General features: G+C 43.2%; 9 protein-coding genes and 1 pseudogene across 9 annotated transcripts; 4 read left to right on the forward strand and 6 right to left on the reverse strand.

Moving 5' to 3' along the window:
• Nucleotides 1–4,531: 4,531 nt before the first annotated feature.
• On the forward strand, nt 4,532–8,678 carry LOC141005656 (tripartite motif-containing protein 16-like). The gene is made up of 3 exons (XM_073477577.1): nt 4,532–6,282; nt 8,387–8,585; nt 8,672–8,678. The coding sequence occupies exons 1-3, from the start codon at nt 4,617–4,619 to the stop codon at nt 8,676–8,678; spliced, it is 1,872 nt and encodes a 623-aa protein (XP_073333678.1). The 5' UTR covers nt 4,532–4,616.
• A 1,401-nt stretch (nt 8,679–10,079) lies between these two features.
• LOC141005995 (tripartite motif-containing protein 16-like) lies at nt 10,080–12,527 on the reverse strand. The gene has a single exon (XM_073478071.1). The coding sequence runs from the start codon at nt 12,178–12,180 to the stop codon at nt 10,522–10,524; it is 1,659 nt and encodes a 552-aa protein (XP_073334172.1). The 5' UTR covers nt 12,181–12,527; the 3' UTR covers nt 10,080–10,521.
• A 5,395-nt stretch (nt 12,528–17,922) lies between these two features.
• LOC141005961 (tripartite motif-containing protein 16-like) lies at nt 17,923–19,976 on the forward strand (annotated as a pseudogene).
• A 667-nt stretch (nt 19,977–20,643) lies between these two features.
• jmy (junction mediating and regulatory protein, p53 cofactor) lies at nt 20,644–46,188 on the forward strand. Its single transcript, XM_073478102.1, has 10 exons — nt 20,644–21,775; nt 28,044–28,217; nt 37,625–37,775; nt 38,760–38,929; nt 39,375–39,540; nt 40,652–40,842; nt 40,935–41,021; nt 41,157–41,249; nt 41,907–42,438; nt 42,967–46,188. Exons 1-10 carry the CDS (start codon nt 20,978–20,980, stop codon nt 43,275–43,277), a joined length of 2,673 nt encoding a protein of 890 aa, XP_073334203.1. The 5' UTR covers nt 20,644–20,977; the 3' UTR covers nt 43,278–46,188.
• An 893-nt stretch (nt 46,189–47,081) lies between these two features.
• LOC141005511 (homer protein homolog 1-like) lies at nt 47,082–64,594 on the reverse strand. The gene is made up of 9 exons (XM_073477364.1): nt 64,161–64,594; nt 53,871–54,027; nt 52,097–52,228; nt 51,891–51,983; nt 50,340–50,482; nt 49,497–49,656; nt 49,213–49,323; nt 49,045–49,125; nt 47,082–48,759 (listed from the first exon to the last, which is right to left on the reverse strand). The coding sequence occupies exons 1-9, from the start codon at nt 64,163–64,165 to the stop codon at nt 48,571–48,573; spliced, it is 1,071 nt and encodes a 356-aa protein (XP_073333465.1). The 5' UTR covers nt 64,166–64,594; the 3' UTR covers nt 47,082–48,570.
• Nucleotides 64,595–69,334: 4,740 nt separating this feature from the next.
• On the reverse strand, nt 69,335–86,897 carry LOC141005992 (fibroblast growth factor receptor 1-A-like). Its single transcript, XM_073478067.1, has 17 exons — nt 86,629–86,897; nt 80,821–80,968; nt 77,346–77,447; nt 77,082–77,254; nt 76,874–76,997; nt 76,374–76,564; nt 75,383–75,527; nt 75,100–75,290; nt 74,285–74,430; nt 73,855–73,976; nt 73,396–73,506; nt 73,112–73,302; nt 72,465–72,587; nt 72,304–72,374; nt 71,139–71,276; nt 70,534–70,639; nt 69,335–70,214 (listed from the first exon to the last, which is right to left on the reverse strand). The coding sequence occupies exons 2-17, from the start codon at nt 80,927–80,929 to the stop codon at nt 70,131–70,133; spliced, it is 2,127 nt and encodes a 708-aa protein (XP_073334168.1). The 5' UTR covers nt 80,930–80,968; nt 86,629–86,897; the 3' UTR covers nt 69,335–70,130.
• A 13,071-nt stretch (nt 86,898–99,968) lies between these two features.
• LOC141006442 (BTB/POZ domain-containing protein KCTD9-like) lies at nt 99,969–107,550 on the reverse strand. The gene is made up of 12 exons (XM_073478653.1): nt 107,378–107,550; nt 107,058–107,179; nt 104,835–104,878; nt 104,149–104,242; nt 103,816–103,874; nt 103,336–103,464; nt 103,189–103,256; nt 102,985–103,080; nt 102,242–102,391; nt 101,998–102,103; nt 101,730–101,863; nt 99,969–101,649 (listed from the first exon to the last, which is right to left on the reverse strand). The coding sequence occupies exons 1-12, from the start codon at nt 107,423–107,425 to the stop codon at nt 101,533–101,535; spliced, it is 1,167 nt and encodes a 388-aa protein (XP_073334754.1). The 5' UTR covers nt 107,426–107,550; the 3' UTR covers nt 99,969–101,532.
• A 1,697-nt stretch (nt 107,551–109,247) lies between these two features.
• Nucleotides 109,248–114,344, reverse strand: marchf5l (membrane-associated ring finger (C3HC4) 5, like). Its single transcript, XM_073478352.1, has 7 exons — nt 114,261–114,344; nt 113,048–113,138; nt 112,525–112,727; nt 112,066–112,196; nt 111,799–111,970; nt 111,485–111,651; nt 109,248–111,383 (listed from the first exon to the last, which is right to left on the reverse strand). The coding sequence occupies exons 2-7, from the start codon at nt 113,074–113,076 to the stop codon at nt 111,219–111,221; spliced, it is 867 nt and encodes a 288-aa protein (XP_073334453.1). The 5' UTR covers nt 113,077–113,138; nt 114,261–114,344; the 3' UTR covers nt 109,248–111,218.
• Nucleotides 114,345–115,985: 1,641 nt separating this feature from the next.
• actr1b (actin related protein 1B) lies at nt 115,986–124,938 on the forward strand. Its single transcript, XM_073477423.1, has 11 exons — nt 115,986–116,176; nt 117,349–117,413; nt 117,721–117,796; nt 119,127–119,252; nt 119,351–119,475; nt 120,310–120,526; nt 120,605–120,697; nt 120,775–120,949; nt 121,471–121,532; nt 122,221–122,261; nt 122,351–124,938. Exons 1-11 carry the CDS (start codon nt 116,129–116,131, stop codon nt 122,451–122,453), a joined length of 1,131 nt encoding a protein of 376 aa, XP_073333524.1. The 5' UTR covers nt 115,986–116,128; the 3' UTR covers nt 122,454–124,938.
• Nucleotides 124,939–135,738: 10,800 nt separating this feature from the next.
• npy8ar (neuropeptide Y receptor Y8a) lies at nt 135,739–140,051 on the reverse strand. Its single transcript, XM_073478387.1, has 4 exons — nt 139,743–140,051; nt 139,114–139,355; nt 136,364–136,510; nt 135,739–136,189 (listed from the first exon to the last, which is right to left on the reverse strand). The coding sequence occupies exons 1-4, from the start codon at nt 140,049–140,051 to the stop codon at nt 135,739–135,741; spliced, it is 1,149 nt and encodes a 382-aa protein (XP_073334488.1).
• Nucleotides 140,052–143,439: the final 3,388 nt, after the last annotated feature.

Consider the following 143,439-nt stretch of genomic DNA (forward strand, 5'->3'; position numbering starts at 1 on the left):
ACTAGTAACTAAAGTTATCTAATAAATGTAGCAGAGTGGAAGTATAAAGTAACAGAACATGGAAATACTCACGTAAAGTACAAGTACCTCAAAACTGGACTTAAGTTCAGTACTCGAGTAAATGCACTTAGTTACATTCCATCACTGGGCATCATCAGTGCTGGAGAAAGTATTCAGATACTTTACTTAAGTACTAATGCCACACTGTGAAACTACTCTGTTACAAGTGAGAGTCCTTTATATGAAATTTACTTAAAATAATGAAATATTATTGTCGTTGTTTACATTAATATTGTTTATCTGAGTTTTAAAACAAAGACTTGGGCGACCAATCAACCTTTTCCTCACACAGCAACACAAACCTCCCCACATATGAAGCCTTTATTATGTTTAATTTAATATATTTTGTATTACAAAATGTAGTTTTATGGATCTATAATTCAGCTACAATAATTATAGAAATATATACTTGTGTTAAAGTGCAGATATCAAAATAAATAAACTGAATCTTTACAACCTGTAGTGAAAACAAAAAGAATAGTTTCAAAAAATATATCTAAATAAATAAAAGACATATTCTTATTATAATAATAACAGAAGATGAATTAATATAAATCAACGGCACCTCCATCAGGTAACCAGATAGAAGAGCCACCAACCCCACAGTGTAACAACACAGCTGTCGGGACAGTGACCACATTGAATCAGGAGAAATTATAACCCACGCTCCACTAATTAAATTAGCAAAAACTAAAGAAGAACCTAATTTAATGATTAATGTGAATAGAAAATCAACATCATTCCTGGCAGACACAGCAGCTCCTCTTTCTACATTAAAACCAACAATATCTGCACATTTGAAAGCATCTGCAGAAACAGTCAGAGCTGCGGGGGTTGGAGGTGTTCCCATGTATCTACCTGTGTCTGAGCCTACTACAGTGTCTACAGGTCCTTTCACTGAAAGCACGTCAAGTGTCACCACTTCCCACTCCTTTCTTCTGTCGGGTACCACACCCGTGAAGCTGTTAGGGCAGATTTGTTATGCAAACTAAATTGCACCATCTATTGCAGCCCAGACGGCGTCTTTTTAGAGACTAATTAACATAAGAAGACAACTGTGTACGCTGCTCTGATGGATCACAATCAGCCCACAGGTGAAGAGAAAGGGAAAGTATTCAGATACTTTACTTAAGTACTAATGCCACACGGTGAAACTACTCTGTTACAAGTGAGAGTCCTTTATATGAATTTTACTTAAAATAATGAAATATTATTGTCATTGTTTACATTAATATTGTTTATCTGAGTTTTAAAACAAAGACTTGGGCGACCAATCAACCTTTTCCTCACACAGCAACACAAACCTCGCCACATATGAAGCCTTTATTATGTTTAATTTAATATATTTTGTATTACAAAATGTAGTTTTATGGATCTATAATACAGCTACAATAATTATAGAAATATATACTTGTGTTAAAGTGTGATGTGTGGAGCAGTGAGTGTCAATACATATTTTGCCTCTCTGGTCCCTGTCACATGTCTGTGTGCCTCCCTGGTTATCAAGGTCAGAGCATCGTGTGGGATCATGACTGTTAGTGGGGAGAAACATAAGCAACAGGTCTGTAAGAAGAATTATGTCGCTGAGTCACAACAGATTGTACAAATCCACATTTTCCATTAAGTCTTTGTCAGGGGGCACTCTGTTTTAGCAACATGTGTGCTGGCTCAGCTGTTTTAATCAAACCAATGTCATTAGAGGAAGAGGCCCATACTGACGGGGGCACACTAGACACTCCTCTATCATGGACTTTCCCTTTCTCTTCACCTGTGGGCTGATTGTGATCCATCAGAGCAGCGTACACAGTTGTCTTGTTATGTTGATTAGTCTCTAAAAAGACGCCGTCTGGGCTGCAATAGATGGTGCAATTTAGTTTGCATAACAAATCTGCCCTAACAGATTCACGGGTGTGGTACCCGACAGAAGAAAGGAGTGGGAAGTGGTGACACTTGACGTGCTTTCAGTGAAAGGACCTGCAGACACTGTAGTAGGCTCAGACACAGGTAGATACATGGGAACACCTCCAACCCCCGCAGCTCTGACTGTTTCTGCAGATGCTTTCAAATGTGCAGATATTGTTGGTTTTAATGTAGAAAGAGGAGCTGCTGTGTCTGCCAGGAATGATGTTGTGTTTCCATTCACATTAATCATTAAATTAGGTTCTTCTTTACTTTTTGCTAATTTAATTAGTGGAGCGTGGGTTATAATTTCTCCTGATTCAATGTGGTCACTGTCCCGACAGCTGTGTTGTTACACTGTGGGGTTGGTGGCTCTTCTATCTGGTTACCTGATGGAGGTGCCGTTGATTTATATTAATTCATCTTCTGTTATTATTATTATAAGAATATGTCTTTTATTTATTTAGATATATTATTTGAAACTATTCTTTTTGTTTTCACTACAGGTTGTAAAGATTCAGTTTATTTACTTTGATATCTGCACTTTAAAACAAGTATATATTTCTATAATTATTGTAGCTGAATTATAGATCCATAAAACTACATTTTGTAATACAAAATATATTAAATTAAACATAATAAAGGCTTCATATGTGGGGAGGTTTGTGTTGCTGTGTGAGGAAAAGGTTGATTGGTCGCCCAAGTCTTTGTTTTAAAACTCAGATAAACAATATTAATGTAAACAACAACAATAATATTTCATTATTTTAAGTAAAATTCATATAAAGGACTCTCACTTGTAACAGAGTAGTTTCACAGTGTGGCATTAGTACTTAAGTAAAGTATCTGAATACTTTCTCCAGCACTGATGATGCCCAGTGATGGAATGTAACTAAGTGCATTTACTCGAGTACTGAACTTAAGTCCAGTTTAGAGGTACTTGTACTTTACGTGAGTATTTCCATGTTCTGTTACTTTATACTTCCACTCTGCTACATTTATTAGATTACTTTAGTTACTAGTTACTTTGCAGATTACTGCTGCATCAGAGCCAAAGAAGCACATTTTCAAAGTATTCATTTTATTGGTAATCAGATAAAAAGAGCCACAGTATACAGTATATACATACACGTAAATACATGTATCATTTACTTCAACTTGTGATATTAAGTACATTAAATATCAGATACTGAAAGACTTGAGTAATGACTTTGACTTTGAGTACTTTTTACCAGTGATTGAATGTAACTAAGTACATTTACCTACTTTTTAAATGTACAAGTACTGTACTTAAGTACAATTCTGAGGTACTTGTACTTTACTTGAGTATCTCCATGTTTGGAGGAAGATATTGTACTTTTTACTCCATTACATTTATGTGTTAACTGTAGTTACTGTACAACATGTTTTAATTAATTTATTGATTTTATAGTGAATCAGATAAAAATACCAGTCTGATGATCAGCTGGCACATAGTTTACAGTTTATACTTCCATCTATATTTAACTTGTACTTTTGATACTTCAGTACATGTGTGTGATGTGGCGCCCCCTGCAGTTTCTGAGTGAAACAGCACTGTGATAAACACAAATCCCACCTGTAACAGTTTGTCAGAGCAGCTACGTCACTATATGAGTCCTGTATGAACACGTTACTTACAATAATGACTTAATATGATTGTTGTTGTTTATATTAACATAGTTTATCTAAGTTGTAAACAAACACTTGGGTGGGTGACCAACAACAACAATCTCCTGAAGCTGCAGAGACACATTTGTGTAACAGCAGTTAATCAGAGGATCCGGACCGGTTCGATCACTATGTTAAATGTGTGGCCCGGTACCGCCCCCTCCCTCTGCATGTCTTCTGTTCTCCTATTGGTTGAAGCTTCCTTTTGTCTTCTCTGCTCTTCCTGTATAAAACGCTGCTGGTTCATCTGCTCTGGGTTCAGTCACCGGCTCGGATCCGCTCTGTGCCTGTCGGTCCATCAGTCCACCGGCAGACTCTGATCCAACACGTGACGTCACCACAGCAAACTGTTCAACAGCACTTGAGTGATTTCTGCAGCTGCTCGGTGCCGTGACCCGGATGGCAACAGACCCGCAGAGACTCCTGTTTCATGCCAGTGACCTGAGGACCAGACTGCAGAGACGTTTCGACATTTGTTCGTACTGAATCGCCTTTTGTCCCAGTGGGCTTGCCGTACTGCGTCCTGCCGTCGCCACGTTCTCTGCGTGCTTGCGTCATATATTTGAAAACGTGCAGATGTTTGTGAGGGACAGAAGGATCGAGGAGCAGAAAACAAAGCGAGAAACTTTTAGACTAACGACGTTAAACTCCACGGAGAGAGAAACAAACATGGCGGATTCATTTTCTGTCGTTTGCTTCGAGTCTGGAACAAAGAGACTGTGACGCTGCCTTCAGGTACCATCCGGAAATAACGGACAAACGGCTTTTATTCTCTTCTGACCTGCCTGAAACATTAATCTGTGAAGGACTATTGATTAATTCATACAGAGTACATGAGTTAAATGTGTCAAGACTACAATTCAAAGCTCTGATTCACTGCACAAACACACCCTGTTCAGATCAGAGCTCAGACTAGTTTCAGTCATCAGGAAGTGAAGCTCAGACAGTCGTTGTCACTGAGAGGTGAAATGGCGCAGAAAGGAGTTCAGCTCGACCGAGAGACTTTCTCTTGTTCGATCTGTTTGGATCTACTGAAGGATCCAGTGACTACTCCCTGTGGACACAGCTACTGCAAGAACTGTATTGAAGGTCACTGGGACACAGAGGATGTGAGGAGGATCCACAGCTGCCCTCAGTGCAGGAAGAGCTTCACACCGAGGCCTCAGCTGCTGAAAAACACCATGTTAGCAGCTTTAGTGGAGGAGCTGAAGAAGACTGGACTCCAAGCTGATCCTGCTGATCACTGCTATGCTGGACCTGAAGATGTGGCCTGTGATGTCTGCACTGGGAGGAAACTGAAAGCCCCCAAGTCCTGTCTGCAGTGTGTGGCCTCTTACTGTGAGAAACACCTCCAGCCTCATTATGAATCACCTCCATTTAAAAGACACAAGCTGGTGGAGCCGTCCAAGAAGCTCCAGGAGAACATCTGCTCTCGTCATGATGAGGTGATGAAGATGTTCTGCCGTACTGATCAGCAGTGTATCTGTTATCTCTGCTCTGTGGACGAACATAAAGGCCACGACACAGTGTCAGCTGCAGCAGAGAGGACTGAGAGGCAGAGAGAGCTGGAGGTGAGTCGACAAAACATCCAGCAGAGAATCCAGGACAGAGAGGAAGATGTGAAGGTGCTTCAACAGGAGGTGGAGGCCATCAATGGCTCTGCTGATAAAACAGTGGAGCACAGTGAGAAGATCTTCACCGAGCTGATCCGTCTCATGGAGAAAAGACGCTGTGATGTGAAGCAGCAGGTCAGATCCCAGCAGGAAGCTGAAGTGAGTCGAGTCAAAGAGCTTCAGGAGAAGCTGGAGCAGGAGATCACTGAGCTGAAGAGGAAAGACGCTGAGCTGAAGAAGCTCTCACACACAGAAGATCACAACCAGTTTCTACACAACTACCCCTCACTGTCAGCACTCAGTGAGTCTACACACTCATCCAGCATCAATATCCGTCCTCTGAAGTACTTTGAGGATGTGACAGCAGCTGTGTCAGAGGTCAGAGACAAACTACAGGATGTCCTGAGACAGAAACAGACAAACGTCTCACTGACAGTGACTCGAGTGGATGTTTTACTGCCACAACCGGAGCCCAAGACCAGAGCTGACTTCTTAAGATATTCATGTGACATCACACTGGATCCAAACACAGCAAACCCACTTCTGGTATTATCTAAGGGGAACAGAAAAGCAACATCAATATTTGATCAACGGTCTTATCCTGATCACCCAGACAGATTCACTAACGCGTGTCAGGTCCTGAGTAGACAGAGTCTGACTGGACGTTGTTACTGGGAGGTGAAGAGGAGAGGAGGAGGAGTTGGTGTAGCAGTCGCATACAAGAACATCAGCAGAGTAGGGAGCTCACAGGAATGTGAATTTGGATCCAATGACAAATCTTGGAGGTTAAATTGTTTCAGAGGCAGTTATTACTTTTATTACAACAAAGTCCAAACTCCCGTCTCAGGTCCTGTGTCCTCCAGAGTTGGAGTGTACCTGGATCACAGTGCAGGTATTCTGTCCTTCTACAGCATCTCTGGCACCATCACTCTCCTCCACAGAGTCCAGACCACATTCACTCAGCCTCTCTGTGCCGGACTTCGGTTTAGCTGGTTTCATCCTGAAGTCTCTGCTGAGTTTTGTAAACACAAATAGACAGAAGTCATTTCAGGGTCAGTGGGTTAAATTCTGTTTCATTTCTTCTGTTGTGTTTCCATCATTGTTGCTGAGAGCTGATTGTTGTGGCGTTTCTTCACTGCACACAGATCAGCTGTCAATCAAACATGAACGTAAACTGATTGTGTGGATGAAGTCAATCTGTTCATGAAATCATTGAACAAGAGTGGTTTAACAGACTTTACTGATGGACGTGTGAACAAACTGAAGCTTTAAATCATCAATAAACAAACATGAACAAAGTTTTTTCTTCTGGTCTTCATTCAGGGTTTCATACAGAGCTGACGGAGAACATGTCAAACTAATATGAGAGTTCATTTGCTGAAGTTTGGGTGCAGTACTTGTATTTTACTCGAGTATTTCCATTTTCTGCTCTGTTATACTTCCACTCCTACATTCTGGAGTCAAATATGGAGCCTTTACCAACTTTAGTTACTAGTTACTTTGCAGATTACATGTTCAACCAGAGCCAAAGTGGTGCTTTTTAAATGGATTTGATGGAGATTAATGTTGATATCTGAGTCTGAGTCATTTGGAGTTGACATTATTTACATTCATGTAAACAGATGTATAATTTATTTTAATTATATTTTTGATACTTAAATACATTTAATATCAGATACTTTCAGACTTTCACTTAAGTTCTATTAATATGGAAGACTTTAACTGAAGTAATATTTAACTCAATATCTTTACTTAAGTTTGACGTTAAGGTACTTGTTACAACAGGGGATGAACAAAATACTTTAAACAAACGATTCATTTTGTCTGTGATTTGTTCTCTGATGTGTCGTGTCTTTTGTCCGGCCCCTGAGTCAGTGATAACGTTTGAATTGATATGAATAGAGTGGTGAAGTAATGAGTCCTAAAACCCAGAAACCAGTGAGCGTTTCTGGGTTCAACAGACGATACACTTTTTTTTTCTCAACATGGCAGGTTTTCATGAATGTAGAGAACACAGATGATGAAACCACACGTCAGGAAGCTGCCAACATGGTAACAGCTCTGTCTTCACACAAGATGCAGAGGAAGCAGCACGAGTAAAGATCAGACTGTGCTGACGTCACACAGCAGTGTCTGCTCCGCTGTTAATAAAAGCTCAGACTGAGCGTCAGTCATCTGTTTTACAAACTGCTTGGCCTCTTTAAAGATCCATCATCACCAGCAGCCTAAAAACATCCTGTATAACCTGTAACCACACCTGCACACTGAGAGAGAGAGACAGAGAGAGAGACAGAGAGAGAGAGGGGCCAAGTGTAGGATTTTCATGCCGACCTTAACGTCTGTCTGCAAAACTCTGATCACTTCTCTGTCCTCTCTGCCTCGACTGCAATGATCATCTATCACAAAACACAGAAACCAGAAACCAGTGAGCGTTTCTGCACATCTGGTTCCCTCGTCTCAAAGTCTGTGATAGTTTTTTAAACCAGTTTCAAGTTAAATGCCTGAAATAAGGTCTGTGGTTGATACAATTCATGTTATATTACATATATTCATATTGATTCAATACAGCTGTGTTGAAGTTAATGTGAGATGATGGAGAAACATAATAAAACCCAACATATCTACGTTGTCTGACTTGTGATGAAGAAATGCCTCCAGGAGATGAGAGGACACACTTCAGAGAGGAGGTTAACACCTGATTTCCCCCCTCAGATGATTGACAGGGCTGATGAGACTGCACTGCCACTGTGAACAAGAGCCTTTACTACACATTTACTACACATCTGCTGTGATCCAAGTCTCTGGAAAATGATTAGAAAAGGATGTTACTGACACGATCAACACATGGTCGAGCTTGTGCATAAATATATAACTATAGACGGGGTAAGCTCTAATTCTTTCAGGGTTAGGGGCGGGGCTTCTGGAGACTTGGATCACAGCAGACGAGCTGTTTGGAGACATTTTATTTTAGTTGGGTTTTTTTTTAAGAGCTTCCAGAAATGTTTTGTAGACCATGAAACGTTAACTGGAGGTGAGGAGATAATGACTGAATTCTCATTTTTGGAGGAACTTGTCCTTTAATTCTTCAGTCCAACACATTAATCCCCTCATGTGATGTCCAACAGGTCTGGAGCCGAGGATCCTGTCCAGATGGGACATGCAGAAATACGCCCGGGAAGCTTACAGCGCCGGCATCCGTTACATCGGAGGCTGCTGTGGGTTTGAGCCCTATCACACCCGGGCGCTGGCTGAGGAGCTGGCGCCTGAGAGGGGTTTCCTGCCCGCTGGCTCCGAGAAGCACAGCAAGCCCTGGGTCAGAGCCAGGTGAGACTCCTTTCCTTTTACTTACTACTTACTTACTTACTTACTCTTTTTAGGACCATTTTTACTCCGTGTGGAACGTTTATTAGGTCCTGAACCCAAACAGAACCGCACCTGTTCACCTGAGATTTCATGTCAAAATGGCTGCTGGGGAAAAGACGATGACTTCCTGCGCAGATTATGAAAAAAGATTGTTGTTGTGTTTGTTTTCAAACTTAGATAAACTATATTAATACAAACAACAATCATATTAAATCATTATTGTAAGTAACGTGTTCATACAGGACTCATAAAGTGACGTAGCTGCTCTGACAAACTGTTACAGGTGGGATTTGTGTTTATCACAGTGCTGTTTCACTCAGAAACTGCAGGGGGCGCCACATCACACACATGTACTTGTACTGTTCCCACTACGTGTTATAAACATCCAGTACGTTAACGCAGATAAACAGACAGACAAACTCGGTTTTCACGAGCGCCTTGCTCCTTTATTTACAGTTTCCATACTGACAGGTGAAAGACTTTGAGTAAAACTGTTACAGAACAAAAGAGAGAGAAAAAATGTCTTATTAGCATGAAAACTGTTACTGAGTGACTAAAACACAGTAGCGATAAGTGCTAATGTTAGCCACAACAGGCGCTAATGTCATATGCAAATAGGAAAGGTAAACGTCATTGATATGCTAATATGGTAACAAAAGGCTTGAAACGCTATTAGCATGCTAACAGTCAAACAATACGCTAAAACGCTTCTAGATTAGCATTAATGCTAACAAAGTTAGTTAGCTACTATCAAAACAGATGCAGAAAACTAACTTTTACTCTGTACAGAAAACACATCTAAGACACTTAAACTTGTGCTTTGAGGTGCCGAACAGCCAAAACTTACAGCCATTGCTTTCGGAGGCGTCTAGAAGAAGTTTAAGAAGGAAAACCGCCATCTTGTTCATCAGAGCTGCGTTTGTTTACAACTCGTCTCTATCCCATAATGCATAGCGCGTCTCTTACAAGCCTTCAAAATAAGAGTACATCTTGAAATAATGCAAAGCGATGTAATATTATATCCTTTTTAGCTGTAAATAGTATTTTTTTTAACATTACATGAATTATGAACTCCCTTTTTTAATGAAATGAATTCAAGGGCAAATCACAACTTTTTTCAGAGGGCAGAACAGTATTTAAGTATCAAAAGTACAAGTTAAATATGGATGGAAGTATAAACTGTAAACTATGTGCCGACTGATCACCAGACTGTTATTTTTATCTGATTCACTATGAAATAAATAAATAAAAACATTTTGTACAGGAACTACAGTTAACAAATAAATGTAATAGTAAAAAGTACAATATCTTCCTCCAAAATGTAGTGGAGTGGAAGTGTTAATGCAAATGTGTAGTAAATGTGTAGGAACGGCTCCTGTGCTCATATTAGTTTGACATGTTCTCCGTCAGCTCTGTATGAAACCCTGAATGAAGACCAGAAGAAAAGACTTTGTTCATGTTTGTTTATTGATGATTTAAAGCTCCAGTTTGTTCACACGTCCATCAGTAAAGTCTGTTAAACCACTCTTGTTCAATGATTTCATGAACAGATTGACTTCATCCACACAATCAGTTTGTTGGAGCAGAATCTCAGCTGTGTACAAGCAAATAATGAAGCATCTCCTTATTGATTATGATCATGTAAACTGAAGTCATCATGAGCAGCGAGAGCCTCCGTGGCTGAACAGACACAGGAAGGAGCGCCGCCTGAACAAAGTCCAACATTTACAGAACAAGAAGACGTCAAAGTACCGCCCATCATGTTTGATTGACAGCTGATCTGTGTGCAGTGAAGAAAAGCCACAACAATCAGCTCTCAGCAACAATGATGGAAACACAACAAGTGTGAAGAAATGAAACACAGAATTTAACCCACTGACCCTGAAATGACTTCTGTCTATTTGAGTTTACAAAACTCAGCAGAGTTATCAACACAAAGTCCAGCATAGAGAGGCTGAGTGAATGTGGTCTGGACTCTGTGGAGGAGAGTGATGGTTTCAGAGACGCTGTAGAAGGACAGAATACCTGCACTGTGATCCAGGTACACTCCAACTCTGGAGGACCAAGGACCTGAGACAGGAGTTTTTATTTTGTTGTGATAAAATTTGTTTGTGTAACAATCTAACATCCAAGATTTGTCATTGAATCCAAATCCACATTCAAATGAGCTCCCTGCTCTGCTGATGTTCTTGTATGCGACTGCTGCACCAACTCCTCCTCCTCTCCTCTCCACCTCCCAATAACAACGTCCAGTCAGACTCTCTCTACTCAGGACCTGCTGCCAGTCAGTGAATCTGTCTGGGTGATCAGAATAAGACTGTAGTAGAACCATGAATGTTGCTTTTCTGTTCCCCTCAGATAATAACAGAAATGGGTTTGCTGTGTTTGAATCCAGTGTGATGTCACATGAATATCTTAAGAAGTCAGCTCTGGTCTTGGGCTCCGGTTGTGGCAGTAAAACATCCACTTCAGTCACTGTCAGTGAGACGTTTGTCTGTTTCTGTCTCAGGACGTCCTGTAGTTTGTCTCTGACCTCTGACACAGCTGCTGTCACATCCTCAAAGTTCTTCAGAGGACGGACATTGATGCTGGATGAGTGTGTAGACTCACTGAGTGCTGACAGTGAGGGGTAGTTGTGTAGAAACTGGGTGTGATCCTCTGTGTGTGAGAGCTTCTTCAGCTCAGCGTCTTTCCTCTTCAGCTCAGTGATCTCCTGCTCCAGCTTCTCCTGAAGCTCTTTGACTCGACTCACTTCAGTTTCCTGCTGGGATCTGACCTGCTGCTGCACATCAGAGCGTCTTTTCTCCATGAGACGGATCAGCTCGGTGAAGATCTTCTCACTGTGCTCCACTGTTTTATCAGCAGAGCCATTGATGGCCTCCACCTCCTGTTGAAGCACCTTCACATCTTCCTCTCTGTCCTGGATTCTCTGCTGGATGTTTTGTCGACTCACCTCCAGCTCTCTCTGCCTCTCAGTCCTCTCTGCTGCAGCTGACACTGTGTCGTGGCCTTTATGTTCCTCCACAGAGCAGAGATAACAGATACACTGCTGATCAGTACGGCAGAACATCTTCATCACCTCATCATGACGAGAGCAGATGTTCTCCTGGAGCTTCTTGGACGGCTCCACCAGCTTGTGTTTTTTAAATGGAGGTGATTCATAATGAGGCTGGAGGTGTTTCTCACAGTAAGAGGCCACACACTTTAGACAGGACTTGAGGGCTCTCAGTTTCCTCCCAGTGCAGACATCACAGGCCACATCTTCAGCTCCAGCATAGCAGTGATCAGCAGGAGCAGCTTGGAGTCCAGTCTTCTTCAGCTCATCCACTAAAGCTGCTAACATGGTGTTTTTCAGCAGCTGAGGCCTCGGTGTGAAGCTCTTCCTGCACTGAGGGCAGCTGTGGATCCTCCTCACATCCTCTGTGTCCCAGTGACCTTCAATACAGTTCTTGCAGTAGCTGTGTCCACAGGGAGTAGTCACCGGATCCTTCAGTAGATCCAAACAGATCGGACAAGAGAAAGTCTCTCGGTCCAGCTGAACTCTTTTCTGCGCCATTTCACCTCTCAGTGACAACGACTGTCTGAGCTTCACTTCCTGATGACTGAAACTAGTCTGAGCTCTGATCTGAACAGGGTGTGTTTGTGCAGTGAATCAGAGCTTTGAATTGGAGTCTTGACACATTTAACTCATTTCCTAAATGTTCCCTCTACTCTGAACCTTTGCACACACACGTATCTGTATGAATCAATCAATAGTCCTTCACAGATTAATGTTTCAGGCAGGTCAGAAGAGAATAAAAGCCGTTTGTCCGTTATTTCCGGATGGTACCTGAAGGCAGCGTCACGGTCTCTTTGTTCCAGACTCGAAGCAAACGACAGAAAATGAATCCGCCATGTTTGTTTCTCTCTCCGTGGAGTTTAACGTCGTTAGTCTAAAAGTTTCTCTTTGTTTTCTGCTCCTCGATCCTTCTGTCCCGCACAGCCGCGCACAAACAACTGCACGTTTTCAAATATATGACGCAAGCACGCACAGAACGTGGCGACGGCAGGACGCAGTACGGCAAGCCCACTGGGACAAAAGGCGATTCAGTACGAACAAATGTCGAAACGTCTCTGCAGTCTGGTCCTCAGGTCACTGGCATGAAACAGGAGTCTCTGCGGGTCTGTTGCCATCCGGGTCACGGCACCGAGCAGCTGCAGAAATCACTCAAGTGCTGTTGAACAGTTTGCTGTGGTGACGTCACGTGTTGGATCAGAGTCCGTCGGTGGACTGATGGACCGACAGGCACAGAGCGGAACCGAGCCGGTGACTGAACCCAGAGCAGATGAACCAGCAGCGTTTTATACAGGAAGAGCAGAGAAGACAAAAGGCAGCTTCAACCAATAGGAGAACAGAAGACATGCAGAGGGAGGGGGCGGTACCGGCCCACACATTTAACACAGTGATCGAACCGGTCCGGATCCTCTGATTAACTGCTGTTACACAAATGTGTCTCTGCAGCTTCAGGAGATTGTTGCTGTTGGTCACCCACCCAAGTGTTTGTTTACAACTTAGATAAACTATGTTAATATAAACAACAACAATCATATTAAATCATTATTGTAAGTAACGTGTTCATACAGGACTCATATAGTGACGTAGCTGCTCTGACAAACTGTTGCAGGTGGGATTTGTGTTTATCACAGTGCTGTTTCACTCAGAAACTGCAGGGGGCACCACATCACACACATGTACTGAAGTATCAAAAGTACAAGTTAAATATAGATGAAGTATAAACTGTAAACTTTGTGCCAGCTGATCATCAGACTGTTATTTTTATCTGATTCACTATAAAATCAATAAATGAAAACATGTTGTACAGTAACTACAGTTAACACATAAATGTAATGGAGTAAAAAAGTACAATATCTTCCTCCAGAATGTAGTGGAGTGGAAATATAACAGAGCAGAACATGGAAATACTCAAGTAAAGTACAAGTACCTCAGAATTGTACTTAAAAATGTCAAAAGTAGGTGTAAATGTACTTAGTTACATTCAATCACTGGTAAAAAGTACTCAAAGTCAAAGTCATACTTGAGTAAAAGTCTTTCAGTATCTGATATTTAATGTACTTAATATCACAAGTTGAAGTAAATGATACATGTATTTACGTGTATGTATATACTGTATACTGTGGCTCTTTTTATCTGATTACCAATAAAATGAATACTTTGAAAATGTGCTTCTTTGGCTCTGATGCAGCAGTGATCTGCAAAGTGACTAGTAACTAAAGTAATCTAATAAATGTAGTGGAGTGGAAGTATAAAGTAACAGAACATGGAAATACTCACTTTAAGTACAAGTACCTCAAAACTGGACTTAAGTTCAGTACTCGAGTAAATGCACTTAGTTACATTCCATCACTGGGCATCATCAGTGCTGGAGAAAGTATTCAGATACTTTACTTAAGTACTAATGCCACACTGTGAAGCTACTCTGTTACAAGTGAGAGTCCTTTATATGAAATTTACTTAAAATAATGAAATATTATTGTTGTTTACATTAATATTGTTTATCTGAGTTTTAAAACAAAGACTTGGGCGACCAATCAACCTTTTCCTCACACAGCAACACAAACCTCGCCACATATGAAGCCTTTATTATGTTTAATTTAATATATTTTGTATTACAAAATGTAGTTTTATGGATCTATAATTCAGCTACAATAATTATAGAAATATATACTTGTGTTAAAGTGCAGATATCAAAATAAATAAACTGAATCTTTACAACCTGTAGTGAAAACAAAAAGAATAGTTTCAAATAATATATCTAAATAAATAAAAGACATATTCTTATAATAATAATAACAGAAGGTGAATTAATATAAATCAACGGCACCTCCATCAGGTAACCAGATAGAAGAGCCACCAACCCCACAGTGTAACAACACAGCTGTTGGGACAGTGACCACATTGAATCAGGAGAAATTATAACCCACGCTCCACTAATTAAATTAGCAAAAAGTAAAGAAGAACCTAATTTAATGATTAATGTGAATGGAAAATCAACATCATTCCTGGCAGACACAGCAGCTCCTCTTTCTACATTAAAACCAACAATATCTACACATTTGAAAGCATCTGCAGAAACAGTCAGAGCTGCGGGGGTTGGAGGTGTTCCCATGTATCTACCTGTGTCTGAGCCTACTACAGTGTCTGCAGGTCCTTTCACTGAAAGCACGTCAAGTGTCACCACTTCCCACTCCTTTCTTCTGTCGGGTACCACACCCGTGAATCTGATAGGGCAGATTTGTTATGCAAACTAAATTGCACCATCTATTGCACCCCAGACGGCGTCTTTTTAGAGACTAATCAACATAACAAGACAACTGTGTACGCTGCTCTGATGGATCACAATCAACCCACAGGTGAAGAGAAAGGGAAAGTATTCAGATACTTTACTTAAGTACTAATGCCACACAGTGAAACTACTCTGTTACAAGTGAGAGTCCTTTATATGAATTTTACTTAAAATAATGAAATATTATTGTCGTTGTTTACATTAATATTGTTTATCTGAGTTTTAAAACAAAGACTTGGGCGACCAATCAACCTTTTCCTCACACAGCAACACAAACCTCCCCACATATGAAGCCTTTATTATGTTTAATTTAATATATTTTGTATTACAAAATGTAGTTTTATGGATCTATAATTCAGCTACAATAATTATAGAAATATATACTTGTGTTAAAGTGTGATGTGTGGAGCAGTGAGTGTCAATACATATTTTGCCTCTCTGGTCCCTGTCACATGTCTGTGTGCCTCCCTGGTTATCAAGGTCAGAGCATCGTGTGGGATCATGACTGTTAGTGGGGAGAAACATAAGCAACAGGTCTGTAAGAAGAATTATGTCGCTGAGTCACAACAGATTGTACAAATCCACATTTTCCATTAAGTCTTTGTCAGGGGGCACTCTGTTTTCGCAACATGTGCTGGCTCAGCTGTTTTAATCAAACCAATGTCATCAGAGGAAGAGGCCCATACTGACGGGGGCACACTAGACACTCCTCTATCATGGACTTTCCCTTTCTCTTCACCTGTGGGTTGATTGTGATCCATCAGAGCAGCGTACACAGTTGTCTTGTTATGTTGATTAGTCTCTAAAAAGACGCCGTCTGGGGTGCAATAGATGGTGCAATTTAGTTTGCATAACAAATCTGCCCTAACAGATTCACGGGTGTGGTACCCGACAGAAGAAAGGAGTGGGAAGTGGTGACACTTGACGTGCTTTCAGTGAAAGGACCTGCAGACACTTTAGTAGGCTCAGACACAGGTAGATACATGGGAACACCTCCAACCCCCGCAGCTCTGATTGTTTCTGCAGATGCTTTCAAATGTGCAGATATTGTTGGTTTTAATGTAGAATTAGGAGCTGCTGTGTCTGCCAGGAATGACATTGATTTTCTATTCACATTAATCATTAAATTAGGTTCTTCTTTACTTTTTGCTAATTTAATTAGTGGAGCGTGGGTTATAATTTCTCCTGATTCAATGTGGTCACTGTCCCGACAGCTGTGTTGTTACACTGTGGGGCTGGTGGCTCTTCTATCTGGTTACCTGATGGAGGTGCCATTGATTTATATTAATTCATCTTCTGTTATTATTATTATAAGAATATGTCTTTTATTTATTTAGATATATTATTTGAAACTATTCTTTTTGTTTTCACTACAGATTGTAAAGATTCAGTTTGTTTATTTTGATATCTGCACTTTAACACAAGTATATATTTCTATAATTATTGTAGCTGAATTATAGATCCATAAAACTACATTTTGTAATACAAAATATATTAAATTAAACATAATAAAGGCTTCATATGTGGCGAGGTTTGTGTTGCTGTGTGAGGAAAAGGTTGATTGGTTGCCCAAGTCTTTGTTTTAAAACTCAGATAAACAATATTAATGTAAACAACGACAATAATATTTCATTATTTTAAGTAAAATTCATATAAAGGACTCTCACTTGTAACAGAGTAGCTTCACAGTGTGGCATTAGTACTTAAGTAAAGTATCTGAATACTTTCTCCAGCACTGATGTTTGGAGGAAGATATTGTACTTTTTACTCCATTACATTTATGTGTTAACTGTAGTTCCTGTACAACATGTTTTAATTCATTGATTTTATAGGGAATCAGATAAAAATAACAGTCTGATGATCAGCTGGCACATAGTTTACAGTTTATACTTCATCTATATTTAACTTGTACTTTTGATACTTCAGTACATGTGTGTGATGTGGCGCCCCCTGCAGTTTCTGAGTGAAACAGCACTGTGATAAACACAAATCCCACCTGTAACAGTTTGTCAGAGCAGCTACGTCACTATATGAGTCCTGTATGAACACGTTACTTACAATAATGATTTAATATGATTGTTGTTGTTTATATTAACATAGTTTATCTAAGTTGTAAACAAACACTTGGGTGGGTGACCAACAGCAACAATCTCCTGAAGCTGCAGAGACACATTTGTGTAACAGCAGTTAATCAGAGGATCCGGACCGGTTCGATCACTGTGTTAAATGTGTGGGCCGGTACCGCCCCCTCCCTCTGCATGTCTTCTGTTCTCCTATTGGTTGAAGCTGCCTTTTGTCTTCTCTGCTCTTCCTGTATAAAACGCTGCTGGTTCATCTGCTCTGGGTTCAGTCACCGGCTCGGTTCCGCTCTGTGCCTGTCGGTCCATCAGTCCACCGGCAGACTCTGATCCAACACGTGACGTCACCACAGCAAACTGTTCAACAGCACTTGAGTGATTTCTGCAGCTGCTCGGTGCCGTGACCCGGATGGCAACAGGACCGCAGAGACTCCTGTTTCATGCCAGTGACCTGAGGACCAGACTGCAGAGACGTTTCGACATTTGTTTGTACTGAATCGCCTTTTGTCCCAGTGGGCTTGCCGTACTGCGTCCTGCCGTCGCCACGTTCTCTGCGTGCTTGCGTCATATATTTGAAAACGTGCAGATGTTTGTGAGGGACAGAAGGATCGAGGAGCAGAAAACAAAGAGAGAAACTTTTAGACTAACGACGTTAAACTCCACGGAGAGAGAAACAAACATGGCGGATTCATTTTCTGTCGTTTGCTTCGAGTCTGGAACAAAGAGACTGTGACGCTGCCTTCAGGTACCATCCGGAAATAACGGACAAACGGCTTTTATTCTCTTCTGACCTGCCTGAAACATTAATCTGTGAAGGACTATTGATTGATTCATACAGATACGTGTGTGCAAAGGTTCAGAGTAGACTGAACATTTAGGAAATGAGTTAAATGTGTCAAGACTCCAATTCAAAGCTCTGATTCACTGCACAAACACACCCTGTTCAGATCAGAGCTCAGACTAGTTTCAGTCATCAGGAAGTGAAGCTCAGACGGTCGCTGTCACTGAGTGGTGAAATGGCGCAGAAAGGAGTTCAGCTGGACCGAGAGACTTTCTCTTGTCCGATCTGTTTGGATCTACTGAAGGATCCGGTGACTACTCCCTGTGGACACAGCTACTGCAAGAACTGTATTGAAAATCACTGGGACACAGAGGATGTGAGGAGGATCCACAGCTGCCCTCAGTGCAGGAAGAGCTTCACACTGAGGCCTCAGCTGCTGAAAAACACCATGTTAGCAGCTTTAGTGGAGGAGCTGAAGAAGACTGGACTCCAAGCTGCTCCTGCTGATCACTGCTATGCTGGAGCTGAAGATGTGGCCTGTGATGTCTGCACTGGGAGGAAACTGAGAGCTCTCAAGTCCTGTCTAAAGTGTGTGGCCTCTTACTGTGAGAAACACCTCCAGCCTCATTATGAATCACCTCCATTTAAAAAACACAAGCTGGTGGAGCCGTCCAAGAAGCTCCAGGAGAACATCTGCTCTCGTCATGATGAGGTGATGAAGATGTTCTGCCGTACTGATCAGCAGTGTATCTGTTATCTCTGCTCTGTGGAGGAACATAAAGGCCACGACACAGTGTCAGCTGCAGCAGAGAGGACTGAGAGGCAGAGAGAGCTGATGGGGAGTCGACAAAACCTCCAGCAGAGAATCCAGGACAGAGAGGAAGATGTGAAGGTGCTTCAACAGGAGGTGGAGGCCATCAATGGCTCTGCTGATGAAGCAGCGGAGCACAGTGAGAAGATCTTCACCGAGCTGATCCGTCTCATGGAGAAAAGACGCTCTGATGTGAAGCAGCAGGTCAGATCCCAGCAGGAAACTGAAGTGAGTCGAGTCAAAGAGCTTCAGGAGAAGCTGGAGCAGGAGATCACTGAGCTGAAGAGGAAAGACGCTGAGCTGAAGAAGCTCTCACACACAGAGGATCACAGCCAGTTTCTACACAACTACCCCTCACTGTCAGCACTCAGTGAGTCTACACACTCATCCAGCATCAATATCCGTCCTCTGAAGTACTTTGAGGATGTGACAGCAGCTGTGTCAGAGGTCAGAGACAAACTACAGGACGTCCTGAGAGAGACATGGACAAACATCTCACTGACAGAGACTCAAGTGGATGTTTTACTGCCACAACCAGAGAACATGACCAGAGCTGACTTCTTAAGATATTCACGTGAAATGACACTGGCCTATTATTATCTGAGGGGAACAGAAAAGGAACATTCATGAATCAACAACAGTCTTATTCTGATCACCCAGACAGATTCACTAAGTGGTGGCAGGTCCTGAGTAGAGAGAGTCTGACTGGACGTTGTTACTGGGAGGTGGAGAGGAGAGGAGGAGGAGTTGGTGCAGCAGTCGCATACAAGAATATCAGCAGAGCAGGGAGCTCATATGAATGTGGATTTGGATACAATGACAAATCTTGGATGTTAGATTGTGACACAGACAGTTATAACTTTTCTCACAACAAAGTCCAAACTCCCGTCTCAGGTCCTTGGTCCTCCAGAGTTGGAGTGTACCTGGATCACAGTGCAGGTATTCTGTCCTTCTACAGCGTCTCTGAAACCATCACTCTCCTCCACAGAGTCCAGACCACATTCACTCAGCCTCTCTATGCTGGACTTTGTGTTGATAACTCTGCTGAGTTTTGTAAACTCAAATAGACAGAAATCATTTCAGGGTCAGTGGGTTAAATTCTGTGTTTCATTTCTTCACACTTGTTGTGTTTCCATCATTGTTGCTGAGAGCTGATTGTTGTGGCGTTTCTTCACTGCACACAGATCACCTGTCAATCAAACATGAACGTAAACTGATTGTGTGGATGAAGTGAATCTGTTCATGAAATCATTGAACAAGAGTGGTTTAACAGACTTTACTGATGGACGTGTGAACAAACTGAAGCTTTAAATCATCAATAAACAAACATGAACAAAGTCTTTTCTTCTGGTCTTCATTCAGGGTTTCATACAGCGCTGACGGAGAACATGTCAAACTAATATGAGAGTTCATTTGCTGAAGTTTGGGTGCAGTACTTTTATTTTACTGGAGTATTTCCATTTACTGCTCTGTTATACTTCCACTCCTACATTCTGGAGTCAAATATGGAGCCTTTACCAACTTTAGTTACTAGTTACTTTGCAGATTACATGTTCAACCAGAGCCAAAGTGGTGCTTTTTTAAACATATTTGATGGAGATTATCATTTTGAGTTGCCATTATTTACATTCATGTAAATAGATGTATAACATCGTTTTTTTTTTAATGCTCACTAGAACACTATTAAAATCCTGATGCTGTGACATTTTGTTGGTCTGTACCAAATGAACATCTGGAGAACAAGACTTAGCTTCACCTTTATAAATAACTTGCATGACTCTGACACTGCATTGAATCGCAGAACGCTCGTCGTTCCCACTCTCACCACAGACCGTGAACGCAGCACCGCGGAGGGGGTGGTGCAGCAGTTAAATCCCTCCCCGGATTTGACAACACGCACCTTCACTGCTTGTAAACAGAAGCGCACACGTGACACCGCGAGCCGAGCCGAGCCGAGCCGCGCGACCGTCCGCATTGTCTGCGAGCGGACAAAGAGCGTCACGGTGAGCGGCACGGAGCGCGAGCGTTAACGGACAGGTGTCATGACAACCGAAGCCCCGCGAGGGAAGCCGCCGTGTTCACGCCGCGGTGTCCGAGCGCGTCCGACCGCCTGAACTTCTTCATGTCCGGACGTCGAACCGGACCGTGTGGACGGAAAACGACGTCAGCTGCGCACGAACAAAGCCGGACCGCCTTTGTCTCCGCGTCGCCCGCACAGACCCGATTCTAGCGTCCGTCCAGCGCTAGCTGCCCTCGGCTAGCGGCGGCCGTTAGCTCCGCAGCAGAGGCTGTTTTCGTGCTAACGCTAATCCGCCCGTCGCGTTCACGGGCCGGAGGACATGTCATTCGCGATGGAGGAGAACTTGGAGTCCGGGTGGGTTTCCGTCCGACCCAAAGTCTTCGACGAGAAAGAGAAGCATAAATTCGTCTTCATCGTGGCCTGGAACGACATCGAGGGAAAGTTCGCCATAACCTGCCACAACAGAACCGTACAGAGGCGGTCCACGGTCCTGGACCTGGACCTGGACCTGGACGCCGCCGCGCTTCCTGTCCCCGAAAAACACACCAGAAGTCCGGTGACGGCGGGTAAAGTCAGACCGCACTCGGTCCCGAAAGGCTCCACGAAGGCTTTAAAAGTCTCGAAAACAGCCGAGTGTTTGGGTTCGTGGGATGTTGTGACACCGCCGAAGGTGTTGGACATCGAGATCCTGGACCCGGTGGATGTCCCGCTGTCTCCGGACGATCCGGACCCGGGGGACAGTGAGGGGAACGGCCGCGAGGACTTCAGCTGGGCCGGGCTGTTCTCCTTCCAGGACCTGCGGGCGGCCCACTACCAGCTGTGCGCCGTCAACTCGGACCTGGAGCCGTGTTTACCGCCGCTGCCCGCGGAGCAGTCCGGCGTGTGGACGGTGCTGTTCGGCGCCTCGGGAGCGTCTCAGCGGGAGACGGACGCCCTGTGCTACCAGCTGCAGGTGTACCTGGGTCACGCCCTGGACACCTGCGGCTGGAAGATCCTCTCACAGGTGCTTTTCTCCGAGGAGGACGACGCGGAGGAGGAGTACTACGAGAGCCTGAGCGAGCTGCGGCAGAAGGGCTACGAGGACGCGCTGGACCGGTCCAAGAGGCGCATGCAGGAGGTGACTTCTCTCTGCTTTTATGGAGTCTGAGGGGTGTTTGGTTGTGTAGTTACACGTTATAACATCAGTGAGGGAACAATAACAAACTCAGACATATAAGTGAATAAACGAGCTGTTCTCAGAGGAAAAGAAGGTCCCAGCGTTTGAAGCTAGAGAGGTGGCAGGGTCCGCCACATATAAACAAAACAGTATGTTGTGTTGTCCTTTTTAAGATCAGTTTGTTTAGGCATAAAATAAATCAGTCAGTGAAGCAAAAAGTAACATGTCTTCCCCCAAAACGACATCATGCTCCTTTAACACGCGTGCTGTGTGAGTGTTGTGTGTTTGTGAAGGGTTATTACAGGAAAGGGCTGCGGGACAACCTCGGGCTGCAGAGATCATGCAGCTCTCACAGCATAATTGTGCCTCATGGTCTGCTGCTCTCTCTCCTCCTCTTCCTTTGTCCCCCCTGTGATCTGCCATCTGTTGCTGCACGTTCTCAGGCCTGTAACATGATCCGGCCTGGCCAGACATCACACTGAGGGCGGCTGGAGGCAGTCACACAGAAACACAGCAGAACAATCAGAGGTGGAGCTACAGGGGGAAGAGATGGTGTGTCACCACAGCTGTTGAGATGGTTTCAGTGCTGGTCCAGACAGCTGACAAACTCTGGCTGCCAGGAAGGGTTATTTCACTCCGGATTAATCAGTCGATTATTTTCTCGATCGGTCGTTAAAATGTTAGAAAATGGTGAGAAGTGTTGATCGAGGTGACATCATCAAATGTCTCGTTTTATCCACAACCCAAATGTTTTCAGTTTCATGTCACAGAGGAGGAAATTCATAGAAAACAGACGCTCCTTACTGCTGCAGAACTTGCTTGAGAATCTGCATGTTTTTAAGTTTTTCTGATGAGTTTGGTCTAAAAGATGTTAGAAAAGATGACGTCTTGTTTTATCCACAACCCAAATATATTCAGTTTACTGTGATAGAGGAGGACAGAAACCAGAAAACATTCACGTTTTAAATTTACTCAAATCTAGACAAACTGTTAATCATAGAAAACAGACGCTCCTTGTTGCTGCAGAACTTGCTTGAGAATCTTCATGTTTTTAAGTTTTCGTCGGTATGAAAGTGACCCAGTGATATCTGTCTGTACATCCTTGAGTACACTGCAAACAGGAAGTGCTAACGGCCTATTCGGCATACGTTTAATGGAGCTGATTCACCAAAATGTAAACAAATACAGGCTAAATAAATGGGGATCAGTGTGTAGCCTAAAGCTAACTCCATGTGTGAACTGTAATTGAAGGGTAGTGGACGGGGAGTCACACAGACATTCATGTGATTTACAACTCATGAGAACATTTTTCTTCGCAATTACTTTAATATTAAGGCTGCAACTAACAATTATTGTCATAGTTGATTATTTTCCTGATTAATCAATTAGTTGTTTGGTCTATAAAATGTCAGAAAATGGTAAAAATGCCGTTAAATGTTTCCCCAAAGCCTAAAATGACGTCAACAAATATCTTGTTTTGTCCACAACCCAAAGATATTCAGTTTACTGTCACAGAGGAGGAAAGAAACCAGAAGACATTCACATTTAACAAGCTGACATCAGAGAAATTAGACTTTTTGTTCTTTATCCATTCTCCAGACAGTGAAGACGTGCATTTAGCTCCACAAGCTACGTTATATTTTCATTCATGTCAATAAGAAATGTCCAAGTACCACAGAGAGTAGACAGGAGAGCCCAGCAGATACTGCTGTGGAGTCTGAATGAAATCATGACGGGGATGTTTGAGCCCGAGGCAGAGGCCTCCTCCTTGTTTTTGTGTCACTGATTGACACGTGAAGCACAAACAGCTGGTGAGAGCTCGGCCCAACCAGGGAGAAATCATTTAATGACATAATGTCTCACTTACTCCTCTGAGGGAGATGGTAACCGGCTGGTTTTATTAAGATGACACAGAATATCGCTCAGACAACACTTCGTTTTGATCATTTCTCACAGCTGCAGGTGAAATCCTTCACATGTCTCGTTTGACCTACAGTGCAAAGTTCACTCTCATGTAAGACAAAGAAAAACATCTGAGGAAGCCTGAACGAGTGAATTTATTTTATCTGTGACATAAAACAATTATTCCATCCGGGGTTATAAAGCTCAGACGCAACATCCACGCTGAAGAGCGTCACAACTAACTCGATAACAGATCTCGTGGTCGTAGCTAAATCAGGGGAAGATTTGTAATCCAAAAACCACCAAAAAAACAAACATCAATGGCTCCATACAGCTCGTCCAACGTAATCCAAGTCTCCAGAAGCCCTGAGATCTGTTTTAGAAGCTTAAATCTTCCCATTCGTTTAATGACGGTAGTCTGCTTTGGCTGCAGCGGTGGTGACTGCAGGGGGCAAACCCAGTTCTTACATATAGCAGCTTTTAAAGCAATTTTGGCCGATAATCTGCCAGGCTGATAATCAGTCTGTCCCTAGTGTTAATGATTATTCAGAGGAGTCATAATAATAATAATGTCACTATGATTGTTTTGCTTTTTTTAATGCAGCCATATCAGAAAATATTGCCAGGTGTGCAACAAGACAGCGTATTTTAACAGACAGAGGATGTCCTGCTCGCTTTGCTAAATCCAAAGAACAACAACTGGATTTTATTGTGTGGAGAGTCTTAATTCATACTTATGAGTCTTAAAACAAAAGCTCTTTCAAAGCTGCAGGAAAACAATCCAAGTGTAATCTATAAAAGAGAGTAAAGAGTGTGAGAAAGTGAGCGCTGGTGTGTGGTCGGGAACGATGCTGTAAAATATATCGTTTGAGTTCAGAACAATGAGAATAAATTGGCCCCGACTGTTGCTGATTCATACCATATGTCCTGCCCTCCACAGACCGCTCATTGTTTCCTGACATGAACACTATCAAAACAGCTATTGTACACACAAATACAATTCATACTGTACGACACGTCAGCTTCACTCCGGCCTCAGATGATATTGAAATGTACCACCACCCAGTCTCCGTGCAGCGTGCTGGATAAAGTGCTCCTCTCTCTGCGAGGAGCTATAGATATGAATGGAGACTCTTATATGAACTCCAGGCTGCTCCTCCACGTCGGGGACTCGGGCAGACACTGAACGATTCAGCTCGAACACTGCGCCCACTGTTTACCTTGGGTCTGTGTCTCCGTGGTAACCACTGGCCAACCGTACAGCGACTCCCTGCCCCCCTGCGGCCGCTGCTCGCCAGGAAAACCCCCGGGCCGCCTGAGCCGACGGCTGGCTGGGCGCGAGAGAGGCACAGCACCAGTGTTCAGGTGCTGCTTTAACTGGGACCAAGTAATTAGACATTTACTGCCACAGCTGTTTAAAATGCAACATCCTGCTGTAGCTGTATTTACAGCAGGGTTACCTGAAGATCTACGGCTGCAACAAACAATCTGTCGATCGTTTTCTTGATTAATCGATTGATTGTTCGGTCAGAAAATGTAGCTGACTCAAGTCACTGAATTAATTATCAGAACAGCTGGCGATTAATTTAATGGTTGGCAACAAATCAATTAATAGTTGCAGCTCTAATAAGATCCCAAGCTATTAGTTGACTTATTGTTTTGTTGATCAATCTGCAGTTGCTTTGGGCTTTAAGAACATGATGACGGAGTTTCCGACTCCGACTGAATGATTATCAATTAATTGACAAAAATAACCAGCAGGTTAATCCATAAAGTTGCAGCTCTAGTTTTTACTTTACTTTGTCTTTTTGTTTTAGTTTTTATTTTACAAAATTATGTCTTCAAAATTATTTTTTTCGCCAGGCAAACTGTAATAAATAAAATTAATTTAGTTATTGAAGGCTGTGGAGATGTTCCTGGAGACCAATTTAGCTGAGCCGTGTTGAGCTGTCCTGCACATAGAGACAGAGACGTACAGTGTGAATCGTCTGTTTAAACCTCTTTGTGTTTACTTGTGTTGTTAACGTAACTCTCTATCAGTATGTCGCTCAGTTAAAAGCAGCAAATGTGGCTGATAGCTGATCTTAAACTGAAATATTTAACATTTTTATTGTTGATAAATCACCAACGTTGCTCTGTGTTTCCAAACACAAACTGAACATAAGAAAAATAGTGATGCAAAATGACTTTTCCCTCTTTGTTAAGAGATGTCATCTAAAAAAATGTTCATATGCTAAATTTAGCCTTCAGTCTGCAGAGAGCACTCCGATGTGCCATGAGTACATAATTACAGGATGTTCAGAGTGACACGAGCCGCCGCAGCCCTGTCATCACGACTAACTCTTCCAGTTTGTCGGCGCTCCGTCTTGCTGGAGGACTTTTTGCCTTTCAACAGGAGGAACACGCCTCGACTGTGATCTGAGCAGACGCTCTGTTTAACAGCTCTCTGAATGAACCCAGGGATATTTAGGTAAAATTCAAAATGAGTCTAAAAACTGAAAGCCAGTTCTCTCCGACAAATAGCTCTGTTCTGTGATTATTTGTGATTAGTTGGTGTTGTATAATTAAAACGGCCTTCAGCTCAAAGATGAGAGACAACCAGTTCGATGTCTTCCATACTCAGTATTTATGTTGCATATAAATATGTGTTAGGTGGTAATACAAGATAAAAAAAACTCCCCGTATACTCCAATGTGAATTGTGTAATGTAAACAGCTGAAGTAAAGTAAAGCAGCGTGGTCGGTGGCTAACGTGCACGCTCGCTGTGACAAACACAAACAAAGCAGCACGCCAAAGAGAAAACATCTCAAAGCAGGAAGTCTGAGAAGTTCATTAATCTCTATCATCTGTGACTCACTCTGTAAAAAACACTGTGTTTACTGCCGACTCAGGATCAAACCCACACACACTCACACACGATGATTTGTTGGTTTCTTTGGTTAGTTTGTTAGGTTGTTGGTTGGTGTGTTGGTTGGTTTGTCAGGTTGTTAGTTGGTTGGTTGGTTTGTCAGGTTGTTGGTTGGTTGATTGATTTGCTGGTTGGTTTGTTGGTTTCTTTGGTTAGTTGGTTGGTTGGTTTGTCAGGTTGTTGGTTGGTTGGTTGGTTGGTTTGTCAGGTTGTTAGTTGGTTGGTTGGTTTGTCAGGTTGTTGGTTGGTTGATAGATTTGCTGGTTGGTTTGTTGGTTTCTTTGGTTAGTTGGTTGGTTGGTTTGTCAGGTTGTTAGTTGGTTGGTTGGTTTGTCAGGTTGTTAGTTGGTTTGTCAGGTTGTTGGTTGGTTGGTTGGTTGGTTTGTCAGGTTGTTGGTTGGTTGGTTGGTTGGTTGGTTTGTCAGGTTGTTAGTTGGTTTGTCAGGTTGTTGGTTGGTTGGTTGGTTTGTCAGGTTGTTGGTTGGTTGGTTGGTTTGTCAGGTTGTTAGTTGGTTGTTTGTTCTCAGGGAACAAAGGATAGATCTTGATGAAAGAACTCATATTTAGGTGTATGACTGAGAACAGTTTGATGCAGATCCAAATACACATCCCAATCTGGCGGATCTAAATATATTTCATTTGATATTGGATTAGTCTTGATTGAATTAAGGGGACTGTTGAGCTCGGCGGAGGTATGCGCTCTACTGAGTGCCTTCTAGTATTACAGGACTAACTTCATCCATCCCTCAGAGTTTCAGCTCTAGTCAATGTTTGATCAGTTTTCACACTCCTTACATTATTATCACTCATTAACAACCACAAAGCCATTAAACTTTATTTATTAAATAAAGTTTAATGGCTTTGTGGTGGTTAATGTGAAGGATCAGCTGACAGCATGTCAGGCTGACTGTAGGTGAGCTGTTAGTCTAATTCTGTTGAACTTCAGGCCACAGAGGAGAAAAACTGCAAGTCTCTGGTCAATGATTGACAGATCCATGGCCTACATCTGTGTGTTTTCAACCAGGCAGTCTTTTTTTGTATCTTTGGCCCAGTAATCACAAACAGGCTGAAATTCAGATGTGATGAAGGAACAACAGCGATTCTCCAGCTGCTCCGTTAAAAAACACCAAACAACCAGGCCAGAAGACACGATGGCTAGTATGAAGGATGAGTTATAGACGGGGCAGAAAGTGAGACAGTATGTTGTTAGAATTTGAGTATTGTTATGTCGTTGTATGACCCAAGTGTTGTCGTTTCCTGGTTTTAAAAGTTGCATTACATTTTCTGACTGGTCTACTTTTTCTGATACTGATGATCATTGATTACAAATCTAATTGTCAGCCTCGTCTCTAAACCTTGCAGATCTCTCGCTCCACAAGTTTTCCAGCTTCATGTTTTCTCTCCACGTTTCTGTCCCAGGTGTTGGACAGACACAAAGCCATGGACAGCATGGTGGAGCTGCTGCAGGTGTACCCCGAGGAGGACGAGGCGTACGGAGGGCTGCTGGAGGCGACGACTCAGCTCTACCACTACCTGCTTCAGCCTTTCAGGGACATGAGGGAACTGGCGATGCTGCGCAGACAGCAGATTAAGGTAATACACACTGACACACACACTGACACACACAGATACAAATACCATCTGTTTTAGGGCTTGATTTAAGTAGGTTTAGAGCTCACTGTATCCGGCGTGGTGTGTCCTGGAGCACACTCTGACTTGTGTTCGACTGCCTCCCTGTTAGCGTCTCATCCACCAGTTGAAGTGCTATTTCTGTGGTCTGGCTGTGTTAAAAGCCGAGGCTGGTGCTGGGAAACGAGTCCTGAACCGCTGCACGTTAATGTCCTCAACTGAGCTCCTAAGCCCACTGTAATGACATTAGCATTAGCTGCTGAGGCTACATGTGATGATGCTGATGGTGTAGTAGCCGGCCGGTGCTACCCTGTAGCTTTGCATCTGGGGTCTGTGGAGGGCAGAGGATCAGCCAGAGAGGCTTTTTTTCTCGGCCCAGAGCGGCTTAACAACCAGCATAAGTATTATTACAGCAGCCACTAAACCACTCAGTAATTCTGCAGCTTCAGCACACTCCTCTGTTTTCCACACTCGCTCTCCGCTCACTCTTTGTTGTTTTTCTTCATTAGAGGCTTGAAAAGGGACGTAAATCCGCAGACTTATCCCTACTGTCTTCACAGAGCTGCGTTCAGTCTTAACACATGCCTCGAGGGGCCAATAGGTCACAGCTCTTCACACGACTGCTACACTTGTTCAGCAGCGCAGCAGGAAGAAGGTTACATATATTTAAACATTTAAACTGGTTATCAAACTGTCCCAGTTTCATACTGATGCCTCTTCATGACCTACACAAGCAAAGATAGTTATTCTCAATGTTTACTTTGTCTCACCATCGTCAAATTACAGTAATTTATTCTACATAACTACAAATAGATACATTACCTCATCGCCATGCATCCAGCAAACAGCTGTTTAAAAAAAGGTATGATGTGTAAGAAATGGCTAGAATTTTAGTTTAAAACATTAAAGGTACAATATGTAAAAATGTAAGAAAAAGTCACTAAAATTATCAACAAAATGTGAAAAAGAATATTTAAAAAAATCAGTCAAAGACGTCTGTGTAGTGTTGCAGAGGTTGCTACTGAAGTGAGCATGCTGATAGCCCCGTAGTCTCAGTTTCAGCTGGAGATGTAAAAGCAGCCAGTTCAGTCAACAAAATAAACTCACTAAACGTTAAGAAAGGAAATATTTTGACACCTATTTTCCTTCTAAACAAAAATACATCCGTCCACCGTCTGAACTCAAGTTACTCTCTCTCTGACTGAACTGAGACGAGCTTCATCGCCTCGTTAACTCATCGTCAAACACACTTCATTCAAACTGGACACAAACTGAACCACAGTCACCAGAACAGTGTTGGTTTGTCTCCACAGTCACCTCTGGTTCGGTCCAAATAAATCCTCAGTTCACAGTAACATGTGAAAATATTCCAGCTCTACACGCTGATGATGTCCGACTCTCTCTCTCTGTCCTCTCCTGCCGTGTCTTCTCGTCCCCGGAGTCATAGTCCTGGTCAGAGCCGCTGTAAATCGCCTCTGTACTGTGTCCTCTGTCTTCACACTGACCTGCATCTCTCTCAGAGGCTGAGTTCAGTCCCGGTCTGCGGTCCAGACGTCTTCACTGGGAGGCTGCTGAGCCTTGTTGACCGTAGTGACGCCCCTGTGATCTGACGTTGCGTTGCGGGCAGACTCCAGTCAGCTAACAAGGCCACCTAGCTCCATGGCTAACTGAGCTCATTAGCTAATGGCAGCTAGCTACAGTTAAAGAGTAAAGTGAGCGATAACAACAGGATACATGAAGATACTCATAAACATGAGGTATGGATCTGTTTGACTGCAGCGTAACTGGACTGTTGAGCTTTGATATCACACAGTGCTGATGAGGCTGTTTATCTGGACACGTGCTGTCTCTGTATCTGTCTTCTCGCAGACTCTCAGTCATTCCCCCGCGGTTGTGTTGTTGTGAGTACTTTTCCCTCGTCTGAACTACATTCCTCTCACAGCATGCTCATCCAGCATCGTGCCACCAGCCAACACAAGTGACTGTGTGGGTGTGTTTATGACTGTTCATTATGATGGTATTCTGGTTACAGGGCGGCTGCTGATCTAAATTAAGAAACTTGACAGCAGCACTTTTTCTTAAAGGATCCGTCTGATTTTTTGTTATTGTGAACAAACCTCATCAGAAACCATCAGTGAACAGGTGGAGATAGTCTCGTCCTCCTCTGTGTCGTAGAGCTCCACTAAAAACACACCAATGAGCCACACTGTCATCACCATGAACACACACTGTAGTTTAATTTCACTTAATCTCACACACACCGTCCTGCTGCCACAAATACTCACTAGAGCACCAAATGTGGATTAATCCACTGCTGAAAATAGCCCATAACAAATGTACTGTTTCCGCCTGTTTCAGTGACATTTGTAAAAAAAACAACTTTGCTTACAGATGTTGAAACACCGTCTCACACAGCTGCTCTTGCTGCTCCAGTCTGGTTAGGTTTAGGCACAAAAAAACACTTGGTTAGGGTTTGGAGTACCTGAAGTACCTGGTTCTTTTGGAAAATTGCCCGACGTCTCATCAAAGATATCCGGTCTCTGTCTCTGGCTTTGCAGCCTTCTCGCCACCACCATCTCCTCCTCCTGACAGGAAAGGTGTTTTAGGAAATGAGTCAGTCTTTTCAAGAATAAAACGATATTTTTGTGACCAGTTTACCTGAAGGAGGACAGAGGGACACAGATTACAGATGTTTTCATGGGGTGACCTGATGTAAAGTCAGGTGAAGTCTCGTAGTCCACAAAACATTTCTGGAGCTTCACAGTAAAACAGAGTTGCAGCATTCTGCTGAACACCTGAAGCAGCTGGAGATGATTTAAAACAGAAAAACAACCAAGAAAACATAAAAAATAAAATGGCTTCTTAAACCCTGAGATCCCAAATTGATTTGAAAAGATGTTATTACCTTTGACATGCTAACGCGTTTAGCTTAGCAGCTACAGTGAAGTTTTCATCTTAAAACAGGATGTAAATAACGTCGTTTCAAATCATTTTGGGATCTCGAGGCTTTCGGAGACACCGGTCGAGCTGTATGGACACATTTTATGTTGTTTTATTCTTCTGCACCAGCGACGGCCGCGGTCGGAGGCATTATGTTTTCGGATTTATGAAACTTCTTGAACTTATGAAAAATGATTATTTTATCAATAAATCAATCATCTTATCTACTGTAGTGTGTAAAATGTGACTGACTGTCCAAAAGCCAAAAATAGTGAATTCATGATTTGAAATTTCGCTTTAATAGAAAATCTAAATAATTGCAGAATCAGTTGACTCTGATCAGACGACAACATTATCAGACTCAATTTCTGATAATGTAGAAAAAGAAGTATTAGAAAAGTATAAACGAAAACAGGAAATCTCCGTAACAAACTGGAGGTGTGGAGTTTGAAAGCAGAGGATCTAATGAAAGATAGTTTTGAGCTGCATTCTGGGAATCGTGGTTTCCTGTATCCTGTCGTGTTTGGAGTTTGGCCCGTCCTGCTGCTTCCACTCATATCTGTAAATATTATGAGTCAAACTGTGGAATTACATCAGTAAATAGCTGGAAACAGCTTGTTCAATGTTTAATCGTGTCTTTAATGTGAACGTGTGGCATAATGTTGAAATGTCCCCCTGACGTACTTGACGTGTAGTTTTCAGAGAAGATGTTTGAGCGGCTCGAGTCACGTTTACCTTCAGGTGTGTGACCCTTGAACCACCCTGCTTCTTTCCTGAGAATCTGAGCTCTGTGTTCCAGTTTGCAGCTCCACCACCTGCTGCCCTCAGGGCGATCCAACGGCTGAAAACAAAGCTGCATGCAAATGAATTCTTGATGCTGGCAGAGGCGGTTGGTTTCTCCCAAACTGATGAGTCAGGGTATCATGGAGAAGAAGAAAGGCGGGGAGAGCGAGTCAGGAATCAGAACACAGGACGCTAATTTACATACAGTTTGCATCCGACTTTAATGACGCCAAGGCGAGCTGGAAACGACCGGAGCAGCCGAGTATCAGCTGCCTGCGAGAATCACAGACGATCCTGAGCTCATCTGTGAGTGTCAGCAGACGACACGTGAGGTTGTTGTGAAGCCATCGCAGCGCTTCAAGGTGAAAGACTGACTAATGAAGTGTCAGACAGTCGAAGGAGTGTTGTAGAGGAAAACATCGAGATGATTGGTGTTTTCAGCTGTGACATTTCAAGGTTGTTCTATTCAGACGCTACACAGTGAACGGGAGCTATAACTGATGGTTAGTTTTAGTTTATAAAACGTCCAGCAGCATCTAAAAGCAAGGCGACATCGTCAAATTGCTTCATTATTTCAAAATCCAAAGTTATTCCTCTGAGGCAGTGAGCGATATGAACATTTCATATCACGATGATCTTGTCCAACATAATTGTGATTCACGATGATCATCAAAATATTCTGAAAACTTAAAACAATAAAATTACTCTAAAACATACTGGATTCACTTCAACCGTACATTTTGTTTTCTTGAGGTTTTCTTCATCCGAAGTAAAACGATGTAAACCCCTAAAAGATCGTTCGTCAGCGAATTAGACAGATTTTTACATTCTCGAGAGGATATTCACGATTATCTCGATTTACGTTCGGATACTGAAAATTCACCTCGATCAACTTAACTGAATTCTGATCTGCGACAAAATCTTTCATCGTCCCATCGCAGCGATTCTTCCATCAATCGATTAGTCGAACAAAAGACAATCAGTCGGCGTCTATTTCGACTCGTCGTTTCAGTCATTTTTGAGGCAAAACATTTAAAACCTGTGTTAAAGCCTCTTGAATTTGAGGATTTCTCACTTTTCTTTCCAAGACAACGGTTGCCGTGTGATAAAGCAGTCGATGTGAAACCGTAAGTGGAGCTCACACACCACATTTTTAATTCATGGCTGCCCTCTGACCCTCCAGGCAACAGGACACCGACGCCGCACCATTCACCAAAATACCTGACACCCTTTGTTGTTCATTCATTAATTCGTTCATTCATTCACTCAGTGCTCCATCTGCTCTTTCATTCAGTGAAACTACAGTTGAGTCACAGAAAGGCTCAGATGAATATTCACCGTAGTTCAGTTGGCAAAGTTGCCCCACAGTAGGAAGGTCCTGGGTTCGAGTCCTGGCTGGAGCAGGAGTTTGCATGTTCTCCCGTGTTTGCATGGGTTTTCTCCAGGTACTGTTTTATGTGACAGCGATCAAACTAAAGATTATTTTCATTATTTGTCGCAGGACTTTTAAAGGCTCAGGTTAGCGTGCTAACATTCTCTACCTCTGACCTTTAAAGGGGCACTATGTAGTTTTGTAGCAGAATTTAAATATTTACAATATTAATGAGGTGATAATACAAACTTTTTTCCATCAGTGAATAAACAAGATGTTCTCAGCGGTCCCAGAACACTGTTTGAAGCTAGAAAGGTGGCAGGGTCCGCCACATATAAACAAAGTAAAACAGGATGAAGTTGTGTTGCCCTTTAAGGTCAGTTTGTTCGTTTGTTGGTTTGTCAGCAGAATTACACAAAAACTACTGAACAGATTTCCACCAAACTTGTATGGACGATGGGTCTCAGCCCAGAATGGACCCCATCAACCATCCTGATAAAGGGATGGATCCAGGAATATTTTGTAAATGTCTTTAACACTGTGAGACGAGGCTTTTTATTGACAGTTTTGTTTGTTTCTCGAACGAAGAATCGACTAACTGTGTGGCTCATTGATGTGTTTCTAGCTCTGTGGCACAGAGGAACAAGATACAGTATACTTGTTTATAATCACTGCTGGTTTTGGACTTTTCGTTGTATTTATTCACAGCAAAAGGAAAAATAAAGCTTTAAATGAGTAGCTCTGCAAGTGTTAAATCCATCCTGGTAAAGACTTGCTATTTTAACCAAATGAGATAAGGACCACCATGACGGTATCCTCGCTGTAATCGCAGCACTTTACCACGAGAAACTGGCGTCACTTCTATTTCCAGTGAGTCTGACACATCTGTGTTTTGTCACCAGCAGCTGTTGAGCAGAGGTGTGAACAGCCACATCGCTCCCCCGCTGCTTCCTGCCTGCTGTTAGTCGTACACAAGCAGAAGAGTAAAAAAAACATGTTAGGAGCTGATACTACACAGGCCTGAAAGACATCCGGACCTGAACAAAGCATCAGGATCTCAGGTTACCAGACCCTTAAATATGAAAGAAGTGTGATGTGAATCAACATAAAGGTTTGTAGACGTGACCTGTGGGAGTAGAGATGAATTAATTCAGCGTCACAGGTTGATGTTAAACCCTTTTGCACAGCAGATCTTGACAATTACATCAGAATAAATCAAGAAGACGTTAAACTTGTTTTAACAAGTCAGTGATGAGATGCATCATTCTTTCCGGAGCTGATAACAGAAGTTGCTAAGGAGTGAGACATCTCCCTTCTTTTCTCATCTCTGTAGAGAGCTGCACATGCTCAGTTTCAGTGGTAATTTTTAAAAAATATCTTTAACTTCAGTCGCTCTTTCAAACTCAGCGCCGACTGAACGGACCTGACGGAGGGAAAGATATTAAGAAGCCAACGGTCTTAAGTTCAACACACGTAACAGCATCGTGCCTGAAGAGTGGTGAACGTTAGCGTGTTCACCCGGCCGTTGTGTTCACATTAAAGCTGATCCGAGTGGAGACGATTAAATACCCGTGACTTCCTCACGTCAGTTGACCCGGGAGGGAGTCCAGAGTGTTCACACTTACATTGAAGACACCAGCCAGATGTTAGTTTGTGTTAGTCTGCTGGAAAACAGCAGAGGGAGGGAGCAGCGGGCCACGATGAGTTTACAGTGTAATCACACACACATGAAAGTTTTTAAGACGTCTTTTCAACGTGTACTAGCGATGTCAGCTTAATAAAGTACCATGTTGTGGTCACCCGGTCTTCATGAAGAAGGCTAATGTTTTATGGCTGGAGGACCAGAACATGATATTTAATGCAGCGGATAAAAAGCTCCCCTGGTGAAGTCGTGCCTCATGAGGCTGCTGAGGATAAACCAAGGTTTCAAATCCATCACGTAACTTTTGCTGCGCAGAGTAAAATTTGGCCTTCATAAAAACCTGCTTTGCATAAAAGCAGTCGAACAGAATCGAGGGCCAACTTGTTGCAGAGACGCTCGACTTCAGTTTGACAACAACAACAACACAAAGAGGTGAAACACCGGGAGCTGTTAAAAGTCACGGACAGTGTGCCATGTCACCAGGTCCGACTGAGCCGCTCCGGGCAGGTTTCTCTGTCGTTTGTGGCTCTGTTGGTGTTGAAGGTTGGACTCTGCTCCGGCCTGCAGATGAATCAGGTTCAGCTGCTTCAGGGCCGAAAGTGACGAGTTCATTTTTTTCTCTCTCGTTTCGACTTCTCTCATTCCTGAAGTGATTTTATTTTCTTTTCTGTCAGACTTTTTCCTCTCTGACGTAATCTCTCCTCCCCCACTCGCTCCCGGCTTCACCCCAAAACCACTCCCTGTTCTCTTGCCTCACGTGCAGACACACACACACACACACACACACACACAGCACTGAGTATGCTGGCTGACATAAATCCAGGCCTTCTGAGGTTTGCTGGTGATAACCGTGGTCTTGTTTATTTTGAGCACCTCCACACATCTGTTTTACATCGAGATATTAATAGTGAACGTGCACGAGGCGCTCACAGGGAGGTACTCTGTCTGTCTGTGTACATTTTGTTCCATGTGGTCTTTACTTGGAGGGTGGGGGGGGGACTGGACTCCACGTGGCACTGCCTCTTTCCCCGTTTCTCACTCTTTTTCACATGGCCCGACACGAGCTGCTCCGCTCTGGTCCACGTGTGATGATGTGCTACAGAACATGAACTCCCATTCAAACCTGCATTCAGATCAGCCCTGTTTTGTTATCAGAGCTTTGTTTTATGTTTTGTTCCAGCAGCTCAGTAGGACACTGGGTTAGTGTCACTCTAAACACAAACGTGCACAGACATGCCTGTGGTCGCTGCTCACTGTTACCACCACCTGCTGTGACTCGCTGGTATTACAGAGTGCTGCAGTGAGCAAACAGGCGTTTTCAAACGACGAGGCACTTCTGATCAGATCTCTGTGAGCACGTACATCACCAGAACAAACAATGTTTTTTACACCAAGAAAGAAAAATTAATGTAGAACATCTGCCGAATTTACAAGAAGGCTGAAATAATGAAGAATTAGTCAGACAGCGTTTCACAACGTTTATAAAGTTTCTCCAACTCAACAACTCACTAAACTGAGAGACTTTTTAAAGGGAGTCTGGGGAAGTAGCCTATATTGGTTACTGTTCAGTGTGTCTGTAAAATGTGACATGTTTAGCGTCAATAAAATGTTTCTTCTTTCATAAATTGAGTGTAAATGGTGAAATCAGTGTAAACAGTGTGTTCAAACAGACTTTAGCACTTTAGACACAGAAGCAGACAGGCTGGTGCAGCCATGCTGCCACAAACTGACACTTTTTACAAGGAAACACACAACTTACTGTTTTCATTTAATGCTGAATTTACAAGAAGGAGACAATGATTCAGAGTCTGTCAGAGACAAGTTTCTCCTCATGAAACAACTCTTAAAATCAGGTGAATTGTTAAGGGAGTCTGGTGATATTGTGGTTACTAGTGGACAGCCTCCTCCTCTGATCTCAGATGCGTCCTCAGTGCGTCTTGGGTGCCGTCACACCTGAACTTCAAGCTGTCCACCTGTGATCGGATCACTGAGGACGGATGTTAGCACGAGGTGAAAGCGACAGGTGGATGCCGATGCTGTACAAACAACAGGAAGCTAGTTATTGTCGTGTGGCCCGCTCACAGCTCCTGCAGGCAATTACTTTAAAACCCTCGCCGCCCCCAGATTACTGCAATTTGCGTCATGATAGATACGCGGAGTCATAACTCAGTCAGAGGTGATATTTTTAAGTCTAGTGTGACTTTCCGCAGAATTAATTTTGATGTCCGTTGCGAATAAACATCCATAAATCTGCTCAGAAGCCAGAGCAAAAAGATGCTCTCATCACTGCAGAACTTGGTTAAGAATCTTGGTGTTTTTAAATGTTTTTCAGCATCAAAGTAATCCAGTGGTTTGTGTCTGTACATCCATGGGTACGCTGCAAACAGGAACTGCTGATGGTTAATTTGGCATATTTAGCTATAATGTTAACAAACATAGGGTAAAGCACAGTGCTAACAGCTAACTCTCTGACTCTGAGGTGAATTTAGACAATACACACACAAATAAAACAACTAATCGAGTAAGAACAGTAATGACTGAAAGTATTAGTGTTAGCTTTTGTCTTTTTGCACCGCCTCTGAAAAGGCCTGTTTATCACTGCTGATGTAAACACTGTATGTTCGACCCCGTCAGATCTCCTTGGAGACGGAGCGTCTGGGTCCTCGTCGCGTGGACAGCCTGAGGAAGGAGGATGAGGAGTGGCAGAGGAAGGCTCACGCCGCCGTCCTCTCCATTCAGGACCTGACCGTCAAGTTCTTTGAGACCACGACTCGAGCACAGAAAGGTAAACACACGAGACGTTTCCTCTCAGCTTTGTCTTTGACCTTTGAACCTTTGTGTTGCATGTTTACTCCATAACAAAGTGCAGTCCCCGTCTCAGAGCCTCATTCCAGCCTCTCACATACCAAAGTCCCTTTAACTTTTATAGTATTTTAATCCTGAAAATCTTCAGGCTGTAGTTCACTTATTCTTCCGACATTTATCTTATTTCATTTCACTTGTTATTCTGTTCGTCACTGATGTCAGCATTTACTCTTTTTACATTTTTTTGTGTCTTTTGTGTTTTTGTAATTTATTCTTATGATACTATAATTTTGAGCGTTCTCTGGTGCAAGAATTTCCTTTGAAGATCTCTTAAATGTTTCGTTTTTCCTCTGACTTACTGTCCAAAACACAAAGATGTTCAGTTGAGCTGCGATGATTAGTCAGTTAGTTGGCATTTATTACATTAATCGCCAACTATTTTGATCATCAGTTGATCAATCTGAGTAATCTTTGAAAGAAAACACTGAATATTCTCCGATGTCGGCTCATTAAATGTGAATATTTTCTGGTTTCTTTCCTCCTCAGTGACAGTAAACTACTCATGTGATTGAATTATTATTAGTTGCAGCTGATATTCAGTTAAAGTTATTCCTAAAAATAATAATTACAATAATTGCATCTTTAAAAGTGCTTTGACTGACGAGCAAAAGCAGGAAGACAACTTATCAAAATAAAAGCTCAAACAAGAAGGCAAAAAAAACACAAAACGTCAACATGAATAAATATAAATAAGTGTAATAAAACAAATAAAAAGGCGACGTCACATACGAAGAATTTAATAGAGACGACTTAACATAAATCTGTAAAATGTGTTTTAGGAAGTGATTTCAAAGAAGTTACAGATCCATCGATTATCAATCAAAGGGTTGCCTTTTCATTTCTGCCCGTCAACGTATCGTTCATCGACTAATCGTTCCATTTCTGACATCGATTTTTGTTGCAGCTTTGTACGAGCGGATGCGCGCCGACCAGAGGAAGTTTGGAAAGTCGGCGTGGACGGCAGCCGTGGAGCGAATGGAGCGGCTGCAGTACGCCGTCTCCAAAGAAACTCTGCAGCTGATGAGGGCCAAAGAAATCTGCCTGGAACAGAAGAAGCACGGCCTGAAGGAGGAGGTAAACTACATTACATTTACATTTACATTTAGGGCATTTAGCAGACGCTTTTGTCCAAAGCGACTTACAATAAGTACATTTGTCACAAGAAAGAAACCACAACATATCACCAGCAGCACACACACTGATCTGAGGAGTGTGTTCTTAAAAAAGCCCTCAGTGAGTTTGTCGGCAGTCACAAGCGAGAGACACAAACAAGAGAAAGGCAGATAGATGACGGCCGTGGCTGAGCTGTGACCTCATGGCTCCGGCATCCTGTAATGGACTGAATAACATCCTGGTGAACGACAGTGGAAATGAGTCACTGGGAACGACTGCTGGGGTCAAACGCTGCTTTTACATGAGTCAATCTTCAGAGCGAACAGGAACACTGCCTCTGCTTCAGTTTCCACTTGCTCCACTTGCGTGAGGGCTGAAGACTGATGTTGTGTTTCTGTGCTTCCAGATGCAGAGTCTGAAAGGTGGCGAGGATGCCATGCTGCGCCTGGACCAGCTGGAGGCGCTGTACTATGAGCTCCAGCTGCAGCTGTATGATATTAAGGCGGAGGTGCTGCGCTGTGAAGAGCTGCTGCTCACCGCTCAGCTGCAGAGTCTACGGAGGCAGATGACAGGTGAGCGTCGTCTGTTTGTAGCTTAATGTGACAGACTGGATGTTTTAAACAATGCAACCACTAGAGGGCGCCGCTCAGAGTCAGATCGGTCTGGCACGGACATTTAATGAGAACCTGGACAGTGGTGTTTTAAGCCAAAAAAGCTCGACGTCCCGGGTATAAAATCACCCGGATCTTACGTGTTGTGTGGCCCAAAAAACTGTCCTCAAAGCCAGCCGCTCTTCCCGGGCGTTTGACACGGACCTCCACTTTTCCTTCGCCACCATCTAGTCTCCTCCCAGCTGTTCTGTAGTAGTAACATCGTACAGATGTTTAAAACTTCTCACCAACTCCTATAACCTCTGCTCAAAAACTTCCGCCATCTTGAATCTTCTTCCTCTCGCTCTGTGGTTGTGTCTCGATTGAACTACTGGACGAAGCTTTTCAAGTTTAATGGAAATCCGTTCAGTAGTTTCTGTGAAATCCTGCTGACAAACAAACAAACAAACAAACAAACAAATCAAACTGTGTAACAAAACCTCGTTGGTGGAGATAATTAAAACAGAAATATCAATTTGTATCACATTTTTTAAATGAGTTCATACCTACATTGATTTTTAATTCCGTTTTTGGTGCATTTGAAGGCATATTCATTTATTTATTCAGCTATTAGTTAATTCATTAATTTATTTTTGCTGTGAGCAGCTTCAGTCCTCCATGTGTCTGTGGGCTGTAACGCTGAAACTGTTTAATGTACGTATGTAAAACATTCAAACATCAAACGGTTAAAATGACAAATTTAAGGGATTTTGATCAAAAATGTTTGAAAAAAAAAAAAGTGTTTTTTTATCGGCTTCATCCAGACGTGGTTAAACTTGAGAAAACTGTAAATTAAAGGAATAAGACCTCTGAGAAGTTGTTCTGAAATCCTTGTAAAGATCTGCTGCATTAATATTATAAACAGACCGTTTATGTATTTTATTAAAATGTTTGATCATGTACAAAAAGCAGAGATGTATTGTAGCACATTTAGCTACAAGCTAATTTCCACCTGCAGTCTCTGGACCTTCAGGTTCGTCATTAAAAGGTAAATGATTGTTTTTCAAACTTTATTTCTATGATGTCGTCTCAGAGCGTCAGGACGAGGTGGTGTACTACGATGCCTTTGAGAGCCCCGACGCCATGAAGGGTGAAGAAGACCCCGCGACGCCGCCGTCCCCGCTCAGAGATGAAGAACTGAGCGTCCTGCAGCAGAGGACGCGGCAGCTGGAGGCTCGCCGCGGCCGCATCACCGCCAAGAAAGTCTACCTCAAGAACAAGAAGGTGAGCACTGATTGGACGAGGCCGGAGAGCGTTTTATCAGAGCTGCACAGGTCGGGTCGGCGCGTCATTCACCTGATTTCTGTCTCCAACAGGAAATCTGTATCGTCAATCACAACCAGAAGATACAACAGCAACAAGGTAACCATGGTGACAGCAGCTCCCTGCCGATGCTGCTACAGGTGAGACTGATTCAGACTTCTGACTAAAACCAACAGTCTGTTGATCTTCTGACAAAAGATAAATTCAATGTAATTGTGGGTGGAGTCCACGTCTCAGCTCGCCACCTCATCAGATCTACTTTGTCTCCTGTGAAGGGAGGAGAAGCTGAGGAGGACGAAGCGAAGAGAACTTCCAGCATGAGTCAGGAGAGGACGAGGACTCTGGACCGACTCCGCAGCCTCAAACAGGTGAGACACAAACTGTTACCTCAGGTTTGACCTTGAAGTGATTGTGTCTGACTTCTCTCTTGATTTATACATCAGTGGACAGTTTCCTGATGAGTTTATGGTCTCAATGGTTAGTTTCAAGTCTTCTTCATCACAGCGTGATGTTCATTTTATTCTGTTTGGAGTAAAATAGACGATAAAGCAGGAAAAGCCTCCCTAACTCCACCCAGGATGTCTGCAGGTCCTCAAGAAGTCTTAAATAGTCTTAAATTCAGTGTTACACTGGACATATTAGGCCTTAAAAGTCATTAAATGGTCTTAAATTGAAATTTGTGAGGTCTTAATTGCAACAACATTTTATTTTATTTCATTTCTGTCTTTTAATTTTTTGTCTGAAAATGTGTCGAGCTCTTCTGCGTCAACATTTCTGATGTTAAACCTTCTCCTGAACCTGAACCTGTCTCTTTGCTCTTTATACTTGTAAAAGTATTACATTTGGTTAAAAAGCATCTTAAAAATGTCTTAAAAGTGTCAGGTAACTGTAGACATCCTGGCTCCTCCCTCTCATCCAAATATGGTCACTTCTGGCTCCAGAAAACCAAGATGGCGACGGCTGTAAAGCCAAACAGGTGATGTCGTTGCCTCTGACTGATGGTTTGTGTCTGACTCTCCTCGCAGCGTTATCCCGGTCAGGTGACTCTGAAGTCCAGCCGGCTGCGTCTGTCTCAGCCTCACAGCCGGAGGAGAGGCGTCCAGCAGCCGAGCACTCAGGCGGCCGGCGTCCAGACCGACTGCATCTCAGATCTCCCAGAACTCTCTGCTCCTCCTCCGGCCGACGCCTGGGCCTGCGACAGCGTGTCTCTACCTTCAGTCCAGCTCCAAACTCTCGACGCTCCGTCTCCCTTCCTCTCCCTGCCTCCCCTCTCAGCCTCCCCGTCTATTCTCTCACTCGCTCCTCCTCCCCCTCCTCCTCCTCCTCCTCCACCACCACCTCCTCCTCCTCCACCACCTCCACCTCCTCCCTCAGAGGAGCAGCAGGATGAGGGCAGGGAGAGCGGCAGCCCGGTGCGACATCTCACCTGCGAGTCTGAGTCCACTTCTCTGCCTTTGGCTCCATTTTCCCCTCGATTCTTCGACAGCAGCCAGCTGCTGACGGCGAGGAAGAAGCTGAGGAAGACGGCCTCGCTGGACTCGTCGCAGTGGAGGAGAGGTGAGGAGGAAACATCTCTACATCTGTCATAACAAATGAAAAGTCTCTGCGTAAAGTAATAATCCTCACGGGGCCTTCAGGTTTTCACCTTTTCCCATAAACTAACATTGTGAAAGAAGCGTCTGTGAAACGTTGGATAAACGTTTTTGAGTTCACAACCTCAGAGAAATGACTCAGAACTGCACTATTACATTATTTTATCTCCATTCAAGTTAGCCAGGTGCTAAACTGGAAGTTAGCTGGCTCAGTCGGGGGAAGTCTCTAGTGTTCATGCTCTATGGGCAGAAGATCCAGGTATCTTCATCGCTTCGCCTCCCTTCTTCTCCCTCTCGGGGCTCCGTCTCCGTTTCACTAACAAAGTAAAACAGTATAAATTGTGTTGTCATGAAAACAAAGAGAGTTTGATTGTTAGTCAGTGAGGATCATTAACATTGCTTCAGCAGAGCTGCAGACTGCTCCTTTAAACTGAATCCTACATGATAAGAGTTGAACTTGTGTGAACTGACCTTCGTGTCGTTGTGTCTCCAGCGAGCTCCCCGATGGACGAGGTCCTGGCCTCTCTCAAACGGGGCAGTTTCCACCTGAGGAAGGCCGAGCTGCGAGTCCTGGCGCCCGACCCGGACGACGACAGCGACAACATCCTGGCTCAGATCCGGCAGGGCGTCAGGCTGAAGAAGGTACGGACCCGGCCGGAGCAGCAGCGTCACGCCAAGACCTTCCCCCACTCCGCCGACGCCCTGACCCGCAGCATCCACGAGGCTCTGAGGAGAATCAAAGAGGCCTCGCCCGAGTCGGAGTCCGAGGACGAAGGCCTCCCGTGCACTGACTGGGAAAACTAGTTCGGCTCATCGGAGGATGTTTTTTAAACGTTTATGGAGCCGAAGCGAAGGCTCACGAGGACAAAGCGGGGTTGAATCACCTGGAGACACCTCGGTGCAATTTGAACAAAGACCCTTGATTCCTTTTTTACCATCAGAAAACTGCTCAGAAGTGCGTTTTCTTTTTTTTTTACTTCTGTGTGTCGTTTGTAAAGATGGACCACTAATCTTTTTTATGTTGGTGTTGCTGACGAGGATACAACCTCTAACCTCTCGTTACGTCAGAGTCGTACTGTAGCTCGCTGTGATGGGTTTGTTTCAGGAAGTGAGTGTTTAGTTTTCACTTTGTTTTTTTAGCGTTCAGACTCTCGTCACTCTCGTCTCGCTGTACGCTTTTTACATTCACGTGTGACAAACGTCTGTACTGTAAACTTTAGTACACAAAGATAAACATGTCAACAGGATCAGTTCCCACATCCTTAAAGGAGAAACTCATACGATACAGAGTGAAGAAACAACATGACGTCTGTTCTGTGTTGCAGAGACGTCTACTGAAGTTAGCATGCTAACCAGATAGCTCCTGACATCACTCTTAGCTCAGAGGTGATACTGAGTCTAATAAGTCAACAACATAAACTCACTAAATGTGAAGAAAGGAAATATTTTGACACCTATTTTCCTTCTAAACAGAAAAATCCACCGTCTGAAGTTTCTGTCTGTGACTGAACTCAGACGAGCTTCATCACCTCGTTAACTCATCGTCAGACACTTATTTGAAGATCTCAAAGATAATGATATTGTTGCCTCTGGAAAATCGTAACGACATTAAAAGATCTGGTGGTAATTATCTTTTTGACTAGAAAACATCATCACATTATGACGTTATCGACGGATAACATTTGTTTTCTCGTGATGACAAACACTTTTCGTTATCTTCTAAATTCTTGTTATCTTGGAAAAATATTGTTTTGAGATGAAGCCATAAAAAAGTTCATCATCTGGAGATCAAGATGTTGTTGACGTGATGACAAACATCTGAAGATTGAAAAAATTATCTTCTCTGCATCGTCAAACACTCTTCATTCAAACTCAACATGAACTAAATAAAAACTGTTTCAGATGATTAAAATATTATTAAAGCTGAAACAATTTAGCAGAATATGAACCTGCAACTATTTCAATAATCAATTATTTATTTTATTAGTTTCTCTTAAAGCAAAAAGTCAAATGATTCTCTGGTTGTGACAAGTTTCTGCTTTTCTCTATAAACTGAGTTCAGAAACTGATTTTCACTGAAGGATTAATCAATAATCTGCAGATGAATCGATAATAAACATCGTCAGTTTCAAGTTGTTACATTCCAAAGAAAAACTGAGGAAATGTTTGAGATGATCCACGAATACGAAACGCTGTAAACACACGTGATCATCAGACTGATGCAGAAGCTGCTTCATGCAGCAGGTTGACGTCTGAGGCGTCGGCGCCCTCTGCTGGTCACAGACCCGACTACATGTTGGTTCATCAACCTGAACCTCTTCTTCTTCACGGCCTTCATCGTCCCCACAGATTAGTTTCCAGCTTTATTTACTGTTGTTGTTTGTTGTGTGTGCGTGTGTGATTTTTTTTATTTTTATTGTGTGTTAACTGTCAAACCTTAAACTGAAAAGCTGAAGTCAACAAGTCGTGCACTGATGGCTGAATTTAAAGGAACAGTTCGACATGTTTTTTTCCTTCTGGTCGGGGTTCGATGAGATTGATGAAGAGTGGCGTTAATCTTCTCGTCCGACTCGAACTCTTCCTGAAACACGTTGAGTTTCAGCTGCCGTTCAGACAAACACAGTTACTGAGTGTTCAAATCACTGAACGACATCACGGCCACGGAGCCCTGAACAGCCACGTTTCAAACACCTTTTCCTCCGTTTTCACAGGTTGTTTATGTCGTTGCCACAAAATAACAAATGTTTTCCTGAGATAACGAGACACAGAAGCCAAGTCCGACCTAAATCACTGCAGGAACTGTTGCATTTTGAGAAGCAACGTCAGATAAACAAGAGAAAATTCTCATTAACTCTGAAAAACATTTGTAATTTCATGATAATGACTTTGTTTTCTGGAGATCGAGAAAAAAAGTCTCATTTTCTCAGTAAAATCTTTGTTATCTCGTGATAATGACATAAAGTTTGTTGTCTGGAGATCTAAAAAATGATCTTATCTCTGAAAAAAAAAAAAAGGTATTTTGTGAAAATGAAGTGAATTATCTGGAGATCTTGAGGAGAACATTTGTCATCTCGTGACATACGGTTTGTTTTTGGGAGATCGAGACAATGTTGTCTTTGTTATCTTGTGATAAAGTTTATTTGAAGATCTCTAACAAAGATTTTCTCAGGACAACATTTGTTATCTCGTGATAAAGACATAAATAACTTAATAAGGATCTAAAAAACAAAACTAAACTGATGACAGAAAATCAGAGGGAATAATGTGCAGCAGGTCCGTTCAGGTCCAAACCGTGTCGACAGTCACAGAACTCCTTCACGATCTTTATCGTTTGTCCGTTTTTATTATTTTCTACGTTTACGTTCAACGTGTCGTTTCTTCTCCCGCCTGAAGTTTGACCTTTAACCTTCATGACCTTATGCATGTGAGTGGTTTGAGGACGAACCCATCACAACGTAAGTGCAATAATAACAAAGACGAAAAGTCATTTTATGAATTATACTGTAATGAAATGTAAATCATGAAAAATATATCCGCATGCCTAAATGTATTGAAGTATTTATTTAAAACTTCATATTTGAAATGATTTTTCAAGCATACAAATGTAAATCGACTTTATAATGTTTTTCATTTTTTGTTGTTGTTTTCTTTCCTCTCTGCTTTCTATATCCCAGTTATATATTTCCTTTCCTTTCAAAATAAAATGAAGCACCAACTCGTTGTCTCTGAACGTTTGTGTCCCTCCTGCTCCAGAACTGTAGGGGGCAGCGTAACCGCTAACTGCTGCTCACTAACACTCGCAGTGTCCACGGTGACAGGATGCTGATCCTCTTCCTCTGAGCGGCTGGTTCGCCGTTATTCATTCATGAAGATCGAAGTTTATTGAGCGAATACCAGTGATGGAATGTAACTGAGTACATTTACTCAAGTATTGTTTTTTTTAAGTAGAATTTTGAGGTACTTTACTTGATTACTTCCATTTTCTGCTACCAACAGTCGGATGTACCTGAACGTGTTTCAGAGGGAAGGATTTGTTGGTAACACACACGACTGTTATACAAACAGTTTATAAATATTAAATAAACATTTTAAAAAAAAAGTCATATTATAAATCAGTAATGGAATGTGACTAAGTACATCTACACAATTACTGTACAATTTTGAAGTACTTGTACTTTACTTGAGTATTTCTATATTTCTCCTATATTTTCTCTTACTTAAGTACTTTATATGTCCACTCCACTACATTTTGGAAGCAAATATTGTACTTTTTTTAATCAGTCATGGAGAGTACCTGAGTATATTTACTCCAAGTATTGTACTTTTGCCCAAATTTGTGGTAGTTGTACTTAATTACTTACTCAATGCTACTTTGCACTTGTACTCCACTAAGTACTTGTACTGACCAAGTAGTGAACTGACTGCTTTTACACTTCCAGCTGAAACAGGCCGTCAGACTGTCATGCTCACTTCAGTAGACCTCTGAAACACAACAGAGACGTTTTCGAATGTTTTAAACTAAAATACAGATCATGTCTCACAAATGAGCCCTTTCATGTTAATAAGCTGTAAAGTATGAAACAAAAGAACGACACGACTTCATGATCATTTCATTTGGTTTTGTTTTACTATAAACTCAAAATTACAATTTGTGTTTTGAAGCATGTGTTAATCAACATTTAAAAGTCTTTATTCAAATGTTTGTTTGTTTTTCCCTTTCGAGCTGCAATATTCATCATTTTCATCGTGATAAAGTCGTTCAAGTCTCCCAAACGTACCCGAACCAACAACAAGCCCTTGAATAGTGTTCTTCAGGTGTAGATTCTGGATTCCTCGTAACGTCGCTGAATTTTTGGCAATAGTAAAATCCCACAACATAAAGAACCGCTAAGTCGGCTACCAGTGATGCATCTCTGTACCAAAGGCAACGTCAGCAAAGATTCAAATCTGTACAGGAAAACGTTATTTGGCAAAAGAAAAAAGATTCTCTGCACATCCGACCTGCGACCGATCGCCTGCTGCGTCGTCTCCTCTGATAAATACTTCAAAAATATTGCCTTTTTTTTTTTTCTCCTAAAAACAAAAACCACCTCGACACTCACGTACCAGACAATAAAAAAAGATTAAGTGAAAACAGGATGTAAATAAAGATCTCTGCTTTTGTACAACTTCCATCACCTTCAGTAACAGTTTAGTAATAAATTAACAGAACGAGGATTCGATCATTGCACTTCAAGTTGCAACAGAAACAAAGAGGGAAAAAGATTCACTCACACACACAAACTCCATTTTTACAAGTGCACTATGAAGTCGTCAGAGAAGTATTCTTTAAAAAAAGTGTATAGAAAGAAAGACTGTTGAGTAAAATCGCGTCTCGCTTGTGGTCGAAACAGATCGGAGAGTAAAATTACCTGAAAGTGAGAGTGGAAAGTGTTCGTTTACCCTCTGACGCTCCCTTTTTGTATTGCTCAGAAATTGTAGAAGAATAGAAGACCTCGTCCTCGCCGTCGCTCACAGGAGGAACATTTTTCTCTTCGTGACATTCGACCCCTTCGGAAACTTCAAATAAGTAAAAATCAATAAACTCAGAGTTTAGGAAAAGTCCAACCGAGTCCCTCCGAGTGATCGTTTGGCTGATGATGACGTGAGGAAGAGAAAGACGATCGACCGCCGACTGCACGGTGCACCGAAGCTCAAAAGACAAAGCGCAGGTCGTCTGAAGTCTTTATGATTGTAGGAGCAAAATAAATCAAAAAGTCAACGTCCCGTCAGACGGAACGACATTCAGAGAGAAATCAAAGCGATTCATTCAGAGTTTGAACGTGTCGTTCCAGAGCGGAGGGAAGGCATGGTCCAAGCAAAGCGCTTCACTTGGCTGGTGTGTAAACGAGTACTGAGCAGAATGTGTACCGTTAATGCATAAAGTCGAGTGTAAACATACTCTGTCATCGGATTCATGTGGAGAAGAAAAAAAACCAGACAGTTCAAGTTTGGTGTCTGTGACGATGTGAGTACCGACATGCAGGTGATTCTTCTCTGAGTGCTGGCTGTGGTGACGATGGAGGTGGAGGTGGAGGTGGAGGTGGAGGAGGCCTCTCTAGCTGCCCTCCAGCAGTTTGGCCAGCGTGTCTCGCAGCTCCGTCAGCTCGAAGATCTTGCTGTCCAGCAGCTCCAGCAGCGAGCGGAGGCTCTTACGAAAGGCCTCCCTCTCCTGCTGGCTGCTCTCCAGACGCTGCTCCAGGTCGCTCAGCTGAGCCTCCAGCGTCTGATTCCTCGAGTCCGAGTCCTGAAGCCAACACAGAGAAACACGGAGAGGAAGAAACACCACGAGCGTCAGAATCTGGAGCTTTTAACATCGTACGCAGTAACTTTATCTGAAAGTGTTCGACTTTAGCTCTGCTGCATGTAATCTGTAAAGTAACAGGTAACTAGAGTCATCACAGTAATGTAGTGCAGCGAATCTATAAAGCAGCAGAAAAATGGAAATACTCAAGTGAAGTACAAATACCTTAAAATGATGCTTACTTGAGTAGAAGTACTCAGTTACATTCCCTCAGCGTGCTGTACTCACCTGTAGTTTCAGAGTGAGCGAGTCTCGTTGAGACTGGAACTCGTTGGCACTCTCCACCTCTGCTTTGAGTCTCTCCAGCTCCTGCAGTCGTGACAGAAACAGGAAGTATTTAGATGTAATCAGATTACATGTTAGATACTCGTCAGTACTCAGACTCTCCCCTCGTACCTCCTCCTTGGCCTTCAGAGCCACCTCCAGCTCTTCTATCGTTCGGTTCAGCTCCGTCTTTTGGGATTTGATGACCGTCGTCTGGCCGCTCACACACTCGAGCTCCGTCACCTGGAAACACAAACGTCATCACATGTTCAACCAATCACTGCGTCCGATAGTCAACGTCATCACATGTTCAACCAATCACTGCGTCCGATAGTCAACGTCATCACACGTTCAACCAATCACTGCGTCCGATAGTCAACGTCATCACATGTTCAACCAATCACGGTGTCTGATACCCGTTTGTGCAGCCTCTCAGCCTCCTCCTGATAGGCCCCCAGCTGCTGCTTCCACTGTTTGACGTTGGCCGTGGACTCGAGCAGAGCCGCCGTCAGCTTGGCGTTGTTCCCCTTCAGCGCCGCCAGCTCCGCCTCCCAGTGCTTGTTGATGCTGGATGAACTGGGACGAGAGGACGAGAGAGTTTATTCTTCTTATTCTTTTCCTAATCATGCTGTTAATTGATCGTTAATAAAACTCTCCAGGAGTAAAGTGTCGAGTGAAACTTCATTTCTGGTGATTTGTAAAAAGAAAACACTTCAGTGTCTTCGTGGTTTTAACTGTGTTAAACTGAAAAAGTCTTTCTGCTGCATGAATCTCCCCTGAAGCACAGCTGACAAAACCCCCCCGCCCCTCATTCAGTGGTTTATAATTAATAGGAAGCATGCGGAGTGTTTTACCGTAACGCATTAATGCTGTCCAGAGGCCCGGATTAATAATGAACGAGCGAATCGACAGAACGAGTCGAGCTGCAGCGTTCTGAGCTGCACTGTGCCAATTTCATTTTAAATCAGTTCTCCGGAGAGACGCTAACAAACACGTCACTCCTTCACACAGCTGAGTGTGTGAAGTTAAAACATGGCCTCGGCTCTCTGACCCGGGCTCTCTGACCTGGGCTCTCTGACCCGGGCTCTCTGACCTGGGCTCTCTGACCTGGGCTCTCTCACCCGGGCTCTCTGACCCGCGCTCTCTGACCCGGGCTCTCTGACCCGGGCTCTCTGACCCGCGCTCTCTGACCCGAGCTCTCTGACCCGGGCTCTCTGACCCGGGCTCTCTCACCCGGGCTCTATCTGGCTCTACCTTACCTGTGTGAGAAGGGCAGTGCATTCTGGGAAGGCTCTGCTCTGGCTTCCATGTGCTGAGGTGTGTCCGGTGTGACTCTCTCATCGTCTGTACCGTTGATGCTCTCTGAGGTCAAAGGTGACTGCAGGTCACCTGGTGCTGACTCCTGATTGGACGCGTCAATGAAACAAAAAAATTATTATTAGAAAAAACAAACCGTTAAAGCGACAGTTCAACATTTTAGGAAAGAAGTTTATTCACTTTCTTGCTGAGAATGAGATGAGAAGACTGATACCACTGTCAAGTCAGTGCGCTACATACGAAGCTAGAGCCAGGAGGGAGTTAGCTTAGCTTAGCATAAAGACTGGAAACAGTGGGAAACAGCTAGCCTGACACATTATATGGTACTTTGATAAGCTCATTAATTAAAACATGTTAATTATTGAGCTTTTAAAGTGGTGGCATTGTTTCTTCTGTTTCCTGTCTTTGTGCTAAGCTAAGCTAGCATCTGCTGGCTGTCGCTGCACAATTAACGAACTGACAATAAATCAACTGAGATATCGTGTTAATGACTCCATGCTCTCAAAAATGGACAGGATTATCTGATGAAATGTAAAAACACCGGGCACAAAAATAACCTCAGTGTTTTTGTTTACTTTTGGTTTCAGTGCATCTTTAAATTCCTCGTGGAGTCATTTCAGAACTGTGACTGAAGACACAGCGTCTCTGTCATTTATCTACATGCACTCATCGTCACTGATTTGACTGGCAGCTGCTCAAACATCCCTAATTGCAGCTGACTGTCACTTTCTGAGAGCATGACAGGAGAAGTGGAGGATCGTCTGCGGAGGGTTTATGAAGGAGTTCCTCTGGTTGTTAAGATGATTGACAAGACTGATGACAGGGTTTTCCAGGAGAAGAAGAACGGGCGTATCATTATCAATTATAAATCTGTGAAATACATCACTGTGCTCTCACAGTTGCTGACGGGGGGAGACACCTGAGGGGAGTTTGTATCATTAGTTAGGGATAAAACGAGGAAAAAGGGCCATCGGAGTCATGAAAATGATTCTTTCCGTTTCTTTTTACCTTCTTTTTAACGGGTTTGCTGACTGACAACACGTTCCTTTTTACAGCGCCACCCTGAGGAGAATCATCGAGGAGAGCAGAGGAGGTAAAACAAGCCACATGGCGTTAGCTTCTGGCTGAAGGTGAGCGTAATGTGGAGCAAACTTCATCAACATTGATCCAACACTGGATCTGAACGGACAGCCCACTCCACTGTAGACCACATTAAAGAAGATCGACAGAGCTCATGAGGAGATCGAGGTGAACAGTTACTGTGCTTTAAACTGCATGAAACAGAAATCTGAAGAAGAAAACCGTCCTGGTTGCTGTTAGCATCTCGTAGTCGGTTCTTTTCATATTCATGTGTGTCTGATAAACAATCCTATGTTGGCAAAGTGTCTTCAGCGTGATGTTTATGACATATATATGAGCTTATCCATCCACTGGAGACTCATCGAAATGAGTTCACTTCTTCACAGAGAGATCCAAGTGATCATGTCGGTTACCTGAGAGGGAGTGCTGGTGAGCTCCATCTTCTCATGAGACTTCTCCTTGGCTAACCGCGCTGCCTCCTTGAACTCAGCAAACTTCTCTGCAAACTAAAAATAACAGCAGCGAGTGAAACAACTCAGCAGCAGCTTCGTGTTTCTGGCAGAGCACTCACACTTTTATCAAAATCAGTCTCCGCTGGGTCGGACTCCTCTGCGCTCACCTTCGCCAGGTGGCTCTCGGACGAGAAGCCGAGGCCGTAGACGGTGTTGGCCCGGCTGTCGGCCCACTGGCCAAACTTCTGCGATGTCTTGGTGAACGTCATGTTGGGGGTGATGGTGCTGTTGATGATGGCCTGTGGAGGAGAAAACACATGTGGCTGCGTTACAGGACAACATGTCACAATAAATGAATCGTTTGTTAGAGTCTCGCTGTTTCAGGGGGAGGCTGCGTTTGGTGAGAGCAGATGGAGGCTTGATATCTGCTGGGACCCGGGGGATGTGTGTGTGTGTGTGTGTGTGTGTGTGTGTGTGTGTGTGTGTGTGTGTGTGTGTGTGTCTTGTATAAACGTGGGTGTGGATTCCCACTGCTTGATAAACGGGAAGCAGTCAATGAGGAGATCTGAAGTGAGTCCAACTGCCTGTAACGTTATTGATCAGTGTGGGAGGACCCGCTGGCGGAGAGGCGAGCGCAGATGGTTCTGAGAAAATGTTCAAATTTACTGTTCAGACTTCTTTAATATTCACGGTCTATTCTTCATGGAGGAAACTGTCGACTGAGAAGATCTCACATCCAGGTCAAACTAAATTTGGATGATCACACAGCTCTCATCAGCAGATTGACTGGAAACTGTAGATGATCAAGCTTCCAACGATTCTGAGCCCAAAAAGCTCCAGAACATGAGAGGAAGTGGACCTCGAGCTTCAGCTTCAGCTTGAAATTGCAGTCAGAACGGTGGATTGACTGAGGACCGGCAAAAGAAAAATAATGTACAGCTATACAGATCTGTTGTTCAGACTGGAAGTCAACTTTTAAAAGCAGTTAAACCTCCACATGAATTCTTAACCTGCGTCGTTAAAAATGTAGCGTATCTGTGATTATCTACAGCAGTGCAGTACGGTGGAGCCCAGCCTGCTGGTCAGGACCCAAAAAGAGGTCAGAAGATAAATCTGAGGTGTTACGAGACAATAAACAGAAAGTAAACAGCAGAAAAGCAGCAGAAACCGTTAAGCTTATGTTGCTTTTTTATTTTTACATTACTTGTATGAAGGAGGGCTTCAATGCCATTTATGTTTTGGAAATGTGAGTATGTGTATTCTGTAATCTACCCGACAACAAGTTTTTTTTTACCATCATCAGATTTTTTCCTTTGTTTTTTGTTTTGAAAATGACTTTACTAATTAAAAAAGAAGACATTCTTATGGAACCAGGACAACAGTCACTGAACACGCAGCTCAAGTTTTCCTCAAAAGTTTTCTCGCTTCTTGAATTTGTACAGAAACACGACCAGGAGGCCTCGTCAGTGTCGCCTGCGTCTGTTTTCCTTTCCTGTGCTGAGAAAACTTGTTGTTGTTGTCTGGATCATCGTGTCCTCCAGCAGCAGCCCACCAATCTCTGCTATTTCCAGCAGAACTTGCTGGTTCAACAACAGCAGCAGTCACCCGGAGAGGCGCTTACATAACTATGCTAACTCCACCCCTGCACCTCTCTCCAGACTAAAATAATCACTGCCACATAGATTTGACAGGCCCCAACGCCCCTTCACTGCCTCGGCTCGGAGAGGCCAGGCCGAGGCAAACAAGTCGGGCGAGCTGAGACGTGGACGATATAATCAACATTTTTACAATATTCAAAGAAAATATTGTCCTTTATGACTTTATTTCCAGTCCTAGTTTTCTGCAAGTGGAATTCACAATCTTACATTTTCCTGACTGAGATCTGGCCGAGAGTTTTGAAGAGCTGACCACTAAATGAACGGTATATAAACGTACACACACCTTGGATCCATCCAGACTGATGATTCGATACACATTCCTGGTGCTGTCGAAGAAGTAGGAGACGGTGACGGCATGTTTACTGGTGGGAACCCAGTTCTTCTTGGTTGTTGGGTCGATCTGGAAGACGTGGGCCCGTGTACTGAAGATGGGCTGCTCTCTGTGCACAGAAAGACAGAAACAGGAGACATGAAGCAATCAGTATCTGGTTAAACTCTGAGGTCCCTTAAGTATGTGGTGTGTAACTGAACACCGGAGCGTGAGGAGGGAAAACAGGATCTGGTCGCACCAAAATAGATAAAACATCACACAAGCACAGTTTGTGTGTGACAAACACTTTAGCTTTGGTCGCCACTGCAGCCACATCAACAGCTCAGAGAGTTATTGTGTTCAAGTTGACATCGTTTGACGCCAGAAGACAAAAACACAAGACTGAGAGTCTGGAGTCAGTCAAGCTAACGACTGTGAGGCTGTGACTGGGCACAATTGAGCTTTTAGCTAAATGCTAACGTCAGCGTTCGTCATCTAGTTTAGCAGGTTAGCTGCTTAACACAAAGCAAAGCTGAGGCTGATGGGAATTTCATTAGTTCTGCAGGTATTCATCCGGAGGGGATCATGAATTATCTCAGATATTTTGTTGGAAATTTTGCAATCCATCAAACAGCTGTGGAAGTATTGAGGAATATGAGGAATCAGAAAAACTCCAGATCTCAGCACATCCAGAACCGACCGCCTGCTGCCCACAGACCGAACAAACCCGTCACACTGAGAACAAGCGTGTACGACACGTATACACACTTTGTATCTGCAAAAAAATGACAAATCAAATTATTCTGCAAACATTAAAATTTGCTTCTTAATGTCGACTTTCTACAGCGTCCCAGAACACGAATGAACAAACAAATAATGTCATGATCACTTCATCACTCAGAGTTAATGAGCCTCGCAGGCAGCGTGCGATGAAGTCATTAAAAATGATTCATGTTCAAAATAAAGCCGGAGGAAGCTCGACAAGTTAATGTTGTACAAACATTCATAACGCTGCGATCTAGACCACCTAAATGATATTTACTCTCCAACAGCACCGCTGCAGCAGTGTCGGAGAGATGAACTGGGCTGTGATGTAGGCAAGGTTGCAAAGAGGGCAGAGGTCAGACGTTATGGAGGAGATATGTGGTGTGGAAGACTTCATGTTATTATTTCTCTGGTTTGACATTGTTGGACACATCTGAGATAAAGTAAGAACACAACTACACAACATGTAGAGCAAAGGTCGAATCATTTTTAGACTTTTTAATGCTTGGACAAGTTGACTCATCTAACAGTAAGACAACACACAGAGAGGTTCAAACTGAGCACAATTTAATCTTCGAGGTTAAACTACTGTGTATTTTATAGCTGCAAAAATATGACAGATCATATCATGCATGTATTATAGTAGTGAGTGGCTGCGTAGACTCAACGTTCAACCACCATCATTAACATCAGTAACGTTTTGTTAAAGCAACACTTCACAAAGAAGAAATGCATTTAATTTAAATGTGTATGTTCTTATTAATAATACATTTAACTAGTAGTTCTGGGTATCAATGTTTAATTGGGTCGTCGACTACTTCACATCAACAGTTCTGACAGAATATAAATCACAGATTAATGAAATATGTGAAAATTAAACACTAATTTCAAGTTGTATCAGTATGTTTATGTATTCCCTCCGTAGTAATACGAAAATGAAACGCAGTAAAATATAAGTTTAAGAAAGAAAACTGTTCAAACACTGAAGTTAATGAGAAGAAAAAGTTACAGGGAAAGTCTGAATATAACCTGGATGCAGGAGAATCAGACGGACTTTCTTCAAACCGACCGCCTCGTGCGTTGGTGGTTAAGATAGTTCGAGCAGGAATTATACATTTTTTAAAAGCAGAAATGCTAATTTGCTTCTACTTTTAAAATAACTGAGCTGCACAATGCAGCAGAGCCCACACAGCCGTCATCTCCCTGTGAGTGCAGCCGTCCTGCCTCAGAGCTGGTGACGGACAGCGACAGGACCTGTTCGCTGGCAGCAAAGGTGTTGACATGAAGCCTCCACATGCCTCTCTTCAGTGCCGGTGCAGCTCCGGAGCAAGTTGCATGACAAAGCGGAGATTAGACTCATTAAAGAACAACGGGTCGATGGGTTTGACGAGGTCATGTGGAGGGAGCTGGCACGCTTCCATATTTGTTTGGCAGCTGCGGAGACGCTGCTGGTGTTTGATTGTCGATGGTTCATGTTGAACTCTCACTGATCACAGAGGCGGCTCAAAGTGACACACTTGAATGGTTTGTCTGGAACAAAGCAGCAGAGCGTCGTATCTGACGCTTCGTATGTTGTGAGCGTGTGCAGGCCGGCGCTGAGCAGCCGGGCGAACACCGGCGTAGTGACGGTGAAGTGAAGCAAAGATGCCAAAGGTGAGCTGAAAGCACCTGTGCCAACACACAGAGATCAGCAGGCTCTGGACGGGCTCCAGACGTCGCTATGGATGGAAAACTCCCAGAGTGTTGGATAAAAAGCAAAACAAACTCCAACTGTCTGGTTGTAGCTGGTCTGGAAATCCACAAGAAACTAAGAGCAGATTTTTTGCCCGGAGACGTTCAGACTGTGTTTGGAAAACGTCCCAACTCGTTATTTTCTGTCAAAGTATCAAAGCGTGGGACTGATGAACAAGACATCTTCTCCAGTAGAGGAAAACATGTCACTATTATAGAATAAATGTTGAGTTTTACAATGAAAATGGACAATTACATTTGAGTTAATACCTTCAGTAAACATAAACACAGACAAAAATATACACAATAAAGCTGAAAAAAACACTGATATATATCAGAATTACATTATGATTTAAAAGTTGTACATCAATGTCTGTCCAGACTCCAGTTAATATGGCAGGTGGCAAAGACTATGAAGGAATTTAATAAAAGGTGTTAGACGTAGCTCTTGGTGAAGTTTTGTTTTTATTGACATGTTTAATTCAAGCGACTCATTTCCAGAGAGAAACATCCTGTCTTCACTTCAGAGGACTGATGGACAGTTTCCTCACACGGTGCAGAGACAATCACCTGACGGCCGTCACTGCTGCAGAGTCATTATGTTTTGGCACTTCCTCATCGGCTTCGCCTTTCAGACCCAGTAGCTCGGTCCATATTGTACACAGCCATTGGTCAGGCCCAAAGTGGTGGACCCCTGCAGCACTGGTTCTCTTCTGGACCCCTTGACTGACACAAATTAGATCAGTGACCTCAATTTGATGAGATTTAGATTTTTTGATTTTTATCACAGAAAGTGGAAGAACTTGGACGAAAATGGTTTGATTTGATTTGAACGAGTTTACAGTGAATACATGTATGAAGTACTTATCTATGTAAGGTTTGGAAGTAAAAGTACTTTGAAGGCCAAGTACTTACTGTCCTGAGTGACTGATTTATAGTCACCCAGAGCCCTGAGCCCTAATCTGAATACCTTTCTCAACAAATCAAAATGTTTTTTCTCTTCTTTATTATCATCTATAGTTTTCAGTCAGTCTGGAGCCTTCAGAGGAGACAAGTCGTCTGAGGCCGACTGTCTGAGAGCGACGCTGCTAGCGTGGCTACTAAAGCCATGTCCTGCAGATAGGGACATCTGTTTTGGTTACCATGCTGATACCGTATCTGACACTGGTGACAAAATGCAAAATGGATATCCAAAATGCAAAGCATCGTTACCTGCGATTTCCGCTTCATTGACTCCCGGATAATTGGGATCCTCGTTCACACGGGACAAAAACAAACAGGATGACCCAGCAGCTTGAGTCGGGCTGCGTTTAGTCAGTCGAACCGCTGAAGTCAGATTATATTTCAGCTCTTCAATCTGCGTGCAGGTAGCCGTATAATCTCCTGAGTGTATCTGGTTTGAACAACAAAAAGGCTTCTCTTCTGAATGCTTTCTCTGCAACATTAGTGACAACAGCCCAACAACAACCGTCTTCATCCGTCTGATCCTGAGCTGTCTATCTGCCGGTCTTCAGGGACAGGAGATTTAATTGCTCGGCTGTGAGCTGAGCGTCTCCGGTGGGACACTCGATTGTTCTCCTCTGTGGGGACGTCTCGCCGTGTCTCAGTGTTAATTAAGTCATCAGAGTGGAGCCGGCAGATGTTATTTAAAGAAAAGACACTTCATCAGAGTCACTGTGGTAATGTGAGGGAGAGTACGCAGGATTTACAGCAGCTCCACCGCCGGCAGCTCAGCAGTGAAGAGGGCAAGACAATATACCAGTATATACTATATACTGACTATATACTGTACTATATACTGACTACACTGTACTATATACTGTACTTTATATACTGACTATATACTGACTATATACTGACTATACTGTACTATATACTGTACTATATACTGACTATATACTGACTATATACTGACTACACTGTACTATATACTGACTATATACTGACTATATACTGACTATACTGTACTATATACTGACTATATACTGACTATACTGTACTATATACTGACTATACTGTACTATATACTGACTATATACTGACTATATACTGACTACACTGTACTATATACTGACTACACTGTACTATATACTGACTATATACTGACTACACTGTACTATATACTGACTACACTGTACTATATACTGACTATATACTGCCTATATACTGCCTATATACTGTACTATATTCTGAATATACTGGCGGGGTCATGACCCAAGGGCAAAGCACCGGGATGGGCTGCTCTCACCTCTGTCCTGAATGTGCACTAACAGCATGACTCTTTGATGTTCGAGCGAATCGCTGATTATCACGACAACATTTTGCTTCCTCTGACATGATTTGCTTGCAGCAGCTCTTCCGTGACACCTATCAGGACACGTTCAGGACCAGATATCATGTAAAACCAGCAGAGCTGAGGACAGGAGGGTTTGGAAAGTTGACCATCTGCTAACTCTGCTGTCCTCACACAGAACATTGTGCAGCACAACGATGTAGACAAAAGCAGGCTTCTCCTTTCTGGTCGTGGCTGTCGTCACCAGAGCCGCAACAATTCATCGATTAGTCAACTATTACATAAATCCATTAGTAGTCAACTATCTAATTAATCGGCACCTAATATGATAATGAGGGATTTCTTTCTCTCCTAAAGAATAAACAGCTTAAATTCTGATTCCAGCTTCTTACATGTGAATATTTTCTGGTTTCTTTCCTCCAGAAAGAAATGATTTGAAGGACGAATAATAAATCAACTGGGTCAGAAATAAAAAGGGAGAATGTGAGTTTAATCAACTGAAGCTGAACTTGAAATCAAATCATCTAATTTGGAAAGGTTTTACTGCTGTATTATTATTTAATATGGAAGAAATGATATGATCAGCCAGAATGTTAACTTGCCTGCTGTAAACAAGCTAAACTCTGCTGAAGTCTCAGTTACTCATCGTTTTTAAAGTGGTGTCCTGACCATATTTCAGAGACTCACTTTATATTTCATGGTGTCATTAGTCTAACAGCGTGGCCTAGATCGAAATCTGCCCCGGCGGTGTGCGTCTCTATGAGAGTGTGCGCCGATTGTTAGCCCATAATCCCTTCTCACAATGAAGCGTACTGTGGCATTCGAGTCTCAATGACAAGTGCTTCGACAGAGGAATCTGACCGCAGATGTTATCATATCAGCAGTTCACACACACACACACACACACACACACACACACACACACACACACACACACACACACACACACACACACACACACACACACGCTAAAACAAAGACATGCATTGTGGGACTGAAAGGGTAATGTATTCAGATTATCTTCTAACTACGTACAGTGTGTTCTTTATCAGGACAGGCTCCGGTTACAAATCAGTCACTCAGGACTTTAAGTGGATTCACGCCACAATTATCAGAACACCAACATGGACTCAGGGCACTGCTGGTAATCAGGACTTGTAGCAGTCTGTAAATGATCCCAGTTTATCACAGATGCATTGTTTCGTGTGTAAAATGCCGCCCCAGTAACCCAGAGCTCCAGGTGACCTCATCAGTTCATCTGATCGATCGCTTGGTGCAGCAAACGTCATAAAAAAGGAAAAACAGTCCAAAATTTTTGGTCCAAAATCCAAATATATTTAATTTAATATCATAAGAAACAGCAAATATGAACATTTGAAAGTACATTTTTAGCTTTTCTGCTTCAAACATCGAATCAAAATTACTTCATTACTTTTAAATGGATTATAGAAATAGTCCCAATTGATTTTTTTTATCTTAGAGTCCAAAATACAAATATATATTTAGTTTGATATCATAAAAACAGTAAATATGAACATTTAAATACAAAAAATGACTTTAAAATCAATTATCAGAATAGTTACTGATGCATTTTCGGTCAATCGACCAATCGGATCAGCTGTTGATTTTTAAGCAATACTTTTTGCCACTGAGCAACCGGTCATGTTGGACTCATGATTAAGATCTTACTTGTTTAAGATTGATCTTGTTTCCTTAGAAAACAGTTCAATAAATGTCCCTCCCAATTTCCTAGAGCTCATGGAGACATTACCAGAGGTCTTCTCTTGTCCAAAAAATAGTTCAAAACCACAAAATACTTAAATTATTATCATATAAGACAAAGAAAAGCAGCAAATTCTCGTATATGACAACGAGGAACTATCAATGTTTTGGCATCTTTTGCTTGAAAAGTGACTTCAAGAGGCCGATTTCAGTTTATTCTCAGTTCACTGCCCTCCGATAACGAACTCCTCCAACATTAAACATTCATCACTCCAACAGGAGGAAACTGCTGACGGCTGCTGTCGGGCAGATAAAAAAAATAACCCTGCATTACTAACTTAGCTGCTGCGTTGTCATGGCAACAGCCATGTGACACGGGCCCGGTCATGAGCCGTGAACATCCTCCGACCCACTCCGTCCCTCTCCTGCCCACATGCTCCCTCGCCCAATCCGGTCGCAGCGTGCCTGACGGTTTACCCACTCACAGAGGGAGGCGGCCGGGGCTTGGCAGGCCGCAACCTCCAGTTCAAAACACCCATCTGTGTGTGTGTGTGTGTGTGTGTGTGTGTGTGTGTGTGTGGTCATGTGAGGAGGATTTTGGCTGACACTTTCAATCTTTTTTCTCACAATATCTCAAGATACAGAGATGCACTGACAGCTGAAGCCCTGCATCTTTTACCAAGTCAAATAGAAATAAATAAATAAATAAATAAATAAATAAAGAGACATTTTCTTTCTTGTTCTTGACCTCCACAGAAAATATAATAAGATGATTAATCGAAGTGAAAGAGAAACAGTAAGAGGTTATAAAAACGACGAGCATGAGAAAACCTGACGCTACATATTCCTGCAACGTCGGCTGTCAACATGTGAACTTTTCCCCACTGATCTACAGTTACTGGTGATTATGTGACAAGATTTAGAGCAAAACACTCACTTTCACCTTCCACTACTGTGCTGCTGTAGTTCCTGTCTCTGGCAACTTGTATGGAAAACAAAATCACCAAATCTAAAGAGGAAATGTCACCAGAACAGTCAGCCCTCCTGATCGAGTCTTCAGTGAACTTCCCCCCTGAAAACAGCATCCCTCTCCGGGAGTGAGAGCCAGACTGGGTCTGCTATTTACTGACGGTGATTATGTGACGTGTGACAACACTGAAGAGCATCTATATGATTACAGACAGTCTGCTGAGAGGTTTTTAGATCTACAGGTGGAAACCCACACAGTTATTATGTACCGTCACACCACACACTGGTGCTGCATTATGCCGGCGCTACTTGATTCAGTGTGAGCAAACCAAGGCGGTGTAGAGGCGAGTCTTTGTTGCGGCGCTGTTACTACGTGAAAAGGGCTGCAGACGGGCTCCAGGGCCTCCAGTGTTGCATGTGACTTGCTAAGCTAACAGTAGATCGTCCTCAAAATGACGGACAGTCTTCACACTTCCATCAAGTTCAAAGAAAATCCAGCCAATGACGGGAAATATTTTGTAAACGTGACCTCTGATCGGTACAGGTGTCTGTTTTCTGTTTGATTGCTGCGTAAATTAATTTAAAATGTGCTGTTTTGCTGACGCAGTGTCCTCTCTGCCTGAAGTCACCACTCCATGTCCCGCAGACAACACTATCCGATTGGTCGCACGTCCTGAGTAACAGCCTGTCAACACTGAACAATATGAATCTGAAAAATAACTAAAGATATCAAATAAATGTCTTATTAGAATTTACTTGAGTAAATGTACTTAGTTACTGGGGGAAACACAATTCTCTGACATTTTATGGACCAAACAACTAATCGATCAACCAAGAAAATGATCGACAGGTTAATCGATAATGAAAATAATCGTTAGTTAAAACCCTGGTAGAAATATTCTGTTTCTTTATGTGAAGTTAAAACGGGTCAGAGGAGGATCAACGTGCTCACTAGTGACCAGCGGTCGACCGATATGATTTTTTTCAGAGGTGATACCGATTATTAACAATCCAGGAGACCGATAACCGATAACTGAAAGCGGTGACAGAGAGCGGACGCTACATCAGAGCCAAAGTACTGCATTTTTAAATGTATTTATTTTATCGGCAATCAGACAGAAAAATACCTAAATACCAATAATCAGAAAAATGCTGAATATGGGCCTCGATGATCAGCAGCCGGTCCCTGCTGCCGCCGTCTGACTGTCTGTTTCCAGTGAAAACATGCCGGTGGTGGATTGAACATTAATCTACTGGCCTGAGCAGTAAAGTAGAAAATGTTGCCTGCACACTGTTTTATTCAGAGCGGCCAAGTTTGAGGAGGACAGCTTGTTAATTATACGAGAACAGAAGCTGCAGCGCTCGTCGGCCCGGCTCAGTGTGACTCGCTAATTAAGGATCGGACCGGCTCTGTGTCTGTTCTGCGTCTGGGGAATTGATTGTTGACTGGATTATAACCATTGGCCTTGAGAATTACAGAGGATGTAAGCAGTCCAGCCCCCCTCCTCCTCTCCACCCCCCCTCCAACCACAATATGACAACAAACCAATCACATGCGACATCATCTGCTTTCATCTGGAGTAAGAAGTAGGTCGCTGTAGATCAGGAGACTCACCAAACATCTGCAGGTTCAGCCACACGAGAGATCCTTCTTCTACCAGAGCTCGACTGTTAAACTAATCCTCAACTACGTTAACAATCGATTCATCGGTTTGAGGCGTTTCTTTTTTAAAAACAGTCAAAATAATCTGATTCCAGCTTCTTAAATGTGAATATTTCCTGGTTTCTTTCGTCCTCCGTGACCGTGAACTGAAAATCTTTGTGTTGTGGACAAAACAGGACATTCGAGGACGAAGGACAGATCCACATTTTTCATAATTTTCTGATATTTTATAGACCAAACAACTAATCAATTAATCCAGAATGAATCAACAGATTAATCGACAATGAAAATAATTAAAAGCTCTTTTGTTTTAATGATAAAAGACAGAAAAAAAACTGCAACTTGCACTGCAGAAGCTGACAGCAGGAAATTTGGACATTTTCCCTCCTCAGAATGACGCTTGAGTAGCTGTCAACTATTAAATTAAATCACGAGCTATTTTGTCAACCGATGAATCAGTTTGAGTAAATAGTTTTCTACGTATCCGTCCTTTCTGTAACACTGTGAAACAGGGAACACTGCATGGACGGTGTATTCACTCTATGAGAGTACAGAAGGGGCTTGTCAGAGGTATGCACTCTACGCAGTGTCGTTGTAGTTGTTAGACTGTAAAATATCCTGCCTCCATTATTTATGTATTTTTGTCAGAAGGGTTCGAGGACCACATTTGAGGGATAATTGAAAAGAAAAAAGTTACGGTCTGTATTCAGTGAACAGAAGAAAATCAGCTGATAAACTGACAGTTATTCTCTTTAAGTTATATTCACATACAGACCTGATGAAACAGCAGTAAAGCCTGTGTCCAACCTCTAAATCATCATTTTAAATCCTGTACCAAAGCCTGCAGCTGACCATCAGTGTCCTGCAGCCATCTGAGGCTGTGAGGGGACAGTGAGGGGACAGTGAGGGGACACAGGACAGCTGAGTCCACCGGCAGTGTGTGGCTCAGTGGCTCAGTGTCTCGGTGTCTCAGTGTCTGGACTGTTTGACAGGCTGTCAGGAGGTGACAGGAGGACTTCACACAGTTAGCCATGGGAGGCTAGCTAGCAGCCAGCTGAGACTCCATATGACACGAATAATAAAGTGCAGAGAGAAACCGAGCAGCGTGTTAACTACATACCCCATTTTTGCTGGATTTGCTGCCTCGAGTCGACGCTGATCCTCGGGCTGTGGTCTCTGGAGGGCGGTGTGAGCGGGCTGGAGGGCGGTGTGAGCGGGCTGGAGGGCGGTGTGAGCGGGCTGGAGGGCGGTGTGAGCGGGCTGGAGGGCGGTGTGAGCGGGCTGGAGGCGGTGTGAGCGGGCTGGAGGGCGGTGTGAGCGGGCTGGAGGGCGGTGTGAGCGGGCTGGAGGGCGGTGTGAGCGGGCTGGAGGCGGTGTGAGCGGGCTGGAGGCGGTGTGAGCGGCTAGCTGCAGCGCCTGATCCCCCCCCCGTCTCCGGCTACAGCCGCTCTGCTTGTCGGGACTTCACGGCCGGCGGAGCCTCCACCGCGGCGCTGCTCTCAGCCCGACATGGCTCTCTGGTGGTGGGGGTGGGGGTGGAGGTGGAGGTGGTGGTGGGGGTGGAGGTGGTGGTGGAGGTGGTGGTGGAGGTGGTGGTTGTTATGCCCCGGGGTTCATGTTGGGATCCGTCTCATCCGAGCGAGCTGACCGGTGCGCGCATGATGAACCCGCCGTTAGCTGCCGTTAGCTGCCGTTAGCTAGCTTAAATCAAACTCCTCAGTTAAGCACAAGCGAGGATTATCTCACCGAGCTGGACCCCGGAGGAGGCTGACAGGAGGCGGACTGAGCTAAATCCAGCTCGTAAAGTTTTAAAATCCAAACAGAAAATGTCCAAAGAGACTAAAAATAAACGTTTAACCGGTGAAACAGCGCACAGTCTTTAAATAAGCTTCATCCATCCGTCGCTAGCTTAACGTGAATCCTCCGTTAGCTGCTGCTGCTGCTGCTGGTGTGTGTGTCTGTGTGTGTGAGGACAACACTGAAATATGAGCAGCGACACACACACTGTGCAGATAGTTATCCACCGCCGATAAAAACCAACAATCTCAGCTCTCAATCTCAGTGGACCGGCCGTCCGTTAATCCCGCGTTCAGCCGCGGGCTCCTTCTCGCCATTAAAATCCTTTAACGGACAGTTTGACTGAAGTGAGCCGGTTAACGCCGCTCGGTGATGGTGATGATGATGGTGATGATGATGGTGATGATGGTGGTAGACATCTTCTTTCAAGACGGAGCTTCATCTCTGTTTTTGGACAGAAGACAGGAAACCCTCGCTGCCTCCAGCTGCTGTCATCCTCCTGTGACACCGCAGCAGCCCCGCAGACGTCGACGTGAGCCACAAATCTGTGCGTTTATAAAGACAACTGTGCGGTTTGCTGCTGTCCCGTCCTCCTCCTCTTCCTCCTCTCCGCCTGTAGTTTGTCTGAAGCGTCGCGCCGGGGTGTCAGAGTGAGACGCTGCCGCTCCGCCGGCCGGTTCATCCTCTCATCAGCCCGCAGCTCGTTCATCTGCTCGGCTGCGTCCTGCCGCCGCCGCCGCTCCGCTGGGAGCGTTCACGTCACCACGTCATCACGCAGCATCTGGAATTTGACGTAATTGGTAATAAAGTGTTTCCTCACATCCGGTTTGGCTTCAATAAAAAATATTTTATTTATAGATTTATTAAATAAATAAACAAATAAACAAATAAATAAATAAATAAATAAATAAAGGACTTTATATTAAACCTGGACAAAGTCCTGTGGGCGGGGCCAAAGTGGCTCGACTTCCCGGGTATAAAAATACCCGGATCTTCCGTGTTGTGGGGCTCATTGAGCATGCGCACTAGAGACTTCCGCCGAACGAGCAGGCTAACATCCGGTTTAGCGCCCGGCTAACTTGAGTGTAGATAACATACCCTCTTCCGGACTCTCCACATGTTGGACCCGATGGTTCAAATCCAAATGAGCTGCTGGGCCTCAGGGCGTCACGTGACGGTGTATTTACACAGTTTGGCCACTACGACAACTCTCTTCCTGGAGGCTTGTTAGCATGTTAGCACTTCCAGCTCCCTCGTCTAAAAGTCTCTGAGATTTTTGAATTGGTTTTCAGTTAAATGTCTGAAATCAGGTGTGTGTTTGCACAGGCTGAAGATATTCACACGTTTTGTTCTACAACATAAAAAACATGGCGGTTGCTAACAGGTGTCTAAATGAGACCACAGAGGTTGTCGGGACGTTAAACGTCATCACACTGCTTGTGGTTTTCCTGCAGTTGGTTTGTAAAACAGCCAGCAGCAGAGCTGATGCAGCAGATTGTGCGCTGTAGTTTCCCCGGTAAACACACCGACCTCTTCGGCTGTCGCAGCTGCAGCTCAGAGACACTCTGGCAGTGAAGACCAGCTCCAGAGGACGAGTGACGCTGAGAGGAGCAGCAGGAGACCAGGACGGAGGCTGAAGAGGTCGGTGTGTTTACTGGGAAACTACAGCTCATAAACCGCCGTATCAGAACCAAAGTAAAACAGGCAAAACCAGAGCTTCACTACACCGAACAGAGACTCGTCTACTCACTAGCAATAGAAAACCTGTATAGTAATTGTGCAGTAAGACGCTCAGTGGTGGTGACGTTTAAGTCATGTGACCGTGATGTCGTCTGTTTGTAGCCTAACATTAGCTTTTTACTGCTAGAGATTTAATTTACGCTTCAAACATCACAGAGTGGAGTTCATCTGTGGAGATTATCTTGATGAGTAAAACCTGGAAGGATCAGAAACTTGTGTTTGACACACAGATTATTTTCTGCAATAATCCAGAATCCAATTCAAAAATCCCAACGAGGGAACCAGGATGATGCTAACTTCAGGGTTAGCTACAAAAATATGTCAACGCTACGCCGCTCTATTTCCTTCTATTGTTGAATTCACGGTGTATCCTTAAAATCATGAAAAGTGAGTAATTTCCTGGTAAAGCGAGCGACATCAGATACAGAGTTCTTGTTCACTAATAAAACCTCTCTGACGCCAACTTCATTATCATACTCAGATAGTTGTAGGTCAGTTTCTTCTCATTACTTGGACTTTATTTTTCAGCGTGCTAAAATAAACAATGCAACACAAATACTGAAGAATTGTTTGCTTATGTTGACTGTATTTCACTTATTGCTTTGCTGATTTCAAGTTATTCAGTCTAAAAGAAATTAGAATTTTCCACTTATTTTAAGCTTCTAAACACTCATCAGAGTCGACATCATTTTTTGAACCAACACATTTCAAACTTTCTTGTCAGGTCAAATTATTTTGCTGTGTGGACGGATCGTTTCACTGATATGAAGTCAGGTTCTCTTCACATTCAGTCTTTACTTCTTGTATTTTAGTTTCCTTTCTGCAGTTTAAGTGTTAAGTGATGAACTCTGGTCCTGTGGAACGTGTAAAGTCACCAGATGCTTCTAAGAGACCATGAACGAATAAAAACAGTCCCAACAAATCTTCTCCTGTAAAGTCTTACAGAGCCACTGGTTGGCGCCAAAGGACACCAAATATACCCGAGTGAAAACCAGACTGACCCGACAGAACACTGGACTGATCTTATCTTGTTTTGTGTTTTCTGTCAAGTACTCAAGTACGACTTTTGGGTACTTTTAACTACACTATATACTAATGTATATAACCCATAAATACATGTCTATATATGTAGATGAATAAATAAATAATGGGTAAGAGTGCATCAGAGCATCAGGTGTGAGAACAGGTGGTACCAATATCTGTGTCAGGACCACCGGTAGGTCGGTTCTGTTTGGGGATGTTTCTAGTGATCCTGTCATGGTGCAACCAGGACTAACACGACCTCTCATGCAGACCAGTTGGTGCTGCAGGGTGGTGATCCACTTCCTCTCCACCCTTTTCCGTTTACCAGAGGACAGGGAGTGTTGTCTCTGCAGGCTGTTAGGAGTTGACGGGGTGGGCGAGGAAATGTTCAAAGAACAGAGTGGGATTATTTGTTTTTTGTGAATTTGATGTAGATGCTGCTTTAGACGACTCCTCATTGAATTACCCGTCTTGCCTTTATGCCTGTAGTGACCACGAACACATCAGCTTGCTTGTTGCTGAATAGAAGCATGCAGGACTTTTTCCAGTTAAAGTCGCAGGAAAAATTTAGTGTTTGTGTTTGAAAGAAGCACGACTGAACCAGATTTCACTCGGAGCTCCAGATGTGTCTGCAGGAGCCTCACTCAGGAAGAAAACCAGAGAAATGTCGGTGGGAAGTCCGAGGCTGCTCAGACAGATTCAGTTCAGTTTGACACTGGAACAAAACACACACACACACACACACACACACACCAGTTGTGTGTTTGTGAAGTCAGCCAGAGGCTGCAGAGGGAGGAGGACGTCACAGACTGAAGGGCATGATGTATGGATCCTCCTGAATGAAACACAACGTCTTCTCTGTTTCCTCTCTGAGGGAAAGAGATGCTGCTTCAGGAGAAAACCAGCCGCAGGACGGCGTGTGTGTCTGTGTGTGTGTGTGATAGATGGTGCAGACGCCCTAAATAAACGTCTCTTCCCACAATTCATCTCTTTTTGCACAACACACACTCATATTCAACAAGTGGATGCTTCCTGTTGGAGACTCATGTTTTATCTTCATCTGCAAGGTCACTCCTCACACACACACACACACGCACACACACACACTAAAGGTTGGGTAATGCTCGATCAGAACTAGTTTGTCTGGTTGATTCCAGACCACATCTGAAAAATACTGTTTATCCACAGGGTTCGAGTTACGTGGAGCCGATCTCCTATGAAAGCAGTAAAATCACTCAGCTGTGACGGTGAGTCATCACTTTTTCAGTGTGATGAGTATTTTTCTTTTCCATTATGATTAACAGGTTAAAGGAAACGTGTTTTCCAGAGGAACTAGGCACCATATTCTCTGAATGACAGTGACAATAACCACATCAGTCTCTCTGTTGTGTGCGCCGTCACACCTTTTCATATTTAAATTACATAACTGTTGCTGTTAGGGACTTTTCCAGACCCCACAACTTGAACCTTTTATAGAGGAGGAGACGCAATATTGTCTAAATGTGGAGATGAAGGTTTATATTTTCAGTCTCTCCCTGAAAATATTCAGAATTGTGTGACAACGACAGCTGCTGTATCTCTAACGTCGGGCTCAGACGACACAATGTTTTAGCCTCTTCAGGTGTGACTGTGTCAGATTAAACTATACGCTGTGTTTAATATATAAATACAAACCGCAGCAGCAAACAAAAAACTACATCTGTCAAAAATCACATCAAAACAACTCAACCGGAGTAAAAATTCAAAAAGATTTTAATACTGTAAATCAGTTATTTTACACATTCAACGAGAAGCTTTATCTGTAAATGGCAGCTGGAGGATAAGTGCAATGTTGAACTGTAACACTGGCAGACATCTTTGGCATCATGACATTACTGCGAGGACCAAACCCGACTGAGAAACATAAATATTAGTGGAAAATAAATAAATGAGTAGAAAACTTTAGAAATGAGTAATTAATGATATCCAGATGGACGAGGGAGGCTGCTGATGGAAAACAACAAAAATTAAAGTGGACGTGATTTTTATTTTTTTTTACACATTTCTAGATGATTAGTTTTACATTTTGTTGAGTTTAATTCATTCAGTTTTTCCATTTCATTTTTTTCTCATAAGTCCAGTTTGGTCTTCCATATAACAAACTATTATTTACAATATTCACACTGAGAACATTATTATTAACAGGAGTGAAGCACTAATGCAGAACAGGAACCAAACGCAGCTCTCGCAGTCTTCTCTCAGCGGGTGAACTCAGTCTTTACACCCGTAATGAATCAGATGGTTGTGTGTGTGTGTGTGTGTGTGTGTGTGGGACAGAGAGAGAGCTGCTTCCTGAGGCCCTGCTGGGGAGTCCAGCTCAGTCCAGCTGTTCTTCACATCAGGCTGCTGCTGCTGCTGCTGATAGACGACGGTGAAGCAGCTCGTCTGAGCTCCCCCGCCCGGCCTCGTCTGGGACCGCCGCCGCGGCCAGCCCGCGCAGAACAGGAAACGGGATGAAGGTGATCCGGGAAGGGAACGGGTCCCAGGACGCCTATGTGGAGTTAGAGGAAGGAGGCGAGGAAGAGGAGGTGACCTGAGAATACTGGACCAGAGGAACGGCCAGGTCCAGGTACTCCTGCAGAGACACACACAGAGAGGGAGAATCAGTCACACAGAGTTCAGTTAGATGAACATGACTCGAAGTTCAGAGCGTCCAAGAGAACTTTTTCAGGATCTTTTGGACATTAGAGCTGCAACGATGATCAATTAGTTGTCAACTATGAAATAAAACGCCAACAATTTTGATTATATATATATATATATATATATATATATATATATATATATATATATATATATATATATATATATATATCGATTAATCAGTTTGAAAAAAAAAAGCGTCCATGTGGATAGCTGATGGATACTTATAATTAATATTAACAACACATTACCTGGTTAGCCATGAGAGACAGAGTGCGGTCTAAATCTTCTACCAGCTGTTGGAAAGTCGGCCTGTGAGACGGGACGGCGTGCCAGCAGTCCCTCATCATCAGATACCTGAACAAACAGAAAACAGTGTTCAGACAGGGAACATGGCAGAGGGGGATTCAGATCTTTTACTTTAGTTACAGTACCGCCACAGTAATATGAAAATACTCTGTTCGTCTCCCCGAGGGGTCACCGGATAAATCTGAGAGGCCGTCAGATGATTAACGGGACAGGAAAGAAGAAAAGTCCTGAAACAACATCTGTTTCAGATTTTAGGATTTTTCTCGTATCTTTTTTTGGATGTTGTTTCAACTGATTTCACCGTTTACACTCAATATATGAAAGAAGACGACATCTTTTTGATGCTAAACATGTCAAATTTCACAAATACAGTAAACAATAACCAATATAGGCTACTTCTTTCGCATTTGTGGAAAAAGTCACCAGACTCCCTTTAAAAAACATGCAATTTAATGAGTTAGGAGAAACTTTATAAACTTTGTGACGCTGACAAATTCTTCATTATTCAGCAAATGTTCTACATTTCTCTCTCTGTGTAAGAACTCACAGCTCCTGTGTGCACGCCGAGGGTTTTTCCATGCGATGTCCCTCCTTAAGCAGCTTGAAGAGCTCCTCCACGGGGACTCCGGGGTACGGAGACCCTCCGAGGGTGAAGATTTCCCACAGCAGGACTCCAAACGACCACCTGAAGCAGCAGCAGCACACAAAGACGACACGACAACATCTTAACACGAGGAATGTGTCGCATTATGGCACAATAAACACGTATATTGTTAGATTATAAGACATTCATAAGCACTAATGAGAAACGTGTTAAAAGTTTATAGACGATAAGAACGTTAATTAAAGTCTCAGGAGTTTGTTATGATTGTTTATAACAAGTATAAAAATTTCAACCCTTTATCTCATAATTATGATGCGTCTGTTATAGTTTGGTGAAGGCGGCGTCATCATCATCGATTTCAGGGAGACATTTGTTTAAATTTTATAGGAAGCTGCTTCATCAAGATCCTTATTGAAGATCAACAATATTTTTATCAGTTCGATTTTTCTTACCAAACCAATTTGTGCAAATTGATCCCGCTCTTGTGTCCGTGCAGTAAATATGAAGCCAGCAGCCGGCTAACTTAGCTTAGCATAAAGACTGGAAACAGGGGGAAACGGCTAGCCTGGCTCTGTCGATCAACAACAAAATCCACCTCCCAGCAGCTCCCAGACTCCTCGCTTATAAAACCTCACATCTTGTTTGTCTGATCCAGGTTTTAGCTTCATTACAGTGTTTTGTGCTAAATTACACTGAAAAGATGACTTGACTGATTAACTGAGTCAGTTTTTAAGCAAAAATGTCAAATATTAGAAACTTCCAGCTTCTCCGATGTGACAATTCGATGCTTTTCTCTGTTTTATGTCGCAGTAAACTGAATATTTTTGGGTTTTGAAAAGGAGATGTATTGATCACAGATGAGTGATTTAATGATCCTCAGCTCTGACTTAACAAAATCTAACTGACATCAATATTACAACAACACAAAGAACCATTCTGACTCTTCAAATGTTCATTTATATTTTCTATTTAAGTCCATAAAAAACAAAAATACTTTGCTTTGAATTTATGTCAGATCTGATGTTAATGTGGATTTTTATTATCGCCTTTAATTTCATATTATCAGCCTGATATACAGGATGTCTGTTCATGTGTTGTTAAAACTCACACATCACTCTGGTGTGTATAGACGCGGTCGAACAAAGCTTCTGGTGCCATCCACTTCACCGGCAGACGACCCTGCAGGAACATTACAACATCCGTCAGAACACATCTCATTGAAACACATTAACACTGATGTTCAGTCTGTTATCACAGAGTGCGTCTTACGTTCGTGGTCTTCTTGTAGTAGTCGATGTGGTGGATGTCTCGAGCCAGACCGAAGTCAGCGATCTTCATCACGTTGTCTTCAGTGACCAGCACGTTTCTGGCTGCCAGGTCTCTGTGAATACACTGAACGAGGAGATGGGGGTCAGAACAGATCGACGTCCCGTCTGTGAGACCCAGAAGAGACCGGGATCCAATCCCAATGTCCCCCTACAGCCTTACACTCATTGTTGAATTGCTCAGATTGTGTTTATTTCAAAATTTCTCCTGATGATGTTTGAAGTTGATTTTTGTGCCTCCACTGTGGCTGATCGTTTTGTTATTTGTCTGTTTTAAGGTTGTTTGCTGTTGATACTCTAAAGGCTCTGTGGTGCTGTAGATCCAGAGTCTGCACAGGGTGTTTTATTTTGAAAAACTCTGTTTTACTGTGAAGCTCCAGAAATGTTTTGTGGACTACGAGACTTCACCTGACTTTGACAGATAATGACTGAATTACATTTTTTGCATGAACCGTTCCTTTAACTTCCAAGTTCATTTTCTGTCAAGTCATCACAACAGTGACGTGAGTCGACATCTCTGACACGAGTCGTACAATCCTCCTGAACATGAACCATGTCCTACAGAATCGTCCAATAAGATCGTGAACTGACCTTCCTCGAGGCGAGGTACGCCATCCCTCGGGCCACCTGGTAGGCAGCCGACACCAGCTCCATCATCTCCACGCTGCCCAGAGAAACCTGCCTGGAGTCGCTCCAGTACTCCAACCCGACGGGCCGACGAGCCCGGAGGTACTCCCTCAGGTTCCCCTGAGAGGCGTACTCCACCACCACATACAGAGGGCCTGACGGAGACACAGCAGGTGGAGGCGTCAGCTTTAACATCCGTACGACACACAGCAGCGCTAACAGACGTTACACATGACGCACACACTCACCGTCCTGAGTGCAGGCTCCCAGCAGGTTGATGATGTTCTTGTGTTTCCCGATCATCTTCATCATCTCCATCTCAGAGATCAGGTCGGACAGGTCCTTCTCTGTGGCGTCGGCTGAACACAACAAGATCACGCGACTTTAGTTTAACGTTAACGCAACATATTTACGTCTCTTTAACTGTTTTATATGGAAGAGGAAAGAGAAAAAGGCTGAAGGTGAAAGCTGGATGACCTGAACTGAACGGTGGATCAGAAGTTTTTATTAAAGAGTTTCTTTTAAGAAATAAAGTTATACACTTTCTGGTGTCAGAATCATCTTTCATCTTTAGAGTGTGTATCATCTCTTTATGTTGTTTTTACACATAAAGACCATAAAAAGATGAGGTATAACTCTATTTTAAGTTAAACTCTGTTTTTAGAGGAATCAAGACACTGAAACGAAGTTTATAAAGTCGTTCTCACCTTTGAGCATCTTCACCGCCACCTTTGTGAGGCGCGTCGGTTTGTTTTTGTCGACTCCGACAGCTTCGGCCAGAACAACCTGCCCGAAGCAGCCTTCACCCAGAGGCTTCCCCAGAGTCAGCCTGAGGACGACACACACAGCACGTCACAAACACTCGCACTCACAAAACTGTGTTTAAACTGTGAGGTTCACTCGTGTAGACGGAGAAATATCAATGTGTTTCCTTTCACGGAGATTCAAGTGGTACATTTACTCAAGTACAATTTTGAGGTACTTGTACTTTACTTAAGTATTTCCATTTTCTGCTACTTCCACTCTTTCACCAAATTAATATGATAAGGATATCTTTACTTTCACTAAATTATGACTTTAGGTACTTTAGACATCACTGGTGAAAGCAGTGAGACAGGTTGCTGTCGGCTGTCGTACCTGTCCCGAGACAGCTCCCAGACAGGATCGTAGGGGAGCTCGTACTCGGACACTCCGGTCAGGATGGTGGTGGCCGCGCTGGAGAGACGAGACTGACGCATCAGACACATTCCAGAGTGAAGAGAGGACGAGGACTCGACTGACACCTGCAGACGGAGAGAGAAGCTGTGAGCGTCTTCATACTGTAAAACCTTCATCAACGCGGAAGAGCTGGACCTGTTCTGTCTTTCAGCTTCCTGGAAGTGTGAATGTGCTGTGTAGATTGACATGAGTTCAGTTTGAGGGGAATTGTCCTCACGACCCAAATCAGTTTTCTCTAAATAAACAGAATATTGTTGTGCATCAGTGTTGTAGTACTCCAGATCAGTCTTGGTCCCAAGACCACTTTTTAACGGTTTCGTATCCAAAAACCAAAACCCAGCGTCTGCTTAACATCATAATCTTAATGTCCAGGACATCCCTGAAATTTAAAAAATCATCAGGAGTTGACATCAAGACAATTTTTATTTCCAGCTAAACTTCACGTCTGTCCATTGTTAAGAGTCTTTCTGATGTTAAACTGATGTCCGGTGCCACCTGGGAGTCGAAACGAATCAATTAGACAAAATAAATATAGTTACCAAAGACTTAAGTTACACAATTAAAGGGTGAGATTGTTATTATGATGTCAGGACACATGACCTCCTCATAAAGGTGGACTTGTTTTCCCACCTCTAACAAATGTATAGCAGCCTGTGTGAACCAATCAGCGCCGCGGCTTGTCTTTACTTCAGAGACAAAACAGGAAATGGACCAAAAAGAGACAGCCGTCTCACCTGTCTCCTCAGAGGGATGCTCTTGGCCAGTTTCTGGACGGCTAACTGGCTGTTGAAGTCGCTCTTCTTCGGGGCGCAGCAGAGTCTGCAGATGACGGCTGTGGCTGTGAGGATGACGATGATGAAGAACCCGAGGCAATAGATGAAGATCTCCAAGTATGTCTGAGAGGGCAGCGGTGAGGGAGGCAGGTCTGAGGAGAGAGACGTCAGAGCAGACAAACAGTCAGCGTCACCGTGAAACTGTCGATCGTTTCTGCAGAATGAACTGTGAGCTGTGACGTACCGTCGACCACAGTGAGCCACGCAGAGTGATGAGACACTCCGATAGAGTTTCCTGCCAGGCAGGTGTACTCTCCAGCATCGTTCAGACTGACGTTCCTCAGAGTCAGAACCTCCATTTCTTTATCTGTTGTGTTCAAACCTGCAGTCTGAGGAGGAATGTGAAAAATCAAACGCAAATCAGAGAAACATGTGGATGTGTTCAGTTAAAGGAAAAGGCTCTCAGCTCCAAACTCTCTGGTTCCTACTGAAGGACGTATCCTTAACGGATTATAGCTAAAAAATAACCATCAGACTTTCACTGTATTCAGGAACATAATGATACGTGCACGGCTGCTGGCTTCATTCCAGACACAACAAACCACACGGCCGAGCGTCTTTGATCAGGACCAAGTGAAACATCACAGATGTGGTTTGAACTCGCTCTGTCAGAGAAATGAAGCCAGTGTCGTGCAACGCAGAGACGGATTCAACCGCCGCCGGTCACATCCACATCACGTCAATGTCGGAGAATCACAGCAGACCTCTCACATGTCGTCATCAGGAACATCTATTTACTGAAGGGAGGACGTTTGAGGTCCAGTTTATATAGTATATGTATTATGTTTAATATTGTAGTAGAGTACTTTTACCACATTTTCAAAAAATACTTCTATACATATATACATATACATTTATGAATACATGAGAGGAGAGGAGACTCCCATTAGCTGGTTTAGTTAGCTACAGTATGTGACACTTTCAGCTGAAACCATAGCTGATTAATCAATCAGTCATTTTACAGAATATAAATCAGCAACTAATCTAATATTTCATTAATTGTTTAAGTTCCTTTTTAAGCAAAAGAGTCAAAATTTGTTTTTCTTCTCTGTTTTGAACTGATCAGTAGGTTCATGAATTAAGAGAAGAACAGCTCCACAACAGTTACACCTGTCAGTTACTTGGTGTTAATCTAAGTTAAGTTTCCATACGAACAGTGACGTGTTCACACAAACCTTGAGGACGAGGACATACGGGTGTCCGTCTGGTCCCTCTCTGCTGCCGTTGACCGTGATGTGTTTGAGCCACTGGATGTGCGGCTGCGGGTCGCTGAACACTCGACACACGAATGCCACGTCGGTGCCGACGACTGCGGTTTGGTTAGCCGGCAGACCGGCCTGCAGGATGGGTCTGTGAGGAGAACGCTCTGCAACAGAGAGTTTCACTCATGTAAACCAGCATTGTTTTCTACAAGTGTTCTGATATTTTATGTTTAATAATGCAAATACTGCATCATCTGCTTAGAAATGAAAGAGAAATGTGAATACTGGATGAAGCCTTCAAAGGTCTTTACAGAGGGAATAATCTCTTTTTATCTCTAACCATTAAAAATCTATTTTCTGCTTTTAGTAATAAAATCAACATTTTTCATCATTATTTTCTAACATTTAGACCAAAACACGAACTGATTAACTGAAAACACACAAGTTTAAATCAGACATGTTGGACTTCTTACCGACTACATCCAGCAGGTAGGTGTGTTTGAGACTCCCGTGTTCGTTCTCCACCACACAGGTGTAGTTCCCTTTATCCGAGGGAACCACGGACTCCATTATTAGAGTCCACATGTGGTCTCTGATCTGAGAGATTGAGGACAAAAATCTAATTAAAACATCTGGTTGGGTTTCTGTTGTTTGTCTTCACAGGAACGATCAGAAACAAACCTTGAAGCCTCCGATTCTTTGGTCCTTCCTGAACTCTTTCCCGTTCTTGTACCAGCGCAGCGAGGGAACGGGATTTCCAACTGCCTGGCATCGAAACTTCACGGTCCTGCTGGCAGGAACGGCGTGGAGCTGCTTCTCCATCTTCTCTGGCATCACCCACTGAGGCGCCATTGCTAACGAGGTAAACATCATGATTACAATCGTCTGTGTTTGTACTGATTTATGTTTGAAGGAACAGAGAGCGAGCAGAGGTTTGAGGCTTACACTGCAGTTTCTCGTTGCTTGTTGACAGCTCATTGGACAGTTTATTTTCCTCTGAGGATGACTCATCGTCTTCTTCGTCTTCAGAGGATTTAACTGCGTCGGCTGCAACACAAATCAGATGTTTAAAAGCTGTGCCGATGTGTGCAAACAGGACCGGAGTCTCAGACAATGAAACCAGCGAGAGGATTAACCTTTGACCTCTGACCCCGGCTCTGTGAGCGACGCTTTAAGTCTTCCTGCTCTGCAGCCGGGCAGACAGGAGCCGTCGCCACAGCACAGCGCTACACCCAACCACTTCACAGACCTCACAGACCTCCTCCCTCTCTGCCCCGGCCATTAACAGCACGCACACACGCACGCACACACACACACACACACACACACACACACACACAAACACACACACCCCTCCAGTGTGTTCAGTAGTGAGGAGGGCGCTGGATGTTTTTAAAGAGTCGAGACCTCCTCCACCTTGTTTACAGTCACTGTGAATCTCTTTGACTGAGAAGAAAACTTTAACAGCTTAAATTAGTAAAACTTTGTTCACACGCTGCAACTCTGTTCATCATTAAAGGTGTAGTTTGTAGAAAATGTCCAGAATCTGCTACATACTCTTTGGTTGTAGTTACGAGCTGCTGTTAGCAAGTAGCTCAGTTAGCTAAGTGGCCTTATTAGCTGACAGGAGTCTGCCTGGATCTCGACTTTGGGCGACGTGTCATCACCTCGTGTCTGTAGGTGATTTTATGTAAAACCTCTGATCCTGCTGTCTTGACCAGGACCAGGCCTGTGCAGGACATTCCTAATTTATAATTATTTTATTAATTGATTGTGTTGTAAAACTAGAAAATCCAGGCAGAGGGCTGCAGGGTCTCTGCAGATACGAGACACTAACACGCCTTTTCTCCCCATTCCAGCCTCCCTCTCTGTCTGTTTACGTCTTTTACGTCTTTGCTTCGTCTCGCTGCGTCTGCCGTGCGTGATGTGCTCTGATAGGTCGACATCAGTCTCGTGATGTTGGGAAGTCGGCGTGCGATGATGCCAAATAACAATAATCCATAATTCACCTCAAATGCATCAAATTTAAGTAACGAGCCTGTTTTCAGATATAAGGTCAGATGTTTGTGTTCAGATGTAGAGAGGAAAAGTCACAGAGATACTCAAGTACAGTACAGATACCTGAAACATCTACTGAAGTACAGTAATGAAGTATTTGTACTTTGTTACTTCCAACCTCTGCAAACCAACAGCCCAAAACACAAAGACTCTTCATTTACTGTCAGAAACGACAAAGAAAAGCAGCGAATCCAAACAGCCAAATATGACGATGTTTGACAGTTTTGCTTGAAAAATGACTGAAACGATGAACTGAGTATCATAATAGTTGTATTAATCGACTCATCGTTGCAGCTCTAACTCCTTCAGCAAAAGAAAACTTGCTGAGTTTACTGTGTTTGTGTCACAGTGAAGGTGAACAGGACACAATACAGACCAGCCATGAGTCATGTGAAGCTGAGCATCCCTGTAAAAACGGTCTGTTGTGGTGCTGAAAATATAGATTTTGGTAAACGTGCAGCTTCTGTTAAACACATCAAACAGTTTATAAAAAGACCCGGGTGCCTGGTTGGACTGGGTTTGGTTTTGGAGATGCTTTTTTTTTTTTACAAGAAATGAGTCGAGTTCGTGGCACTTACAGGAATATCTAACTGGTTTTATCCTCAGTCTCAGAGAGCGGTTTGATTTTAAACGTTCGTTTGAGAGAATCAAACACTGCGAGGTGGGAAATTGAAAGCAGGCTTTGTTTACGCAGCAGAGAAGCTAAATCTGATGTGTTCCTGACTGAGAGAAAAACAAGAATTTACAGGCTCAAAAACAACAGTATCACATAGACTGGCGCTCAGCTGGAGTCCAGATGGTTGGAACCAAACACACACACACACGAACACACACACACACACACACACACACACACACACAGAATATAGGTTTATATACATGCACATGCAGTATGAATGTTTGCGTCTGAGTGGCCGCAACGCTGCAGACTGTGTGCATCTGTTCCTGTGTTCCTGTGTCTGGACAGGATGTACGGGCCGTAACCAGCACCCCCGAGAGCCGAGGCTCGGTTTCACCATCAGAACTCGCTCTAACCAGCTTCAGACGCCTCGAAGCCAAAAACAGCCAAACCTTGAAAAAGTCACTTTCCCATTAAGGGAATTTGCTCATTGGAAAGTTTTTATGAGCTTTTATATAATTCAGAGTCTAAAACAGCCCGATGACCACGGCTGGGAGCAGACATGAAAGAGCCCTCAGACAAAAGAGACGAGGAAACACACACACACACACACACACACACACACACACACACACACACACACACACAAACCAGTTAAAAACAGGCTCAAACACACCAGCAGCACCAGTAACATCTGTGTGCAGAGGCAGAGGGACACACTGAACACAACGACTGAACCACTTTTGTTTTGTTTTGTTGATTCACATTTTTATATTTTAATTCTAATTAACTAATTAATTAACTAATTAACATTCTCGTCGCGCTGCAGCAGGTGAGAGTTGTTAATGTTGTTAAAAACACATTCACATCAGAACCTCGACTCGTCTCCCACGATTCAGAATCGATTCACAAATATCAGAAAATCAATCCAATCAATAATTTTACTACAACACAACAAATACTAGATTTTTTAGGCTGACACTGATATTGATTTATTGGACAATATTAATTTATTAATATAAACAAACAACTTTGATATGGATCTGATGTGGCCAATATATTAACCAACACTGGTACATTTGCAGTAACTAATATCTGACGTTAATGATCCGTCTAACTCTGCCAGCTACAACAAAGAATCGCTACAAACACATGAATTAATCTATAAGGTCTATAAGCTAAAAGATACTTAGACAGTATTTACTTTACTACAGTAAACTGTTAAATGCGGTGTAGTATTTGTACTTTGTCACCAGCTGCAGCTTCAGTCGACTGCAGCTGAAAGAGCGACGACTCCAGAACATTTATTCAGCTGCAGTAAATTAAAGCCAATTACAAAGTGTTCGGCTGCTGCCTGGTTCATAATGCACTCTCTGGCGTCTGCACACAGGAAACACCGCTCTGTGTGACTGATGCTTCAAAAAATAAAGTTGATCTTTTTCTTCAATTGTCTTCTTTCAACCGAGATACAGTCCAGATCTCACATTAGACTGAGAAAGGCAACAAACCTCATATCTGAGGAGCTGAACCAGAGATTTTTCTGCACGAGAAATTAAACAAGCAGCAGTTTTATCTGATCTGATTTTGTTCTTGTAGATACAAAAGTTAGTTGTTAGTTTGTTGAACACACAAACAGGCCGAGAGATTACATTTAAGCTGCAGTAACAATCAGACGAACCACATTTAGATATTTCCTCGTTAAGCTCTACTGAACAGACTTGTGACATCTGTGAAGCGTCTTACCTGTGTCTGTGTCCTCCGTGGCCGGTCTGGACTGAGCTCGAGGAACCTGGACCAGCAGAACCAGCAGGATGCAGGACAGCAGCAGCTGGAAGCAGCGGGGGGAAGACATCGTGTCCTAACACATCAACTTAACTGTGAGACGTCCAGACTGCAGAGACAGAGAGAGACAATAAAATGAGATTCACAAGAAGACGAGACGCTCAGAATCCCTCCTGCTTTTTCCACCGTTTAAACAATTTACTGCAAACTGTGTTTACTTTCAGTTACTGGCAGCCATTTTTCCAAAACACTCAGTTCAACACTGATTTCCTCGCTTCAGGCAGCCACTGGTTTCCATTTATTACACAGAAGTGAAGCTGCAACTAACGATTACTGTTATTATTTAATAATCTGCTGAGCTATTGTTTTAATTGAAGGACAAGTCTGGTGATATTCTTTCAAAAAGTCACTTTTTTAAAATTTTGATGGTTTTACAAACACACCTCCAGCTGCATCAATCCGTTTGATAATCTATATATATCATTCATGTCAATAATTCTCCACTTGAAGCATCTTCAAGGTGAGACTTTTATGTTTTCAGTGTTTTTTATCACTGTCAGTTGATTTTCTTTATATTTTTGACTGCTGTAATTGCAATAATGACAATAATCAATAGTTGTAGCCCTGCTCCTGAGCCTCAAGTATCTGAGTGTCATTGAACGCACCAACAGAGACAGTCTCCACATCCGTCTCTGCTCAATTTTCACACACAGAAATAAACAACTAAATAAATAAAGGTCACAGGTGGCACACAGCATTTGGGTCTTTGCATGTTCACACTGTGGTGGACTGACTGAGGTTGACCGGCTGCTGAGAAAATGACATTAAAACAAAGCGGACCAGCAGCCGGATCTGTTTCTGTTCACACTCCTGCAGCTGTTTCTCCGAGCAGGTGAGGACGTGATGATGTGGACTCGTAAACCTTTGACACCCACGGTCACCTCCTCCTCCCCTCCAGCTCACCTGTGACTACTAAATATCTGCCAAGTGTCAAACAAAACAGAGCGGCAGTAACTCACACATGCAGACAGATGTGCACGCTGCCTAAAACAAACACCAGCACCATTTGCTGCATGTGTCACCGTGAAGGTGTGAAACAGACTCTGGTAAATACATTAACTCTGTCTGAGAGCTGCAGAGACAAACACAGCCTGGACGGTGACGGATAACGCAAACACACTGACAGTATATCAGCTAAAGTGTCTTTTATTTCACACAACAACAAATCCAAGACCTCATCTAATTATCATCTTCAGTTCATCTGCTGTTTATTTCCTTGATCGATGGATTGTTTCACAGCAATGAGGACGTTTCTGTGCCAACAGTACTTTTATAATGCTGATATCACTTTTTCTAACTTGCTAACTTTACTTTTTTAATCCCAACATTATTTTATCACACATGACAACTTTAATTTTTTAATGCTAACCTTACTTTTTCATTAATGCTAACTTTTTTAGTGCTAGCATTACGTTTTACTGATGCTAAATTTGTTTTTCAAAGCCAATATTATTTGTTCACTGTTTTTAACGCCATCGTTACTTTTTAGTACTAACTTTAAGTTTTTTAATGCTCATCCCTTATTTTAGTCCCAGCATTACTTTTCCATACATGCTAGCGTTACTTTTTAAATCCCAACATTACTTTTTAAATGCTAACATCACTTGTGTGAGGTTTATTTCAGCTCTACCTGTACAGCTAACTTCCTTTAGTCTCAGTTAGCATCATCACTGTGTCATGTTATCTAATCTAATCTGAAGCTAATTGCTTTATTTCTAAATCCTGAACATTTATAGTCTTATAGTCAGGACATTGTGGCGTCTCTGACGGTTTCTAGATGAAACCGGCCAACAAAACAAAAGAGGAGCAGCAGATGTAACGGTGTGACTCTGGAGGAGAAGTTAACTTCAGACAGATGACGACGTGAACACTGAAGGAGTAATAAAGGACATTAACTGCAGTAGGACACTCATCATCTAATGAGCCTCGTTAAAGAGATGGACACTGGTTGGCTGACATCACCGAGCCCTCAGCTTGTACTGTGCAGCTCTGATAGGCCGACGTTACAGAGGACAAGTGCTGGTACCGACACGCCGGGTCCGTCCTCCAGCTTCACGCTGCACACGGACATGTGAGCAGAGCATGTGCATGTGGTCGAGGGTGGCGTCGCTGAGTATGATGAGCATAAAAGCAGAGCAGCGCTACGAAGACATAATTAATACGTTACACACACACACACACGCACTTGGACGCCAGCAGTCTCTTAAATTAACGAAGCTTTTTGTGAGCATTAACGAGTTTTATGTGCTGCACACAAACTTTATGTTGACAACTTGTTTTACAAACTGGCTCAAATGTGAAGAGCTCATCCAAAAGCACTCTGGGTGAAACAGCGTCCTCCCTCCCTCCTGCACATAATGATAATCAGCAAACACACTGCATCATAATGAACGGATGAATCAGCCCATCACAGATATCACTGTATCACTGTTGTTGTAAACATCAGACGAGAAGTGAGAAAAATATGAGAAGAGAGAAGAAACGTTTGAGCTGTCTGCTCACCACACATCCTGTCTCAGGCTGCAACTAAAGATTATTTCCATTATCAGTTTATCTTCCTGTTATCTCCTCAATTAAACGACTTCTTGTTTGATCTGTAAAAAGTCTGAGAATTGTTTGTGATCTGCAGCTAATGTTTGTTCTCATTATCGATTAATCTGCCAATTATGGTCACGATTAATCGTTCTGTCTACAAAATTGTACAAGACAAAAAAAAAATGCTCTTCATTTTTCCCTGAGCTCAAAGTGACGTCTTCAAACTGCTGCTATCGTCCAACCGTCAGTCCAAAACAGACATTTACCGTCATAAATTACAAAGAAAAGCAGCAAATCTTCACATTAAAGAAGCTGGAACAGAACATGTCCGACAGTTTTACTTGAAAAATGACCGAAACAATTAATCAGTTATCAGAAAAGAGCCAGTTTTGGGGCCGATGTCTCTATGAGGGAGTCAAAAAATTCTGATATCAATAAACAACTTTTTTTTGCATTTCTGACAAAAGCATGTGATGGAGACGGGATGTTTCACAGTTTAACGACATAAACTCATTATCTAACATCACATCTGAGACCTGAAACAACTTCACTTAACTTTATTGTGAAGAAGTTATAAGAAATGAAACGTGTTTGTGTGTGTATAAGCGGAGACACTTCATTAGAGGTGATTCTTCGATAGCACTGCAGGGATCAAGACACACCTTCGAGCAGGGAGCCCAGAACCGAGCAGAACCAGGCCGGCAGACATGACGGAGAACAGCTCATTTCAGCAACGATTAAATTAATGGCCAATGTGAGTGTTTTCTGGTTTCTGTCCTCTCTGACAGTAAACTGAATTTCTGACATTTTATCGCCCAAACAGCTAAAAACACACTCGACAGATTAACCGACAGTGAAAATAAATCGGACCGACTTCAGAGTCATTTCACTGAAACGTGAGCTGCCGGTATCACTGAGGAGACAGAACATGGACATTATAAGAGCATCAGACTGACGCAGAGGAAGGATTACAGATGCATTTACACCGTTTCAACATCTGGGCTGTAAAGACTCTCAAACCTCCTCCAGAGGTGGTTTGAACAGTCGGACGACAATCTCAAAACGCTGCTCTGATGCATTTGCGTTTGACTTCTATGTGATCGGATGTCTATGTGGGCATGAAGTCAGCGTCTGCACACAGACTCACACTGAAAACTCTGCTGTTTTCCTTTATAACTGCTCTCCCTGTCCTTTCCCCCTCTCTGTTAAACTTCCCGTGCCGAAGCCTTCACCTACACACCAGATTCTGCAGCAGGCCGGCAGCTCTGAATACTTGTCATACTAACACACCAACTACTGATCCAACACCACCCAGCCAGCCATGCATCCATGCATCCATCCATGCATCCATCCGAGCTGAAAAACATCCAGCGAGAGCCAAACAGGAAGAGAGACCCTGCTGATTTGCTGTAAACCTCACGGAGAGTTTATTTACAGGAGCACGGTGGAGACAGAAGAGGTCGGGGAGAGTAAAGGGAGGTGCAGGACCAGGAGACGGATGTATGAATAAGAATAAATGAATATTATATTTAGATGATTGGTCTGGAGGTGTTTGGCTGCAGGAGTGGAAACATGAGTCAGACTCTTCACACACACTCCACATATTTCACCCGTCCAGCGTCAGACACCACGAGTGTTGGTGATTTAACAGCCTACAGACAGATTATTGTCAGATCGCTGCGACAGCAACCGTGAACTGTAACAGTCTCATGAACCCCGCGGCTGCCGGGAAGAGACACAAACTGAGCCTCCAGCACAAGATGGAGCCACTTCATCCAGCTAATAACAGACTAATACAGTATTCAGCTCATCTGGAGAGTATTTATAGTAATGGAGGAAGCTTTCTGATCAGTTACTGAGGAAAACGCAGTATTACTGCTCTGTGAAAATACTCTATTACAAGTAGATGTTTTGTTGTGGATTAAATTACTCAGGTAAATAAAATATTCAAAATAAACTCCGACCTGACCGACTACAGCAGTAACGTGTTATTAATGTATAATAAACTACTCATATAACATATAACAGTAGATAAAACACTCACATGAGGCATTTTCTGCATTGTGTACTTATACTTTTGGGACTGTAAGTACATTTTGCTTAGATTACTTTTAACATTACTTGTAATAGAGTATTTTTACAGTGTGCTATGGATACTTTTCCTGAAGCAAATGATCTGGATGGGTTATTTCTCTCTTTCACTGGCTAACTACAGCAGTAACATGTTATAAATGATTAAACTAGGTTAATTATATGTAGTTAACTGTTGATATTAAGTTAAATCTCACAGAGACATTTTTACATTATGTACTCTTACTTGTGATACTTTAAGTACATTTTGCTGATTTACTTACAGACTTTTACCTGAGAAACAATCACCGTGCTGCACTTTTACTTGTAATGGAGTATTTTTATTGTGTAGTATTTCTACTTTAAAAGGATCTGAATACTTTTCTCTTCGACTAGTGTGACCAGTTACTGCTGATAACAACAGTAATATGTTATTAATGTATAATAAACTACTAATATAGCAGATGTAACACTCAGATTAGACATTTTCTGCATTGTGTACCTTTACTTTTGCTACTTAAAGTACATTTCCCGGATAATACTGATGTACTTTTACCTAAACAACACTTTCAGGGCAGGATTACTGGTAATAGAGTATTTTTTCAGTGTGTTACAGCTACTTTTCCTGTAAAAATGACCTGGATGGGTTATTTCTGTCTGTCTCTCAGCAGTTAGCTTAACTTCAGCAGCAGCGTGTTTTAAATGATTAAACTGGGTTAAAATGTGGTTAAAGGTTAAATCCTATATAAAGATATAAAGTTAAAACTCGCATGAGACATTTTTGCATCGTGTCCTTGTAAATAAATGCAGCTAAGACAACATTATGAGTGATTAAGTGATTTTTTAATGAGTTTCTTTAGCGTAGCTTTACTTTAGCTTAACTTTAGCTTAACTTTAGCTTAACCGTTAACTTAGCTAGCTAGCGCTGCTTAATTAGCTGAGCGTTGATGAGTCTGAGAGAAAACACAAACCAAAGTGTCCCTGAAACAACCAGCTTCAGTAAAAACTACTGCTGAGGAGACAAACACCCACAGAGGAAACAGCGGCTCACAAACAGCAGCAGCTCCCGGCAGAGACGGCGGGTTCAGCGGTGAAGAGCCTCACCTGGATCCGGGATCAGTCGCTGCTGGACCGGGGACGCGAAGTCAAACCAGGCGGCCGCTTCAGGAAACTTCTCCTCAGACTTCAGACTCTCGTGTGAACGCGTTCAAATGACTCACACGCGCTTCAGTCGTTCACAATCATCCCCACGAACAAGAGCTGAAGCCTCGGCGGTGAAACTCCGAGCGAGCCCTTCGCTCCCGGAGAGGAAAAACGTGGGAAAAGTGGAGCTCATTGACGGCGTCGCCTCCGTCCACAGTCCGGCAGCAGGTCCGCCTCCAGGGGGAGTTTCCTCCGACACGCAGCGCAGCTCGGCCCGACGAGACTAATACCTCCGTGTCATCGATTCACTCACTGCATTACCCTGCCCTGTGTGTGTGTGTGTGTGTGTGTGTGTGTGTGTGTGTGTGTGTGTGTGTGTGTCACCTCCCCCTCCTCTTTGTCTCGCAGGAGCAGGAAGGGAAAGGATTTCCTCTCCTGTGCATTCCTGCTGTGCAGCAGGTCTGCAGCCCTGCAGCCCTGCAGCTCTGCAGGGCTGCAGGGCTGCAGAGCTGCAGGGCTGCAGAGCTGCAGAGCTGCAGGTCAGCAGGGCTGCAGAGCTGCAGAGCTGCAGGTCAGCAGGGCTGCAGAGCTGCAGGTTGCAGGGCTGCAGAGCTGCAGAGCTGCAGGTCAGCAGGGCTGCAGAGCTGCAGGTTGCAGGGCTGCAGAGCTGCAGGTTGCAGGGCTGCAGAGCTGCAGAGCTGCAGGTTGCAGGGCTGCAGCAGGTCAGCAGAGCTGCAGGTCAGCAGGGCTGCTCGTTTGTTTTTATGTGCTCCCTGAGGTTTGGTCAGGGATTAGGAGGTAATCACGTCCTGTACTTGAGTAAAAGTACTCACAGCATACCGTAAAAAATAAACTGTGGGGGAAGTAAGTAAGTACTGCAACTACAAAAATAAGTGTTTTTATGTAACAACATTCAGTATTCACACTGGTGTTAGAAGTAAAAGTACACTCTGTACACACCAGTGGAGGAAAAACCCTAAAAAGTACTGTAACTTCAAGATTCATCTGTTATACTGAACTTATAACAGAAGGGTATTTACATCAATGGAAGAAGTAATCTGATTACTTACTAAAAGTACTAATAGCACGCTAAAAACCAGTGGGGAAAGTAACTAAGTACTCCAAAAACTACAAAAATAAGTGTTTTCATGTAACAGACAAACACCATGTTTAACTCACCTGTAGGGTATTTACAGTTACTTAAGTAAAAGTACTCATAGCACCTGTAAGACCAGAGCTAACAGGCTAACATGCTAACAGGCCTACAAGGGGTCCAATAAGGTGAACATGCTAACAAGCAATATGGCTGTTAACATGAAAACACAGTACACTGCTGTAATACTACTGTAAATATTATTGTAATATTATTGTATTATTATCAATGTTATTTTACATATAAATACTGTATTTTCACAGTAAAATGGTGTCTGTGGAACTGTAGAAACACAATTACTGCATCATTAGCCAGTAATTTACTGTGAAATTACAGATTAATGTGGTGAAGTAAAACTCTGTCCTGGTTCTTAGAAAGTGGCATGAAAAGAAAAAGTACCTCACATTTGTAGCTCCTCTAAGACAGTACTTGAGTAAATGTACTGATAAAAACACACAAACACTCGTTAATAACTCGTTAAATAACGTAACAACGATAAAACCACAGAACTGAAATCTGTGTGAGCTGAAAACCAGGCGAGCATGTGGAGAAAGTTTCTGTATCACTTTCCTGTGATCATAATCAGCTGTTTAGACTAACCCTGGTTACATCACCGCCCAGCACACACACACACACACACACACACACACACACACACACACACAGATGGACTCCATTGTGAATTCATTGGCAGATTGGCATAATGTGTGTTTGAGAGTGTCAGGCTGTGAACAAAGACTGTGAGTGTTTGTCTCTGGGTGAGTTGTGAGCAGACGGCGGACACAGAGAGTGTATTGTTGTGCGATTCCTCCACCGAACACACACTTCTACATCTACTGATCCTTCGCTTATCTGAACGCTGTAACATAAAACTGCATCGACGCGAGTTTAACTTCTGACGCCGCCTCAAACATCGGCCGTCCTGCACGAGCCTGCTGTGCTGGGGGAGTGTGATGAGAAGAGCACCTGTGTTTGCTGCTGTAGGAGGTCAGAAAGAGTCTTGAGGTTGGTTCTGGTGAAGAGGAATGTGCTTTTTACTGGCCCGGCTCGTCCTGGCTCCGCTCCGCTCTGTCCAGAGTCTGGGGTTTGGCTCCGGATCCAGGTTTGGGTGGGTCCAGACTGGTCTGACTGTGGTTTAACAGGGTCAGTAGTTAGCGCTGGGCTGGGGCTGGGGCTGCTGCTGTGGCTCACCAACACACACACACACACACACACACACACACACACACACACACACACACACACACACACACACACACACACACACACATCTGCTTGAGAGGGAATGTCCAAAATAATGACTGAACACAGCTGTGATCTGATCTGCAGAGGGACGACTGCAGGACGGATCACTGCATCAGATCAGACAGGTAGAAGCTGAGAAAACTCAGAGTTCAAGAAAGATGTTACGATTCATTTGTTATTGTGCAACACACGATTTTATGATTCAAGTTCTGTTGTAACTTTCTAAACTACACACAGAAAAAACAGTTAAAATGACCCAGATTAGATACAGAGCGGTGTAGTCTGCAGTCCTGAAACCCAGACATCAGTTTCTGCACGTCCGGTTCCTTCGTCTCAAAGTCTGTCAGTTTTTTAATTGTTTTCGGTTAAATGTCTGAAATAAGGTGTGTTGTTGCCGCAGGCTGAAGATATTCACGTTTTGTTCTACGGCATAAAATACTTATAAACGTCGGTTGCTAAGAAGTGGCTAAATGAGACTACAGGTACAGGTTGTCTCAGGTATGAATACAGAGCTGGAGGGATGAAGTTAGCATCACGCTGGTTCCCTCTGTCGGATTATTGAAATGGATTCTGGATTATTGCAGAAAATAATCTGTGTGTCAAACACAAGTTTCTGATCCTTCCAGGTTCTGTTCATCGTGATAATCTCCACAGATGAACTCCACTTTGTGATGTCTGAAGTGTAAATTACATCTCTAGCAGTAAAAAGCTAATGCTAGGCTACAAACAGACGACATCACGGTCACATGACTTAAACGTCTCCACCACTGAGAGTCTTACTGCACAATTACTGTGCAGGTTTTCTATTGCTGGTGCGTAGATGAGTCTCTGTTCGGTGTAGTGAAGCTCTGGTAGCTCAACAAGCTCTCTTTGTCTTCATGACTGAATAAGCTGAATAAACAAACTGACCTTAAAGGACGACACACTTTATCCTGTTTTACTTTGTTTATATGTGGCGGACCCTGCCACCTTTCTAGCTTCAAACAGTGTTCTGGGACCTTATTTTCCTCTGAGAGCAGCTTGTTTGTTCACTGCTGGAACAAAGTTTGTATTATTACCTCACTAATATTGTAAATGTTTGAATTTCTTCTCTCGGTGCTCCTTTAAGTTGCGGTGTGAACTCTCAGGGCCACCGTACATTCACAGCAGCCCACAGAGCAACACGGTGAAATGTTCTTGTTCTTTCTCTGTTTATTTTGAATGAGCCCAGTTTGGCTCTGACTCACAGATAAACAGTCCAACACAATGTATATACTGTGTATATATATATATCTACTGTGTATAGACTAAGACAAACAAGCAGCCGTGAGTCTAAAGGCCTGCAGCACAATGGATGGACGTATAATGGATGCTGGAAATGCTTCAGAGCCTAATTGACCCAAACAGGAAATAACAGCTCGGGCTTCATTCATCACATCACAGTCCGGTCTGTAACAAATGAGCCAGAGTGGTGCAGAACGAACCGAGCGCCGCGCAAACAATGATTATTACCTCGTTTCCTGGAGTAAATTAGATCCATTCAGACAAATGAGGAGCTCAAAATAAAAAGGAGTCATGTTGCGTCTTTACAGACTTTAAATGACGACTGCGTTCTGTTTGTCTGATTGTTATTACACAACGATCAGCGACACGACGTGCAGGTTTATATCACGTCAGTCTGGACACTCAGACTCTGAAGATGGAGATCCTGCTGCTGCTGCAGGGCTCGTTTCTCCAGGTCGGCTTACAGCAAGAAAACTAATATTACTGTACTACTCTACAGCTGTAGTACTGCAGGAAGCTGATAATACTTGTGTACTTTTACTACATGAAGCTGACTGTACTTGTGTACTTTTACTGCATGAAGCTGATAATACTTGAGTACTTTTGCTAGATGAAGCTGATAATACTTGAGTACTTTTGCTAGATGAAGCTGATAATACTTGAGTACTTTTACTACATGAAGCTGACTGTACTTGAGTACTTTTACTGCATGAAGCTGATAATACTTGAGTACTTTTACTCGATGAAGCTGATAATACTTGAGTACTTTTTCTGCTGATACTTTAACTACATGATGAAACTTTATATTCTCCATCAGAGGTTCTTCATTATCTTGCAGTAATAATAATGATAATAATAATAATAATAATAATAATAATAATAATGATAATGATAATAATAATAATAATAATAATAATAATAATAATAATAATGATGATGATAATAATAATAATAATAATAATGATAATAATGATAATAATAATAATAATAATACTCCTCAGTGTAACATTGCTCTGTCCCTTCCCCTCCTCTATATTTCCTGTCCACCAGGTGCAGAAACGTTACGACAGTAAAACCTTTAAAACTACAAAATATTGTAACCACATAAATATAAAGACAATACAGTTTGTTGAAAAACAGCCACACTTTATATTTTTATAAGTCCAGCATGAGTCAAAGCCACATCCTCCAGCTCGTGGACAGCAGCACATTGTGATCCTCCGGTGTTTCACCGCAGAGAGTTTTAATAACGTCTCTGAACATTAACTGAACAGTCCAGTGAAAATATTGACTCAGCTTTAAATGTTCAGCCTCCTGTTGATACTAATATGATCCACGTGTTCCTAAAGTCTCCTTTCTGTCAGAACAAAAGAAGATTTATATTCGTGGCTTCGGTCCAAAGTCTGGAGCAGATGGAGGACTCACTGACCGACCTGACTGGCCCATCGGATCATAAATGTGTTTATAAAAGTTATTAGTTTGAGCTGAACAGATTTTTCCACTTCAACACGACGATGACTGTCGGTGTGTCAGTCTGACCTCCATGTGTCATCAGCTAACAGCCAGATCACTGATAACATTCAGAGCGTTTACTCTCCTCGTCTTCAGAGCATCATTTCTGAGGAATGCAGTGAACGCCCTGACCTTCATCTAGCGCCACCACCAGGCCTCAAACATCATTTTTTACAGAAGAGAGTCTGATGCTGCAGGTCAGGGTTCACAAGTTAACAGAGACGTGGACTCAAGTCGACTCGAGTCACTGTCTCGATGATTTGTTCCTTCACATGATGACTCGCCTGTGAACATTTTATATTTTCAGTTTGCTTTTTTTGTCGTTTGAGATCAGGTTGTGATCTCTGTGATCACAGCAGACGAGCTGTATGGAGACATCTGATGTTAAATCAAGTCTCCAGCTGCTTCAGGTGTTCAGCAGAATGCTGCAACTCTGTTTTACTGTGAAGCTCCAGAAATGTTTTGTGAACTACGAGACTTCACCTGACTTTCATCAGCATGGGGGGAGGAGACGATGACTAGGTTTTCCTTTTTTAGATGAACTGTCCCTTTAAGGAGGAACTACAGAGGAGAACCAAACCAGAGGTTTCACCTGAAGCTCAAAGTTTGATTTGGGATCAGAAGTGGGTTTGATATTTATGGTACGAGGACCATTAATGCAGAGAGTCTCTGTTGTCGTTGACAGTGACTGTGTTCAGTCTCTGATCCTGTTGCTCTCCGTCTCAGTCGCTCTTGGAGAGTCTGTTGTGCTTTGAATTTCTTTTCCTTGTCCACATTTATGCGAAACACAGTTGAAGTGACCTCGAAGGCCGAACCACATCTGAGCTGAGTCCTCTGTGTGTCTCTGAACAGGAACATCCTGAAGGCTTTCTGAGGTTCACTGAGGAAAGTGTGTAATTTAGTGGAGCTGCTGAACCCCTCAGAGCTGCTGTCTAATGACAGAGTGTGTGCTCAGGGCCGGGCAGCGTCACGATGCTCTGCGAGGCTGCATGTGTGTGACAGATAGTGTGTATTTACAGAGCTGCTTCAAATCAAGCGGAGAGTTTTATACCCTGATAACGTCCTGTGTGGTCTTTCGCTGCTCATACGCCTGTAATTCAGTCGTAAACGTGTGCACACACACATGTTTGTGTGTGTGGTTCGTCCCCCTGAGGTCATCGAGGCCGCAGCAGATTGTTGTGGAGCTGCTCGGAGGTTTGGGCGGCTCGAGGGCGGGTCGAAGGCTTCACCGAGACGTTTGCATCCTCAACGCTGCTGACAGACACAGAGTACACAGATTACTTCACTTAGTGTGGGTAAAGTACACGATTATCAGCTTTGCAGTAAAAGCAAACAAGTATTATCAGCCTCATGCAGTAAAAGTACTCAAGTATTATCAGCTTCATGCAGTAAAAGCAAACAAGTATTATCAGCCTCATGCAGTAAAAGTACTCAAGTATTATCGGCTTCATGCAGTAGAAGTACATGTCTTGCAGTAGATGTCTGTGGCTGATTCTTGGTGAGTGTTAGATTGTTCATCCTGAATCATCTCTGTCAGAGCGACGTGTCGCTGCAGGTGGAAACACTTTGACCTACTTTATATACAGTGAGACAGTTCAGTCCAGAGGTTCACAACATTTGGGTCGGGCCCGTCTAAAGGGGCACCGGATCCATCTGAGGGGTCGACACATGGCTGATGGGAGAGGAAAGAAGAAAGCTCTTAAAGTTCTGTTTTTAGATTCGGTCCTTTTCTCTAATCTTTGACTTTTTTGGATAATCTGACCTCTTTGGGCGTTGAGCAGTTAAATGAAGATATCGGAGCAGTTCAGAGGCTGAAGAACAAACAGCTCACAGACGTCTGAAACGTGACAAGAGGCCACGACTGCTCCAGTTTATACTCGGGCACTTAATTACTTTCCAAACCTGCTGCCAACACTGGTGGAGCTAATGAGGACTTATCTGTAGGAGTTTCTCCCAGCGGTGACTGATTTTCATTCACAACACAGCTGCTACGTGTATGATAATCTAAACAACCGCTATAAGTACACAGCAAAGTACTTTAATATGTGCAGATAGAGGCTACGCAGAAAGTGTGTGAAATTAGATAATAGTCTTGTGCAGAGCTTTAAAAGTCGAACACACACACACACACACACACACACACACACACACACACGCACACAAACACACCCTCCTCCCTCCATAAAAGAAAGAGAGAGAGAGAGTTTGAGACAGAAACACCACAAACTCAGGAATGTGGACTTTACATGGGCAGCTTTATTTGGCCTGAAGAAAATGTTTCCTCATTGAGCTCAGAAAGCCACATCCCACACACACACAGACACACAGACACACAGACACACACACACACACACACACACACACACACACACACACACGCCCATACACATCCACACCCACCCACATAAAGAATACGGCCATAAAAACACCCACACACAAAGTAAAAGTCCAAACTGAAGTTTCATCTGTTATTAACATTTAATCTCACTTCTTCGCTGGTTGCTCAGGATTCAGCAGAGCTTCCTGGGAGTGTTGAGTCTGCAGGTATCCAGTCAAACAGCCTCACAGGGAGTCCAGAGGCCGACCAGTTATTTATAAAGTGCTGGCAGGCCGAAAGGGATTTATGATCAAGGATATGCAGCTGGTGATGTGGGAGGTGGAGCTCATCCTGATAAACGCAGCGCTGGACGTATCACACGGATGTGATTACGCTCAAAGAGTAGCATGTGGTGAAAGTGATCGAGGTCCAGATTTAATGGTGCCCACAGCGCTGATGAGATAAGTGAGATCGAACCAAAGAGTTAAAGAAGCTGCCTGTTGTAAAACCAAAACAATGAGCTGAAAGACACTAAAATGCTCTGCAGAGTAACAGCTTGATTCCACTGAGCTCGTCATTATTTGTCTGTTTTAAGTCTGTTTGTTGTTAATATTTCTGACTTTGTTGTGCTGTACAGTCCGAGTCGGCACAGGGTATTTTATTTTGAAAATCTACTGGGGTGCGACTGGTGCCTGTATATCCGAGAATATGGGGATAATAACGACCCAAGTGTCCAACGCAAGATAATGCATTTCTTTACGATGGATAGAAACATCCTGTTTAGCCACGTGTGAAAGAACAGGGCCAATATTGTTAGCTAGTTAGCAGCCTGTTAGCAGAGCTAGCACACTGTCGTACGGTCTCTCAGAAATCCTACGCAAAAGTTACATTTTTTACTGCGGACTGAAATATTACATATATTACCCTAACCCTAAATATCACAGAGATTCCTGTCGGAACGAATGGACTTCCGGGTGACTCGCCTCTGGAGGTCAGTGATGATACTCGGTGGGAGTGGATCTTTTTACATTGATCGATTCCTAATTGATAAGAGCAGCCACAACAAATACCAACATTAGCATTGACACAATCATACTCCCCAGAGGATGAACCATTTTGGACAATCCTTGAGCTTTCCTCTGGTGCCACCTTTAGGACAAAATGTCTCCTTTGTCATCTACAGACTATCATGAGGTTTGCTGAACACATTCATGCTCCTGAGGGGATAAACTCTTTTTCCTCGACCGTCACTCAGGGGGAGCTCGTCTGAACCATCAGAAACTTCCTGCTGTCGACTGTGATGATACCTTCAGTCACTGGTGGCCTCTCGCAGGCTTCAGGCTTGTTATTCGTATAAAATAATTGACTGGTCATGTTAATAAAACAGACGGTATTAGAGATGATAGCTCGGGTGATGTCAGTGGAACAGAGTCAGACATTTACTCATATGAGCTCATATCTGAGTGGGCTGCTGTCATTACACCACGAGACAGACGTGTGGACGGACTGAGGTTGAACAGCTGATGTTATGTTCAGTTAGAGTCAGTTTGGTTGGTTTTCAAGTTAATTAGAGCTTACAGAGTTGGAGAGATGAAAGATGAGCTCATAGTCTGCTTAAATCTTCTTTCTTTAGCTCAGGACGTGGACGTGTTAACAACACGTCTTCATGTTCTTCTGAACCTTCTCGTTGTTGGCACTTCCACTCACATCGTCTTGTTTATCATAATACTGTTATCTTCAAGTGAAAGGTGAAATATGTTGTTCCACAGGGGTCAACACTCGGACGTTTTGTCACGTCTTCTGAAAATAAAACATGAATTATAATGTTTTTACGCTGATGACACACAAATCTTTCTTCCTGTGACAGCTTGTCAAAAACACACTAAAGAGCAAAGTAACCGACAACTGCTGTACTTTGCTAGCTATGCTGGGCTGTAGCTAGCTACCATTAGCTAATTAGCTCATGGGTTTGGAGCCAGTAGACCAGCCTCCCAGTAAAGACTTCTGTATACCAGACTGAGACTGAACTCAGGATTTATTCGGACCGAACCAGAGGCGACTGTGGAGACAAACCAACACTGTTCTGGTGACTTTGACTCAGTTTGTCCAGTTTGAATGAAGTGTGTTTTACGATGAGTCAATGAGGCGATTAAGCTCGTCTTAGTTCAGTCAGAAGTCCTAAACGGTCATGGGTCGAACATATTTCCTCCGTTTTCACATGATAACAAGTTCAATTTAATTGTTCTCTCAAGATCATGAGTTGTTTATTTCATTATCACAGGATAACAAATGTTGTAACTCCATACACACATAACAAGATACTTTTTTTGAGATCTCAAGAAAGATAAATGAATCTTTTATGACAAGAAAACAAAAGGTCCTTCCCTCTTAGTCCTCACAGCTTCATGTTTATTCGATCAGTCAGATTAGGGAGGATCCATTATAACTGCAAAAAATCATTAAAAGTTCATGTGGTTTGCTCTGAAACTTCCACCCACTCACAGCAGAGTGTGTAATGGTCTACTTCTTATGAATCTTTTGAAGTCGTTTCCTCATGATAGCTTTCGTCGTTATCTCAGGAAAAGAACATTTCTTATCTCGTGATAATGACACAGAGTTTGTTTTCTCGGGATCTCGAGAAAACAAATAAAATCACAGGAAAACGGAGGAAATATGTTTGACCCATGACTGAGCGTCTTCTGTCGGACAGAAATATTTCCTGTCTTGACATTTTGTGAGTTCATAGTAGAAGTCTGGCTGCTTTTTCATCTCACAGCTGAAACTATGGGCTATCAGACTATCACCTCTGGAGCTACAGAGTGCTGTTAGGAGCTAGCTGGTTAGCATGCTAACTTCAGTAGACGTCTCTGTAACAGAACAGAGACGTCTTTGACAGAACATCAACACTGCTGATGAAGTTAGTTCAGTTTTCCTTTTGTTTGTTTGTTTTAAACTAACTTCTGGTCGTATTTTACAAATTGCTCCTTTAACTACGTGGTTTATTGGTGTTGTGTTTGACATGAGCCCATTTTACAGAACATAGTTTTGTAGTATTGCATTGAGTAAGTTTGACAAGCAACTCTGAAGGTGAGTTGAAGCCTACAAAGACTGGACGAACCACACGAAGATGGTTTCCTACACAGATTTTTGGAGCCTGACAGTCAGGAAGGAGCATAAACCTGACGACTGAGTAAATACACCAGCGAACACCCTGAACCACTCACCAGTAAACACTGGAGCTCCTAACGTTTGTCCTTTAGCCAAAGTTTGTTGGCCGGTTGTGTATTTTGCTGGTTTGAATCTTGCTACAGAAGGACCCTCTATCCCTGCAGCACACTCCGGTGTTATTGACCAAACTGTAATGAGCACACTCAGCACATTAAGGTGTGCAGAGAGCAGCCGCTTCAACATAAACACTTCCAGCCCACAGTCATGCAGTTTCTTCCTTCTATTAAAGCCAAGAGCTCAGTATAGTCTGACCAAACACGACGTGAAGCAACACAGTTTTCTCCTGTCGGCCTCAGAAAATCCACCCACCAGTTTCCTGTAACACACGGCGAGCGAAGCCAGGAGGAGTGTTGTGTTTGGCAGCTGTCAGGACGGTTCTTACCGGCCAGGACCGCGACACAGCTGATATTGGTTAAATGGAAAACCACAAGATGATGATGTGGATCCGAGCTGCAAAATATGACATCAGTGAACGTTTCAGATGAATTCAACAGAAGATATAAACAGTGAAAGATATAATACTTTAAATCATTTTCATCAGAAATGTTGGTTGTTTAACAACAAAGACAAGAACTCTCACAATCCTGATTATCAGGTATCTGTACTGTACTTCAGTCCATGTTTCAGGTATCTGTACTGTACTTCAGTACGTTTCAGGTATCTGTCCTGTACCTGAGTATCTCTGAGACTTTCCCTCTCTACATCTGAACACAAACATCTGAACTTTCTCCTCCTCACAGCTTCAAAACAGCCTCGTTACTTTAGTTTGATGCATTTGAGGTGAATTATGGATTATTTTTATTTCCCAACATCACAAGACGTCGACCTATCAGAGCACATCACGCATGGCAGACGCAGCGAGACGAAACAAAGACGTAAGAAGACGTGAACAGACAGAGAGGGAGGCTGGAATGGGGAGAAAAGGCGTGTTAGTGTCTCGTATCTGCAGAGAGTTTCTTATTTTCTCACTTTGTTGCTGCTCGGGACGCTTTACCAACCCAACATGTGACGTTTGACGTCCTGGGAATGAGACTCAACAATCAACTATCTTATTAAGTATCTGAACTTCTGCTGGACGACAGGCTGTGAGGACTGTTGACTCCTCTGGATATTAAACACACAACTGTAACGTACCTGTGCTCTGTGGACACGTATAATACCAACATTTGATGTTTTTTTAGTTGTTTTTACGTTTTAAAACGAGTCCCCAGCTACCTCAGCAGAAACTGTTAGCAATCAGTTGCTAATTCAGTTTTCTCCAAAACTCGATGAAAGCAGCTTTAAGGAGCTGAACTCTGAGTGTTGCTGAGCCTCTCTGTCCTGTGGCTGTGGTTTACAGATGTGTATTGAACTATGATTGGACCAGTTGTTGTCTCCCGGCCACAAACCACCAATCAGGACCCTCCACCCACAGCCTCATTTCCCCACGTAAACACTGCACCACGTTCCTGCAGAGCGAACACAGCTCCATCATCAGAGCTCAGGTCGCTGTTTTTAGTCGCCACCTGTTTACATGTTCCTGTGTTTACGCTCCGGCCTGAATGCATGTGTATGTAAATAAACCACAGATGTAAACTTCAGTCTCCATCTGTGGAGGGCCGGATCTGGAGGTTTGTCCTGAAGCATGGTGGAGTTTTTTATCAACACCAGAGAAGAACAGTGAGGGTCGCTGATGGATCAGACTTGTGACACGTTCTCATCACCATGAACACACACTGTAGTCTATAGTGATACACACACCGCCCTGCTGTCACAAACACTCCTAGATCAGTATTTCTCAAACCTCTTACATCATGTATCACCTCTGAATACATGAGGCTCTGCAAGTCCCACCATTATGACTGACGCCGAGTCACATCTGTCACTGTTTTGCACCATTTTCTGCTAATGTTAGCGAGTGTTGTGAACGGTTCAGCTTCTGTGTTGTCATTTCATTCACTTTAGTGGTAAATTAATTGTGCGTGACGTACACTATGTGCACGCAACGTGCATCCATGTGACCAGGCAGCAGGCTGAAACTAAAACTTCACAGAAAAGACAAAACTTTCTTTAAATTACATTAAAGTTTCAGTATTTCAATTTGAAATTCTGCAGTATTTTAGTATTGTGTTTTTAAATGTACCACAGTACCACAAAACGACCATAGTTTGAGAATTAAGGCACAAGAGCACCGACTGTGGATTCATCCGCCGCTGAAAATAGATCCCAACAGATGCACTATCTCCTTTTGTTTGTTTGATTAAAAACTACAGCGAGCAGCTGTTCCAGTAAATTACTGAACCTTTCTGATCATGAAACTTAAATATCTTTTATTTTACTGTCATATTGTCACTTTTACTCGAGTAGAAAAATGAAGGAACTTCCTCCATCAAGTGCAGAGGAGGCGCTTCGTCTCAGTGAAACTCTCCTCAGTAAATTAAGGTTAAAAAAACATGTCGGATGGAAACTCTCACTCATTCACATTAATGCTGAGACAACACTGCCCCCTGCTGGTACATTAAGGTACAACATCCAGCAGCTGTAACGCAGCACAGTGTTGTGTAATAACTAACATCTTTATGTTTTAAGAAAACAAAACAAGAGAAGATTTTTCAGAAAACTATTTTATTAAACATAAAATAACGATGTGACAGCAGAAGAGACGTTCAGGTTCAGCACCTCGATGGTTTCACATTGAAAACCAGATCACGTGAACGTAACACAGTAAACAGAGCATCATTCAGTGGATGTGACATTTACTAAAATATACATTCCCTGTGAGCACAGTGACGAGCAGACATCACGTATAAAACAACATGAAGCTCCGACACGTTTAAACGTTTCTATAATACGTCTGACTTTTATTCTAGTTCACCAGGTTTGTTCTTTACGGACCATATAAACATTATCTGACTCCACATTTGTTTTAATTGAATATCACGACAGACAACAAGCAGGACCGACGTCAGAAGCAGCTGTCAGAGGTAATCTGATGGAGGTTCAAATACACATAATTCAACACAGACTGAAGATATTTAAACAGGACGTTTCATCCTCTGAGAGAAGAAGACACTTTGTCCATTTAACACCTGATCACCTGAAGCTATGTTGATGAAGGAAACTAAGTAAATCTGATAAATGCACCGGTGAGTGTTTCATTCTGTGGAAAAGAAAAGAAGAACGGACGCTGTTTGAGAAGATGACAGTCGGCTCGTCAAAGCCAGAATCCACCGAACAACAAATGCAAATATTTTTCCGCAGACAGAGTTCATCCTGAAAAATGTATCAACGTACGGAGGAAATGAATGAAGGAAACTGGGGAAAAAACAACTTCTTCTGTTATATTTCCAGCAGATTAGACACTTCTTAACGGGCAGAACCAGTTTGCATGTGAAAACAGTTCGATTCATGTAAACACATATCAGATCACTTGATTTGGCGTCTGTGTAAACAGTTAAGATGTAAACTGATCAGAATGATTTCAGTCAGATTGAACATTGAGTTGATTAAATTAAAATACATTTGAAACAACTTTTAAACTGCTCAAAGAGTTTTAAAGGCTCATGGACATGATAAACTTGCACTAAAGGCGGACGACTTTTATCAACAATCAGAACTACATTCAAAAGCCCGTCGATAACTCAAAATCAAGTTGTGTCGTCTCCTCACAGAAGATGTGTTAAACTAAACGTTACAAAGCTGCTTCTGTCTGCGGAGGATTTATAGACATGTGTAGAAAAATCGAAGCGTTTGGTTTCAGAGCAAAAGATGAAGTTTGGCATTCAGTGGTCGTCTTCAGAGGAGACGTGAGACGGACTGGTGTCAGTACTGAAGTGTGTTTCATGATCCACAACTGCAGACGTTTACAAATGTGTGTGTGTTTGTGAGGATTTGTGGGTAAATGAAGATGTTTGCAAACTCATCATCTGATCCACAAACAATTACACAACTCAACAACATGTAGAACAAAGGTCGAGTTGCTTTTAGACATTTGAAGACAGATTCACATTATATCTTTATGTTCGTGCGTATTAGTTTGTGGATATGTTGATCTCTTCCTTGTCTGATCATGAAACACACCTGTGTCACCTGTACTGAGGCCGCCTCCTCTCCACTGGGAGTGTATGTATGTTGTGATTTAAAGCACTGTATGGAAGACGCTGGTGTTTTACCGCACACTCTGAGACATGTGCAGAGGAGTCAGCATCTCCTCAAAGATGGCTCCCTTCACGTTGGAGCCTCTCAGGTTCGCCTCCTGAAGGTCACATCCCGACAGGTCGCAGTTCTGGGAAAAACATACGACACCTGAATGTATCATGGATGTACAGCGTGCGTGCGTGTGTGTGTTTGTGTGTGTGTCCTCACCTCCAGGTCCGTCCCTGCCAGCGTGGCTCCTCTCAGGTTACAGTTCTTCAGTTTGGCGTTTTTCAGTGTGGCGACTCTCAGGTTGATCCCCGTCATCTGACTTCCCTCCATGTCCACACCCTTCAGGTTGGCTCCTGCACACACACACACACACACACACACACACACACACACACACACACACACACACACACACTCAGACATGAGTTCAACACAAACTCCACCTGCTCAGGTTGGTCTGAAGAACACGTGTGATTGGCTGCCTCACCCTCCAGGTTGGCTTTGATTCCAGCAGGATCTTCAAAGTTACAGCCTCTCAGCGACGCTCCTTCAGCGTTGGTGCACAGCATCTTCACACCCTGCAGGTTGGCTGCCTGGGACACACACGCACACACACACACACACACACACGCACACACACACACACACACACACACACACACACACAGTATGAACAGTTAGTTAAGATGTCTCCGATCAGAAACGTGGTACTAAATGAACGCGGCGCTCACATCGAGACAGGCCATGGACAGGTCGGCTCTCTCCAGGTTCGCCCCGCTCAGGTTGGCGTGGGTCAGGTTGGCTCCTCTCAGGTTCGCCATCTTAAAGTTGATGTAGCGCAGATCCAGACGAGACAGATCTGCACCGTTAAAGTTCAGACCCTGCAGACCACAAACATACAGTGTAAAATATGCTGATGATGCATTATCTCATGTTGGGTTTCTCTGTTAATCACACCATAAATCAGAAAATACTGTCAACAGCCATAAAAGAAATCAATTTTCTCCATGTTCTTCATAATAAAATGTTAATAAATCAGGCTGTGAATGATATATAAACAAACTCTTCTGTGTCTCTCTGTGTTTTCAGTGTCCATGACACCGTCTAATGTCACCAGTAACAGCCAGTCAGCACCGAATCATCTGAATCTGCTCGCTAGTTATCAAACGAAGTGGAGTGAAAGTATTAAAGAGCAGAAAATAGAAATACTGAAGCAAAGTACCTCCAACTTGTACGTACGTTCAGTTCTTCAGTAAACTGCAGTTGGTTATATTCTATTTCTGTATATCGATTTCAATTATAGGTTATCGGTCTGCTGGATTAATAATAATCTGTGTCAGTATCGGCCGCGAAAAATCCATATAATTGGATTGAATTGTAAAATGTCACAGAAGAAGATAAGTTTTCTGTGTTTCCACCTGTAGAGTCTCCAGTTCAACGTGTTCTGGGTGTCTGCGTGTTGATTTTTTTTTACCTGACATCGCAGCTCTGACTTGGTCGTCGTGGCCAACAGGAATCTGATAAACTCCTTGCGGGTCAGAGGGGAGTGGTCATCAGGAGGCTGAGTGGACTGAACGAGAGACACACAGGTGGAGGTCAAACATCTGCAGAACGTGTGCTGCACACACAAACACACACACACACACACACACACACACACACACACACACACACACACCTTTATGAGGGTCTCCAACTGTTCTGCGAGCTGTTCGATGCCAAAGAACCGAGCCTCCTCCAGCACACCTGCAGAGGAAACACTGCAGGTGAGAACACGCTGTGACCTACGACCTGTTGTACAGACGTGTGTACGTGTGTTTTGTACCCAGAGGGTTGATGCCTTCGTTGATGATGAGCTGTCCGTGTCTCAGATAATTCAGAATGGGTTCAAAGTAGTCCGGACTGCGATCTATCAGGAACGCCCCCTGAGAGTCCTGCTTGTTCCCCCAAACATCTGAACTCAAGAAGACAACGTCAGTCATTTCTCTTTAAAGGAACAACAAGTCAACAAGTAAAATACAGTCACTATCTGATGCTGATATAAAGTCAGGTGAAGCTTCGTAGTCCACAAAACATTTCTGGAGCTTCACAGTAAAACAGAGTTGCAGCATTCTGCTAAACACCTGAAGTCATCTGATGTTTCTTTGGTTGTTTCTCTGTTTTAAATCAAGTCTCCAGCTGCTTCAGTTGTTTTACTGTGAAGCTCCAGAAATGTTTTGTGGACTGCGAGACTTAACCTGACTTAGATTTTGGTTGAACTGTTCCTAAAAAATAAAAAAAGTAAGCGTTCATTGAGTGACTTCACCTTTCTCTCTGAACATGTGGGCCAGCATACTCTCAGGCTCTTTACTGACCAGCGTGCTCCTGAGCAACACACAAACACATGATGTACAGTAAAATCATACAGTTAAATAAACACAAAACAATATGATGAAGACACAGTAAACTCAACACTGACGAGGGATTGTAAACAAAAAATCCGTATTGAACTTGGCAGGAGGAGAGCTAGTTAGCTGTTAGCATTTAGCAGCACACAGTCCTGCAGTGTGTTTGGCTAACAGAGCTAACAGCTGAACACAAAGAGGAACATGGAGTGGTAAACAATGAACTGCATGACGTCATTAACGGTCATATTTACCTCGTGGTGGTGAAGCAGCGTCCGCCGACGTTGAGCGTCAGCCAATCAGTGTGAGTCTGACCCTTCTCAGGGCCGCTGAGGTCGTCCTGAGGATCTACACACAGGAAAAGTTACTGAAGGTGACGGATAAATGATCAATACATCTGACCAGTGACGGAGAGGATGGGAGACTTTGTCACAGGAGTGTTTAACACCAAAGAACAGAGCAACAACTTTATTATCCAAACAGCTCATTTTCACACAAACAGCTGCAGTTTGTGTCACCTACAGCCAATATTATCTTCAACACCTCCGAGCCGTCATTAGTGTAAATTCTGGTTACAAAATTATACTTGATTAAGTATGTATAACTATTCTGATCACTAAAGAGTAATTAATTGACTTCATAGAAATGTTTGAATAGAAAATAATTGCAGTATACCAGCTGAAGGCGGCACACCTCGTTTTAATTTGATTTTTAGGGCTTTTTCAAACTTTTATTAATATTTTTAAAGAAAAATCTGCACTTTTTTTTAAATAGCTTCCAGGTTCTGTGACCCATCGAGTCAGAGTCAGAGCCAAAATGTCTTCCTGTACTTCAACCAGAGGAAACAGTGGATGATCACATTTTGCTGCTAATGTGTAAAAGAATATTTTTACATTCTTTCACTTGTGTAGAAGATCTGAATACTTGTTTCAGGACTTACCTTCAAACGACTCTCCCTCTGAGATGTACAGCACGTCATCGTCTCTGCAGGCAGAAACACACAATCACATCTTTACAATCACATCAGCACAAACTCGATGTTTCATGTATGATACTCTGAAACTGACTCTGAAACGAGGTCCACATGGGGTCCACAGGAAGGGGCGAGACTTCAGCTCTCTAATATATTTCACAATCATCTAATGACATCAGATAGATTAGTACATTTTACTGCAGAAGGATTACTTTAGATTTAGCTTTGATTACGGCGCGCAGTTGCACAAATCTTTCGCCAACATCTTGTACTGATGACGGGAGAGTCGGGCCGCTGTGTCACGTCTCTCAGGTCTGGACTCTGTGGTGGTCGATCCATGTGTGAAAATGAGTCTCATGCTCCCTGAACCGCTCTTTCACAATCTGAGCCCGATGAATCGAAGCATTGTCATCTTGGAACATGCTCGTGTCATCAGGGAAGAGAAAAACCCATTAATGGAAAAACCTGCTCATTCAGTAGATTCATGAAGTCAGCTGACCTCATTTTTAGGGCATTTTTTCAGATTAGCTTCACTGACAGGTTGTTTTCTTCAGGCTACACAGCTGTTTAGTCCCAGTCCCTTCAGTCCTCTTCACACTGCGTGTGTGGAAATGTTCTTACTTTCACTATTAAACACAGCTGTGAGCTCTACTGTTGATTTTTTACATTTCATTTCACCAAACGTTTAAGTGATCTCCCATCACATTTCTGTCTGACCACATTTCTTACTGAAGATGAAGGTTCACCAGGATCCCTCCAGGTTTTAACAACGCGTTGGACAGTTCTGGACCCAGTTTCAGTAGTTTCAGCATCTCTTTCTTTGCTTGAGTAGCCAATAATTTGAGTCTTCTGAAACAAAGTGACATCTTTTCCTCGACCACAGGATTTATCTTCTGACAGGTTGTCTGCATCACTGGATCACTTAGTTAAAAAACCAGCTGAAACGTATTGATCACTGCAGTAATCATCCAATGGAAGTCTGTCGCCTACTTGCTTAATTAAATCCAGGCGGTGCTGATGAGGTCAAATGACCTCAATTTTTTGGGGAAACAAAAATATTCATAAAACCCAAAACATAAAATTCAGATATGTTACAGAATAAACAATAAAACATGTTGCTATACACAGTACAGTACTTTAATTTGTACCAGAGTATTTCTACAGTACAGTACTTTAACTTGTACCAGAGTATTTCTACAGTACAGTACTTTAACTTGTACCAGAGTATTTCTACAGTGCAGTACTTTGACTTGTACCAGAGTATTTCTACAGTACAGTACTTTAACTTGTACCAGAGTATTTTTACAGTGCAGTACTTTGACTTGTACCAGAGTATTTCTACAGTACAGTACTTTAACTTGTACCAGAGTATTTCTACAGTACAGTACTTTAACTTGTACCAGAGTATTTCTACAGTACAGTACTTTAACTTGTACCAGAGTATTTCTACAGTGCAGTACTTTGACTTGTACCAGAGTATTTCTACAGTACAGTACTTTAACTTGTACCAGAGTATTTCTACAGTGCAGTACTTTAACTTGTACCAGAGTATTTTTACAGTGCAGTACTTTGACTTGTACCAGAGTATTTCTACAGTACAGTACTTTAACTTGTACCAGAGTATTTCTACAGTGCAGTACTTTAACTTGTACCAGAGTATTTGTACAGTGCAGTACTTTAACTTGTACCAGAGTATTTTTACAGTGCAGTACTTTGACTTGTACCAGAGTATTTCTACAGTACAGTACTTTGACTTGTACCAGAGTATTTATTTTTTACAGTACAGTACTTTAACTTGTACCAGAGTATTTCTACAGTACAGTACTTTAACTTGTACCAGAGTATTTCTACAGTACAGTACTTTAACTTGTACCAGAGTATTTCTACAGTACAGTACTTTGACTTGTACCAGAGTATTTATTTTTTACAGTACAGTACTTTAACTTGTACCAGAGTATTTCTACAGTACAGTACTTTAACTTGTACCAGAGTATTTCTACAGTACAGTACTTTAACTTGTACCAGAGTATTTCTACAGTACAGTACTTTAACTTGTACCAGAGTATTTCTACAGTACAGTACTTTAACTTGTACCAGAGTATTTTTACAGTGCAGTACTTTAACTCGAGTACAGGAGCTGAGTACTTCCTGTACGTGTGACGTCACAGCCTACCTGCGCTCCGGCCTCACCTGATCAGCGTGACGTCATCGATGAGGCCGCCGTTCCCGTTGTAGACGCTAGAGGCTCTGACCCGCAGCTTGGCGCTGGCCGCGGACAGCAGGTCCTCCAGGGAGCCGTACACGGCCACCACCTGCGGGACAGCAGCGACCGTCAGCCCCGCACAGCCCCGCACAGCCCCGCACAGCCCCGCACAGTCAACAAACAAGATGTCCGACACCATCAGCAGCTGTAGCAGCAGCTGACGCCATGTTGAGCTAAACTAGCCTGTTGTGTTGTTGTTGTTGAGCGCGAACACATGAAAGCTAACAGCTAACGCGTCACAGCTTACCTTTCCATTCGTGGAGGTTCCGTTGACGAACAGTGTGACTCTTCTCATGGCAGAATAAGATCAACCGAACCGGGTCCGATCCATTAAAACATTAAAACATCCTTCTTTCACCGCTTTCCTGCCTTTTCTCCTCACTCCGCTCAAACGCACAGGGAAGCGGAACGAGCCAATCAGCTGCTCAGTTCGAAAGGCGACAGCCAATCGGTAAACAGAGTGGGCGGGACCACCACATCTCAGCAAAGCAACACAAAATAATTACATTTTTATTTTTTTTGTTTTTTATTGTTTTTAGTTTTCATTCTCTTTATTATTCAAAAGCAGATTTACTCTAAATTATATTATTTAATTAATTATTAATTTAATTATGTGTCTCTATATTATAATTATAAATCTGTGCATTTCTCTGCATTTTGACAGGATCGATAATAATTTAAGAAATAATATCAGTTACAGCAAAAAGATGAATTCTGACAGAAGAAGAAGAAAAGTAACAAATATGGCCAATTTTAACTTAAATGTATTAAACTGATTTCTTTGCTAAAGAGAACTTTACCAACACTTTATAATGACCATCATTAATAACTGGTGAATTTATAGTTTGTTAGATTTAGTTCAGTAACTTCACAGTTAAGAAACAATGAAATGGTTCATAAAACATTTATTAAGTAATTATAAATGTTGAAAAACATCAGTTCAACTCTCTGAAGGCGTCCAAATAATGTTTAAAATGAACTACACAGTATTTATTAACATTTATTAAGTATTACGAACATCAGCTGCAACTTTTCAATAAATAATTGCTCATAAATAGATTAAAAAGCATTTCATTGCTCGTTAACAGTGAAATAACTAATAACTAAAGTTTAATTAACTATACATTTGCATTTTTTATTATATATAATTGTTTATTTTAATGATATGATATATTATAAAGTCTTACCAAATATATATATTAAGATATCAAAGACCCAGAAATAAGGACATGACCTCGGTGGTCGCTACAGTATTTTAATTAACAAACTAACATGAATGCATCAATAATTATAATACAATATAATTCATTATTCTGACACGAGCTGTTCTACATCATGAATATTTTCACTGGTAACACTGAATAATAATCAGCATTAATAAATGATCAATTTCAAGTTAATCAAACTTTAGTTAACAGTTATTTGGATGTTAACAATTAATAAAATGCTTCATAAACATCAGCTGCAACTTTATATTGTGAAAAGGTAAATATATTAACTCAAATTGAACCCAGACACACTTGATTAGAAGTAAAGACGTGGTGTTAAAATATTATTTTGGTAAAAGTGAAAGTCATCCGCATGAATAGTACTTGAGTAAAAATATCAAATTTACTTGAGTATCACAAGTAATTTTCTGGCAATAAATGTACTGAAGTATCAGAAGTACAAGTAAAATTAAAATGTATGTTTATTTATACGAATGTTTGTAAATATAACATTTTTCTGATGATCAGAATCAGTGTTTTTTGTTTGTTTTGCAAAGTAACTAGTAACTAAATATTATTATTATTATTAAATAAATGTAGTGGAGTAAAAAGTACAATATTTGTCTCCAAAATGTGGTGAAGTGGAAGTATAAAGTAGCAGAAAATAAAAATACTTAAGTAAAGTACCTCAGAATTGTACTAAAGTACTTGAGTACATTTTATTTAACGATGCAGATCTTTAAGGGCTGTTTTCATTCATTCACCTGTCGTGTACGTTACAACTTCATTACTGATTACAGACGTGATGAGAAATAATTCATCTTCAGTCTGCACGATTAAATTTCGTTTGTTCCTTTGAGCATCATTCTTGTTCGCTGTCACTGAGTTGAATAATAAAATAAGTCAGACTTGTTTTTACAAACGGCTTTATTAAACAAATTATTCACCAAGACTTAAAATAAAAGCTTCTCATAACAAAACAACAGCAAGAAAACTGTGCAATTAAAGTCCCAGAGTTCATTTGGCAAAGAAAACTAAATCTTTCGTTGTTTTTTTTACTCTCAATCATAAATTAATTTGAGTATTGCATCATCTTCTGCATCAAAAACTCCAAAACCAAAACCAAATCTCAATCTTTTATTTTACAATCTGCTCTCACTGTGCTGCAGGAGGAAGAGAAAACAATCGGCCAACAACCTCAACACGACTCTGAAAGGCTTCGACTGGGTCCAGTCTCCTGTTGGTACTGGGAGCTGTGGGACCAGTTCAGGTTCCACTGGCTGTTTCCCTGCAAGCAAGCAACTGTGATTCAGCAGGCAAACTATTAAAAGATATCACATGGTGTCAGGAAGAGCAGATGAAGCAGCAGCAGCAGCAGCAGCAGCCTGTTACTGACCCGAGTACAACCAAGAATTTAAATATCTTGAGGAAGTAAAGAGGAAACCAGTCAGAGGGATTTAAAAAAAATCCTTAATGAAATAAATAAACTGGCTCTAGAAGTGTGGAGGAAACTGGGAGGAAGGATTAACTGATGACTGAGAAATGTCAGCATGTTGTTGGCCAGCAGGTGATTCCTGCAGGATCCTCATGTTTTGCTCCAGAGCCCGGCAGACAGCTCGGACTGGTTCTGTTAAAGTGCTTCAAATAAGGCACGTAAAAGGAAGACATTCATATCCACTGAGTTAAGGCTTAAAGGAACAGTTCACCCAAAAATCTAAATCCAGTCATTATCTCCTCATCTCTGGTTGAAGTCTCGTAGTCCACAGAACATTTCTGGAGCTTCACAGTAAATCAGAGTTGCAGCATTCTGCTAAACAACTGAAGCAGCTGGAGACTTGATTTAAAACGGAAAAACAACCAAAAAAACATCAAATGTCAGACATCTGATGGGTTTTTTCGTTTGGCGACTACGAAACTTCAACCAGAGGGGAGGAGATAATGACTGAATGTTTATGTTTGGGTAAACTGTTCCTTTAATAAGTGAGAATAATGTGGAATAATAAACACAACATCAGTTTGTGTTTGACCGGTCAGACTCCAGGTTAGAATATTAATCTACCTGCACTGAGGTTACCTGGTTACAGTAAATCTGTGTACATGCTGCAGATCAATAATCATGTTTCTACCCTCGACTTTATTTTGTAAGAATGACTTACTGTAACTGTTTCAGTCAGACAAAAAGCTGCTTCCTGTTTATTTTTTTGTGTCTGTCGGTTTGTTTTAGAGAACCGAGATGTAAAACTGACAACAAGTAAAACAATCAGAGGTGGAAACCGACTTTAGACCTCTAGAGAACAGTGTGGTAGATTTACTGAATATGAGCATGTGTCTCCATGTACAATAATAATAATAATAATAATAATAATAATAATGATAATAATAATAATCGTTCCTCTCTTCTGTTTTAAGTCTTTGTCCTGCACATGCTCACTGGACTCAGTTTCTTGAACACGTTTAATGACTCAGATCAGTGCAGACAGTCGAGCTCAGGTCCTTCATGTAAACAGCTCAGGTGAATGTTTACATTTCAAACAGTATCTTTGTGAATGAGACTAAATTAAAGGCTGAGACGGACACATGTGGTCACTAGTATCTACTCCAGTGTAAGTGCTGGGTGTGAGGATCAGGTGATCAGAGATCTGGCCTCTCAGGTGTGTTGTTAAACTCAGGTGTTGGAGACTTGTTAGAACTACAAAGTAAAAGCTTCCTCAGGCTGAAAACTCTTCGTGGATAGTGTTCAGGTTGTTGGTAATTCTAATGAAGGCAGATCAAGCTTCTCCTCATCTACATCAGCTTTATGTTTTAAAATAATGACATCATCTCTGGCTCACTTCCTGCCCCACAGTTTTCCGTCCTGGCCTCAGTCCAGGTTAATAAAAACTATTCGTTCCCACTGTCCTCTGTGTCCTCCTCCTCTCCTTCAGGCTGTCCGTCTCCGTTTCTCTCCGGGTAGTTGAGGATTTGCCGGTTGGCCTGAATGATGTACTGCTGCTGTTTGAAATACACCTTCAGCACTCCTTTGATCAGCACGAAGGCGATGCCACCCTGCGGAGGAAGAGGAGGACAGGATGGATCAGCTGAGCGACATTTGAACACAAGAAACAAGAAGAGTTCATTATTTCATTCAGTTCATGATGTTTACTCACCAGTACAGTGCGCTGAAGATTGGAGGGCATCCGTCCAAACAGCAGCCGTCCCACCAGACTGGCGATGGAGGGAAAGATGAGAGCTCCACACAGAGTCCTGGACACAGAGAGGTGATCTCCTGAACCGGGTCCATCCACAGGGACACGGGGCAGATAACTACTGTTACCTGAGGGAGAAGACACAGACAGCCGGGTCATCTGATCATATCGACCAATCACTGATAGAATGTAATGATTACAGTTTATCAACAACAAAAATCTGACAAGATTAAGTGAATTTGTGTGTGTGTGTGTGTGTGTGTGTGTGTTCATACCTGGCTGGAGCTTCCCCCTGTAGGAGTATCTCTGCCACAGCCTCACTAAATAATCCTCCCAGCGGATCATCTTCCCCAGGACCAGCACCACGGGGATGGTGGGCAGACCCATGAGCAGGAACAGAGGGTCGGCTCGCTCCATCACGTACAGCCCCTTCTTATGTCCCACCACCTGCACACGAACACGCAGAAAGCTGAGGGTCCAACAGGCCGGCACACTCTCTGGTTTTACAGCCTGTCTGTCAGTATGTTGTTAACTCTGCGTACCTGCATGACAGTCACAGCTCCGTATGTGACAGCTGACCAGTAGACCGTCCCGACCACCACCCCAACAGCAGCGAAGGGACTGACCCGGGACAGGGCTCTGTCCACCTGCTGGAGGAAATACACCAACGGGCCTGAGGAAAGGAAAGAAAGACACAAGTATGTTATGTAAAAATACACAATGTGTTTTTAGGACAATGTTTAACTATGGACGTCAGTCTTTAGGAACATCTGTAATTTCCAGCCTGATGAAGAGCCTGTGACAAGACATGTTAAATCAACATGTGCGACTAAATAAAAGTTTTTTATTAAATCTTTACTCTTTGTTCGACCTGAACTCCACCAGCAATGTTTTTCTTTCTGTGACCAGTTTTTTCATCTTCATCTCCTGAAGGTTCCCTCGACATACGATACGAGAGACTGACTGAACACTCGGCCTCCGTGTTGTAAAGCGTCACTGACCCATCTTGGGGAAGGTGATGTGGTATTCAGTGCCACACTGTGGGCAGCTGACGGCTCCTCCGCTGTTTCCTTTCTGCTTCTCGTCGAGCCAACGCTGCAGACACGACTGATGGATCCATTTAGTGCAGCCTTTACACCTGCAGGGGCTCACCCACTCTGCACTGTGGTCGTCTCTCTCCGTGGCAAAACACACCCAACAGTGCCTGGACACACACACACACACACACACACACACACACACACACAGTGATGTAATACAAGATCTCTGATTACCAAACCTCATTAAATTACAAAACAGATACAGTTCGTGTTAATAAAAGGCAACAAGGCGGACAATCACAGCCACTTCCTGTTCTGTATTTACTAAATAAAATAACTGATGTGTTGCGTAAACACACTCTTCTAATCACATAATATGGAGCTGCATTGTTTGGCCATTAAAGGGCCAGTTTGCCAGAATCACAGCAGAATGAAACGGTGCACTCAGCCCAACATGACGTTCATTCAGGAGACGTGTTCTTACTTCTCAGGCTGCTCCTCAGCAAGCGCCATGGTACTGAACAGACTCTGCTGTCCTGGATGTTAACATGAAGCCATCAGACTGCAGCGGGGACCTTTGAGATGAGCATTTACACAACGATTCAGTCAAACAACCACACACTTACACACTTTACAACACAGTGTCAGTGGTGGAATATAACTAAGTGCTGCACTTACATCATGTAAAGTTCATAAAGCAAACTTGTTAGCAAACAGTTGGCTGTCTTAATGAAATATAATCTGAAACGAGGCCACAGCGAGTGATAAATGAAGGATTATTGTTGTATTGATTAATTCTATTGATTAATGTTGTGTCCCATAATCTCTCTTTAATCTGTTTTTGGTCTCCAGCAGCTCCGGAGGGAAATATCTGTCTCTTTAGCTGCTAAATGCTCCACTAAGTTCACCAGCGAGTCTCTAACTGTGTCTTGTGTTACACCTGATCCATCGTTGATATAAAAATATTGATTCAAACCGCTTTAAGGACGATTTTGTGGTACGTTTAATTTACCTGAATGTTTCCATCTCATACTACTTCTCTTCCACTACATTTGTGAGAGCTTCTTTGAGGATATGAATGTTGAATGTAAAACATTAGATCATGTGATGCATTTATGGACCTTGTACTAAACAACGGGATTTAAAGTTATTAGAAAATTAGCTCATTGGTACTTTAACTTCAGGTCAGAGTCGGACCTCCCTCCACCTCTGGACAGTCAGCCTATAACTTGCCAACACGTTTTGATGTCTTAAGATTACCTCCACTGTATCTGGGCCCAGTGAAAACGTCCTGAACCTGAAACCAACCTGGTGAAACTAATTCTGCCCCCGTGACGTGACAGCAGCAGTTACTATGAACCGAAACCAACAGTAAAGGTGTTTTTGAGCTAATCGAGTTAGCCGCTGTTACAGCTTCAGAGACAGTCAACCAACATCGACACCCACATAAACTCTGCTCCTCTTAATTTATCCCACTTTTAGATCGTTTGTCAGCAACTTCACTTCAAACTGAACTCTGTCCACCTGCTCTGACCTCCAAGACACAACTCATGCTAATGCTAACAGGAGGTAGCCGTTAACTTTTACATTAAGCTAGTAAACGTCACCTAAGCTGGGCTAACCGATAATACAGCTGACTTCGTTGATTGTCAGTTTATAAATAAGTTGTGTGGCACCGGTACAAAAACACCACTTACCTGAAAAATAAGAATATATCCTTAATGAAATGTTTTCTGTGTTTAACTTCTCTGCTGTTTTCTAATCTCACGGTTGTGTTGATCACTTAGCAGGACAAGAAGACAAGCTAGCAGCTTTCTGATTGGTCGGCGCCGGTGACGAAGCTTGTTGCATTCAGGACGTGCGGGAAATCACAGACTTTTCGTTTCAAACGGAAAATACCGTTTTTATCAGTCGTGTAGCTACAAAAAAATAAACAGGGTTGGATGGTAACCAAGCACATTTATTCAAGTACTTGGCTCCAGTGGGTCAGTATACAGAATTATGAGGTACTTGTACTTTACAGCTGAAGTGTTACAGACAAAGCAGCTAAAATAAATGTCACCTCAAACAGCTACAGTCCACATTTCCGCTGACACGTTAATGCACCACACACAGTGATACATTTTGCACACTGAAAACTTTTATTATATATTTAAATACCTCGGTACTTTTACTATATTTTGAATGCAGTACTTTAACTTGTATTGGTGTAATTATGTAGTGTCATTTTTTGACTTAGGTAAATGATCTGAATACTTTTTGCACCACTGCAAACAATAAAGCTGCCCTGTTAAACACTGCAAGTCATTTCTCTTTGTCATAAGCTTTGTGTTACCTGCTTTATTCATCTTTATGAAGATCCATCCACACAGCAGGCTCTTCTTGTTATTGCTGTTATATATCTGGGTACCACTCGCTAATGACAATGCAACTACAGGCACTACTGATGCTTTGCTCCAGACTATTTAAAGACATGAACACATATTTGATGAACATATGTTGTTTGTGAATAATATCTTGTGCTGGTTGGATCATGTGACCACTTATTTGTAGAAAATGACTGCAGACCATCTGAACCAACATCCTTTAAAGGTGCACTATGTAGTTTTGGGGAAGAAATTTTAATCAGAAGAGAAAGACTGAATAAACAAACTGACCTCAAAGGACAACACAATGTATACTGTTTTACTTTGTTTATATGTGGCGGACCCTGCCACCTTTCTAGCTTCGAACAGTGTTCTGGGACCTTATTTTCCTGTTTGTGCCCTGAGGGAAAAGTTTGCTTTATTACCTCATTAATCTGAGTTTGAATTTCTTCTCTAAAACTACATTGTGCCCTTTTAATTATAATATATATTATACATATTTACTTATGAACACTCAGCCTTTATTAAAGACGTGTTAACATTTATAACTGTGGACCTGACAACTAAAACCATTAAATGATGATGTATTAACACTGCAGATACGATTTTAAATCTCTTTATGAATGACATATGCTCCTGTATTAGGTCAGAATTGATGAGTTAGTCGGTGAGGAACCCACAAACATTGATTAATAGATAACTGCTACATCATTAACAAAAAGAGAAGATAAACATCAGCCGAAAGGGATTTTTATCAGCAATCCTTAATTTGTCTTTATGAATCTGTAAGGTTTTTATTTATTAATTTATTTTTTACAAATGATAAACCACTTATAGACAGACAGCAGGAACCAGTGCAGCTGAACTGGGATCTGTGGTTTCACTGGTTTTGTCAAAGAAGCTGCTGACAGCAAACACAACGCGTGGCTATCCGTAGAAGCTCTGTGATTGGTCATCCCTCCCGTCACTCAAAGACACTCGCGAATACGATTGGCCGATCCTTCCTGCCACTCAGAGCGCAGCCGCGCTGGTGTTGTTGTGGCAGGGAGGCGGGCCGAGCCGAGCAGCAGCAGAGGAGCGGCGGCGTCGACACGGCAGCGCGCAGTGACAGGGCGTTATCTTTTACATGATTAAAACACTACACCGGGAGGAACACACGCACGGACCGAGAGAAACATATCCTAAACACCCAGTCCGTCATGGAGTCCTATGACATTTTAGCTAACCAGCCGGTTGTGATTGATAATGTGAGTATGATGATGTCATTCATCCACACCCAAACCGAGGCCGCTGGCTGGGGACGGCTGCTAACGGCTAGCGTCGCTAACTATTGTGTTGCAGCGAACAATGCGGGGTGTGAGCCGCGTCCACCGCCGGTAAACGTGCACTAGCTACTAACATTGCTTTACACTTTTCTACCTAAGACGCCATTAGCGTCGCTCCGGTCGCTGGTATCAGCAACGTCTCCTGATTTATCCCGGCCAGCGCTAGCTAACTGCTGTAGCTAGCTTAAAGCATTCACCGGGTATCTGCTGGTGTTAGCTGTCCGTGGTGCTGTAGCTGCTTCATTACAGATCTGCAGTGTGTTACCAATGCTAAGTAGCTAGCACAGCGGGCTGAGCTGTCAGACTGAGCCGTGAGGATCCATTCAGGACTGTTATCGTCTTTGTATGTAGCGTTAGCATCAACAGCAGCTCTGCTCGCAGCACCGGTGCGCAAACGGATGTTAGCATCGATCACAGACGGATGCAAACAGCACGTCGCTTGTTTGTGTGTTGAAAAGGATTTTCGGGTATAGCCATGTTAGTCATATGTTGATAATGTTACACACTGTATTTGGCAGGTGTTCCTCTATTAAAATGCAAAGCCAGATCTCCAGTTAACGAACACTGTGACCCTGTGTGTGCTAGCAGACTGTGCAGAGGACAGGTGTGTCTGGATCACCTGAGCTGTCAGTATCTGGTCCGCACGTATATGGAAATCACAACTATCAACACTTGTGAGTCTGTCTAAGTGCTGTGAATCACGGTGGTTGGTGTCACTCACCAAAATATGCTATAAAACAAGAGAAATACTTTGTAGCTGCAGATGAAATTCAAACTCTAGTCACAGAAACTGCTCCCTTTTCTATAAATATAGGAAATACACATGAACACCGGCTGTTATATCTTTGAGTCAGCCTCGCTCGTCGTGACGCTACAGGACAAAGTAGCTCTTGAGACAGACGGGATCTGGGCCACAGTGTTTCTGCTGGTGTCTGAGCAGGAGTGTGTGACTGCCGCTGGCCTCGGGCCGTGTCTTATGACCTCCCTCTCCCTATCACACACATACTGCTGAGAGATTAAAGCAATGCAGCCTTTAGTTCAACCGCTACCCTGTGATGTTGGCTGTAAATGTCATGTTTGTGTTTTGTCTTCAGGGTTCGGGGGTTATCAAGGCTGGTTTTGCAGGAGACCAGATCCCCAAATACTGCTTCCCAAACTAGTAAGTGTGTCTTGACCTCCTGCTACAACGTAATGTGGAAGTTTCCCAGAGCTCAAGTTGGCATGTTCATTCTGATTCAACAGTCTGAATCCAAAAGATTAATAATCTGCAAAGAAAAACAGAAAATATTCACATGTAAGAGGCAGGTCCCAGCTGATTATTGGTACTTTGTGACTCAAATTAGAAACTAAGAATCATAAAAGTTCAAAACTTCAGCTCCACTGTGTCGGATATGTTGTGTTACTTTGTGAGTCTGTGTTAAATTTACTTAAGATTGTCTGAATGTCTATTTCTGTGTGTGTGACAGTGTCGGGCGCCCCAAGCATGTGCGCGTGATGGCAGGAGCCCTGGAGGGAGACCTCTTCATCGGACCCAAAGCAGAGGTAAACACACACACACACACACACACACACACACACACACACACACACACACACAGACACACACAGACACACACACTTCCTGCTTCCCTCACATCAGTTCCTCTCGTCCACACAGTCAGAATTGTTCACAACGAGGCTTTGAGGATATTTTCCCATCAGAATACACAACATGTACTTCTTTTCAGAAATACAGCTATTAAATATCTGACGTTGTGTTCATGGTCGCACGGTTGGAGTTGATACTTTTGAATATTTGACTTCATAATAACCTTCACAGGTGTGAATCTCATCCCTGAGTCTGGTGCTATCATCATGGATGTAGCTTCAGCAGTTAGCCAGCGTGCTATCAAGGAAGATCCCGAATACAAAGCTCTCAATCTGTTTCCAACACCAGCAGCAGCCACAGCTTAATATAATGATGACAATTATAATAAACTTTATTGATTTTGCACCTGTCAGACATCAAGTGTAGCTCAGAGTGCTTTACAGAAGAAAACTAGAATGGCACTCGGTAGAGTGCATACCTCCGCCAAGGGCCAATATCAGCCAACCACGAAGACAACGAAACAGTGCCGATGGAATACACCAAAATCTGTCATATCCGTTTGGATATCGCGGATATGATGGCTATAAAAGATGAGTGAAAATCCTCATTGTCTCGGCTCCACATTGGTCGTAGTCGCAGGTTTGATGCTGTATAGCAGCTAAAAAAAAACTACCCTCTATAAAAACATTTAAATCTGCTAAATGAAATCACTCATAGATGCTTGTTAATCAAGATCGTTGTATTATTCACTGAGAAAACGAAAATGTTGAAAACGCCCCGTCTGTCTCCGTCCCTTCATCTGGATCTGGACCAAAACATAACGGGATCTACTCTGAGCAGAAGAATAAAACAAGGTGATGATGGTAAAAACTAAATTAAGACAAAAGCATAAAAAGAAATAAGCCTCGTAGTGTCTATGGTGTCCGTCTGCTGATGTGCAACGTTTGGAAAATACTAAATCATCCGAGCGTTCAGTGAGATAAGATCCAGTCTGGGTTTCATCAGATCTCATCACGACCTTCCTCTAAGTCTTCCTCCAGCCTTCAGGCAAACATGAGCTGAGACGTCATGTGAGCTTTGACTCTTGTTGCCGCTCTGCCACAGAAGCTGCAGCTGTTAAACTTTTCTTTCATCATCTGTGTAGTTTTTGAAGCATGTGACATCGTGTGGTTGTCTCAGAGCTTTGTGTGGACGGGAGGAAACACCCGGCAGGAGAGAAGAATTTCAAATTGACAAACATGTTTGAGGTCTAACGTCTCTCGTCTTTGTGTCTGTGATGATCAGGAGCACCGGGGCTTGTTGTCGGTGCGATACCCGATGGAGCACGGGATAGTGAAGGACTGGAACGACATGGAGAGGATCTGGCAGTACGTTTACTCCAAGGAGCAGCTGCAGACTTTCTCCGAGGAGGTGAGCTTCCTCTCTTCCTGCTGCACGATGATAAAGTTCAAACGTCCAGCAGATCTGATCTCATTAATCCTGATCTGTATGCCTCTTTGTGTTCGTAGCATCCTGTCCTGCTGACTGAAGCTCCTCTCAACCCCAGCAAGAACAGGGAGAAGGCTGCAGAGGTTTTCTTTGAGACGTTCAACGTTCCTGCGCTCTTCATCTCCATGCAGGCTGTCCTCAGCTTGTAAGTACTCCTCACTCTGACTGTTAGATGGTAGTTTTCACTCTCCTCAGTTATGTCGAGGTCTGCAGCTTTTTAGTGGTTTGAGTACAAAAAAACTGTCACGTTACTTCTCATGATGATGATGTGATGATACTGAAGTGTGACAGATGTGGTGAAGAAAGTGTTGGTGTTGTGTGAAGAAGGCCTGTTGTTAAACTCAGCGTACACACACATGCTGTTGGAGGGAGAAACAAAACAAAACAGGCAGGTGATTGTTTCATCCATCACAACTTCAACCAGTCAGATGAACAGCTGGACAGCGCTGCCACCAGTGGAGTCAGAGCTGACACCGGAGCAGCTACGCTAACATCTGGAGGAGCCGCCAGTGGTTTTAAAACCAACAGTTGCTTCTCTCGCTGGTCGTCACACGCCTGTAGCTGCCAGTAGTCCCTCAGAGGACTGTCCCTGTTTTTATTTACAAACACACAGACTGAGTCTCTGACAGTATTTACTCTGAACCCACCAGGATCCACACGCAGCCTGGTGTTATCTGTCATGTCCTTCAGTTTATCGCTGTGAAACTAGCGGCTTATTTCTGCTTCCACTGCTGCCAGCTGAGGACGAGAACATTAAACCTCAGCAGACACTCGATCACTGAAACTAGAAGATGAATCATCAGCTGGCTTGTTGGTACGAGCCGGGTGTCGTCTGTGCAGGCGAAAGCAAATGTTCCTCATCATTGGACGACTAACGAGAACCTGAACATTATCTCTGACCTTTAGCGTCTCTTAACGATCCGGCTGACCTTTATCAGACAGGAACATCCAGACAGCTGACGGGTTCTGTTTCCTGCAGGTACGCCACAGGTCGCACCACCGGTGTCGTCTTGGATTCAGGGGACGGTGTGACCCACGTGGTGCCCATCTACGAGGGCTTCGCCATCCCACACTCCATCATGCGGGTGGACATCGCCGGACGAGACGTCTCGCGGTACCTCCGTCTGCTGCTGCGCAAGGAAGGCTACAACTTCAACACCTCGGCAGAGTTCGAGGTCGTTCGTACTGTCAAAGAGGTAAAGAGGCGGCCGGGTGAGCTGATGTAAAATGTGAATGATTTAAACTCTGACTAATCGGATGTTTCCACTCCGCAGAGGGCCTGTTATCTGTCCCTCAACCCGCAGAAGGACGAGACTTTAGAAACAGAGAAGGCTCAGTATGTCCTCCCTGATGGAAGCACTTTAAACGTGAGTCCAGCAGATGTTCTGGAAACATGTTAAATCTTTCTCTGTGTACAAACCCTGACCTGTGGCCTCTGTTTCAGATTGGTCCGGCCCGGTTCCGAGCTCCAGAGCTGCTGTTCAGACCCGACCTGATCGGGGACGAGAGCTCGGGGATCCACGAGGTCCTGGCCTACGCCATCCAGAAGTCTGACATGGACCTCCGACGCACACTGTTCTCCACCATCGTGTTGTGTGGAGGATCGACACTGATCAAAGGTCGGTGATAAGACGTGTTTCCACATGTTCCACACGTGATCGTAGATCTGAGATCTGAGACGGTGACAGACTTCACATTTTGTTCTGTGTGGACCAAAAACTGCTTGTGTCTGCGTTGTTGTTGGCGCGACTGATGAGAAATGAGATGAAACACAAACCTGGAAGTTCAGTTCAGCTTGTCAGATGCCAAAACTGAGAACAGCCATCTGTGGTTTTGGCAGCATTTAACTTTCCTTGATGGTCAGATGAGTCTGAGGTGTGATCACAGAGTGAAGTGAGGTCCATCACTGCCTGCTGACGGACACCACATCCACACCGTTACAGAACAGTAGAGGATGAAGCGGCTGTCCTTCACTGCAGATGTTATTTATCAGTCTTTCAACACAGACCTCAACTTCCTGTCTTCCTCAGGAGCTCAGGAGCTTTGAGGGGAGCTGATCCTCCTCTTGCTTCAACATTAATGATCCCCTCTGTGTCTCTGATACGAACACTCACTCACTGAGTCGTCTCTTTTCTTTCAGGTTTTGGGGAACGACTACTAACTGAAGTCAAGAAGCTGGCACCCAAAGACGTGAAGATCAAGGTGGGTCTTTACTCGAAGGATTAGAGCTGATGTAAAACACAGAGTGATAACAGGGCTGTCGAGTTTGAGTCTGGATCCTGGAGCATTCAGACCAAACTGGAGGTGAATTATTCGAGCGTCTAGGTCACACACAAAGTCAATGAAAAGATGTGAATTTATGTGAGTTGTAAATATTCAGCTCAAGCGAAGATTTCATCAGCGTCGACATTCACACTGATGACGACCTGCTAAGTCATGGAAATATGTCTCAGCACAGCCGAGCTCTGATCGATCCGAACTCCATTCAGGGAGCAAATATTTTAAAAGTAGTTTGCTTGTCGTCTGGCCGACAGACCTGACGAGGCATTAACACAGGCTGTTTACAAGGCGGCATTATGACGTCGTCGTTGTTTACTATTGTAAATATAAAAATTCTCAGTTTGAATTTCTGCTCTGGAGATTCTGTTCTCACATCTAAACGAGCTGCTGAAGTCATTTCGGCTTGTTTTTATTGTAAAACGTGAAATGTCGACAAAACTAGTTGAGCTTCATCAGAAATGTGAGATTGGACCTGAGATGTGACGGAGCTGTGGCGGCACCAACACAACAGGAAGCTGCAGCGGGATCCTACAGGAGGCGTTCACAGTCGGCACAGCTTGTTCTGAGTTCTCTGTGTGTTTGTGACGGCGGTTTCTTTCTTCCTGTGCAGATCTCTGCGCCTCAAGAGAGGCTCTACTCCACATGGATCGGGTAAGTTCAGTCTCCAGACTTCAGTTGTGACCTTTGAGGATGTGACCTGAATATAAAATGTGTAATCATCCCGTCCTGTCCTCCTGCAGCGGCTCCATCCTGGCATCGTTGGACACCTTTAAGAAGATGTGGGTGTCGAAGCGAGAATATGAAGAAGACAGAGCACGTGCCATCCACAGGAAGACCTTCTAGGCCGGGCCGCCGGCCTGCGATTGCCCCCAGAACTGCCCTCAAATCTCCCCCATCATACTGTCGGAGACTCCTGCACCTCCTGTGCATCATCCTCCACCCGCCCCACCGCTTCAGAAGCCCCGTCAGCCTCCTGCTCCCCCCCCCCCACCCGCCCCCCCACCCAGAGAAACGCCACGTTTATGTGTGGTGGTTTCCGTAGTTACCTCCTTTTCATTCGCCCCCTCCTCGTCCTGCTGCTGCAGGGTGACGGTGACATCACCCGCCACCCTGCAGACATCCCAAACATTCACACGCAGAGGGCCGTCAGGGTATGTGAGAGGGCAGCGGTTAGCACTGTGGACTCGTACTACAGGCCACGCTACGTCATTATTATTTAGTCCACATTGAAGTATTGGTATCGCTCTCTGCCTGCGAAGCCCTGCGAGGTGTAGAATATCATGACATGTCAATAAACCTGAATGTTTTTTTTTTTCTTTTTTGCTACTGTTGAAATTTCCATTCCAGACCGAAGACTTAGATTTTTATTTGATGTCACTCTGTAGAGTTTGTCTGTTTCTGCTCGTACAGAACAGGTGTGAAGTGAGCAGGTGTGAAGGTAAAGAAAACCACTGTATTATCAACATCTGGCCCCAAAGTGCACAAAGCTAAACGCGGTTAGTTTCTCCTGCAGCAGTCGCTTCTCTTATTATCTCCTCTGAAATGTTTCTACATCAACATGACATCACCTGTTTGTGTTGGCGAGGAAGATGTTGAGTCAGCTTTTTGTGTCAGCTGACGGGATTAAAACAAAATGGAGAGAAATGCCTTCTTTTTTTTTTTCATTGGGTTCCACGTTTACAGCAGTCGACGCACACAAAGAGGAGAAATCTGGTGTTTCTCAGCCTGGGTCTGTTGTGACGTCGCAGCTCGAAGCTTTTCTTTATCCACACGATGTGTCCTCGCTCTGCAACCAGCCGCCTCAACACGCCTGAGAGGTCCACGAGTTATCCCTGAGAAATGAACACAAATAAGGAAAAAATGCTTAAAAGTTAACTGGATCTCTTCTGGACTCTGATTGATTTGATGATTTCACAGTAGCTTTTCTAAAAAAAAAGGCGACACATGTTGTGACGACACACGTTGAGCTCTTCATCCTTTTTCTTCTAAACTAGTTTCTTTATCTCAAACGCCGTCAGTCACACAAACAGGCCTCGACATTTATACAACACTAATGTTCCCACTTGTCCTCGATATTACATTTTGCTCACCTCGATTCTGTCGTCGCCCGCGGCTGATCCGATGTGATTTGTTTTGGCTGTTGTCGGCACGTTTATAATGACGTTCTCTGGGTGATTTGCAGTCGAAGACTTTCATCTGTATTTGTATCTTTACAACCAAAAACAAGGACGTGACTGGTGACGTGCGGCTCACAGGAGGCTGCTACGATCAGTGAAACTACTTTGATCGCTCAAATTTGTGAAAAAGTCGTGATTAGACAAAATTGCGTGGTCGGACAGAATCCACGGGGGGCTGGGGGACGTTAATTGTAGGAAGCACAACATCGATTATTTTGTCGATTAAACAGAAAATAGTCCACAGAAGTCGACAGTCTGAAACCCAAAGATCCGACAAACAGAAGCAGCAGCTCCTCATGAAACAATTAGTCGAGTGTTAATATAGTTGCTGATTAATCTTCCATCGATTGATTAAGTAGTTCATCACCCAGTTGTCTCCGCTCTAGTCGCCGCATGCTAAAGTTAGTGGGAGAATATCTGTTCACTTGTGTTTAAGTGTGTTTAGAAAAGTGTTCACAGCGTTAGAAGCCCTGATGCAGTTTTTTTTTCTTTAAACGTCGACACGAGTGAAGAGTTTAAAGTTACTATGAGTCAGAGTCGGTTATAATGTTGAGACCCAGGTTGAGAAACGCTGGATTTGTTCCTGTAGATGTTGTTTTGGGTTCAGCTCAGATGGTAACTCAGCGGTCCGGTTCCCCTCGTGTCTGTTCGCAGCTTCACTCGGATGCATGTCGGTCAGTTCCTCGTGTACAATCAGCTCTGGAGTCTGGATGTTCACCCGCCGAGGCCGCAGAGAGCAACATGGCTGATGATGAGTTTTTGTATTATCCTCCCCCTCCTCCCTCCCTCACCCCTCCCCCTCCCCCTCCCCCCTCCCTCTCTATGTACTAGCAACAGTCTGGATCTTATGATTTCCTGCGTCTCTGGTGGCAGTGAAGGGGTCGTGTCCACACCTGTGTCCGCCTTACTCCAGAGCGTCTGCGCCGGAGCGTCCTCGTCTGCTTCTGGGTGTTTTTAGAAAAAAAACAAAGGTTGTCAAACGTCATCAGCCTTGTGTACAGTGGAATGCTTTTCAACAACAACAACAACAACAACAACAACGACCACACAAACCATCAGATAACAGACTAAAAATGTACAAAACTGTTTATTCAAGTGTTTGCTTTTACTTTTTCGTAAATTCAATATAATAAATAAGTTAATGGCTGCTGCTCGACGTCTCCTCATTGATTCATCAGATGCTTTTTAGACTTTACAGGCGGTGAAACGACTCGTCTGGTTTGTGGAAACAGACGGTGAAGATACAGAAAGATCTCTGTCAGTTTCTGCATTCAATCGCGTTATAGATTAAATTAAAACAATGACATTTTTTTTTACAATAGATACATTTAAAACAATCTTATTAATAATTAAAATACATTTTGATCATTGATTACTCAGTTTGAGTCATTTCTAAAGAAGAATAATGTGAAACGTGAATATTTTCTGGTTTCTTTCCTCTGTGACATTAAACTGAGGATCGACATTTTTCAGCTAATCAACTAATCAAGAAAAGATTAATTGATAATGAATTATTATAATTAATATTCAGTTTAAAATGATATAAAACAGAAAATGTTCACATTGAAGAAGCTGACAGCAGAACATTTGGGCAGTTTTTCCTCTAAATGATCAATCGATCAGTTGTCTTTTTTAATAATCGATTAATCAGTTTGAGTCATTTTTAAGAAAAAAAAAAAAGTCTAAATTTTCTGTTTCCAGTTTGTTAAACGTGAATATTTTCTAGTTTCTTTCCTCTGTGACATTAAACTGAGGATTGAAGATGAAACACTGACATTTTTCACCGTTTCCTGACATTTTATAGACCAAACAAGACAAATGAAATAATCAACAGATTATTCTACAGTGAAAATAATAAGATTAAATAAGATAATATGCGTCTTTATCCCTGAGGAGAAATGTAACTGGTTTAACCTGAGAGGAGACGAGTCAACTGAACTCAAGTTAACAAAACTCAAACAACTTGATTTAGTTTTATTATTTATAAAAGGAATAAACATTTTATATGCACAAGATAAAGCCAGAGAGGAAAACTATAATACTTAATAATAAGAATAAATATAAATGATTCAGCTGTGTTTGTTTCCAGTTTGTATTCAGGAAACACAGAAACATCCGAGTTTTTATGGTCACTGTGTACATGAGTCATGCAGTTTGTCTGTTCACCACCAGGTGTCCCTCTAACAGCATCATTAAAGTGTCCATAGACTCCATATTGAAACATCAGACCTGCAGGAAATCTCTTCATGAAGGTTTATGATGTTTCAGCTGTGTGAGGATGAAGTCTGATGATTTAGTTCAGTTCAACAGAAGCTTCAAAATGATCCGACATTTGAATCAACATGTCGAGAATAATGAAAAACAAATAAAATAAAGTACAAACAGATACAAGATTACAATGAAACAGAACAGAAACTCTTTAATATCACTTAAAACTGGATTATTATGTTATTATATATTATTATATTATTTGAAGTGATAGATGATGTTGTGTTCAGGAGCAGCTGTCCTTCACAGTGTTGTCTGCAGGTATCAGCCAGTACAGATATCAGTGAGTAAAGAAACTCTGATGTCGATATATTAGAGGAAATTCTTTAATTCACAGAACATAAACATAAATACGCATTAAAACATGTTTTTTAAATACTTGTGACGAAGGTACGAACATGTGGAAGGCTGACAAAATATAAACTGCAGCTGCTCTTTGTTCTGTGCTAAACGTTTACACGTCTGCACATATCGGACAAAATGTAAGCTGAGGCTGACACACCGTCTGTGACAGCTCAGGATCCATTCAAAACATTTCCCCGGTGCAAAAATAATTGGAAAAGGAGCAAAAGAGGATAAGAATGTGAATATATTATTGTCAGCATCACAAACCTCAGATCCATGTGGTTCAATAACATTTAGAAAGTCTAGATCAGATTATTTAATCTCAGACGTGGATAACTCCTCCTGATGATATAAAGTCAGGCTCAGTCATCATCTCCTCCTGATGATATAAAGTCAGGCTCAGTCATCATCTCCTCCTGATGATATAAAGTCAGGCTCAGCCATCATCTCCTCCTGATGATATAAAGTCAGGCTCAGTCATCATCTCCTCCTGATGATATAAAGTCAGGCTCAGCCATCATCTCCTCCTGATGATATAAAGTCAGGCTCAGCCATCGTCTCCTCCTGATGATATAAAGTCAGGCTCAGCCATCGTCTCCTCCTGATGATATAAAGTCAGGCTCAGCCATCGTCTCCTCCTGATGATATAAAGTCAGGCTCAGCCATCGTCTCCTCCTGATGATATAAAGTCAGGCTCAGCCATCGTCTCCTCCTGATGATATAAAGTCAGGCTCAGCCATCGTCTCCTCCTGATGATATAAAGTCAGGCTCAGCCATCGTCTCCTCCTGATGATATAAAGTCAGGCTCAGCCATCGTCTCCTCCTGATGATATAAAGTCAGGCTCAGCCATCGTCTCCTCCTGATGATATAAAGTCAGGCTCAGCCATCGTCTCCTCCTGATGATATAAAGTCAGGCTCAGCCATCGTCTCCTCCTGATGATATAAAGTCAGGCTCAGCCATCGTCTCCTCCTGATGATATAAAGTCAGGCTCAGTCATCATCTCCTCCTGATGATATAAAGTCAGGCTCAGTCATCGTCTCCTCCTGATGATATAAAGTCAGGCTCAGTCATCATCTCCTCCTGATGATATAGAGACTGAACATGAACACAGAAGAAACTCTGAACTGACATTTGTGTTCGACACTCGACAGAACTAATCCAGGATCAGTCTGACAGTAAGAAGAACAAAACTCCATTAATCCTCCGAGCCTTCATGTTGATTTCTAGATCTCCGTCTGCTCAGCACACACACACACACACACACACACACACACACACACACACACACACACAGTGTTGTTGAGTTTGTTTTCAACAACTGAACCGGTAAAGTAACAGGCTTCATCCAGCAGCTTAACATCTAAAGTCAACATGTCACGACTTACACAACAAGGAGCCAGACACAAGAAGAAGAAGTGAGTGTTAATTTAAAAGTAACACAAAGGCCGACAAAGCAATACAACAAACTAACGACAAACCAGAAAACCACAGGGAACAAACCAGGAACACACGAGGAGCAGGGAACAGGAAGAGGAACAGGAAGAGGAACAGGAAGAGGAACAGGAAGAGGAACAGGAAGAGGAACAGGAAGAGGAACAGGAGCCACGACGACTCAAACGAGCTGAACTAACGAGGGCGACGCCGGGAACAGGACGGTGCTAATGAGGCTGATGTGCGACAGGTGGGGGAGGAGCCCAGGAGGGACGCAGAACACCGGGAACACAGGTGAGCAGGTGAGCAGGAAGTAGGAAGTGACAGCAAGACACAAGACTACAAAATAAAACAGGAAATAACTGACAAAAAAACAAGCAAGCAGGAAGAGCTCCAGGCTTCAAAGCCAAGTATCGTAGTGGCCAAACCGTGTAATTACATCGTCACGTGATGCACCGCGGCCCAGAAAGACTTTTTTAACAGGGAAGATCCGATTCTTTTCATACCCGGGAAGTGAACTGGGCTCCGTCTCCAACACTGTGTCCAGGTTTAACGTAACATACTTGCAAAGAACCCAAATCATGACACATAAACATAATAAATCTTGACTTGGTGTCAGATTCTGCTCATTTCCAGGTGTTTTTACAGTAAACACACGGTTTAGCCGACACGTCTTCAGACCGAGGGCTCAGACCAGCCGCTGATCAACGTGATTTAGTTCTGGTGCGTCGGCCCGTCCCGTCCACAGCAGGTAAAGGCTGTTAAAATGGCTAAAAGAGACGCTTCAGAACAGGACGAATCTGTATTAAGTGAGAAGAGATCGTCAGTGTTTTCACACTGAAGCTTGTTCGGTTTCCTTTCCTGATAAAATATTAAGTCGGCACATTTTACCCCAGTTATTTTATGGAAATCAGCCCGATGAATTATGGATTAACTATCAGATTAATATCAGCATCCCTGAGAAATGACTGTGGGCCACAAACTCTGGAGCAGGATGACGGGAGAGGTGAAGATCTGAGATGAGGAAGTCAGCAGGTGGCGAGCCGCTGCCGAGGAAGTCATTTAATCACTTCCTCACCGCCATTAGTCTGCTGACGCCATCCTGGAGATGTGGTCTGACTCAGTGACACACATGAACTATGCTCTCTTATCTTTTCTCCGGAGAGATCTGCCCTCGGATCAAGCAACACTGTGAGAGAGAGAGAGAGTGTGTGTGTGTGTGTGTGTGTGTGTGTGTGTGTGTGTGTGTGATGAATGAGTCGACGTGCACCAAGGTTTCTATTCTGCTGAGCCGAGAGTCTTTTAATCTCCAGGAAGAAGTCGAGGACGAGAGTTTTTCTTGGAGTAAATCAACCCAAACAACAAGAGAGCAGAATTTAAAGTCTTGTATTACAGAAGCACAGAACGCCGGCTGTGTTAGTCTTAAAGCCACGTTATGTAAGAGTTACACCAAAAACACTCAGTGGAGACGACCACATGTTCCCAGTTTGAACGCTGCGATAACGTAAAGCTGCTGTGCTCAACATCAAAAGGTTTATAAATGTAGAGAATCTGACAGATTATTGTATTTCACCCCTCCAGGTTTAAATAAACGTGTCAGAGATGAGCGCTGATATTTCAGAATTAGTTGATGCCGTTCCTTTGCCATCGTAACGTGTAACCATCCAACAGTGTTGTTAGCAAGGAAGTGGTTTAATGCTAACGTTAGCTGTTGGCTAACGGAAGGCAACGGGTTATCAAATATGTTTTTGTGTCACCTTGAAATTTGGCCCGATGTCCTTTTATATTTCCACTATCTGTCGTCCTGTCAGTCGCTGATCAGTCAGGAAGTCGAGGTGAGCGGATTGATCCCGAAATATTGATACCACCAATACTCTGTTCGCCTTTAGAGGATCTATTCTTGCGTCAGTTGGATCAATACGAGCAGAGCTGTCTCTCGTCTCGTCTTGTTGTCTTGGACACATGTAGACCCTCTCTTTGCTTCTCCACTGCTGTCGTTGTCCTTCTTGTGTTCAGCTGACTGATCAGTGACCTGAACGCCCTCCAGGAAAAGCTTCTGTCATTTTTCCTCACCATGGGGAAATTGCCATCAGGCCTGATCAATTTAAAACATGTTAATCCGCTCTGAATGAAGCTTATGAAGCACATAAACAAATTAGTTTTATCCACCCATTCATCCATTTCCTGCAGATTATCCGGGGTCAGGTCGATGTTTTCCAGCTCCTCCCGGAGGATCCCGAGGCGTTCCCGGGACAGATGAGATACATTATCAAGGCACAAAAACCACTCGGTCAGGGTTCGGAAAAGATCACGTTTTACTTACTTATACCTGGTTCATTCGCCCCAAACACGGATGGAAAATGTCCCGATGTCACGTTAAAAACATCCAGTGGTTTCAGGAAATGCTGACACACGGTCTCAAACAGTGGCCATCTCCTGACGGTCAGCTCAGATACGCACATGAACAATATCTGACACGTGTTGTAGAAACGTAGATACGGTGGCGTCCGACTCCTGTAGAAACTGTCCCGCTGTCAATACAAGCACATGAACTAACCGCAGATACTCACCTCCTCTCTTCTGTCGAGCTGCGACCGACAAAGGTCTGTGAGCTACGCTAACAACATGCTAACAACATGCTAACAACATGCTAACAACATGCATACTGAATAAAAACAATAATACTTTATTCAAACATATGAAGCGAGTCAAGCAGGATACTGTTGACGACTCTGAGCTCCGAGGCTGTAATTTATAGTTATTAGCGCAGTTAAAGAACCAATCACAGTGTTTGCTTACGATAACTTCCGGGTCGAAACCTCCCACGTCTCACAGCAGCTCACGGTGTTTGATGCTGTCATATAATAACAACACTTTCATTAACGTAAAGTGAGACCTGATTTATCTGTTGGGCCACGGACTGAAGAAGATGACATGTTCGACCAGCTGTCAGTCTGAGATGTCATGTCAGAACAACACAGTGATCGGACCGTCATGTTTACCGTCTGAACCGGACAACAGAAATAAACAAGTTTACTGATTTCACCACGCAAACCAGCGACCATCGTCCACCTGGAGGTGACTGTTGTTGTCTTCTGGATCTCGTCACTTCTCCACAGCTGTGAACTAAATGTCACCGTGTTCGAAGTAAATGACATTTGTGTTGCTCGTCTGTCAGTCGCACACTCTGTGTCGAAACCTTTTTTTATCGTGCCTTCCCCAAAAGTATCAACAAAATGTGTTGGCGTTATGACGTCTGTGTACTGCTGCTCTGAGCTCCCAGCCCGGACCACTAGCTGCACGGCTAACCGAGCTAAGTAGCTAACGGCAGCTACAGTTGGTGGTTACTCTGGTGATAAGTTATTCTTACATATCGTACCTTTAACGATTCTTAAAATACCGTCAGAACAGCATTAATTTGATTAATCATCACGTAGAGACGCTGATGGTTTCCTCTGTGACATGAATATTATGAGAGGCACAGACTGAATATATGCAGTGTGTGTGTGTGTGTGTGTGTGTGTGTGTGTGCGAGTGAGAGTGTGTGTGTGTGTGTGTGTGTGTGTTCAAAGAGGCGCTCTGACAGAAATGAGTCCACCACATTTCATGCCAGCCTGGTGAAATGCTTCTACACTCAGCATGTGTGTGTGTTTCACAAATAGCAACTGTGTGTGTGTGTGTGTGTGTGTGTGTGTGTGCCATCACAGGTAACCAAGGAAACGGGGGGACGGGGAGGAGACGTCGGAGCTTCCTGTTTCCCCGTTATCTCTCGCCTCCCTGCACCTTCTCCTCTCAGGCAGCAGCACTTTGTGACTCCAGTCGAGCTTCTTGTCTGATTCTTTGTTTTTCTTTCTGTTCGCAGATAAAATCCCGGAGCGTCGCCTCGTTAAAACGTCTCTGTTCATCTCTTGTTTATTCTTTTTATAAAATCAAAGTAATGCTAATGTATGCAAAGTGAGTCACCCATTCGAAAAGCCCAGCAAATCCCTCTGCACACACACACACACACACACACACACACACACACACACACAGTTGTGTACAGAGTCAAATTGTGTGCTGCTGCATTGTGTAACTGCCCCCCCACCGCCCCGCTCCTCCAGCAGCCCTGTTGTCAGGGGCTTGAACAGCTGGTGGGAAGAATCTTATCTTATCTCCATGTACTTGTCATGTTAAATTAAAATTCTGGGCGTCTTCGACACCCGACTGAGCCTAAAATAAGACGCGTCGTCACTCAGAGTGTCTGTCCTCATCGTCAGAGCCTCCATGTGCAGAAACAGTCCGGTTCTCTGGGGTTTCCCGGAGAGACGGGGGCTCGACGCTGGCCGGTCTGCTGCAGGACTGTAACTGAGGTTTACAGAGGGATGAGGGGCAGGCGGGGCGGGCTGGACCACTGCTGGACCGGACCGCCTTCATCCCCTGTGGGGTGCCTTCATGCCAGCCTGGTGAAATGCTTCTACACTCAGCATGTGTGTGTGTGTGTGTGTGTGTGTGATTCAGATCGAGACCGAGGCCTCGGTCTGAATGTCTTCTGTCCTCACAGTCAGTTACAGGCAGCAGAGACGCCGGAGATGTTTTCATCTGTTAAGTCATTATTGTAACACCAGCAGCTGAGACACAAACACTTCAGCTGTTAGCACAAGATGAGGCTGAATTAAACTAATTAGCTCAAATCTGTGAAACACTATTTGAGAATTGTGAGAGTGAAACAACATATAACAACAGGAAGTTAAATACAGGAACGCTCCGAAAATGCACTCTGACTTTGTTTACGGTGTGTTTTGTCTCTTTTTTGGTGAATAAATCACTCAGACACAAGTGGAGAGAGTCTGAAACCATGACTGCACAACTGCTATCAGCTACTTAATCACTTAAGAAAAGGCATGAACAAGTCTGAACATTGTCGCTGGATTATTAAGACGATATTAACGTGTATTATTAAATATTTCATTTTTTAATACCACGGTTATTGTAATGTGAACCATAAATTTAACATTAAAATAAATTAAGGGCTTCAAACTGGCCATATTTTCAGAAGCGATTGGCTTGTTCCACGTCATAAACGAAACTAAAACTTTACAGCGCGATAATAAAATAATGTCACAGTGGGCGAGAGAGGAGGACGATCCCGGAGAGCTCAGCGAGGAGAGAGCGATCAATAATACATGTGCAGTAAACTGTTAGACAGCCGCTCACAGCTGCAGGCCGAGTTAAGAGGACATCCTGCAATAAAAACTAAAATCACTGTTGACCCTCTCAGACTTATGATTTGTGAAGTTCTTCTTTTCCAGACGTCGTGCATCACGTCATCAGACGAAGCCACACACACACACACACACACACACACGTACATTTTCCACACTTGGTTTAATGACAACGAACTGACAAACGTCACAGAGAATTCAGCAAAGAGGAAAATGCTCAGAACTCACCGACAGTTACATTATTTAAGAAACACTCCCTGATGCCGTCCCAGGTCGTCCTCCCAGCTAATGGAAGATCATTTTAACACAACAAATAAACAAATAAATAAACAAAAGTCCTTATTCTACTCCACTTCTAAGAATAAAAGGCATAATTAGGGTATTAAATTGAAAACTTAAAGGGGCAATATGTAGGAATGTAGCTGAAAACATTTTAAAAATGAACTAAAAGAATCAACAGAATGTGAAGTTACCGTGAAGCTATCGTGCTAACCAGCTAGCCCCGGCCCCTGTGCTTGCTGCCCCGCTCCCCAAAACTCCCAGTCCCATCGATAGCTGCACGGCTAACTGAGCTAACTAGTTAAAGATAGCTACAGTTAGCAGTTACTGCTCTCTGTATGAATTTTACAGGTGGCCAGTTCTTACATATTGCACCTTTAAACTGGAAATTGGATGTTAAAATATCATTTTTATATCGTTGATTATATTGTTAAATGTCAGTTACAATATGGAAATTAAAAATGTGAATAATTTATATTTAAATGCTCAGTTTGAAAGCCACAATGGAAAAAAGGCATAATTAGGTATTAAATAGAAAACTTAAAGGGGCAATATGTAGGAATGTCGTTGAAACGTTGAGTGAAAGATTCAACAGAATGTGAAGAAATAACACGACTGCTGAAGTTATCAAGAGGCTATCATGAAGCTATCATGCTAATCAGCTAGCCCTGGCCCGTAATGGTCCAAAGCTCCTGTGCCTGCTCCCCAAAACTCCCAGTCCCACTGCTAGCTGCACGGCTAACTGAGCTAACTAGTTAAAAGGCAGCTGCAGTTAGCTGCAGTTAGCAGTTATATTTAATATGCAGGATATACTGCCCTCTATCTGCTCTCAGTATGAATTTTACAGGTGGCCCGTTCCTACATATTGCACCTTTAAACTGCAAATTGGATGTTAAAATATCATTTTTATATTGTTGATTATATTGTTGAATGTCAGTTACCATAAAATTGTAAATAACATTTAAATTTAAATGCTCACAAAGTTTCAATTCAAACTTATACGAACAGAAAACACAAAACGTTGTTTCCTCCACCGCTGCAGCGTCACTGAGCTGAGAGGAGCCTCACTGAACATCTGAACAGAAGAATCAGAGGTTGTTTCTCGAGAACGTCTCTCGCTGCCGCCGACTTCTCGTTTCACGCCGTCAAAGCGTGTTCGGTCTGATTTCTGCTACAAAACCTGCTGAGTTTCAGTTTTGGGAACATTCTTGTCATCTCATCGGAGACGTAAGGCTGAGTGGCATCAACGACGTCTCTCGTGGACGTCGTCGTGTTTATAACTCTGCCACTGAAGACGGGAGGAAATCCATTCAAGTTTCTAAATGTTCATTACAGCACGTCCATCTCGTGTTCAGTGGCTGCGATGAAAACTTTCATAGTAAATGAGTTGTATAATACACCAAAGTCAAGCAGCCTCATTTACTTCCACTGTGTTAAGTGGAGCGCTGATCATCTCCACCACGTAAGGCATGCTAATCAACAGTGTTCACTATCTGAGTAATATCATTTACACTTCGCAAAGTTACATATAAAACACGTGTACGTCGGCGAGCTGTGGAGAAGTTCTTCCTTTATGTCAGAACTGTTAAAGTCCTGCTCATCGTTCTCATGTTGAGTCACTGCAGACAGCCGACCGTCCAAACACCGAGAATACACGAGCAAAAACGTAAGTTAATGTGTTCATCTGCTTTAAAGAGGCTGCAAATGTTAGCATATCTGGCTAGCTAGCTTACCACCCACTGTGGTAAACCGAGGATGTTACATTCAAGCTGCTCATGAAGCCAAAATGGGAGATAAAAATACCCAGATCTTCTGTGTTGGGCGGCCCACAGAGGGGCACATATTGGGCCGAATGCCTTAAATTCTGACAGTGAAACGCGCCATGTCTCGGGGGTTGTGACGCTCAAAAAAATGTATGACGCTTCTTTCACAATGTAAGCTTATGGGAAAAAGTCTTTTTGGAGCCGTGCATCACGTGACGATGTAATTACACAGTTTGGCCGCTATGAAAAATTTGCGTCAAAGTCTGGCGCTCTTCTTGGGGGCTTGTGATAAACCAGCGCTACTAGCTAGCCAGATATGCTAACATTTAGACAAGTCATTTACGTCTAAATGACGTATTTTCACAGTCTGATATTAGCGAACAGTCCGTTCTGCCAGCTCTGCTGCTTCCTGTCCGTGTCCATCAACAGAGTCCATTTACAAGAGTTTGTTGCTCACGTTCCGGACTTGAAGCTACATCAGCCGACCTCCACCCACCGTCCTCTCCTGCCGTCAGCACTCAGCTCCAGTGAAAACAAGCTGCTTTCCTGCGGCAGGAGAGTGATGGAGGTGAAGTAAAGCTGGAGGAGTGTTTGACTCGCTCCGACAGAGTTCCAGCTGTCAGACACTCGGAGCTGTTCACCTGTCAGTCAGCTGATAGTTAGGTGTGAGCTGGTATTGTTTTCGCTGGTATTGCTGAGCTGAACTCAGGTCTGGGCGAGGGAACGCACACTGACCCCATCCTGTTGAGGGAGGTGGCTTTGGTCATGCCCTCGCTGCCCACCGTGGACAGAGGGAAGCTCTCGTAGCTCTCGGCCGCCCGGCCGCCGCACTGGCAGCGCTGCAGCGTCGCCTTCAGCTCCCTCTGGAAGTTGCTGTTGAGGAAGCCGTACACCACGGGGTTGATGCAGGTGGAGGCCATCGCCGTTAGGTGGCAGGCGGAGAAGATGGCGTCATGCTGGCAGTCGGGCAGGGCCTGGTGGTGCCAGTCGAACAGCGTGTTGAAGACGTTCAGCGGCAGCCAGCACAGAGCGAAGGCTACGACGATGGCCAACAACATCACGTTAATCCTCTGGGCTCCCCGAGTCCTCCGGCTGCGCTCCAGCATGTCCCTGCAGGACACAGCAGGACGCCTGTCAGACATTCACTTTGAAATACCACAAACCTGAGGCAGCACGATCAAATATAGAGCGCCACAAACACTGGATCCCAAACATGCTGTCACACACTGCAGGAAGCTTATCATACCAACCCACTGTTAGGAAAATTAAAAGTACAGCTGTGACCTGCGTCGTTTGAGGCGGAGGAAGATCCTGAGGTAGCAGAGCAGCACCAGCAGAAGAGGCAGGCAGTACTGGAAGAGCAGCAGCGAGGTGGTGTAGGCAAGACGATGCTTGTCTGACGGCCACAGCTCCATACAGATCAGGTGGTCCCTGAGACGGGAGACACAAAGACACGTTACAGGAGACGAGCTCCACATCACGGCTTTGATCACTATACTGATAGAGTCATGACTTTGATTCTAAAAAATCCGCTCAGCATTAGCCTACAGCTAGCTTAGGGTTAGCCTACAGCTAGCTTAGGGTTAGCCTGCAGCTAGCTTAGCATTAGCCTGCAGTGTCACTTCCAGACTCGTCTCCTGTGTGATGGAGGCGATCAGCTGACTGGTACCGGAGGAAACTCTGACCGCGTCTGAGATGTTCATTTAACTTCTTTTTTTCAAAGATCCTTTATTGATTTGTTTGTGAAGAGGGTTCACTCTGGACAGATTTGAGAAACTGAACTTTGTAACAAACTGAATGTATTATTTGTATAAACACTGAAGGCTGGTGTTTGCTGTTGAAACTTTATTTTTGGTGAATATTATTTAATATTTTTTATTTATTCAATAATTTAACCTGCAAAAAGCCACCAGGATGAAGTCAATCTGTTAAATGGCCCTATCTTTGTAAAGAAGAGTGCGAACATGTAAATGACAGATGTCAGGACATAAAACCAACGATCTGTTGATCTTTACTAATGCAGAAGTGCACCGAAGGAGAATATTAGTCAGCAAAGACGAAACTGAGAACATCAGAGAGAAATTACTCACAGTGGTCCAGTTTGACAGAAAACTTGTTATGATTCAGAGCCTATAAAATAATTTATTTCCTGTGTCCTGATTTCAGATTTGAGTGGGAATGTTTGCTCATAAGTTGCTCTGTGCTGTCTGAAAGTGGATTATATATGAGTCACTGAATTTAAAGTGCCTGTTGGGAGAATAAACACAAAACACACAACATGAGAGTCCGTTCTTGATTAAGATCTCTGTTGTCGCCATCTACTTTCTCCTAATGTTGTCTCTCGTCTCATCTCTGTGTGTTAATGCAGTTAATTGTTTTAAATAAAAGGATTAATCAAAACTAAGGAGAGCTCAGAGATTACTTTGTAACTTGTGGGATTAAAAAGTGGATTTATCTTCACTCCTGTTTATCAGCCTGACTGCAGCAGTGATCCGGAGGTGACCTCCATCGTCGGGTGTCTCTGTTCTGTAATGTTGACTGCTGACTGGAGCTGGAGGGGAAATGTACTTTACTTCATGAACGTAACGTTACAGAGAGGAGAGAGAGAACCAGAACCAGAACCAGAGTCTCTGCTGAGTGCTGACTTCACTCAGAGCTTCACCTCAATTCAAACACACGGACTTCGAGTTTGCAGCCGACGTACAGTAAAGTAATCTGACTGTTCGGAGTGAATTAAAACTTGCTGGAGTGACGCAAGGCATAAATTTGCTTCAGTGATGGTGAACACATCATTTAATAACCACTATTACTAATAATCGATCTGACATGATCAATGTTTGAAAGCTTTATTCACGTTACATTTAGTCTCGTTCACGCTGAATAAAATTATGGATTTTGCCTTTAATAAATAAATAAGTAGACAACTTCGACCTTTAGACATTTTAATGCAGAAATCTTGCACATTATATCTTGCCAGTTATGTTTCATAATGCATTTCAAGGGGACGAAAGACACAAGTGGATAGTTTGTAACACATTCCCTCCTCGTCTGTTCACTGGAGCACCGGTGTCCTTCACACTCACATCATTGTTTGAGGCTTCAACAGCAAAATAAGTTTTAAAATTCATCCGTGACGGCCTTGTAATGTCAGAAATGAAGCTGTGAGGAACGTGAACATAATGAAAGTCTAAATAACAGACAGATGAAGACAAATGTTCTGTGTTTCATGAACAGAGCTGCAGACTGCTGATTTTGAAGTCGGCAGTTTTTTCCAATTAAAAAGCTTTTGTGTTCAGCAGATGATCCTCGAGTCGAGCACACAATCACACGGCAGCGAGTCAAATGTCAGCAGCAAACACGTCCAATCAGGTGCAGCGATGCGTTAAAAACACAGCTATGATTATTGGATGTTGTACAAGGTGGAGGAGTGACGGAGACTCAACAATGAATCCATTGTTCCTCAGCTGAGAGTTTTAAATCAGGTGGAAAATAATCTAAACATCTCATCATCATCCACACTGCTGCTCCTGAGAGTTATCCGTCCACGCAGACGACTCTGTACTGTTTGTACAGTCAAATATATACATACATCCACACCGCATCACCAGATTTAAATTACTTTGCTCACCCATAATTCATTTCTCCAACTGCTGATGCAGCCGCTACTGTTGTCAGCCTGCTGACACGAGGAACATTTTACTCTTATCTTGTTAATGTTGTTGCATGAACGAACATCATCAAATGAATGTAAAGACGTAAGAGTTTTTTACGTTTCTGGACTGTGCTGCAGAGATATCTACTGAAGTTAGCATGCTAACCAGCTAGCCTGTCCTGTCCTCTCTCATAATACCACTCCAAGGCCTCGAGATGTTCATCCTGGACTCTTCACACAAACTCGGGGGAGTTTTCGCCTACTTATGTTTTTCTGTTGACTTTGTTTTAAATTGTGCTGGTTTGAAAATGTTTTCCTGAAACTGACTCCTCCTGCGGACCATGAACTCGTCCCCCCTCGTCTCCCAGGTGCCTCAGCTCACCTGAAAGGGTTGGCGGGCAGGCTGATGTTCTGGAAGGGGTCGTTGGTGAGGATGTTGAAGGAGAGGAAGGGCAGAGAGATGAAGCAAGCCACCAGCCACGTGAGCCCCACAGCCAGGTAGGAGTGTCCGGCAGCGGGGGACCAGCCGGTGGGATGGAGGATCAGCTGGTGTCGCTCCAGAGCGATCAGCACCAACGAGAAGACGGAGACCGTCACCGACATGCACTGAACGAAGGGCGTCACCTGACGGAGACAGGTAGAGACAACGGGTTCAGAGCAGAGCTGCACCATTAATCTCAATATCATCCAAACCACAGGAAGTCCGGTGGAGCTGCAGAGACGTCCTGACCCACAAACGTTGATCCACAGATGGAAGAAAACATGTTGGTTTGGTTCAGAACTCAACTCACATCGTCAGGATCTAAAGATCTGTAGTGGAAATCATTCACACTCATCATGAATCAATCACAAATCTAACGTCTAACAGGATAAAACATTGTAACGGTTTTACAATATCGTGCAGCCGAGTGTCGATTTATGTTATACTCACAACATTACAGGTGTGTGTGTGTATGTATGTGTGTGTGTGTGTGTGTGTGTGTGTGTGTGTGTGTGTGTGCGTGCTCTGACCTTACACAGGGCCTCTCCCAGCACCCAGCGGTCCATCAGTGTGTAGATGACGGTGACGGGGAGACACACCACACACATGAGGATGTCGGAGCACGACAGGTTGGCGATCAGGATGTTGGTGACGTTACGCAACTCCTGTTGCCGGGCGATGATGAACACCAGGCCCGCGTTGCCTAGCAACCCGATCGCTATGACGGCGCTGTACGCTACGATCAAGAAAGTAGCCCCTCCCACCGAGGGCGGGCACTGAGAGGTTTCAGCCCAATCGGAGGCCTCCCAGACGCTGAGCAGGCTGCTGTCGTTGGACATGGCGGGGTGAGGAGAGGGGAGGGAGGGGGTGAGGTGAGCTGAGGGGGGGACAGTGCGTCAGGGGTCGTGGGCTCGACAGGACCAGAACCCCGCGGCTGTTATTGAACTTCTCTTCCCCAAAAACGGAGCGAGATCAGAGCAGAGCTGACAGCACGAGGGAGGAGCTGCTGCAGAGCTCAGGACTGTGTTTGTTGGGGAGATGCAGAAGAGGAGACGACTGAGTCAAATATAGATGTTGTCCTCTTTTTCCTTCACTGTCGGCATCCCGGTGGATCCGCTCAGCATCACCGTTTCCCTGCGAAGGACAGAAAACACAACAAGGCTGAGAACAATAAAAGACAGACAGACAGGAAGTAGAGGAGCTCTTAATGAAGAACAGAGACAGTCAGAGGAGAAGACGAAGTGAACGATAACACCTCCTGTTCCTCCTCTCTCACTCATTAACATCATCTATTGTTGCTCTAATGTCACATTATGCCGCCCAGATCACCGGGGACACTCAACACTCATGGATCTGATGTTGAGACCTCATCGACTGTTCGAGTGTCTCACTGCATATTCAACAGAAAATCTGACACAACCTCAAGAGACGACTTCAGTCAGTGGTGTGTTGGACAGACAGCAGAGAAATACCATCACACCTTCCATAGAGACACACCAGGCCTTCTGTGTCGAGTTGGCGGCCATGTTGGTGTTGTGTCAGAAAAATATGAAAAACTCACCGGAGGGCGGCTTTAATGAGACAAAGTTGTAGAGTTACACCCAAGACATTTTAAAGCCACGCAGGGATTTCATCCATGGAAAACCTCCAAATATGTAATTGTGAGGAACAGAGATGAGTTTTCAGGGGTTTAAATAATGAGATTGAGAGAGATACTTAAATTACTCGTACATAAAACCACCCACACATTAAGGTACAAGGTAATTTGTTCGTCATTATACAACACAGGGTTGAATAACACAAATAAAGTTTTTAAACTCCTTCATGCCACACATGGTGTGGTGGAGACAGGTCTCTGTAAAGATGTGGTGGAGACAGGTCTCTGTAAAGATGTGGTGGAGACAGGTCTCTGTAAAGATGTGGTGGAGACAGGTCTGTGTAAAGATGTGGTGGAGACGGGTCTGTGTAAAGATGTGGTGGAGACGGGTCTGTGTAAAGATGTGGTGGAGACAGGTCTGTGTAAAGATGTGGTGGAGACAGGTCTCCGTAAAGATGTGGTGGAGACAGGTCTGTGTAAAGACGTGATGGAGACAGGTCTCTGTAAAGATGTGGTGGAGACAGGTCTCCGTAAAGATGTGGTGGAGACAGGTCTGCAAAATTACACTGCTCCAAAAAATTAAGGGAACACTTCAATCGCACATCAGATGTTGATAAGCGAATTATTCAAGTTGAAAATCTTTTTTCTGACGATCATCGTCAACAGTCAACGGAAACCAAACTCATCAACACACAGCCGAGCAGAATCAGTCAGGAAGGACGAGGGAGCAGCTGTCTGTGGACACCAACATGCAAAACTCTTCCCTTTCAGTGGTTGTCTTGGTTTCGCCTCTTCATTGCACCTGCTGTCACTGTGAATCAGCTCCACCTGCTCTGATGCAAATCAAAAAATCACTTGTGCTTCTTAAATGAACACATCGATATCCCTGAAGTTTAACTGGCTTGGCGTTTTACTGTGACGATGAAGTGTTCCCTTAATTTTGAGGAGCAGTGAAGTTAGATTAAATCACATACGCCAAGTCTCTGATAAACAGTGACACACAGACAGATGCATGTTATTAGGAGACGTCTTGTGACTCTCGGCTCTGAGTGAACTGTTTGATGAAGATGCAGCTTATTACCACCATCGCATCCTGCTGCTGCAGTTCACACCCACTGACTGCAACATTCATCCAATCCTCGCTCTCATTAGCACACACATACATGTGCATGGACACAATCGTCTGCCAGCCGCCTCCCTCCCACTCTGCCTGTCTGTCTGTCAGTCAGTCTGAGTGTCTCCTCTGACAGCCTTTGTGGGACCCGAGGGACGGAGCTGCCAGAGAATGAGACACACTCGCAGGTGTTACTGCACATCCACAGTGACTCACTCGCACCATCCACCCGCTTGTGATAAAAAAGCTTCACCATCTCCTGCTCCGTCTCTCAGGCACCAGCATGCAAACACACTCACGCCTTATTATAATCTCTGTTTACTTGAATGAGCAGAGCTGTGCGGCGCTCCATCTAAAAAACACACCCTGAAAACAAACCAGTGGCATCGGTTTCTGCATCTCTTATCATTTCTCCTCATCTGAACTCATTTTATGCAGGAACCCCACAGTGAATGCATCATTTCATATTTAATGCCAACTCTATCTCGAACAGACGGAAAGACGAGCATCAGCTCTGACAAATTACTGGGAGAGGCAGCGCTCTGCAGAGACACCCAGAGATGGTTGTATTCACCAAGAAAACCAGCAACAGTAAACGAGTCTTCTGTCTTCATCTGTATGTCTGCATGTTTTCTGAAAGCTTACGGATACGGACCAATGTTGCAGTACCTCCGGTGATGGTAGGGGGCAGTGTAGCAGTGTAGCTAATAGTTCAAGCAAGACACGACCAGACAAGAGGAAGACATTTTTAACTTTTTGATGATGAAACTACGACAGAACATCTGGGAGGAGATTGTTGAAGGAAAAGTTGAGATCCGAGCGAGAACGATTTGACTGTGAGCGGCGCCCTCCGTCCACGCCAACGTGAAGGACGCACGCAGTGACGGTTGTATCGTCTGAAACGAGCGCATTCATTTTCATATGTAAAGGGAGAAAAAATGAACCTTAAGTGGTTTAAAAACAAATAAATATCTGAGCAGTTTTATGATCAACATGAGAGACTTTCTTCAGTCTACAAACATCTGCTGATAATAAGATCAGTTCGTCTGCACAGATCTGAGATCAGCTGCTCGTCTTAGCGTGATAATAGTTATGGTGACTGATCTGAATGTGCAAAAATCCTCCAGAATTTGTTTTCTTCTTTTTTTTCACTCCGTTTCTAACATTAAAAATATATTTTGTTCTCCTGTTTTCCCCTCAGTTTCACACATGAAATAAATGAATAAATGAAAAACAAAGAAAGTTATAAAAATCACCCTGGCAAAACTTTTTTTCCCACCAGTTCTCAAGTCATAAACACAGAAGAGACATAATTCAAAACCTCTTGGCTCTCCGGACTTCTATACAAAACTCACAAATGGCTTTTTAATTTTCTAAATAGTCGTTCAGATTTGCAGAACGCTCAGAACTCCCTCGATCAGAAAGAAGACAGTAAAGAAATGCTAACAGGGTCTGAAGTGAGCAGAGTTTCTGTCTGACGTCTGTTCAGTTGAAGGAATCACAGTTAGCCGGTTAG

This window comes from Pagrus major, chromosome 12 (genome assembly GCF_040436345.1).
Source record: "Pagrus major chromosome 12, Pma_NU_1.0".
NCBI lineage: Eukaryota > Metazoa > Chordata > Actinopteri > Spariformes > Sparidae > Pagrus > Pagrus major.

Coding starts and splice junctions, on each gene's coding strand:
- LOC141005656 (XM_073477577.1), top strand. CDS start 4,617: ATGGCGCAGAAAGGAGTTCAGCTCGACCGAGAGACTTTCTCTTGTTCG. Junction 6,283..8,386: donor TGAAGTCTCTGCTGAGTTTT/GTAAACACAAAT, acceptor GATGTCCAACAG/GTCTGGAGCCGAGGATCCTG.
- LOC141005995 (XM_073478071.1), bottom strand. CDS start 12,180: ATGGCGCAGAAAAGAGTTCAGCTGGACCGAGAGACTTTCTCTTGTCCG.
- jmy (XM_073478102.1), top strand. CDS start 20,978: ATGTCATTCGCGATGGAGGAGAACTTGGAGTCCGGGTGGGTTTCCGTC. Junction 37,776..38,759: donor CACGACTCGAGCACAGAAAG/GTAAACACACGA, acceptor TTTTTGTTGCAG/CTTTGTACGAGCGGATGCGC. Junction 41,250..41,906: donor GACTCCGCAGCCTCAAACAG/GTGAGACACAAA, acceptor CTCTCCTCGCAG/CGTTATCCCGGTCAGGTGAC.
- LOC141005511 (XM_073477364.1), bottom strand. Junction 49,324..49,496: donor CTGAGAGGCTGCACAAACGG/GTATCAGACACC, acceptor TTGTGTTTCCAG/GTGACGGAGCTCGAGTGTGT. Junction 48,760..49,044: donor CGCTCACTCTGAAACTACAG/GTGAGTACAGCA, acceptor TGTTGGCTTCAG/GACTCGGACTCGAGGAATCA.
- LOC141005992 (XM_073478067.1), bottom strand. CDS start 80,929: ATGTCTTCCCCCCGCTGCTTCCAGCTGCTGCTGTCCTGCATCCTGCTG. Junction 74,431..75,099: donor GCATCCCTCTGAGGAGACAG/GTGAGACGGCTG, acceptor CTCCGTCTGCAG/GTGTCAGTCGAGTCCTCGTC. Junction 73,303..73,395: donor GGGAGCCTGCACTCAGGACG/GTGAGTGTGTGC, acceptor TGTCTCCGTCAG/GCCCTCTGTATGTGGTGGTG.
- LOC141006442 (XM_073478653.1), bottom strand. CDS start 107,425: ATGAGAAGAGTCACACTGTTCGTCAACGGAACCTCCACGAATGGAAAG. Junction 104,243..104,834: donor AGAGGGAGAGTCGTTTGAAG/GTAAGTCCTGAA, acceptor TCCTGTGTGTAG/ATCCTCAGGACGACCTCAGC. Junction 103,875..104,148: donor CGCTGCTTCACCACCACGAG/GTAAATATGACC, acceptor TGTGTTGCTCAG/GAGCACGCTGGTCAGTAAAG.
- marchf5l (XM_073478352.1), bottom strand. CDS start 113,076: ATGGCGCTTGCTGAGGAGCAGCCTGAGAA. Junction 112,197..112,524: donor CATCACCTTCCCCAAGATGG/GTCAGTGACGCT, acceptor TCCTTTCCTCAG/GCCCGTTGGTGTATTTCCTC. Junction 111,971..112,065: donor GAGCTGTGACTGTCATGCAG/GTACGCAGAGTT, acceptor GTTCGTGTGCAG/GTGGTGGGACATAAGAAGGG.
- actr1b (XM_073477423.1), top strand. CDS start 116,129: ATGGAGTCCTATGACATTTTAGCTAACCAGCCGGTTGTGATTGATAAT. Junction 117,797..119,126: donor TCATCGGACCCAAAGCAGAG/GTAAACACACAC, acceptor TGTGATGATCAG/GAGCACCGGGGCTTGTTGTC. Junction 119,476..120,309: donor ATGCAGGCTGTCCTCAGCTT/GTAAGTACTCCT, acceptor TGTTTCCTGCAG/GTACGCCACAGGTCGCACCA.
- npy8ar (XM_073478387.1), bottom strand. CDS start 140,051: ATGTCCAACGACAGCAGCCTGCTCAGCGTCTGGGAGGCCTCCGATTGG. Junction 136,511..139,113: donor CTGCCCGCCAACCCTTTCAG/GTGAGCTGAGGC, acceptor CTCCCGTCTCAG/GGACCACCTGATCTGTATGG. Junction 136,190..136,363: donor CTCCGCCTCAAACGACGCAG/GTCACAGCTGTA, acceptor TGTGTCCTGCAG/GGACATGCTGGAGCGCAGCC.